This window comes from Phocoena phocoena, chromosome 3 (genome assembly GCF_963924675.1).
Source record: "Phocoena phocoena chromosome 3, mPhoPho1.1, whole genome shotgun sequence".
NCBI classification, from domain to species: domain Eukaryota; kingdom Metazoa; phylum Chordata; class Mammalia; order Artiodactyla; family Phocoenidae; genus Phocoena; species Phocoena phocoena.
Window position 1 is genome coordinate 168,975,125 of NC_089221.1, and position 121,896 is coordinate 169,097,020.

The 121,896-nt window shown below is 55.4% G+C and overlaps 8 protein-coding genes and 1 pseudogene across 11 annotated transcripts; 5 read left to right on the top strand and 4 right to left on the bottom strand.

Moving 5' to 3' along the window:
- Window positions 1-10,518: 10,518 nt before the first annotated feature.
- Window positions 10,519-11,604, top strand: LOC136120717 (3-galactosyl-N-acetylglucosaminide 4-alpha-L-fucosyltransferase FUT3-like; annotated as a pseudogene).
- A 2,843-nt stretch (window positions 11,605-14,447) lies between these two features.
- Window positions 14,448-17,610, bottom strand: NRTN (neurturin). Its single transcript, XM_065875351.1, has 2 exons — window positions 17,442-17,610; window positions 14,448-14,872 (listed from the first exon to the last, which is right to left on the bottom strand). The coding sequence occupies exons 1-2, from the start codon at window positions 17,608-17,610 to the stop codon at window positions 14,448-14,450; spliced, it is 594 nt and encodes a 197-aa protein (XP_065731423.1).
- A 19,206-nt stretch (window positions 17,611-36,816) lies between these two features.
- On the top strand, window positions 36,817-42,195 carry DUS3L (dihydrouridine synthase 3 like). Of its 2 annotated transcripts, XM_065874115.1 has the most exons (13): window positions 36,817-36,998; window positions 38,038-38,341; window positions 38,600-39,112; window positions 39,488-39,529; window positions 39,685-39,837; window positions 40,063-40,179; window positions 40,359-40,424; window positions 40,505-40,615; window positions 40,850-40,946; window positions 41,106-41,181; window positions 41,525-41,713; window positions 41,801-41,929; window positions 42,049-42,195. In XM_065874115.1, the coding sequence occupies exons 1-13, from the start codon at window positions 36,901-36,903 to the stop codon at window positions 42,119-42,121; spliced, it is 1,968 nt and encodes a 655-aa protein (XP_065730187.1). In that variant the 5' UTR covers window positions 36,817-36,900; the 3' UTR covers window positions 42,122-42,195. The 2 variants fall into 2 exon arrangements, with proteins under 2 accessions (XP_065730187.1, XP_065730188.1); XM_065874116.1 differs by lacking the exon at window positions 38,600-39,112 and having other exon boundaries at window positions 36,901-36,998; window positions 38,038-38,113.
- A 552-nt stretch (window positions 42,196-42,747) lies between these two features.
- PRR22 (proline rich 22) lies at window positions 42,748-44,465 on the top strand. Its single transcript, XM_065875476.1, has 3 exons — window positions 42,748-42,877; window positions 42,969-43,031; window positions 43,456-44,465. The coding sequence occupies exons 1-3, from the start codon at window positions 42,748-42,750 to the stop codon at window positions 44,463-44,465; spliced, it is 1,203 nt and encodes a 400-aa protein (XP_065731548.1).
- Window positions 44,466-44,778: 313 nt separating this feature from the next.
- On the bottom strand, window positions 44,779-88,666 carry CATSPERD (cation channel sperm associated auxiliary subunit delta). The gene is made up of 23 exons (XM_065873847.1): window positions 88,593-88,666; window positions 86,733-86,787; window positions 85,128-85,204; window positions 83,696-83,768; window positions 82,661-82,775; window positions 78,504-78,571; window positions 76,931-77,044; window positions 75,644-75,727; window positions 71,361-71,511; window positions 70,513-70,608; window positions 65,478-65,560; window positions 64,921-65,097; window positions 62,461-62,574; window positions 61,544-61,633; window positions 60,748-60,806; window positions 59,021-59,099; window positions 58,298-58,350; window positions 55,542-55,616; window positions 54,072-54,200; window positions 52,657-52,840; window positions 49,066-49,223; window positions 47,556-47,767; window positions 44,779-44,810 (listed from the first exon to the last, which is right to left on the bottom strand). The coding sequence occupies exons 1-23, from the start codon at window positions 88,664-88,666 to the stop codon at window positions 44,779-44,781; spliced, it is 2,352 nt and encodes a 783-aa protein (XP_065729919.1).
- A 609-nt stretch (window positions 88,667-89,275) lies between these two features.
- LONP1 (lon peptidase 1, mitochondrial) lies at window positions 89,276-111,005 on the top strand. The gene is given in 20 exon segments (XM_065875339.1): window positions 89,276-89,362; window positions 89,364-89,450; window positions 89,452-89,718; window positions 92,541-92,629; window positions 93,189-93,308; window positions 95,179-95,410; window positions 96,844-96,905; window positions 97,252-97,381; window positions 97,766-97,849; window positions 99,319-99,539; window positions 101,163-101,301; window positions 102,028-102,206; window positions 104,748-104,835; window positions 105,223-105,345; window positions 105,428-105,544; window positions 107,666-107,806; window positions 108,166-108,331; window positions 109,180-109,391; window positions 109,465-109,629; window positions 110,658-111,005. Coding segments are annotated over 20 exon segments (2,886 nt in total). The 3' UTR covers window positions 110,835-111,005.
- Window positions 111,006-111,134: 129 nt separating this feature from the next.
- Window positions 111,135-112,545, bottom strand: RPL36 (ribosomal protein L36). Its single transcript, XM_065874475.1, has 4 exons — window positions 112,512-112,545; window positions 112,237-112,331; window positions 111,326-111,460; window positions 111,135-111,255 (listed from the first exon to the last, which is right to left on the bottom strand). The coding sequence occupies exons 2-4, from the start codon at window positions 112,327-112,329 to the stop codon at window positions 111,166-111,168; spliced, it is 318 nt and encodes a 105-aa protein (XP_065730547.1). The 5' UTR covers window positions 112,330-112,331; window positions 112,512-112,545; the 3' UTR covers window positions 111,135-111,165.
- A 1,375-nt stretch (window positions 112,546-113,920) lies between these two features.
- On the bottom strand, window positions 113,921-116,985 carry HSD11B1L (hydroxysteroid 11-beta dehydrogenase 1 like). Of its 2 annotated transcripts, XM_065874442.1 has the most exons (7): window positions 116,872-116,985; window positions 116,658-116,788; window positions 115,935-116,046; window positions 115,462-115,553; window positions 115,086-115,179; window positions 114,788-114,953; window positions 113,921-114,686 (listed from the first exon to the last, which is right to left on the bottom strand). In XM_065874442.1, exons 1-7 carry the CDS (start codon window positions 116,942-116,944, stop codon window positions 114,491-114,493), a joined length of 864 nt encoding a protein of 287 aa, XP_065730514.1. In that variant the 5' UTR covers window positions 116,945-116,985; the 3' UTR covers window positions 113,921-114,490. The 2 variants fall into 2 exon arrangements, with proteins under 2 accessions (XP_065730514.1, XP_065730515.1); XM_065874443.1 differs by lacking the exons at window positions 115,935-116,046; window positions 116,658-116,788 and having other exon boundaries at window positions 114,491-114,686; window positions 116,872-116,944.
- A 1,876-nt stretch (window positions 116,986-118,861) lies between these two features.
- On the top strand, window positions 118,862-121,380 carry MICOS13 (mitochondrial contact site and cristae organizing system subunit 13). 2 transcript variants are annotated; one of them, XR_010655733.1, is made up of 5 exons: window positions 118,862-119,262; window positions 119,951-120,128; window positions 120,327-120,378; window positions 120,676-120,894; window positions 121,371-121,380. XR_010655733.1 is itself a non-coding variant. In XM_065875117.1 (4 exons), the coding sequence occupies exons 1-4, from the start codon at window positions 119,234-119,236 to the stop codon at window positions 120,771-120,773; spliced, it is 357 nt and encodes a 118-aa protein (XP_065731189.1). In that variant the 5' UTR covers window positions 119,194-119,233; the 3' UTR covers window positions 120,774-120,899. The 2 variants fall into 2 exon arrangements, 1 of the variants encoding a protein (XP_065731189.1); XM_065875117.1 differs by lacking the exon at window positions 121,371-121,380 and having other exon boundaries at window positions 119,194-119,262; window positions 120,676-120,899.
- The last annotated feature ends 516 nt before the right edge of the window (window positions 121,381-121,896 follow it).

Consider the following 121,896-nt stretch of genomic DNA (forward strand, 5'->3'; position numbering starts at 1 on the left):
AGTGTGTTACCCACCCAATGTAAGTCCACGTGCCCAACGCACAGTGAGGTCAAACAGTACCGAAACATCATTGGAGTTTGGAGCAGAGAAATGTCTATCGCAGGGCCATGCAAGGAGATGGGTGGCTCGCGCCTTAAAAGTCCAAACTCCTCGAAGGGTTTCAGCAAAGCACTTCTAAAGGCCAGGTGAGGGAGGGGCGTGGTGTCAGATCCTTTGTTCTTGCATCTGGCCATGTAGGTCAGGTCAAGGTCGGGTCACGGTGTTCCTGGAAAGCTCCAAGAAAACAAATGTTATTCTCTGTCAGGTCAGGTCGTGGTCAGGCTATTCTGTATATTTCAAGCTATAGGCAACATGCTTTTACAAAAGGTGCAGTCAGCATGTCTAAGCACAGACAACAGGAGCACAGAGTTAAAGTAAAAGGTCAGAACCAAAGGGCTTCCCTGGTGGCGCAGTGGTTGAGAGTCTGCCTGACGACAGAGGGGACACGGGTTCGTGCCCTGGTCCGGGAAGATCCCACATGCCGTGGAGTGGCTGGGCCCATGAGCTGTGGCCGCTGAGCCTGCACGTCCGGAACCTGTGCTCCGGAACGGGAGAGGCCACAACAGTGAGAGGCCCGCGTACCGGAAAAAAAAAAAGGTCAGAACTAAAATGGAGTCAGATTTTTCTTTTTAATGCTTTATTGCTATAACTTAGATATTATAAAAGACACATATCTTATTGTACAAATCAAAGGTGGTTGTTGTTGTTTTTTTGGCTGTGCCCTATGGCATGTGGGATCTTAGTTCCCCAACCAGGGATTGAACCCGCACCCCCTGCGTTGGAAGTGCAGAGTCTTAACCACTGGACCTCCAGGGAAATCCCGAGTCAGATTTTTTTTAATCAATACTTTTTTTAATTGAAGTATAGTTGATTTACAGAGTTGTGTTAATTTCTGCTGTACAGCAAAGTGAATCAATGATACAAATATATATGTACATTCTTTTTTTTAATATTCTTTTCCATTATGGCTTATCATAGGGTATTGAATATAGTTCCCTGTGCTAGACGGTAGGACTTTGTTGTTTACCCAGTCTATATATAAAAGCTTACATCTGCTAACCCTAGCCCCCCAGTCCATCCCTCTCCCAACCCACTCCCCTTGGCAACCACAGATTTGTTCTCTATGCCCATGAGCCTGTTTCTGTTTCATAGATAGGTTCATTTGTGTCATATTTTAGACTCCACATGCAAATGAAATCATATGGTATTTGTATTTCTCTTTCTGACTTACTTCACTTAGTATGATAATCTTTAGTTGCATCCATGTTGCTGCAAATGGCTCTGTTTCATTCTTTTTTATGGCTGAGTAGTATTCCATTGTATATAGGTACCACCTTTTTTTTTTTTTTTTTTTTTTTCGGTACGCGGGCCTCTCACTGTTGTGGCCTCTCCCGTTGCGGAGCACAGGCTCCGGACGCGCAGGCTCAGCGGCCATGGCTCACGGGCCCAGCCGCTCCGCGGCATGTAGGATCTTCCCGGACCGGGGCACGAACCCGGTCCCCTGCATCGGCAGGTGGACTCTCAACCACTGCGCCACCAGGGAAGCCCAAGTACCACCTTTTTTAATTAATTAATTTATTTTTTTAACATCTTTATGGGAGTATAATTGCTTTACAATGTTGTGTTAGTTTCTGCTGTACAACAAAGTGAATCAGCTATATGTATACATATATCCCCATATCCCCTCCCTCTTGCGTCTCCCTTCCACCCTCCCTATCCCACACCTCTAAGCGGTCACAAAGCACGGAGCTGATCTCCCTGTGCTATGTAGCTACCACTTCTTCTTTATCCATTCATCTGCCGATGGACATTTAGGTGGTTTCCATGTCTTGGCTATTGTGAATAGTGCTGCTATGAACATAGAGGTGCATGTATCTTTTCAAAATGCAGTTGTCAAGATATATGCCCAGGAGTGGGATTGCTGGATCATATGGTAATTCTATTTTTAGTTTTTTGAGGAACCTCCGCACTGTTTTTCCACAGTGGCTGCACCAACTTACATTCCCACGAACAGTGTAGGAGGGTTCCCTTTTCTCCACACCCTCTCCAGGATTTGTTATTTGTAGACACTTTTTTTTTTTTCTGAGGTACGTGGGCCTCTCACTGTTGTGGCCTCTCCCGTTGCGGAGCACAGGCTCCGGACACGCAGGCTCAGTGGCCATGGCTCACAGGCCCAGCCGCTCCGCGGCATGTGGGATCCTCCCGGACTGGGGCACGAACCCGTGTCCCCTGCATAGGCAGGCAGACTCTCAACCACTGCGCCACTTGGGAAGCCCCATTTGTAGACATTTTAATGGTGGCCATTCTGACCGGTGCGAGGTGGTACCTCATTGTAGTTTTGATTTGCATTTCTCTAGTAATTAGTGATGTTGAGCATCTTTTCATGTGCCTATTGGCCATCTGTATTTCTTCTTTGGAGTAATGTTTATTTAGGTCTTCTGCCCATTTTCTGATTCGGTTATTTTGTTGTTGTTGAGTTGTATGAGCTGTTTGTGTATTTTGGAGATTAAGCCCTTGTTGGTCGCATCATTTGCAGATATTTTCTCCCAGTCTGTAGGTTGTCTTTTCTTTTTGTTTATGGTTTCCTTTGCTGTGCAAAAGCTTGTAAGTGTGATTAGGTCCCATTTGTTTATTTTTATTTCTTTTGCCTTGGTAGACTGACCTAAGGAAACAGTGGAACAATTTGTCAGGGAATGTTTTGCCTATGCTCTCTTCTAGGAATTTTATGGTGTCATGTCTTATGTTTAAGTCTTTAAGCCATTTTGAGTTTATTTTTGTGTATGGTATAAGGGTGTGTTCCAACTTCATTAATTTACATGTGGCTGTCCAGCTTTCCCAACACCGCTTGCTGAAGAGAATTTTCCCCATTGTATATTCTTGCCTCCTTTGTCAAAGATTAATTGACTGTAGGTGTGTGGTTTTATTTCTGGGCTCTCTATTCTGTTCCATTGATCCATATGTCTGTTTGTGTGCCAGTACCACACTGTTCTGATTACTGTAGCTTTGTAGTATTGTCTGAAGTCTGGGAGGGTTATGCCTTAATATAGAGTCAGATTTGTTCTTCCTGGGACTTCCTGGTGGTCCAGTGGTTAGGACTAGGTGCTTCCATTGCAGGGGCATGGGTTTGATCCCTGGTCAGGGAACCAAGATCCCACATGCTGGTGGTGTGGCCAAAAAAAAAAAGACTTGTTCTTCCCTATTACAAATGGCCTGGGCTTCCCTGGTGGCACAGTGGTTGGGAATCCTCCTGCCAATGCAGGGGACATGGGTTCGAGCCCTGGTCCGGGAAGATCCTACATGACGCAGAGTAACTAAGCCCGCGTGCCACAACTACTGAGCCTGCGCTCTAGAGCCCGTGAGCCACAACTACTGAGCCCGCGTGCCACAACTGCTGAAGCCCACTGCCTAGAGCCTGTGCTCCACAACAAGAGAAGCCACTTCAATGAGAAGCCCATGCACTGCAATGAAGAGTAGCCCCTGCTCGCCGCAACTAGAGAAAACCCATGTGCAGCAATGAAGACCCAACGCAGCCAAAAATAAATAAATAAATTTATGTTTAAAAAAGAATCAGTGCATTTAAAAACAAACAAACAGGGCTTCCCTGGTGGCACAGTGGTTGAGAGTCCGCCTGCCGATGCAGGGGACACAGGTTCGTGCCCTGGTCCGGGAAGATCCCACATGCCGCAGAGCGGCTGGGCCCGTGAGCCATGGCCGCTGAGCCTGCGCGTCCGGAGCCTGTGCTCCGCAACGGGAGAGGCCACAACGGTGAGAGGCCCGCGTACCGCAAAACAAACAAACAAACAAACAAATGCCCTGCCCTGGGGGACCCCAGCCTCCTGGAACCTCTGCCAGCCTGGAACTAACTGGACATTCAGATGGTAGATGTCCAGGCAGCGTGAAGCAGCCTCACAGAAGTGATTTCTCATCTGGGAACAGGGGAATCATGGTACCTGGGAGCTGGAGCTCGGGCTTTGGCCTGCCCGAAACAGCCTCCTCCTCCCCAGCCTCCCTGCCTCTGCCCTACTGTCTTCCCTGTCCCCCCGTGGCAGGCTGAAAGAGCATCTCAAAACAGGAGTCTATGTGGTGGTGACTGCTCTGCTGGAAGCTTCCCATGGCTCCCTGTCGCCTTTGTGTTAAATATCCATCATTGACCACAGCCGGACGCAGCTCAACGTGGCGTGGTGACCTCATCTCCTGCTCCTGAATACTCAGCCTTCCTGGATTTCCTCCAATGCTGCCATTCCTTGCTGCCTCAGGGCCTTTGCACAGGCTGTCCCTTCTGCCTGGAAAGCTTTTTTTTTTAAAAAAAAAAAAAAAAAGCAGACATCTTCGTCTTTTTTGTTTTTTCATTTATTTATTTTATTTTTGGCTGCATTGGGTCTCCATTGCTGCACGCGGGGTTTCTCTAGTTGCGGCGAGAGGGGGCCACTCCTCGTCGCGGTGTGGTGCTTGTCATAGCGGTGGCTTCTCCCGTTGCGGAGCTCTGGCTCTAGGCATGCAGGCTTCCGTAGTTGTGGCTCGCGGGCTCTAGAGCGCAGGCTCAGCAGTTGTGGCGCACGGGCTTAGTTGCTCTGTGGCATGTGGGATCTTCCCGGACCAGGGCTTGAACCCGTGTCCCCTGTGTTGGCAGGCAGACTCTCAACCACTGCGCCACCAGGGAAGCCCCTGCCTGGAAAGCTCTTGCATCCTCCTTTTTACTTAGAGAATTCTTACGGGGCTTTAGCTCTCAGCTCACACATCCGGGAAGTCCAGTCCAGGCCACAGCCTCCTTTTTTGCAATTTATAATTTATGTTTGTTTACAAGTTTCCTTATGGGTTATCTGTCTCACCCACTTGCTTCGTGCAATATCCCTGGGGCCCAACATGTAGCAGGTGCACAAGAAATGTTTGCTGACTGAGACGGAAGAGGGGGTGGTATCTGCTGGAAGGGAAAGTGAGAAGCTTGAAATTCTGCTCACTTGCCCCTCCCCATCCTCCATGGAACCCCTGGTGCCCCCACGGAAACCACTTTGAGAACCAGTGGTTTGGGTCAGCCCTTTTCCCTTTATGGATGGGTCAACTTTACGCCCAAAGCCATGCGTGCTTTGAGGCCACAGGGGAGGCCAGGGCGGTGACTCTAGTCCCCAACTTCCTCCACCCCCTCCCTCATCAGGTCTTATGGTGGAGATTAGCAGAGTCCCACCTTTGCTTTTATATGATGACCCGGCTCATGGGACAGGACACCCTGTGTCATCTGATGGCAGTTGTGGTGGTGTTGGGCTGTGCTGTGCTGCATCTATAAATAAGTCCATTTCCTTCTCCTCCCTGCTGTTGCCTCATCCACACCCTAGGTGACAAGCTGTGACTCGGCCCTAAACTTCCTAGTCAGCTGCTTGCCATCCTGCACAGTGTCCATCCAGGTAAGGCCTCCTGGGGAAAATGTCCCCTCTCCCAGGAGGCATCGTTGCCCCCTGGGAAGGGCCTGCAGCCTGCTCTCCCCGGGGTCTTTCTGGGTACCAGGTGCACCAGAGGTCTAGCAGGTGTGGGAAGTTCTGATTGATTTGCCAAACCAGGAGGAGCAGCATTTCTCTCCCAGTCTGTCTCTGTCTGTCTCTCTCTCCCTGGCAAAGCTCTGGATTAGAACCCCCACTGCTTCCTGGCCCCCATCAGCAACACAGAGCCCTTCCTCCTTCCCACCCTGTCCCATGGGAGGAGGACCTGAGATGCAGGGGAACAGGGGGGATTTTGTTTTGTTTTGTTTTTCTGATCTTTGCGGTGTCGCAGCATCATGGCATTTTTCAGTTCCTTTCTAGGAAAAAAATATCTCCGGTTCCACTTGGGTGGGATCTCAGACCCCGGCCTCCCACAGCCCCGTTCCTGGATCCTCGCTTCTCAAGGTCCCTGCCAAGGGCCTCCATGCCTCCTAGGAGGAGCCACCATAAACCCAGGACAAACAAACTATATCCATCTTAAGTACATTTCCGCATATTAACCTTCTGTGCACGGCCAAAATCCCTGGCGGCGCAAAGTAGCTTGTGGTCAGAGTTCAGCCTCCATCCCACTCCTGCTTGGCGCTGTCTCCCCAAAGGCCTGTCTTTTGGGTCTCTTTCCAGAAACTTTGGCATGAACGTGTAATTCCAAATCGTGCTCCCTTTTCATCACACAAGGCCACCTGCCAGCTTCTCCCTTCTGCATTCGGACGGTTACGCCAGCTCTGCCCAGTAGAAGGAGCCCGCCAGCCATCAGGGTCTTTTTATTTTTATTTCTTTATTTAAAAAATTATTTATTTTATTTATTTATTTTTGGGTCTGTTGGGTCTTCGTTGCTGCACACAGGCTTTCTCTAGTTGGGGCGAGCGGGGGCTACTCCTCGTTGAGGTTCGCGGGCTTCTTGTTGCGGTGGCTTCTTTTGTTTCGGAGCATGGGCTCTAGGCGCGGGGGCTTCAGTAGTTGTGGCGCACGGGTTCAGTAGTTGTGGCTTGCGGGCTCTAGAGCGCAGGCTCAGTAGTTGTGGTGCACAACTACGTAGTTGCTCTGCGGCATGTGGGATCTTCCCAGACCAGGGCTCGAACCCATGTCCGCTGCATTGGCAGGTGGATGCTTAACCACTGCGCCACCAGGGAAGCCCTATTTTTTAATTTTATTTTTTGGCCACGCCGTGCAGCATGCAGGAGCTTAGTTCCCCAACCAGGGATTGAACCTGTGCCGAGGGCGCGGAGTCTTAACCACTGGACTGCCAGGGAAGTCCCACATTATTTTTTTAAACTGTGGCAGAATATATGAGACACAAAATTTGACATTTTAACCATTTTTAAGGATGCAGTTCAGGAGCATTAAGTATATTCCCAATGGTGTGCAACCACTGCCAATATTTCCAAAAATTTTTCATCACCCCAAATAGAAACTTTATACCCCAGTAAGCAAAAACTCATTCTCCTTCCAACCCTCCCAGCCCCTGGTAACCTCTAATCTACTGTCTGTCTCTATGAATTTACCTATTCTAGATATTTCATAGAAGCAAGATCATATAATATGTGTCCTTTTGCATCTGGCTTATTTCACTGAGCCTCATGTCCTCAAGGTTCATCCATGGTATAGCGTGTGTCAGAATCTCTTTCCTTATTAAGGCCGAATAATGTTCCATTGTATGGGTGGACCACATTTGTTTATACGCTCATCCTTTGATGGACATCTGGGTTGTTTCCAACTTTTGGCTATTGTGAATCACGTTTCTATGAGCATGGATATACAAATATCTCTTAGAGTTCCTGCTTTTCAGTTCCTTTGGGTAGATATCTAGGAGTGGAATTGCTGGGTGATATGGAATTATGTGTTCAGCCTTCTGATGAACCGCCAAACTGATTTCTGCCACATATGTAATTTTCAACTTTTTACCAGACACATTAAAAAGAATAGAAAGGCACCAGTAAAATTAATTTTAATGCTATATCTTATTTCACCCCATACATCCAAAGCATTATCTCAATATGTAATCGACATAGAAAATTACTAATGAGACACTTTACATGGGATATTTTACATTCTTTCTTTCATATGAAATCTTGGCAATCTGGCGTGTATTTTACTCTTTACGGCCGTTTCTATTTGGATGCTAAATTTTCAATGGCTGGAGTGAAAGGGTAGTGTTTAATTAAAAAAAAAACTTGTTTTACGTTGTTCAGTTTTTAAATTTACATTTGAAATTTACTGACATTCACAATTTCTGTTCCTCTGTTGCATTAGCCACATGGGGCTAGTGGCCCCCATATTGGATGGTGCAGATTTAGACCCAGCTACTTAATTCTGGAACCTGTTTTTTTTATCAGGCAGACATGGATTTACCATGAAGTGGATGAAGCTTAAGCTTCAGGCACCCCTAAATAAAGATTACTTTCTGTATCTAAGTCTGGACTCAATTTTCTTTGCCGTTTCTTAGAGAGGCTCCCAAAATATGGAAGTTCAGCTTCCAGAAAACCTGGATCCACTCTGCAGAACTGTGCCAATACAGTGGCTTTATTCATTTTTTAAAAATTTTTGTTAATTTCATTGGCGTATAGTTGATTTGCAAAGTTCTGTTAGTTTCAGGTGTACAGCAAAGTGATTCCGTTATACATATACATATATTCATTCTTTTTCAGATTCTTCTCTCATATAGGTTATCACAGAATATTGAGTAGAGTTCCCGGTGCTATACAGTAGGTCCTTGTTGGTTATCCATCTCATATATAGTAGTGTGTGTGTTCATCCCAAGCTCCTGATGTATCCCTCCCCACCACGTTTCCCCTTTGGTAACCACAAGTTTGTTTACAGTATCTGTAAGTCTATTTCTAGTTTGCAAATATGTTCATCTGTATCATTTTTAATTAGATTCCACATATGAGTGATATCACACGATATTTGTCTTTCTCTTTCTGACTTCACTTAGTATGATAATCTCTAGGTCCATCCATGTTGCTGCAAATGGCATCATTTCATTCTTTTTCGTGGCTGAGTAATATTCCATTGTATATATGTACCACATCTTCTTCATCCATTCCTCTGTGAATGGATATTTAGGTTGCTTCCATGTCTTGGCTATTGTAAATAGTACTGCAAGAACACTGGGGTGCATGTATCTTTTCAGATTATGGTTTTCTCCTGATATATACCCAGGAGTGGGATTGCTGGATCATATGGTAGTTCTATTTTAAGTTTTTTCAGACAAAGATACCCTAATACCAAAACCAGGCTTTTATTCATTTTTCACAACTGCATAGTATTCCATTGTCAGAAGGGACCGTAATTTGACCAGTCCCACATCAATGGACAGGTAGCTTATCCAAAACACCCTTGTTTTGTTGGCATGTCTGTGGGCATTTGCACCAATCCCTCTGGCCAGAGGGTGAGTGCATTTCAAATAATGAGTCATTATCCCTCATTTCCCTTTCTTAGAAATTCTAGAGCAGCACATGCTGTCCAGTAGAAACAGAACACAAGCCACGCGTGTAATTAATATTTTTCTAGTAGCCACGACTTTAAAAATGTAAAAGACACAGGTGAAATTAATTTTAATAATATGCTTTCTTTAACCCAACAGATCCAAAGTAGTATTATTTAAATGTGTAGTGAACAGAGGAAGTATTGAGATAATTTTACTGTCTGGTTCTCGTCCTAAGTCTTAGAAACCAGGGTGTATTTTACACCCCCAGCACACCTAATTCGGACACTCAGTTTTCGTCGTAGATCCTTGATCTGTAATTAGACTCCATAAAAATGTCTCGTTGGAGCATATTTGCCCTTCCAGGAGGTCCCAAGTGTACTGTCAAGTTTTTCCAATCATTGAATTGGCTATCAGAGGCTGTTTTTGGCTTTGCCTTTACTTTTTATCTTGAAGTTGTCTTCGATTTACAGAAGAGAGAACCTTTTTAAAATTTAATTTAGCATTAAAAACTCTGTCCAACACAACAGCTGCATTTCAAGGACTCAAGAGCCATAGGGGTGCACGCGATGGTGCAGACATAGAACATTTCCACGATAGCAGAAAGTTCTAGTGGACAGTGCCAGGCTGTAGATCAGAGCTCCACCTGCAAAGAGGGAGAGGAGTTTGGAATTACATTAAGAGGAGAGAGTTTGGATTCTGGATCGTAAGGGCTGTAGCTGTGTGTATTTGGGCACGAGACATATCTATTGCTCAGAACCTCCGTTTTCTTATCTGTAAACTGGGTGTCTCCAGGGCCGCAGGAAGTGGAGAGGGGCAGGGCCGAAGTCCTAGATTCCGCTCTGGTGGTTGGGGTTTGGAGTCTGGGAGGACTTTGTGACCGCCGGCAGGGACGGAAAGGACCGGGGAGTGGAAAGACATCGGCCAGGCCAAGAGGCCGCCCAGGATCCCCCAGTGCGGGACCAGGGGGGCCATCTTTGGACGCTTATTCCCTGAGCACTTCCTGTGCTCTCCCCATAAACTTGTCAGGCTCTCCGTCACCTCCGGACCTTTGCGTTGGCTGTTTCGTCCACCAGGAATGCCCTTTCCCCCAACTCCTACACTACCTGGTGAGCCCTCAGATAACCTTCCAACGTAATCACATTGTACCCCTCCCAGGCAGAGCCCTGGCTCCAAGCCTCAGCTCCAGGGCACTGGGGAGCATCTTGTAACCAGCTCTGTCTTCTCCCTAGGCCGGGAGAGACTCTGGGAAAGCTGGGAAAGGGCAGGGTCAAGGTCAAGGTGGGACCTGAGAGCATCGGAACCTGTCCCAGGTCCGGAGGTCATGTGGCCTAGTGGGTAGGAATAAGTGGGCCCTGGAGCTAGATGCGTTTTGTTGGAATTACAGTTCCGCCGTTTTCTTGCGTTGAGTCCTTGGCCTCAGTTTTCTCGTCTGTAAAATAGGGATGAGAACAGTGCCCCCTACCTCAGGACTCGTAGAGATGAACTTGGGTAACCTGCGTCTGCCCGCTAGGCATGTGTTATTATTTTGGTTAGCAGTGATGCTGTGTTCACTGTCCCGTCCTCCCAGCTCCTCTCTGACCCATGGATCCACCTGGCTGGGCCAAGATAAAATGTTCCTGGCACCACTGTCTCCCCGGGCTGTTGCTGCAGCTGCTTCTGGCTCCGTGCTTCTCCTCCTACCTGCGTGTGTCCCGAGACAAGCCCACATGGGTCCCCGAATTGGGGGCCCCCTCCCAGGCCGCTGCGGGGCCCTCCACCCGCCCACCTCTGCGTCTCCTGCTGTGGACGTGGCTATTCAACACCCCAGTAGCTCTGTCCCACTGCTCGGAGATGTGGCCCGGCACAGCCGACTGCCACCTGTCAACCACAGCGAGTACCCTCGGGCGGATGCGGTCCTTGTGCGTCACCGAAAGGTCAGCTCCGGGCCTAAGGCACAGCTCACGCCTTCCCTGCGGCCCCCCCCCAAGCTAGCGCTGGGTCTGGTTCATCATGGAATCGCCCAGCAACTGCCCCAAACCGAAGGCCCTGGACGGATACTTCATCCTCACTGTGTCCTACCGCCAGGACTCAGATATCTTCACGCCATACAGCTAGCTTGAGCCATGGCCTGGCCAGCCTGTGGACACACTGGTGAACGTCTCGGCCAAGACCAAGCTGGTGGCCTGGGTGGTGGCCAACTGGAGGGCGGACTCGGTCAGGGTACAGTACTAGCAGAAGCTGCAGCCTCACCTCCAAATGGATGTGTATGGACGCTCCCACATGCCACTGCCCCAGGAGGTCATGACCAACAGGCTGTCCCAGTACAAGTTTTACCTGGCTTTCAAGAACTCCTTGCACCCTGACTATATCCCAGAGAAGCTGTGGAGGAACGCCCTGCAGGCCTGGGCAGTGCCAGTGGTGCTGGGCCCCAGCAGGAGGAACTGTGAACAGTTCCTGCCACCCGAAGCCTTTATCCACGTCGAAGACTTTCAGAGCCCCAAGGACTTGACCCATTATCTGCTGGTGCTGGTCAAGGACCACACCCTCTACCCGAGCTGCTTCTGCTGGCGGGAGACGCTGCGGCCCAGATCCTTCAGCTGGGGCTTGATGTTCTGTAAGGCCTGCTAGCGGCTGCAACAGAATCCCAACTACCAGACGGTGCCCAGTATCACGTCTTGGTTCACGTGAGCCAGCCAACCTGGGGCCTGGGCTGCTGGGCATCTGGGGACCTTGGTGGGTGGAGCGCTCCCTTACCTGGGGCTTCCCCTACTGGGCACCGCTGCTGCCAGGAATGTTGCTTCCGTGGGACCTCGCTTGCTAGGAGCTTCACCTGCTGGGGGCGGGGGTGTCATCTACCAGGGGCTGTGGCTGCTGGGCACCCACCAAGACCCCCCCCTGGGGAACTAGCCTTGGTGCCCCACCCACTGGTGATGGCCCTGGTGGATTGGCTTGTGGGTACTGCTGCTTGGTGCCCCGCCCACTGGTGATGGCCCTGGTGGATTGGCTTGTGGGTACTGCTGCTTTGTCAATGAACCGCCTCGGGGGTATGCAGGTTGGCAATACTGACACCATTTTCGAGATGGGAACGCTCTGAGGACACTGGTGTGTCCTCCCTTACTCCAGATCAGTGGTTCTCACTCCAGGACGATTCTGCTCCCAGGGGACAATTGGAGTGTCTGGGGACATCTGTGGTTGTCACAACCTGGGGGTGGGCTGATAGCATCGAGTGGGAGGGGGCCAGAAATGCTGCTCAATAGCCTACAGTGCCCGGGAGACTGGGGCGCAGAGGGGGTGGGACTGGGGGTCCATGTGGGGCAGGGCTGGGACAAGGGGACGTTCTACACCTAGCGCAAGGATAGAGGAGGGGCAGGAACTGTCCCCGAAGGAGGGCAAGGGGAGAGGGTGTGACGCGGTGCATGTGACTGTGAGAGCGGGGACGACCACGTGGGGCTTGGAGTGTGGGTGGGCGTGGCCGTGTGTGACTGAACAGGCGGCCCCTGTGTTCTTGCAGGTGACCTTGAGGACGCCCCTCTCTGAGTGTGCCTGACCACTGAGCATGTAAGCATGTGGACCGTGGGTCTGCGTGTGATCCTAAGCCCTGTGTGGGTGGCAGTCTCTGTGCCCTGTGTGTGTGTGTGTGTGTGTGTGTGTGTGTGGCGCACACTGCTGAGAACCCCAGCCTTGGGGTCTGCGGGGGCAGCTCTGTTTACGTTCCAATTCTCTGGTGGGCTGGGCCAGTGCCCTGTGGTTGGATCTGGGTGGGAGATGGGAAGGCTGAAGTCCCAGGAGGCTGCGCACGCGCACGCACACACACACACTCACACTCACACCAAGGCAGCCAAGCTTCAGGGACCACAGACCCGGGCTCCAAGGCCAATTTTCCTGCTGTGTGTCCTGGGCTGAGCAACTTCCCTCTCTGAGGCTCAGGGCCTTCTAGGATGAGGAAACTGAGGCTCAGCTTCCCCAGCGTCTGGGAACTCTGGCTTCTCGGCATGGCTGGGCTGAGTCAGCCCAAACAGTGTAGGAATCCGCCACCCCAAACCTCAGAGTCAGAAGATTGCGGGGATGGGTGGGGGCCCCAGCCAGTCAGCCTGTTCTGAAATTGCCTTCCAAGCAGGCCACCCACGGTTTGGGACCTGGCCTCCAAGCCCTGCTCTCGGAGCTCCCTGGAAGTCCTGCCTGTTAGCTGACTCCAGTGTCTCCAACTGCAGCCTGGGGCCGTGGCGGGTGCTGGGGAGCAGGGAGCTGGGGGTGTTCCTGCCTGGCTGGGTGAGACTCCCTGGGGGCAGCTTCTGATTTGAGTCCTCCATTTTCAGGATGGGGGTTGGGTCTGGGAAGGCCAGAGCGCAGATGTGTGGGAAAAGGGGGCAGAGGGCCAGTGTAGGAGACACAGCAGTAAAGGAGGGAAGGGTCTGTTCTCTGAGAGCCCCGGTCTGGGGTGGAGGCAGGGAAGAGGAGAGACGACTGTGCCCTAGGGAAAGCTGTATGGGAAGGGGGAGTTGCGCCTTCGAGACCCCCCCCTCCCAGTCTGAGGGGAAGAAGGGGAGGGGTCCACGTCATCTGGTCTCCCGGGTGCCAGCTCCGTGCTGGGAGCACCCACTCTCTTCCCCGCCCCTCCTCAGCCCGTGCAACCTGCCGACCCCTCCCCGCCAGCTGGGAACCCAATTCCCCGGTGCAGCCCTGGGCTTGCCAAGCATCAAGGTGACACCACGGGCAAATCTAAGCACCGCACCGTACTTTTTCCATCCTCCACAGGGGCTTGTCGTAAATTCTCCCTCGGGCTCCGGCCAGAGCTTTTATGGCCCCAGGACCTAGGTCCCTGAGGACCCGGCTCTGCCGCAGCAGGCGCCGGTTTCGGGCTGGATGGGGTTGGCGCCCGCCCCAGACCTATCCCCTCAGGGAGATGGGCAGCGAGCTATATTTTTAGCTAGTGAAAGGAGATAGTGGCTCCGAGTTCACCCTGGTGAGAGCTGCCCAGGCCCGAGGAGACCTGTTGGGTGAGGGAGACCTGGTTCACGGGGACCTCAGTCTTCTCATCTACACTGTATTTACACCTTCCCTCCCCAGAAGGACACCTTGCAGGGAGGCGGGGAGGGAAGGGGCACGGGGACCTGCAGAGAAGTGGGAGAGAAGGTCCCTGCCGACATCCCCCCATTCACCCCACTTTCCTTTTTGTACCCCGGAAACAAGACCCTCTTTGCATCTACTTTCCTCTTACCCCTAAGCAAATGGAATCCTTCCACCATCCTGCAGGTGGTACCCGCACCAGTCCCCCTCTTCCCAATGGAGATGGCGCCTCCTCCCCGTACGCCCTCATGCCCCTCCGAGCTGTGGGCACCCCCCGAGCGCGTAATCACAACCGGGGCTCGATTTTCCACACTTTATCTTTGTACAGTTATCGCGAGAGTCCTGAGCTCTCGACGGCATTTTCTGTGCATGGGCAGTCTGTCGCGGGGCTTGCCAGGCGGGACGGTGGGTGCCGTAGGGGCGGGGGGCGTGGCCGCCGTCTCGCCAGGCTCGGTGAGGTAGGGTCACACGCAGGCGCACTCGCGCGCCGACAGCTCGTGGACCGTGTGGTAGCGACTGTGCGTGTCCAGGAAGGACACCTCGTCCTCGTAGGCCGTCGGGCGGCAGCAGGGCTGCGCTCGCACCCGCTCTCGCCGCACTCGCCGCCGCTGGCGCAGGCGCCGCAGTCCCAGGTCGTAGACGCGCGCGGCCGCCTCGCACGCGCCTGCGCAGTAGCGGAACAGCACCGTCTCGTCCGACGCGTAGCCCAGGCCCAGCTCGCTCACGCGCACCTCGAGCTCGCGCAGCCCGCACGGCCGGGTCCCCGACCGCGCACGCGCGCGCCGCCGCCGGGGCCCTGCCCGACGGCGCGGACCCGGGGACCTCCCGGCCCAGGGCGTCAGTTCGCGAAGCTCCACCGCGTCCGGGGCGCCCTGCAGCAGTGCACGGTCTGCGAGGGGATGGAGAGAATGGGGTGAGGGTCAGTGGGTGGGTGGGTGGCAAGGAGCCCCCTACCCTCGCTGTTCCCTGAGAAAAAGGACCCTTGTGGAGACTCAGAGGTGCTAGAGCACCCTCTCCCGACCACTTATCTTGCTCCAGGATTCCCGCTTATGCACCCTCTCTGGGCGGTGTCGGGGGGTGCACATCCACACCCGCACGCTGGGTCCCCAGGGCTACTGACACCCTTCTCTGGACCCTGCACCTACGATGGACTGCTCAGAACCTGGCACATACTGTACCACATTCCAGCCTGCCCCACCTTGAGCTGAGCAGACTCGAGTGTCTGTCTTCCTCTGGACACCCCCTGCCCCCAGCACTCTCTGTGGACCCCACCCCTATGCAGAGCAGCATGGGATTTTGCCCCTTTTCACTGAGCTGCTCTCACCTCATTGAAGAAAAGGGAGGGCTCAGCAGGGGGTGTGGTGATCCAAATCCCTGTTTCTACTCAGCCCCAGCTACCCCCACCCCTATGCTGGGCCACCCCCATGTTACAGGTGAGGAAACTGGGCATCCAAAGGGGAAAAGATGTGCCTGAGGCAGGTGCAAGTGGCAGAGAGAGAGAAGCCCAAACAGCAGTTTTGCTTCCATCGTGTGCCCAGGTTTGGCCCAAGTCCAGCCCTCTTCTCCCACAGCTGCTCGTGGCTGGAGCCATAGATCCCCAGGACCCCACAGTCTACATTTATTTCCCAAGTGGCTGCCCCTGCCGCAGTACTCCTCAGCCCCAGGAGATAAGTGCAGACGTTGCAGTGGCAGGCAGTGTTGACGGTGGGTCTGCAGGCAGGGGGCTGCCAGCCCCTGAGCAGGTGGCAGTCACACTTGCAGTTGGGAGAGGAAATCCTGAGTTCAGCCCGCACCTGCCCCCAAGGCTGGCGCACCTGGCTGTCAAGAGAAATAGCTTCCTGGGAGGTCCGAGGGGGAAGGGCTGTCTGTCACCCTGGGCGTGTGTCTGTTCCCACAGGGGGTCTCAGAAAGCTGACAAGCCCAGGTTCGGAGCCTTGCTCTGCCACTGTCAGCCTTGTAGTTTCAGGCAAGTGATGGCCCTGTTCTGTGCCCCAGTTTCCTTATTTGCTCGGTGAGACTTGCAGAGTCCCCACTTTGACTGGGACTGGGAGGGTGGAAAGGGGTGGGGGTGGGGGGGCACCGAGCAGCATCTTTTGAGTCCTTGATGCCCAGGGACAGGAGCAGGGTGGCTGGCACTGCCTGCTCTGGGGTTAGGTTGAACCTGGCTCACTTCTGATGCCTAAAATTCCACCATTTAGTGTGCCCACCCCAAAGGTGTGTATCTAGAGAGTTAATTCAAGGGATTGCTGGTTAAGATCCAGATGCCAGATGCCCAGCTAAATGTGAATTTCAAGTAAACAATGTATAATCTTCTAGTATATTATCTGTCCCTGCCTTCCTCCAGCAGGCCTGGCCACGTGCACAGGGTCTGGAACACAAAGAGATGAGGTCCACACCCCCCTGGCCCAAGCCTGAAATTCCACCATCAGCGCATTAGTCCCAGGGCCTAGAACATTGGGACTTCAGGGGATCGGGAGCCACTCCCTTCCCCCAGTAGGGCTGGTTCCCGGGACAGGATGCCAGGCAGGCAGGACCCAACCATGGGCTGAGATCCTCCCCGGTGCCTGAAATTCCACCACGGGTGTTTTGCCCCCCGGGCCTGGGGCACTAGCTTTGGGGGGCACCCCCCGGGTCTCTGGGACTCAGTGTCCTGGGAAGGACTTTGCCGCCTGTAGGGGGGAGCGGCAGGGGCGGAAGTGGAGCCTGCGCCTGAGGCCACCCTTGTCCATTGTGAGGACAAGAAAGAAGGATTGTGTAGGCCGGCAGGGCGGGTGCGGACGTGCACGCAACCCCTACCCACTGGGGGCCACGCCCGCGCCCCGCCCGCGCGGGTGCACATGTGGATGAGCGCGCAAGAAGTCGAGGCCCACGCACCGCCATGGCCCCACAGAATCTGCAGAGCGCAGGCGCCAGGGGCGAGTGGGTAGCTGGGCCGTGGCAGCCACGCCCGCCGGGGTGGGCGTTTCCATTTTTATACCTCCCAGCTTCTTCCCACGTCGTTCTCTCCCATCCTTCTCTCTTTCTGTGCCTCTCTGTTTCTGTGTCTCTCCCCATTTCTAGGACTCTAACTATTTCTAGGGGTCTCTCTGTCTCCCCCTCCCCTTGGTCCCTGTCCACCCTGGGAGGTCACTAGGGCCTCGGGTTCGGCCTCCCTCTCCCTCCACCCCCCGCGCTGCGCTGCAGTGGCCGCCCAGGCCGAATGCCCAGGTCTAATCTCCATCTGGTCCCCTGGCCCCTCAGGGCTAGAGCCTAATTCCTTGTGACAGCTGAGCCGAGAGACCCCAGTTCCCAGCGGCCATCCCCTCCGACGCCCCTGCCAGGCCGTTGTGGGGATTTGCGCCCTCCCTCCACTCCATCTAAAGTAAGCCTCTGTGGCCCTGCTCCACTGCGTGAAATTCCACCATTGTGGCCGCTGCGACGTTGTGGGTATCTGACCCAAGACAGGGGGGAGGGCTTACACTGGGCCAGGCGGGCGATTCGAGCGTCCAGGGTGCGAGGCGGCCGGCGCAGCGGGGCAAGCGCGGGTCCGAGGCGGTGGCTGAGGAGCAGGCCTTCCCAACACATCCAGATGGAGAGCACGGAGCTGCAGAGCACCGAGGCCAAGGCCACCGCCTTCCAGCGCTGCATCCTCAGCCTGCGTGCACGGGATGGTCAGCCACACGGCCTCCGTCTGTCTGTCAGGCAACAAATGAACGGGCACGGGGTGCTGGACCAGGCACCGGAGATACAGTGGGGCCCTGATTTTGAACCACTCCTGCTTAATGATCAATCATAACATAGAAGTGATTCATTCAAGGAACCACTGAACAAGGTTGTGAAGAACGCTGCCAAGGACGGGGTGGGCACTGTGCCAGGGGTAACCTGGGAACCACCCCCATCTGGGGGTCCCAGAGTGCTTTCCTGAGGATTGAGGGAAGTTGAGACCTGAACAAAGGCAGGAGTTGGCCAGGCAGAAGAGAACGGCACCTTAGGCTTAGGCAGGGGAAACAGCCAGTGCAAAGGTCCTGGGCGGTGACCCCAGATGGCCAATCCAGCCGGGAGGCTGGGGTGGCTGGAGCCCAGTGAATTTGGGGACGGAGGTGAGGACATCCCCAGCAGGGGGCACTGTGGGACCATGGCGGCGAGGAGAGGTGGTGCTCCGAATACAGTCCGGGAGGCCGGAGCCCTGGGGTTGAGACATGTTGATGTCCTGGGAGTGACTTCCTGACCTTCTCTGAGCCTCGGTTTCCCCTCCAGACAAACTAATGCCCAGAAGCGGGCAGCAAAGGACTACAGCTGCCCTCGACCCACCTCCAGGCCTTTGCACAAGCGGGTTCTTCCATCCAGAACATTCTCTTCTCCACTGCTTCCCACTCCCATTAAATTTTCAGTCTTAGCTTGGACGGCGGCTCCCTCAGGAAGCCTTCCCTGACTGCTCCAACCCCCCAGCCCCAGGCCGGCGCAGGGGCACTCTCTGGGCCCCCACAATGCCCTAAGCGTCCCCCATTAGGGCACCGATTACTCAGTGTTGTGGCTGCCTAGTCGCGTCATTCTCGCAGTAGATGTTTAATAACCCAGGCGCACCTCTACACCTCCACCCTATCCGAGAAGCTCCCCGCCACTGAGTGGCCTCCAGCCCGCGTTTACATTTCCCCGCCCGGCTGCCTGGTGTCGGCCCTCGTGGGGCCTGGCGGCCAGCCCGGTGTAAACATTTACACGGAGAGCTGAAAGCCCGGCTGGACGGCGGTCAGCGCCTGGGCTCGGCCGCGGGATGCGGGGCGCCCCCACGCGCGTGTTTCGGGCCGCGCAGCTGGCCAGAGCTGAGCTGAGCAGTTATTTGCGTTCTATTTGCATCTCGTTTGCATGTGATTTGCATGTGGTGGCGCGCGGGGGTGGGGTGGAGCGTGGTTAAGAGCTGTAAGGCTGGAACCGTCTCTCCCCCGCCCCATGGATGCACTGGCACTGGAGCTATGGCAGACAGCAAGTAACAAAGGACACCTATTAAGCGCCTGCTGTGTACCAGACCAGCTGCTGAGACCACGAAGGAGGCATTATAACCTCCATTTTACAGCTGGGGAAACTGAGGCACAAAACAGAGGGGCTCGGCCAAGGGCACAGCTAGGAAAGGATCTGGGATTCACACCCTGGTTCTTTGACACAACACACACCACATGGGGGGGAGCAAATGCTGTGGAGTTATTCCCAGGACCTTACACTATTGGTGGTATTTGATACGCCATTATTATTACTGTTGGGGGTGGTGACGGACAGCGAGCTCCCCGACATGGGAGCATGTAAACAAACCCTGGCCCAGCCTGGAGATCTGAGGACACAGCGCAAGTGCAAAGGCCCTGGGACAGGGCCATGCCTGGCTTGTTGAAGGAACCGTCAAGGCAGCCCCGTGTGGCTGGAGCAGAGTGAGCACGCGAGGAGGTGAGGGCAGGGAGGGGATGGGGACAGGTCATGCGCGGCCTGTGGGCTGCGGGGAGGAGATTTCATTCGCAAGGTTGTGCGGCAAGCTGAGGTCAGCCCTTGCATTTGTCAGGTGCCCAAACCCACTGCCTTTACTCTTAACGAGCCCCTACGTTATCCCAGATCCCAATCTACAAACTTAATGCGTATTATTAAGTCATTTCAACCTCACGAGTCCTTGTCCCCATTTTACAGATGGGGAAACCGAGACCCGGAGAGGTGAAGTGACTTGCCCAGGGTCACAGAGCTGAGATTAGAACTCTAGTGGCCTCACCCAACCTGGGAAGGGGAGACAGGCAGGGAAACCCACCCAGGCTCAAGACCTCAGGTGGGCAAAGCCCTCTCTGGACTCTGCACCCTGCTTGTCCTCACACCCAAGTCTTGGAGTGGCGTGCCTCGGTTTCCCTGTTAGACTGGAACAAGACCCCTGCACAGCGCCGGCCTAAAACAGGGGGCTGAGAGGGTAGATGGGTCTCCAGCCCTGAGATGGCCCGGCCACGGGAGCCCTTGGAGCCGCAGACCCCCCAGAGCTTTGATGGGGGGCAGGAAAGCAGGGGGCCGCTGTTGGAGGGGGCCCGGCAGGCATAGCTGATAAGCGTCTGTTAACAATGGGCCTTTCTGTATGGGGGTCACCCAACTGGTTTGTCTCTGGCACAGACCTGACAGGGAGCAGGTGTGGTGGAGGGCACAGGAAGGGGACCAGGTGTGCACGATGTGTGTGCTTGTGTCAAGGGGAGGCGGGCACTCACACGGCACACTTGGGGGCTCACCCTCACACCCAGCGTTCCCATGCTCACATATGCTCTGACCCACTCACACACACACCCTCTCACATGTGCCCAAACACTGTTGCACACACACCCTCAGACACCACCCCGCTCACATATTCCGACAGGCTCTTGCACACTCAGATGCCATCCCGCTTACACACTCAGTGTTCTCACACACCCTCACTCACACACCTGAACACCACCACACTCACATGCTAGTGTGTTTCACTCACACGTGGGCATTTTATGCACAAACATGATCACCCTCGATCAAGTGCTACCACTCACACACTAGCGTTTGCACACGTGCACACACGCCCTCTGACTTGCACTCAGGAGCTCCCCCAATCACACGTGCCCGTGGAAGCTCCTGCACACCCTCGATACTCACACTCACTCAAGCACCTTCACACAGAGATACATTGTCTCTTGCACACTGACACAGAGAATGGGCACACCACACACATGCCTCCTCCAAGCCCTCCTGTGAGCACTTGAACTTGTACGTGCACGGGCGTGCCCATCATCACCTGCATCCCGCATTCCAGCCACGTGCATACACACGAACACACTGCCAGTACTGGCGGGCCCTCGGCTGCAAAGATTCCGGGGGGAGAGTGAGACGCACAGACACAGGCTGCAAGTGTGAAGAAGGGAAGTAGGGGAGGGGGCAGAGTGACCCAGGGGAAAGGGCCACTGGTACCCGGCCCAGCCCCACACCTGCTGGCATTTCAGGTGCCACCCATCTGCCCAGGCAGGGCCTGGCCCAGGGTCCCCTCCCTGGGTAGGAGACCCTGGAGGGGTCCTCACTGCCCAGGGAAGGGGGCACCTCCCTTTCTGGGGGCCAGGCCCGTCTGAAGTGCAGCAAGAGGGATCTGGGATAGACTTCCACTTCTAGCTGGAGGCCACAGAGTGCCCAGGGCTGGGGCAGGGAAGGAGGAGAAACTGAGGCTCAGAGAGGGGAGATGAGTAGCCCACAGACACAGCCAGGTGGAAACCTCCAGTTATTCAGAGAGCAGAGAAGTAGGGTGAGGGTATGTGGGTGTTTCTGGCAGCTTCCTTGATGGTACCAGGAAACACTGCTTATTATCTTGATGTCCCGGCTAAGTTCCAGGGCTCCACCTTTCCATCGAGCTTCCCAGGGAACACCTGCCAGGCATACCTGTCCATGGGGTCAACAGCCTTTGTCCTGCAGAGCTCCTGACCTCAGGAAGGAAACTACTTCATGCTTGTTCCCAGGAAGAGGAAGGAGGGGAGGGGAACCCTCCCTCCATCCACTCTTCTCTCTAGTCTGGGGAGGCCTGGAATTGGGGCCTGGCTCCATCAGGCAAACTCCTATTCATCCTTCAAAGCCCCAGCTCTTAGAGCCCCTCCTCCAGGGAGCCATTCCTGCTCCCCATCTTGCCCCCTCCCACCCTCAGTTCCCTCCCTCTTGCCCATTTCTGCCAAAATAGTGTCTGGGTCCACGTCTGTCTTTGCTGGACGGTGGAGGTGCTTCTGGAGGGGCACCCTGGGCTGGGTCCTCTGAAGGCAAGGGCAGGCTTTGGTAATTCCATCCACCGTTGCCAGGTGGAGCTGTGGTGCCTCCCTCCACGAGCACCATTCTTCCTCTGCACTTCACTCCCAGACATGTCTCTGGTCCTCCTATACCTCTGTTTCCCCAACTTCAGAAAGGGCCTGAGGTGGGCTGCCCAGAACTGTGGGAATGACCGGGTGGCTTGTGGGGCTGTCATCACTGCCCACAGGCAGAGCGAGCCAGGCTGGGAAGACACATGGGCAGCTGTGGGGGTGGCCTGCACATGTGGGCCAGCCCTGAGGAAGGATACTTCTGAATGCTGTGGCACCTGGGGTGCAGACAGCTGAATTCGCACCCCCATCTGCCTCTTCCTGGCTGGATAACGTGGGAGCAAGCTCCTCCCCCTCCTGGAGCCTCAGTTCCCCATCTGTACAAGCGGCTGCACAGGACACCTTGCTCATCTGGAGGGCCGTTTCATTCAGTGAAGTCCTGCAGGCCTGGCCGATGTCCTGCAGCAGCTAGGCCCCGAGCATCAGACACGTGCTTGCACGCCCTTAATTCCGTTTCCTCCATCAGTGTTACAGGTCTGGGGCTGGCAGCTGGGCCCATTCCCAGGGCAGCCCTGTTCATCTCCTTTCCCCCAGGTGGCCCCAGGGGGTTCCCTAGGGTTCCATTGATGGGGAAACTGAGGCCCCATGAGGGGCGGGACTTGCGCCTCTCTCTAGACAAGATTCAATGGTTCTGCAAAACAAGAAACAAATTCCACAGCCCACAGAAATGTGCCCCCTCCCTTGGAGGGCCCAGGGCCCAGCCCCACCCCATGGTGGGAACTGGGAGGCCGGGGCAGGCGCAAGCCGGCGACGCACATCTGGGGGTAAACTAGGAACATCTGGCTAGCACAGCTGGTTCTGATGTCTCATCTGTGGGGGCCAGGGGCCAGCCTGTGGGGCGGCCTCATGGGAGGGTGCAGGCACAGACACCCCCAGCAGAACCTTCCAGGCCTGCCCAGAGGTGGGAGCCCAGCATCTCCTTTTTTCCCCCCAGTCCAGGAGCTGCCTGCTGCCCAATCGCTAGAACCATTGCTGGCTCCCTGCTACTCTGAGAATCAAGTCGTGGGTTCTGAGCTTGTCTTAAGGGGATCTGGGTCTATCTTTGCCAAAGTGAGGCTGAGGGGTGGACATACAGAGAGGGTGATTTCTGGGGAAGACTGTGTTGGCTGCTTTGTGTTAATAATAGTAGTAAAAAAAATTAGCTAATACTAACACTAGCAAACAACACCATTGGTCCTGTTCTGAGCACTTTACATGTAGTGCCTCATAGAAAGCTGTGGACCATTTTATCACCATTTTGTAGACAGAAAAACTGAGGTCCAAAAGACTGAAGTGACTTCCTCAGGGTCCAACAGAGCGTAAATGGCCAAGCTGGGTTTTGAACTCAGGTGGTTGGGCAAACTCCTACTCACCCCTCAAAGCCCCAGCCTCAATGCCCCCTCTTCCACATTCTTGACCACTGTACCATATGGCCTCCCTAATAACAACAACAAGACCAAGAATAATAACACTAACACCTGGCAGTGTTGGCTATTCCATTTATTTAGTGCCAAGCACTCTGCTAAGTGCTTTCCACATGTTTGATTATCCCCGCAGTCCCTGGAAAAGATGTTATTATTATTATTATTAGCCCCATTTACCACACAGGGAAACTGAGGCTTGGAGAGGTAGAGTGACTCACTCAAGGTCACACAGAAATTAAGTGGCTGAGCTTCGGTTGAACCTGGGTCTGACTCTAAACTTGTTCTCTCAGTGTCTCCACAACCCCAGTAACGAGGGTGATGCTGGGGGGAAAGGGAGAAGCAGGGTCTTGCTGCTTGGGAGGCCAGTGGGGCTGAGATCCAGGGAAGTAAAAGGTTTTCTCAAAGACACACAGCAGAGCAGAACTAGCAAGTAAACAGATGGCCCACATGGCAGAAAGCCCAGTGTGCCAGGCTGGGTTCTGCTCCCAACACATTCACCCAACACTTATTGAGTGCCTACTGTGTGCTGCACCAGTCAGGGAACTCAGGATGACCAAGGCCAACCTGGGCCCCCATCTTCGCCAAGCTCACCATCCAATCAGGGAGATGGATAATAAAAAAAAAGAAAGAAAGAAGGTAATTTAGGGAATTCCCTGGTGGTCCACTGGTTAGGACTCAGCGCTTCCACTGCTGGGGCCCCAGGTTCGATCCCTGGTTGGGGAACCTAAGATCCCGCAAGCCACGCAGCCAAAGAAAGAAAGAAAGAAAAGAAACAAGGTAATTTAGAGGTTGACAGTGCAACAACAGCCCCCAAATAAAACAAGGTGAAGCGATAGTGACTGGTGCTGCTTTTAAGCTGAGTGGTCAAGGAGGGCTTCCCAGAGGAGCCCACTAGAAGATCTAGGAAGAGTGTTCTAGGTGGAGGGAACCACACGAGCAAAGGCTCAGAGGCAGGATGATGGCTTTTCAAGGGGACCAGTGTGACCAGAGCAAATGGCCAGGGGACAGCACAGGGAGATGAGGAAAGATAAGGGGGTGTCCTGTGCCCCGCAGGGTCAGCCCTCCATTCCCCACCAGTGCCTGGAGCCCTCTTCCTGTACCGGCCGCTACTCGGGCGTGTTCTTGGGAAGGCTGGGCCGGGGAGCGTGCGCGCGCGTGCGTGCATGTGTGTGTGTGTGTGTGTGTGTGTGTGTCGGGGCCACCAGCTTTTCAGACCCGCCGTTTCTGGCCCGGCCCTCTGCAGCTGGCCCATAAAATTCCCACCTCAACCATACCAGGCGGGTCTGGCTTAGCCAGGCTGGTCTGGGACCAGCCTCGCAGGCATCGGGAGGGCAGGGGGCCCTCCCTGGGGGTCAATAACAGGATCAGCCTAATGAGGCCTGGCACGGCTAAGCAGCTGGCATGGGGCCCGGTGGGTGGTGCGAGGGACGTGGGTCCTCCGGGAGTGGCCAGGAGGACACCACACAAAGCTGACCATCTGACAGAAAGGGAAACCAAGGCACAGACCCCAGTGCAACTCAAACCCTCACACTGGTTTCCTGGGAACCAGGGGACCTAAGTCACCTCTTCCATGTCCCCAAGTTCAAATTCTGCCTTGGGTCCCTGACACACTGAGCTCTTTCAGCACGGCCCCTCTCTGGGCCTCGGTTTCCTCAACTGGGACGTGAGATCCACCTGCTGGATTTCTTCCAGGACCAACCAAAGCCTGAGTTCACTTGGATTTGAAGGGAAGATCCTTCCGCTCCTGAACACCCACGCCAGAGTGTCCCAGGCCCCATTCAGGCTTACTTTGCGGCTGTTACCTCTCCTGAAAGTCCAGGAGGCTGGCTGGCTGGTTTGAAAGCCTCCTGTCCACCCCCTAACCTGCACCCCTGCCCTGCCAAGTGCAGCAGGCACCGGGCCTGTCTTGTTCTCTGCTTCATCCTACTACACAGCTTGGCACACAGTAGCTTAGGGCTTGGGAATTAATTACATTGAGCATAAGGAAAGATCCCTCCAGCTCGCTCAGCCTCAGTTTTCTCAGCTGCGAAATAGAACCAGCCTCCCATGGCGCCTGCTCAGTTGATGCTCACAGGGCAGAGGGAAGACCCTATCTCCCCTCGAGGGCCCCAGACCCCTCTGCCCCACCTTGGGGGACCAGGAAAATTGCATCTGCAGAGGAATCCCACAGCCTCTCAGCAAAGACAGCTGGGCCCAGGGATGCAGATGCATTAAAGACCCGTTCCTCTCTCTGTGTTTCCAGCCCCCATCTCTAGGAATCCGTCCTTGAAGGCCCCAGTACAGTTCTCCCTCTGTCAACCTTTCAGAAAAGTCTCTCCCTCCCATGGTCACCCCAGGCACCCTGGATTTTCCAAAATCACCCATGCTATTTCCTGCCTCCAGATCTTTGCATATGCAGTTCCCACCACCTGGAATGCCCTTGCCTTTCCCATTTAGAGAACTCTTACTCATCCTTCATAGCCCCAGCTGCAATGCCCCTCCTCCAGGAAGTCTCCCCTGACCCTCCTACCCTGAGGTAGTGCCTTTGCTCCCCACTCTGGGCTCCACCCTGGATTCAAGTCTGGAAGGACAAGGCCCAGGAGTCTGACACCAAACAGAGTCACGCACATCATTGCTGTCCAACAAACATTGGTGGAAACAATGTCTTGATTGTGTCCTTGTGCCTGGCTGCAGACTGTTTGGTTCCCTCTCCTGTTCCAGGCTCTTGAAAGCTATATCCTCTTCTCACCCCCCTGAAAACTAAGGCCTATAACCTGAGGGACAAGCAGTGATGGTGGAATTTCAGACACTGTGCCCAGCTGCAGGGGGGCATGTTTTGTTTTCTTCCCTGCACCCCTGGAACTAGCTCTTTGCAGGTCGCTGGGAGTGGGCTGTAAGGCCTGGGAGTGGCTGCAGAACCCGGAACCTCAGCAGTCCTAGAATGAAGGGTGTGGGGAGGGGTGTCCAAAGGGCCCAAGGCAAGGGGCTGGGGGGTGGGGAGAAGCTGGCAAAGCTGGGAGTCTCCCCCCACTGACATCCGCCTAGACCAGTCACGCCCCATTGGGGCTTCCTCAGCCCGGGGCTCTTAAAGACAAAGAGTGTCATGGAACAGACAGAAAAGGATGCAGGGGGTGGGGCGGGGCATAAAGGAGTGAGGAAAGTCAGGGGTCTGGCCTTCCATGCCCCCCACCTAGGCCCCTGGTCCTGCTCCCCAAATCTGGGCTGGTGGCCCAGCCTTGCAGGTAACCACAGGCCCGCTGAGCCAGGCCAGTGGCCCCATGCTATATGGATGCTAGTACTTCTTGGGGAGGGGACCATGGTGACATCCACCCCTGGGAGAGGCCACTTCTCTCTCCAGTCCCAGCCCACATCTGCCCACTGTCTGCAGCCCCCTCGGCCTAAAGACTGCGAACTGACAAACCGCACCTTCTGGGAGAATTCTGAGACCATCCTGAGCAAGATGCCTTTTGTAAAAAGCTAGGAAGGAAGACAGCCTCCGCTCCTTCAAATCCGGTCTTTGCCGTTAAGCACCCCCCCCCCCCGCCCCCCGCAAAGGGTTTCGCGCCCTCTTGTGGCTAAACAGCGGCTTCAGGAGCTGAGAGAGCTAGGCCCTTACCGGAGGACACCGTGTCCCCGGCGGCAGCGGCGGCGGCGCGCAGAGAACGCGGCTGGAACGCGCCGCTGACAGATGTTTACTTCTGCGTGCAGCTGGGCCGCGACGGCAGCCCTCCGCCCAGGGTCTGCGGGATCCGGATGCCCCCCGCGGCCCCTTGTAGACCACAAGGCATAAGGGGTGTCTGGGTCTCGCCCTCCTAGAGGCTGGGGAGGGGATTCCGGCTGCCCCCGCTTCCACCCCTCTCCAGACGCTCCCAAGGGCTTTCGAGAAGGCAGAAGCGCTCCCGCCTCGTCGGACAGGGAACCCCCCCTCTCCTGGCCAGACCCTGGCTTGGAGAGAAGCTTAAGATCGCCCTCCCGCTCCCCGCGCCCCTGCCACGCGCGGACCTGTCGCCCCTTGACCATACCCTCATACACACGCTGGTTCTTGGCTAGAGGCGGGAAACTACCGATCTACCCGGAGTCCCTGGAAGCCCTCCCAATCTCTGTCCCTGGGGCCGGTCCTCCCCCCGCGCCGGTACCGCGCGGGCCCGCCGTCTGCCCTTGCTTACCTGCTCCGGGCGCCCGATTAGCCGTCAGTGGCAGCCGCGCCTGCCGCCCGCGTCGGCCCCAGCCCCTGCCCCTGCCGCCGCGACCGCCATCCGGGCCGCCTGGGCCCGCGGCGCCCGGGGGGCCCCGGGCCGGAGGGGGCGGCCGCGGGGCGGCCGCGGCGCGAGCCGGCCCATGGGGTTCCCCCGGGCTCGCTCAGCCGCGGGCTGCGGCCATCCCCGCCCGGCGGAGGCTGGGGCTGAGGGGGTGCCCTGGACGGCCGGCGGCTCGGAGGGCGCGGGGTGCAGGGGCGCACGGACGGCGCGGGCGGCTTCGGCGCGCGGCGCGGGGCTCCGGGGCGGCGGCGCGAGGGGCCCGGGCGCTCGGAGCGGCTCCACGGCGCACTGTCCCGCCGCCTCCGCCGCTCCCGCCGCGGACAGCTCGGCCGGCGCGGGGCCGGGGGCGGGGCCGGGGGCGGGGCCAGGGGCGGTGGCTCGGATTTCCCGGGACAGGGACCCGCCCCCGCCCCGTCCCCCCCGACCGAGGGTGCCTGAAGAGCGCAGGTGGCAAGGGTGCGGGGCCACAGCACACCCCTAGACAGCGTTGTCCCCCGGCCCCAGAGACCCCGGCGGCGATCCTTTAGAAAAGCCAGGGCCCCAGAATGCCCCCCTCCGAGGGCCCCTTCCCAGAGGTAAGAGCCACAGCGTCCCTGACACCAGTCTCTCGACCTTCAGCGTCCCCCCACTCCATTGAGAACCAGTTCTTACTTCCAGACCCCTCCCCCACGTCCTGCCCGGTCCCCTTCCGGAAACAAGTGCCAAAGAAGTCCCCTCACCAAGGAATCCCCTCGGGGGAATCCCTAGGACAGAGTCCCTCCAGATTAAAAGTTTCCCATCCCCGCTCCAAGAACCCCGACGGCGCATCTTCCGTAAATCCGGGACCTCTCAAGACCCCTCCTCAGATCCCCCTTCGCGGAATTAAGAGCCACAACACTCCCCTGGCCGGCGGTAATCATGGCCCACAATTTCCCCGCACCCCACTGAGTACTCTGGGGCCCCTAGTCCCTCCCCAGGTCCTCTTTCAAGAAAGCAAAAGAAGGCCCCTTCCTAAGAAAGTCATTCCAGAGAACTGAGACCCAAAGTTTTCCCCTAAAACAGCAAGTGATACCCTAAGACTGACGACGACGCCCGCTGTCCACAGCGCCCCTCATCAAGTGGCACTTCTCCCTAGTCTGGCGTCCGAGCCAGATCCTGCGGGGGGATACCTTTCCCACCCCCGGCACCCGACGGCGCTCTCCCGAGCACCAAGGCCCAGGGCTGCCCCCGACCCGTCAGCGAGCCCAAACCCACCCCGCCCCCTCCCCGACGGCTCCGCGTTCCCAATGCGCCCCCTAGCGGCCCCCCAAGCTGACTCAGGGGCGGGACTGTGGCGGGGTGGGCGGGGCTGGACCCTCCATGGCCCCGCCCCGCCCCGGCCTAGTTACTGAGAAACACCCGCCGCGCAGCCCGGGCCTCGGCTCGCAGCACTTAGGCTCCTGCCCGCAGTGTCCCCGCCGCCGCCCGCGTTCCTGGGGCCGGGAGCTCTGGCTCTCACCCCCGCCGCCTGATTTCTTGGGGCCTCCTCACTCTGACTCAGGCCGTCTGCATTCCTCTGATCCCAGCAGCCTGGGGGTTTGTAAGGGCATTAGGTCTTCCTAAGACCCCCACCCCCACCCCAAAACACACACACACCCGCCAGCGGCCTGTGCAACTTGCACTACTACGCAGTGTACGTGGTGACAGGGGACACTCAGGCAGCATCACGCGCTGTGAGCCGGCTCGTGCGGGTGTGGGTTGCGCTGGATGCGTGAGCAGGTTGTAGCCCGATTGTGAGTTTGTGGGTGGGTGAGTGGGGGCATGAGGGTGAGCGTGTGTCAAAGAGGCGGCGCGCCCGTCACGGTCCAGGATGGAAAGAACAGGGGTCTGTGCTTGCCTCTCCGTGCCTCGTTTTCCCCATCTGTAACAGGGGGTATTAGCAGTAGATCCTACTAGGGCTGCAGTAAGGATCAGATGAGTTTAGTACGAGTAACCATGCCCGCTGGAGGTGAGCAATGCCCAAGCGTCTGTCACTATTGGTGCCGCTAAGGACTCACTGTCAGTGACACGTACACCCTGGCCTGAAGGGAAGGCTGAGGCACTGGTGGCCGTTCACGCACAGACCCCCAAACCTTGTTCTAGGCAGGGTCACACCCAGCACCATCCTCGTTCTCACGCATACCCGGACACCTTTCTGAGAACAGCGCCATCCCTACACACACACACACACACACACACACACACACACACACTTCCTTGTAGAGACACAGACACACGCTTAGCAGCCCACTGGCCCTCAGAGCAGCTCCAGGGGCGACTCCAGGGGACAGGGTAGGATTGCTCCGGCACACGTGTACACTCGGCGGATCGTTACACACACACGCTTTTCACACAAAACCCTCTGACACACTCAACCCCGAGCGCCGGGTGCCCACCCCACAGCCATGCACGCACAGGAATCAAGGAGACCCTGCTGCTGTGCACCCTTGGGCGCACATGCACATGCTGGGCTGGTCCGGGAAGCACAGCCCCCCTGTATACACGTAGCCAGACCAGGAGCCCACCCCCACCCCGGCCAGCCACCATTAAGCTGTCACCAGCTGCCCCTTGGCCGCCTCTGCTTGCTCACCCTTCCCCGGCTGGGCTGGGGGCCACGGGAGAGGGGGCGTGCAGACACCCCTTCCCCGGCTGGGCTGGGGGCCACGGGAGAGGGGGCGTGCAGACACATGGGGTGCAGGACACACACATGTGCCCACCATGTGGATGCTCGTAAAACGGTTGCCCTGGTAACAGCGACTTGAAAGACTCGGTCTTCCTCGGGGTGGGCAGGGGCAGGGGCGTAGGGGCAGGGCCCCGGGGGGTAGAGTAGGACCCATGCCCGCCTTCCACCATGGGGAGACCCGGTCATACTCCGGCCTGGGAGGAGACCCCTCCACACTCAGGGACACACACATTGACCCAGTCACACACGGAGAAGGCTCCCCATCACACTCAGGCCCCCAGAGACCCTGCCTGGCTCGGGGCTGGCCCCACGTGATCACACCAGACACAGGTGTGACGCCCTCGCACACCAGTGTGTCACCTCATACAACCGAGCACCCCGGCTACTCTCTGTCGCCAACCACAGGCTTTGTCACCCCCTGGACAGGTGGTGACAGACGGACACCCTGTCACACTGGCTGACTCACATGGTAGCGGGAACTGGGGCACACACGGGCATGCCCACCTTTGGCCCCCACTCCCGTCAAGGAGCCGTCTGGGCCCAGCTGCCTGGGAGGCGAAGGGGATTCAGGGGCTGGTTCCATTTGCAGGAAACACGGGTATTTACAATGCTTTATTTTTAAACTTTCCTTGTTCCAGACTGGGGCTGCTGTGGGGCAGGGTGGGTGGAACTCAGCCTTGAACCTCCCACGCTGAAAGTGCAGCCCGTGGCCAGGGACTGTGGTCTCCCCAGTGCACGGATGGTGGGGAAGAAGCTCAGCAAAGAGCAGGGGGCACCCAAGGGCCTGTGGCCCCTGGGGCTGATTTGAGCCTGCTGGCCCCAAGGTCAAGGCTGAGGCAGGGGTGGGACAATGCAGGGGCAGCCAGAACCCAGGCCCCGCCACTTGCCCGCCCCCACCCTGGTGTTTGCCGGGAAATTAGTTCCACTCCTTCACTGCCTCCTCACCCGCCCCCCCAGGTAGCTCCAGGCAACGCCTCCCCTTCCCCAGCGTGCTTGGAGCCCACGTGGCATGAAAACCGAGGATCAGAGAGGTCAAGACACTGGCCCAAGGTCGCACGGTAAGGCAGAGGTTCAAATCTGGGGCTGGATGACTCCAGAACGTTCAGCCATGGCCCCCAGCTGCTCCTCCACCCCTGTCCCCTGGGGGCTGACTCCCTGCCCTCCCCTGATGGTCACTGCTCCCCAGGGGGAGTGGGGAGTGTTCTGTTCATGTGTGGAGGCCTAGGTGGAGGTTTTGGGAGGCCAGCATGCGCTGGCCAAGACGCAGACTTGGCTGGTGGAGAAGTTTCCATCTTAGCGCCAGGAGCTGGTCCAGGCCCTGCAGGCCCAGGGCTGCACCTCGGGGACCCCTCCAGGGAGCAGCCCCTTAGGGGTGCAAGTGGCCCGGCACCCTCTGTGTCCTCTGTCCCTTCAGCTGCCCCCCAACCAGAGCATCACCCCACAATAAGCGTTACTCCATCCCCCAGCGCTGGTGGCTGAGCTTTTGCTGATCCTCAGTTTCCCCATCTGTGAAATGGTTCCTATGTTTGTTCTGTGCCCAGTGCAGACCCGCGGCTGTGGGAAGTGAGTGTTGTCTTCCCATGGAGACATGAGGGGATCGCCCAGGGTCACTGGGCCAGCTCCGCACAGGGCTGCTGATTATCAGCCAAGAGGCTCCCTGAAACCAGGTTTCGGGGCTCTTGACTTGACAAAGTTATCCTCACCAAGAGCTGGATGATGCTGAGGGCCCAGAGAGGCCTCAGCCCCTACAGGGAGCACAGCTGGACCCCCACACCTAGCTGGGGGTCAGAGCAAGGGCCGTGGGGACCAGGGAAGGAGCCAGCCCGACTGGCTGGAATGGGGCCCACGAGGCCTTGTGGGTGGTAGGAAGGAGCTGGCTGGTTCCAGAAGAGGATGGGAAAAGCAAGGTTGGCAGCCATCCCCACAGGGCCATTTGCAGCCGCAGGTCACAGATCGAGGGCCCTGTCCCTGGGGGGGCCCACGTCGGCAAGGCGGGAAAGCCATCAGGCCTGGGGGCAGAGGGGTGGGGAGGTGGGTGGGGTAGGCCTTGGGGTTGGGGGACACCTGAGAGGTGCGGCCCGGGCTGAAGACCTTATGGGAGCTTACAGACCGCCCTCCCCCGCCCCCGAGAAGCCACAAATGCGTGGACGCTATGTGTGTATCCACACACGCACATACAGTAGACACACAGACACACGCTCACAGACTTAAATACGCACATCGACACGCTGACACACAATTACACACGCAGATGTCCCCCAAAGTCAGTCATACTCTGCAAATGCGTATACGCCATCACACACACTCACACGGACACACGTAGTACACACGCACACACTCAGATGCGCACGGCAGCCCCAGCCCCCGAGGCTCACAGGTGCCACATACATCCCAGCACCCCGGCTCTTGTCACCCGCCAGCCTGGCCCTGCCTTCTCTCGTCCTTGGCCCAGGCTGCCCTAATCCTGGTCTCGTGTCCTGAAGCCAGAAGATAAGGGGCAGCTGCAGCCCCAGATAAAGGAGGCGCAGCCACAAATCCGGGGCAGCCCCGGCGGCAACGGGCAAAGAGCCCAGGCCACACCTGCCCTGTGCTTTTCCCCCTATCTGGCCTGGTTGAGAGGGACAGAGAGAGGGCAGGGGAGACAGAGACGTGGAGGGAGAGAGAGACAGAGGGGGGAGATGCCTGCGGGGGGGCGGGCAGCAGAGAAATGGAGACAGATGCAGAGAGAGAGAAAGATGGAGAGAGACAATACACGGGGAAAAGAGTAATACAGAGAAAGATACGAGATAGACACGCAGAGAGAAGGAAATACAGAAAGAGACCCCCAAAAAACTGAGACAGAAACAGGAAGAATAAAAGAAAGGGACAGAGGCAGGGGGAGCCCCAGTGACTGGGCTGAGTGCCAGTGGCACCTTCCCAAGGCTCTGCCCACCCCCTCCTGGGTGCCTCAGTCTCTCCACCTGCTCGGGGCCCCAGCGCGACCTGCCTCCCTCCTGCTTCCTCAGATCAGCCAAGGTCACGCATTGGTACGACTCACGCCTGGTTCAGGGTTGGCGGGGGACATCTTTCTCAATGTCCCCACGCTCTCCAGACTGACACCCGGGAAGTCCTCAGCTTCTTGCCAAATCCTCAGTGAAGGTGGGACCCCCCACCCAGCAGGTCCTGCCCCCTGTGCCTCAGTTTCCCTAGCTATGACAAGATGCATTCACTCAGCAAATGTTCACTGAGCATCTACTGTGTGCCAGGCCCGGTGCTGCATGGTGGCAACACAGAGTGACCGGAGCAGACCTGACTCCCACCAGCCCTGGGCTCATAGTTTAATGGGGAAGATCCTCAACGCATCCCTTTTCCAGAGAAGGAGAAGTTGAGAACAGAAGGGTGAGTGGAATGAGCAAGGTGACTGGGTGCAGGGAATAGTGTTCCTGGGAGAGGGAACAGCATGTGCAAAGGCTGGGAGGTAAGACCGGCTCATGGGAGGTCTGGAATGAACTTGGTGCTTGAGTTTAGGGAGTGAGGAGGTGAAGAGGGATGAAGCTGGGGAAGGCAGCAGGGACTGGATTATGCAGGAAACTTGGGGCTGTGGTACAGGGCTGGGGCACTAGGGAGCCATGGAAGGATTGGGAGCAGGGGAGGGCCATGGTCAGATCTGTGTTTTAGAAAGAGCTTTGGGAGGCTGGGCTGTTGGGGGCAGGATGGGACATTGAGGCCTTGGAAGGGGTGTTGGTGGGAGAGGGGATAGACTATAGAGAGACCCTGGAGAGAAAGCCGGGAGGACATGGGGACTGACAGGCTGTTGGGAGAGAGACAGGCAGGGAGGCTGATGCCCAGGTCTCTGGCTAGGCGATGGGGCAGCCCCTGGGCCAGGGACCTCTGCAGCCCGTGGATTCAGGTAGCGTTGGGATGAATACCTGTTCCCTCCACATAAGATCAGAGAGAAGAGTAACGGAGTTAATACATGAAAAGACCTTAGGGCGGAGCCTAGCATACAGTAAGTGCTCAAAACTTGCCTAGCTACTGGTAAATGATTAATATTACACCATTATAATAACATAATAAATAATAACAATTAACAGGAATTCCCTGGCGGTCCAGTGGTTAGGACTTGCGCTTTCACTGCTAGGGCCTCAGGTTCAATCCCTGGTTGGGAAACTAAGATTCCGCAAGCCGCGCAGTGCGGCCAAAAAAAAAAAAAAAAAGCAAGCAATGAATAGTGTGTCATTTATATTAATACCATAGTTGTTAATGGCCAGTCCACAGTCTCCCTTTCTCCCCCTCCCCACAGGAAGCGTTCCAGGATTGCCTTACACAGAGGAGACAGGTCATCTCAGGGCACAGCCAGGGAGCCCTAGGAGGGTTCTCCTTGGAGGCTGTGGCTCAGAGAGGGGAGGCTCATTCCTGAGGTTGCCCTCTGTGGGCCTCGGTTTCCCCACCTGAACAACTGTCTCCCCAGAGTGGTCTGGGTGCCCCTGGGATGATGTCAGGGAGATGATGGTAGAACCTCAGGAGGCAATGGGACGGGCACCTCAGGAAGTAGCGAGCTCTCGTCCCTGGAGGTGGGTCAGGGGGGCTGAGTCTCCCAAGGACCGCTGTGGTTGCTTCCAGAGTCCCCGACTCCACTGTTTTATTCCCAGATTGTCCTATAGAGGGCGGCAGAGGCCAGAGATGTAAGACAAGCTGCTCCCTGCCCCCATTCCATTCTCTCCCAGGTCTTGGAAAAGCTGGTGCTGAGCCTGTTGTGGGCTCAGGCAAATCCTTTCCCTCCTCAGGCCTCAGTTTCTCCATCTGTCACTCAAGGAACACAGTCCCTGCCTCACTTCCTGCTCAGGGAAAGCTTTGTCAAGTTTAGCAGTGAAATGCAGGGGGGAGCTAAGGGATTGGTTATTCCCTTTCTGCACTGTGTTCATGTAATTCAAGGCAAATTATAGTAATAAAGTAACAGTAACAACAGTAGTCATTAATATTTGTTGATTGTTATTTATTGAATCCTTACTTTCTAAAAGAGATATTTCTATCAGCCCCATTTTTCTGATGAGGAGACTGAGGCACAGAGCAGTTAAAGGACAAGGTTCTAGACTTCCCTGGTGGAGCAGTGGTTAGGAATCTGCCTGCCAATGCAGGGGACATGGGTTTGAAGCCTGGTCCAGGAAGATCCCACATTGCCGCGGAGCAACTAAGCCCGTGTGCCACAACTACTGAGCCTGTGCTCTAGCGCCCTCGAGCCACAACTACTGAGCCCACGTGCCACAACTACTGAAGCCCATGCGCCTAGAGCCCGTGCTCCGCAACAAGAGAAGCCACCGCAATGAGAAGCCTGTGCACCGCAATGAAGGGTAGCTCCCGCTCGCCGCAACTAGAGAAAGCCCGCGTGCAGCAACGAAGACCCAACGCAGCCAAAAATAAATAAATTTTATAAATAAATAAATAAAGTTTTAAAAAGGACAATGTTCCGGGACTTCCCTGGTGGTCCAGACTCCGAGCTCCCAATGCAGGGGGCCCAGGTTCGATCCCTGGTCGGGGAACTAGATCCCTCATACATGCTGCAACTAAGAAGTCTGCATGCTGCAACTAAGAAGCCCATGCCACAACTAAAAGATCCGGCATGCTGCAACTAAAAGATCCTGCATGCCACAACGAAGATACCTCATGCTGCAACTAAGACCCGGCGCGGCCAAAAATAAATATTTTAGGGACAAAAAAAAAAAAGGACAATGTTCCCAGATGGTAAGTGGAAGTTCTGGGATTCGAAACTGGCAGGCTGGGTCCAGAGCCCTGAGATCCCTGTACTACATCAAGGCTCTTTCAGCAACAGGGAGCTTTAGGAGGGTGCAACAGGGCATGGTGGGGACTGTGGAAAATGACTAGATTCCGCCGTCCTTGGCTGTTTGCCCTCCCACTTCCCTCGGGGTAAAATCCCAAGTTCTCCCAAAGGCCCACAAGGCCCGGCAAGACCTACCCCCTTCACCTCCCTGCCCTCACCTCCTCCGTCTTTCCCCCTCCCTCACTCAGCAGCAATCACACAGGGCTCACTGTTTCTGCAACACACCAGGCACGGTCCTGCCTCAGGGCCTTTGCATTGGCTGTTCCCTCAACGTGGAACACTTTTTCCTCTGATATCCCTATTTCTCTCCTTCACTTCTTTCGAAAATACTCAAATGTTACCTTCTCAGTGAAGCTTTCCCTGACCATTCTATTAAGAACTGCAACCACCAAAAATGGCTTTCCCACTTCCCCTTCCCTGCTTCATTACTGTCCGACATACAGTATACCTTACTTATGTATTATGTTCATTGTCTTCACCACTCCTATCTCAGCTTTTAAAGGCAAGGAGTTTTTGGTCTGTTTTATTCACTACTGTATCCTTAGCATCTAGGACAACATCTAGCACACAGGCACTCGATGAGTTATTTGTTGAATGAACGCCCTAAATAAAAGTAGCAGTATTTAAACAATTAAAAACCCCATCAGGAAATCAAAACACTTCTGTGGGCCGATTGTGGCCGGCGGGAAGCCAGTTTCAGAGCCCCAAGCGGATTACTGAACGTCCCGGTTCCCGCAAAGGGCTCAGAGGTATAAACGGGACCCGAGGCCCCACCCACTGTTAGGCTCCGCCCAACTGCGTCGACGCGCATACAATGGCGTCACTTGGAGCAACCCAGGCATGCGCATTTCACCAGTACGACCGGGGAAGACGCACGCGCGACCCGGAAAGCCTCGCCGCAACACTCCAAAGCGGGTGTGAGGGGGGGCCGATGGCGGAGGGAGCGGTGGAAGCCCCAGCAGAGAGTGGTGGCGGTGGCGACCCAGGAGCCATCGAGCCGGAACGAGGAGTAGCGTCCATTAAACTTCAGTGAGTCGCTGGGTCGGGGGAGCAGTTCACGGAGCCTTCCCGGCACCCGTAGCGCGGCCCGAGCGGCGCATGCCGGGAGCTGGGGCAGCGGCCCAGCGCGGGAAGCTCGCAGGCTCTTCTTCTGTTTGGGCCCTTCCTTCGCTCGCAGGGTCAGCGAGCTCCCGTGGTCGCGCACGTTGGGGACTGTCAGACGTGCGAAAGACACCGCGGTCCATGCTGGGGTGGGCGGGGTTTGAGGCGGAGGCCGCAGTGCATGCTGGGGAGTGTAGTCCCAGCATATGGCGTGAACAGCGCAAGTGCACCTCAAGCCAGCCAAAGTTACAGGCAGGGAATTGTGTCTGAAGTGAGTGCCCGGGGGCATGCTGGGGCTTGTAGGGCTGAAGGGCATGCTAGGAAATGTGGCGGTTCCGGACCCGTTGCAAGGCACGCGGGAACATGTAGTTTCTTTTAGCCTAACGTAGCTGGGGGCATTCACACCTCACACCTGTACTTCGTCAGGCTGAGCACTGGGGAACCAGGAACAAAATACGTCCTCCCTGGGATTTCCCTGGTGGTCCAGTGGTAAAGAATACGCCTTCCGATGTAGGGGACGTGGGCTCCATCCCTGGTGGAGGAACTAAGATCCCACTTGCTGGGGGGCAACAAAGCCCGCGTGCCACAACCACTGAGCTTGTGTGCTGCAAACTGCAGAGCCCATGCGCCCTGGAGTCCGCGCGACACAACTAGAGAGAGAGAAAACCCGCACGCCACAACTAGAGAGAAGCCTGCGCGCCACAATGAAGACCATGCGTGCAGCAACTAAGACCCGACGCAGCCAAAAAATAATAATAAAGAAAATAAACAAAATAGGTCCTCCCTGTGGCCTTGAGGTGCTCCTAGGCTGGCGGCTGGCTAGTTGTAAGTAGTGAGCACCCCATCAGTAGAAGCATGTAATCAGGGACAAGTGTTCTCAGTCCCTTTCCCCAGCGTTCATTGAATCTGAGCTCAGGGGAGGGACTTCTTCCACAAGCCCTCCTTTCCCCTGCCCCTCTGCTGGCAGATACCTAACCACCAAGGAGCACTTCCATGAATTCCTGGAAGCCAAAGGGCAGGAGAAGCCCAGCCAGGAAACCGAGGCTGGAGACCCTGCTGGCAATGACCTGGATGAGCCTGAGGCCAAGCGGATCCGGCTGGAGGATGGGCAGACAGAGGACAGGCAGACAGAGGACAGGCAGACAGAGGAGGCTGTTGAGCCTGGGGAGCAGCCACAGGCCCAGAAGAGGGCCCGGGGTCAGAACAAATGCCGGCCCCATGTGAAGCCCACCCACTACGACAAGAACAGGCTCTGCCCCTCCCTGGTCCAGGTGAGTGTCATTGTCTCCAGAAAGTCCCAGAGGCCTTGAGTGTGAGCCTCTCTGCCCCCCATTCAACCTTCATGACGTTATGATGTAAGTATCGTTATTGTTTCCGTTTTCCAGGTGAAGAAACTAAGGTTTGGTGAGGTTACTGACTTGTCTGAGGACACACAGTCAGGAGGGGAGAGAGCTGAGGTTCAAACCCAGGCTGCCTGGATGCCTCAGCATCTCCCTGTTCTCCCTCATTGCCTCCCTGTTTCCCTGCAGGAATCCGCCGCTAAGTGTTTCTATGGCGACCGCTGCCGCTTCCTGCACGACGTGGGCCGCTACCTGGAGACCAAGCCAGCTGACCTGGGCCCCCACTGTGTGCTCTTTGAGACCTTCGGCAGGTGCCCCTATGGTGTGACCTGCCGCTTTGCCGGGGCCCATCTGGGGCCCGAGGGCCAGAATCTGGTGAAGGAGGGGTTGGTCCAGGCCCCGCCCATCCGCAATGGCCTGGACAAGGTCCTGCAGCAGCAACTGCGAAAGCGCAAGATCCACTTCAAGCGTGCAGAGCAGGCCCTGCGCCAGCTGAGCAAGGGCCAGCTGCCAGGCCCCACCCCCAAAGCCACTGTCCCCGAGGTCCTGGAGGCTGAGGGTGCCCCAGGGCAGGACAGCTGTGACGCCCAGCAGGCCCCCCAGGGGCCGGGCACCGTTCCCCCTCCCAGGGGCCCTTTAAGGACCTGCGGGCCCCTGACAGATGAGGATGTAGTCAGGTTGCAGCCCTGTGAGAAGAAGCGGGTACGTGTCATGGGGTTCCTGCAGAGGACACTAGCGATGTTGGGGGCAGATAGAGATGGACACTCACTCCCAGCTCTGGAGGGTCCGGGCTGTGGCAGAGTGGGGCAGTGGGAAAGGCTTCCTGGAAGAGAGGGCATTGGGACTGGGGTTTTGACAGTTGAGTAGAAGTCTCTAGTGGAGGAGAACGTGGAGAAAAGAACATTCCTGGTGGAGGGATTGGTTGGCCTGTGCAGAGGCACGGCGGTGAAAGGGATCCAGGCTGATTGGGGCAGGACAAAGCGTGTGGGGCAAAGACCTGGGGAGGCTTGAGGCTTGAGAGGCCTTGAAAGCCACGTTGGAGGATGGAGGTTCATTGTGCATTTTCTTTCCCACCAGCTGGACATCAGTGGCAAACTGTACCTTGCCCCCCTTACCACGGTAGGACCCACAGTGAGGTGGGCCGGGAGCTGGCAGCGTGGTCTTCCCAGCAGTACCCACTGCCTCCCCACCCTGGGGGCTTGGGGCCTGGGCGGGTGTCTGGGGTCCCTGCCTGCCGTGCCCTCACATGTGACTCTGTCCCCTGCTGTCGTCAGTGCGGGAACCTGCCCTTCCGGCGGGTCTGTAAGCGCTTCGGGGCAGATGTGACGTGCGGGGAGATGGCCGTGTGCATCAACCTGCTGCAGGGCCAGACGTCTGAGTGGGCCCTGCTCAAACGCCACCCCTGCGAGGATGTCTTCGGTGTCCAGGTCGGTGCAGCCCCGAGCGAGGGAGGGAGGGAGGGAGGGAGGAGGGGCTCTCAGCTGCCATGTGTCAGAGCCACGTTCCGGTCCGGGCTCTCCCGGCTCACCTCCCAGACCCCCTGCCTCAGCCACAGGCCAGGTGCCGGCCCGATGCGCCTCCAGTAGCTGCTGGCCTTGGCACAGGGCCAGGCAGGGCGGGCCCCTCACCCACTGCCCGGCCGCCCGCCACAGCTTGAGGGCGCCTTTCCCGACACCATGACCAAGTGTGCCGAGCTACTGAACCGCACCGTCGAGGCGGACTTCGTGGACATCAACGTCGGCTGCCCCGTCGACCTCGTGTACAAGAAGGTACCAGCCGCTCAAGCCTGGCGCCCCACGGAGGGCAGAATGTGGGTGGGCGGAGTCCCTGGGGAACCTGTGGGGGCCTGTGGGCCTCGCTTTCCCCATCTGTACAGAGAGGACAGCAGGGGGTGTCGGGCCCAGCCAGAGTCACGCGTTCCTAAGCCCGAACCGCCCGTCTCTCCCAGGGCGGGGGCTGCGCCCTCATGAACCGCTCAGCCAAGTTCCAGCAGATCGTCCGTGGCATGAACCAGGTACAGCCCGAGACACCCTCCACCGCCACCATTCCCCGCGGCCTGACCCCGGGCCCCACCAACCACACCCGTCCCCACAGGTGCTGGACGTGCCACTGACCGTGAAGCTCCGCACGGGTATCCACGAGCGCATGAATCTGGCCCACCGGCTGCTGCCCGAGCTGCGGGACTGGGGGGCCGCGCTGGTCACGGTGGGTCTCGGGGCACAGCGGGTGTTGGGACTCCCGAGGCGCATCCCTTTCTAACCATTGCCTCCCTTCCTGCTCCTTCCTCCTGGTCTTTGGCTCTCCCTCCATCTCTGTCTCTGTCTGTCTGTCTCTCTCAGTCTGTCTCTCCGGGGCTCTCTGGGTCTTCTTCTCTCTCTCTGTCTCTGTCTGATTCTCTGCCCTCTGCCCCTCCCCCCCACCTGGCTGCCTCTCCTCCAGCTCCACGGCCGCTCGCGGGAGCAGCGCTACACCAAGCTGGCCGACTGGCGGTACATCGAGCAGTGCGTGACAGCAGCCAGCCCCATGCCCCTTTTCGGTGGGTCCCCTGCCACCGGAGGCCACGCACCGGGGCCCACCCCTTACCTGGGCCCCCTCCTGCCCCGATGGGGAATGCCGCTGGGCTGAAGAGAACTCCCGAAGCCCCGGCATCCCCGCCTGCACGCAGCTCCCTGAGGCCCCAGTCTCTGTCCCTCAGGAAACGGGGACATCTTGTCGTACGAGGACGCCAACCGCGCCATGCAGACTGGCGTCGCTGGGATCATGATCGCCCGGTAAGTGTGCCCGGGGTGGGATACAAAGAACCAGCCGGGGCTGCCCGAGCACCCAGCCTTCAGCTCGGGGAAGGTGAGGGCGCGTCTGAGTTTGTCCCCAACGCCGGTGCCCCAGGCTGCCTGCCCACCCCCTGCTCTGTTATTCCCCGGGCAGGGAGATGTCAGAGGTGGCTGCTTATGGCGCTGAGGCGGGGGACTGGAAATTTCTGTAGCTGTGGGCTCAGGGCTGTGGCTTGGAACTCTTGGGCTTTGAAGGTTGTGTGAGCATGGCCGGGAGGTTGGGGACCATGGGTTTGGGGTCTGGGGTTCCGCCACCGGCCTGCTGACCACCGCCCGCCCGCAGCGGCGCCCTGCTCAAGCCATGGCTGTTCACGGAGATCAAGGAGCAGCGGCATTGGGACATCTCGTCGTCTGAGCGCCTGGACATCCTGCGGGACTTCGCACACTATGGCCTGGAGCACTGGGGCTCGGACACGCAGGGCGTGGAGAAGACACGCCGCTTCCTCCTTGAGTGGCTCTCCTTCCTATGCAGGTGGGATCGGGGGGGGGGGGGGCGGGGCGGGGTGTCGTGTCTTGGGGAGGCCCGGCCCAACCCCGTCCCCGGCGCCCCCGTCTGCAGGTACGTGCCCGTGGGCCTGCTGGAGCGGCTCCCGCAGAGGATCAACGAGCGGCCACCCTACTACCTGGGCCGCGACTACCTGGAGACGCTCATGGCCAGCCAGAAGGCGGCCGACTGGATCCGCATCAGGTGCCCGGGAACCGCCGAGGCCCTGGGAGATAGTGCACCAGGGAGCCAGCGGGTGTGGGGCCAGCTGGGCTGGGGGCCGCCCCGCCCCACGCCTGACCCTGCTCCCGCCCTCCTCACAGTGAGATGCTGCTGGGACCCGTGCCACCCAATTTCGTCTTCCTGCCCAAGCACAAGGCCAACGCCTACAAGTAGCTGCAGGGGCGGGCGGGGGTGTCTGAGCACCCAGCGGGCTCCCTAAGGAATGAGAAGGCAATAAATTTTATTCTTTTAAAACTTAGCCCCTTTTGTGACCCTGAGGCTGTCTCATGCCGCCCCCCCCCACCCCCCACCCCCAGCTTTCCCCCACCATCCCCATCCCTGCAGCTCCCTCCTTCCTCACTCATTCACCAGCCCCATGCTGGCCACTGCTGGTACCCAAAGGCCTTGACCACAAACAAACCACCATAGCTTATGAGATGGGGCCTTGGCCTGTGTGGGTGTGGATCAGGGCGGGCTGCCTGGAGGAAGGGGCCTCGGAGCTGTCAGGCAGGCATTGCTGGCAGAGGCGGGAGGCGGAAGGCGGCAGACCAGGCCCAGTGTCCACCATGCTCTCTGTGACGCCCATCTCTGGCTGCCTTGGTTTCCCCATCTGCCCCTGCCCACCCGCCCCCCCACTTACCCGGAACCCTGACCAGTGGGTGGGCCACAGCCTGGAATCCGCTGCCTGGAGTAACCGGAGAAACAGAACTCCGCAGGACTCTGAGCCTCCGCTCTGGGTGGGCTGCCTGTGCTCCCACTTGCTGCCCTCCTGGCCTGTGTGGCCAGGCCCCCGCCTCCCCATGCAGCACCCCAAACACTTCTATGCACCCGCCGCTCCCCAAGAAGGCTTCAGTCCCCAGAGCCTGGACGCCACCGAAGGGCCCGGCAGCCAGCCTGCTTCTGCCTGCACAGAGCCTCTTCCTGTTGTGGGTACGAGGGTGGGGAACACCCATCGGGGCAGGGACCAGGGCTCTGCCCGCCGGCCTCAGGACCCCACCCAGCTGCCTGTTTTTGTCCACAGGTTCCTCCAATGTCTGTCACCCCCCAAACCTGGAGAAAGAGGTGTTTCCAGCTCCTCCAGCAGGTACTGGCCTCCCACCAACCCTTGATGACCGGGGAGTGGGCAGGGGCACCTTGCTCCCACCCCTGACCCTAGATGGCTCCCTCCTCCGAAGGCAAGGCCCGAATCCCTGTCCTCCAGAGAGACCCCTGGACCACGGTCTGTGTCCCTCCTCCCCTAGCTGGGGCCCTGAAGCCAAAGCCTGTCTCTTGTTCCCCAAACAGGTCTCCCAAAGCCAGGTCAGTGTCCCCGCCCCCCAGATGGGCCCCCAAAGCAAGGCCTGGGGCCCCTGACCTTTAGAGAGGGCCCCAAAGGCAAAGCCTACGTCCATGGACCCCAAAGTTGGTCCATGTTCTCCATGCCCCAGACGTGCCCCATGTTTTGGACCCCCTCCACCCCAGGCAGGTCCCAGAACTGCCCCTCTCAGGGCCACCCTCCCTGGCCACAGGTTTCCAGATGGCGCCCTGCGGCTGCTTCTTTGACCCCCACGTCTACCGAATCGAGTGGACCACCACCGACTTCGGCCAGTCGTCCCTGTACAAGCTGGCGGCCAGGGGCCCCGCCTCGCCAGGCACCTACTTCCTGGAGGCACAGCACTGCCTCAGGGCCCCGGTGCCGCCCCCACTGTTACCCCACTACCAGCCGCCCCCCACGGGGCCCCGGTACGGCATGCCCTGCTTCCCACCTGAGGGGCCCGGGGCTGAGGCCTTGGGCTTCGTAGGGGACGGAGTGCCCCCTGCCTTGGTCAAGCAAGGCCTGGCGCCCCTGCTGCCCCCCAAGGAGAGCAAGCTGCCCCCACTGCTCATCACGCTGCCCGCCGAGGCCACGCTGCCCTCTGACGCCTATGGCCTTCTCAAGGGCCGTTTGACCCAGCTGGATGGGCCCGGCGAGCCCCTGACCTTCACCTTCAAGGAGCCGCCCCCTGGCGCCGGGCCCAGCCTGCTGTACCCGCCGAGCCCCACCGAGCCCAAGGTGGCCCCGCTGGGGGCAGGCGAGGCCAGGACCCCTGAGGTGCCCAGGGCCTTCACGCCGCCCAAGAAGGTGATGCTCGAGGACGCGATGAAGCTCTTTGACTGCTTGCCGGGCGGCCCCGAGCCCGCCGGGGCCCCATGCAAGCCCCCTGGGCCTGCCCTGCCCAACAGCGGGGGCAGTGGGAACGACTCGTTCAGCGACATCAGCTCATTGCACCTGTCCGACGAGCTGCTGTCCTCGGACTACAGCGTGCCCGAGGTCCTGGATATCGTGTCCGACATGGACTTCTTTTACAACTTAAAGGCGCTGGACGAGGAGCCGCCGCCCTGCCCGGGGGTGCCCCCCACCGCCAAGCCCGGCAAGAGGAAGGCCGGCAAGCCGACTGCCAGGAAGGGGAGGCAGGGCAGCAAGGGCAAGCAGGCTGTGGTCCCCACCAGCGCCACCCCCTTGGGGCCCAGGCAGGACCTGGGAGCCGCTCCCCATTAAAGCGGATTTGAGCTGTTTGCACAGCGTCCGGTTGATGGCATTCAGGGGCCGTGGGCTGTCCCATCACCCACCCTGTCGTTCAGCGGGCCCCAGGCCACGTGGTGAGGCCCCTCAGTACCCTGGCGCCTTCTGGGTGCCGGGCTTCCAGAGTAGAGTCAGGGAGCCCTAGACTTGGGGTTCGGGACAATCCCTCGTCTCCTAGCACCAGAAAATCCAAGTCGGCCGGCAGGGATGGGGGGCTGCTAGGAGGTGGGGAGACACTGCCCGGACTCCTGCACTGCAAGGATTTCACCTCCATGTTTGATGGGGAAAGTCAGGTCTGCCCAGAGATGGGCAGGAACTTGCCTGGAGACACAGCAGCAAGCGGGGTGAGGCCTGGGGAGAGGCCTGCGGGCTGAGCTCGGCCTCAGCCCAGGTGGAGGGGCGGGTGTCGCCAATGGTGAATGGGAAGGCGTCCGCTCGTGTTCACGCGGAGAGCTGGGGGGCCTGGGGTGCAGAGGCAAGTGCTGGGTGGAGGTCTGAGAGTGGGGGCAGGGCAGGCATGTGGGAGACGGTGTCCACCTGGCACACGGGTGACCCAAACGGGCATGCACGTAATGGGGCGTGCGGAGTGCAGAGCGCACCTGCAGCAGCGGCATTGGGACATCTCGTCGTTGATGGTCCCCCAGGTGCCTGGAGCCCTGCAGTCCCCCACGGAGCCCCTGCCTCTTCATGTCCCCCCAGCTGGGGGCCAGAGGCCCTGGGTGCTGAGTCTCCGCCTCGGGCCCAGCCACACCTGGGTTTTGCTTCCCGGAGTGGGGGTGGGGGGGCGGGCACAGGGCGGGCTTGAGGTAGTTTGGGAGCTTCAGTGCTCACACCTGTTCCCTCCTGCCCCAGCTCCTTCCCTCTCCAGTCCACGGAGCTCTCTCCCCCCTGTACCCTGGGCCAGGCTCTAGTCTGCCTTTCGCTTCTGGAGAGCCCAGGCAGCTGCCAGCCGCACCCTCCCCTGAAATACTCCAGGCGACTGAAGGGGGTGAGTCGGTTTCCCAGTGACACCTAAGGAGGTAAGGAGAGATGGACCTCCCCTTGCCTGCCAGAGGAAGGGCCCTCCTGCCCCAGGCCCTGGGCTGGGTCTCGGGGACCTTCCCTGCTGGGGAACCCCGGGCGCTTGACTAGGATCCAGGAGGTGGCTGCGTGTGGGCAGGGGGTCTGAGCTGCTGGCACCACGCCTTGAGCCTGCGGGTTCCAGGGCTCAGAGACCGAGGTGGCCAGCCAGTCTGGGCTGTACCGGGATCATCGCCTGTCTGTGTTGTGAACAGGATGCGGGCCTGGAGGCGCTAGGAGCTCCCTTCCCTCGCTTCCCTCTGAGCCTGCTGTGCCTGCAGCCGTGTTAGGGGTATTTTCGAGACAAATATGAAGTGCCCCCAAGAAGGGAAGGCCCTGGCAAACGAGGTGGATGCGACAGGATGGGCTTGGTTTTCCTTAAGATTAATGGCGGGCCGAGGGTCGTGAAACGAGTATCACCTGACAGCCTAACCCGTCCCCTCCAGAGAGGCGTGGAAGGTGGACCAGGCAGCCCCTGGAGGTGCGGGTGAGGTGACTGCCCACTGCAATGGGTGTGGGAGTGGAGGTGTTTCTGTTTCTGTTTTTTTTTTTTTTTTCGCAGTACGCGGGCCTCTCACTGTTGTGGCCTCTCCCGTTGCGGAGCACAGGCTCCGGACGCGCAGGCTCAGCGGCCATGGCTCACGGGCCCAGCCGCTCCGCGGCATGTGGGATCTTCCCGGACCGGGGCACGAACCCGTGTCCCCTGCATCGGCAGGTGGACTCTCAACCACTGCGCCACCAGGGAAGCCCGGGAGTGGAGGTTTTTAATGACTGGGTGGAGACCGTATTGGGCAATTTTTTTTTTTTTTTTTGGCCGAGCCACTTGCAGGATCGTAGTTCCCGACCAGGGATTGAACCCAGGCCCCAGGAGTGAAAGCACAGAGTCCTACCACGGGACCGCCAGGGAATTCCCAGTATTGGGCAGTTTAAATGACCGTCAGATGTGTTCTTTTAACCTAAGAGTGATCAGAAAAGTTATTGAGAAAGTTTTCACTAGAGCGAGACAGCTGTCCCGTGCCACCTGAGGTTTGAACGAAGCGTGGGAGAGGGAAGTTCCGAACAGATGGATAGACGATCAAACGTACATATACACGTATGTGTACATTGTATGCACACCTATATGCGCATCCACATGTGCATATACGTATCTGTACATGTGCATACACGCGTGGGCATGCATGTTATCTACACGTATGTGCGCGTTATGCAGTGCTCGCATGTGACGTATACACGTTGCCACACATGCACGCACATGTGTATGTGAGCGTGTATTATAGACATGCATACACGTAATTGCAGACATGCATGCGCATGTATGCACACGTCTGCACATAGGCAATGTGCATGTACATGTATACACACAGGCACACAGATACAGACACACACACACACGTGTATGTGCATGACTTATGTGCCCACATGTTATATACATACCTCTGCACATACATGTACACACACGTGTGTGCATCGTATGTGTGCATAACACAGGTACGTGTAAAATATGTGCTATGCTTCCAAATTTTATTCGTGGACATCACAAAACACACGTAAACGTGTCGGTCTGTGTATATGTCGGGGCTTATCAACAGAGGTGGACCCACCCCCCGTCCCCGTCTTCTGCAGCCCCCGCCCTTTTCCTTGGGTCTCATGTTTCTCTAAGAGAACACGTCAAGTGTCCGATGCATCTCTGGGGCTTGCCGATTAATGCTCCCACCACATGCCGGTGCGGGCTCGTTTCACCGAAAGCTCGTGTTCGCTAGGACTTGGGCTGCCCACCTTCTCACCGTTAACAACCCACGTAGGTGCCGTAGTTCAAAGGGACTCTGGCGCCAGAATGTTGAGGGAGGCAGGTGGGTGTAGAAAAACCACGAAACATGAGTGATACCCACTGCTACCGGCTCTCTTACCAAACGCTTTATTTCAAGACAACTCTGCCCCCTCCCTGCCACCCTGCCACCCCACCTCCGCCCCCCGGGCGTGCTCAGCACCTGGCCCAGACACACGCACAAGACTTCCTGCATCTCCTGCGCAGCCTGGCCCAGACGCCCTTGACTCTGAGGCCCTGCTCAGTGTGCAGCAGCTTGGGGATCATGTAGGCCAGCCATACGGACAGCAGGGTGGCCCCCGTGAGCAGGACGATGGTGATCTCAGGCGGGAAGATGGGCAGTGGGAAGGCCCCGTAGACGTAGACGCTGAATGTGGTCTCCAGGTGACAGTAGCTGCGAGGGGCGGGCAGGGAGAGGCCGTGGGGCACCGCCTTTGGGGGCCTCACCCTTCACCCAAGCAAACTGGTTTTTTGTTTTTTGTTTTTTTCGGCCACGCTGCTCAGCTTGCGGGGTCTTAGTTCCCCGATCGAGGATCGAACCCAGGTCCTCAGCAGTGAAAGCACAGAGCCTAACCACTGGACCGCCAGGGAATTCCCCCAGCAAACGTTTTAAAACTCACGGGGACAAGAGCTGGGCCTGGAGCATTGACTCTGGGCACTGAGTTCCATTTATATCCACTTAACTTCTATCCTCTATAACTCTGCAGTCGTCTCTGTATTGTGTTGGCCAAAAAGTTCATTTGGGTTTTTCCGTAACATCTTACATATTTTAGCAGAGGTCGTATTTTTCCCCAGGACCCCTGTGGTCCCCTGCTCTGGAGACAGGGGATTCCCACCCCCTCCATGCCCAGGCTCAGTCTGGGGGGCGGGCAGCAGAGACCAACAAAGCACTCACCACAGTGGACACGGAGTGGGGGGCGTGAGGGGGGCCACAAGCGTCCCTCAGGTGGCTGCGAGCAGGTGGGAATGGCAGGATGGAGGGAAGGACACCCAGGTAAGGGGGGAAAGTCGCTGGGGGCTCTGCTGGAGGCAAGGTGCAGGCAGGGCAGGGGATGAGCCTTGCAGGCAGACCCCTCTCTCCCCTGGGCATCCCCACCCCGGTGCCTTCCGCCTGTGGCGTCCCAGAGCTGGTCCAGGGTCTGGGACCTTTAGGGAAGGCAGGGTCTCCCCGCGCTTTTGGAGGTGGATTTTGTGTCCGTCTGGAAGGGATAGGTGATGGGGGAGCGGGGAAGAATGCCGCCCATATTCCCCCTCCCAGTGGGAGACGTTAATGATCTGAACAGCACAGTGGGTGGCGAGTACTGACAGCCAGCTCCTGGGGCAGGGTCGGGCCGGCCTGTAATGAGTGTCAGTTTCCGTGGTGTCAGTACTCCAGCTGCCAGCGGGAAGCCAACCGGCTTGCAAAATCCCTGAATATCTAAGGATCGGTGTTTGGGAGCCGGTCTACACCGGCCCCTGCACCCCACCTGTTAGACATGACATGAGTGTGACTCTGGTCCCTGAGGGCAGGGACAGGGCTGCTGGTCATTGCTGTTCCCCCGGCACCCAGCCTGGCCTCTGAATGAGGATTTATTTAGCAAGTGAACAAATGTCATCCTAGGGGAGGGAGAAAAGTGGGTCCCCCTCATGTGTACAACCTGCCCCCAGAGAGCCAGCTGTTCCCCCAGAGGCCCCTGGCACAGGGCGACTCACCTGTAGTATGGATCCACGATGGAAATGAAGAAGATGTAGATGCCGTTTCTTTGGTCGAAAACGACCTTGTTCTCTGTCGGGCCTCCCAAGATCTGGTACGGGACTTTGGGCCATCTCAAGGGTGCGTTGTTGTTAGGGTCGTGGCAGCTCACATAATTCTGGGGAGGAGGACAGAGACATGCCTGCTGGCCCTGGGGGCCGGGGAACACCGTGCCAGCCCACAGGTGCTACCGCCGCACACACGGCCCCACCGGTGCCACCACCCACCAGCACCCATGGGTGTGAGTCCAGGACCAAGTGCCCGCTGGGCAGGCCAGCCGATTTGTGACTGTGGAGCCCGTGCCCCCTGCAGTGGAATCGCGGGGTCCTAACCACTGGACCGCCAGGGGATTCCGCCCCCCTCCCACAAGCGACTTTAAAATGAGGAAGCTCTTCATTTCCCCTACTTGTGTGGACACAGCTCTCCATCAAGAGATGGCATCTGGGCAGAACCCCAAACCTGCTTTCAACAATATTCTGGGCCCAGAAGCCCGGCGGCCACATGGAGAACCATGCTCCTAACAGAAGCCTGGTACACGGGTGAGAAGACCTTAATGCCCCTGCGGGGGTGGCCTCAGCCAATGCCAAGTGGGGCACAGGAACTGCCCACGTGAGCCACGGATTTGTGAGAAACAGTAAATCCCACTGGCTTTGGGGATGATTTGCTTTGTAGTGCTGGGTAATGGGAAGAGCTGTCCTGTGTACTACTATTGAGAAAGTTCAAACGTCAGAATCAAAAAGCAAATGTGTCCATGGTGTGGATGGGCGTCGTTTGTCCCCAGGCCCTGCTGCCGGGGCCATGGGAATGGATGGAGGGCAAACACCTGACTTCAGCTGTGCCAGGCCACCTCGGATGCACCCTCCTCGGATGCAACAACAGCAACAATACTTCCTCTCGGTTGTTGATGGTTCCCCAGGTGCCTGGAGCCCTGCAGTCCCCCACGGAGCCCCTGCCTCTTCACGTCCCCCCAGCGCAGTCGTCCCGCCACCCTGGCCCCTCCTCTTGGCCTCTTTGGCAGACACATCCTTAAGTTACCACGCAACACACAGAAGACTTCCAAACCAGCGCCAGCCCTGACTTGTCTCCCTATGTTTTACTGGCCACTGGGCTCCCTCCTCCTCGGTGGCACCTTGAATTCAGCAGGTGCAGAAGGAAGCCGTGTGTGTTTCCCTCCACCGCTAGCTTCACCCCTGAGCCAGTATCTATCTGCCCAGGTGCTCAGGCTGGAAACTGGTGGGCCGTGCTTGACGCTTGCCTCCTCTTCCTCCGACATCCAGTCCGTCACCAGGTCCTGCTTTTCGCGCCCCTGCCTCACACTGAATGTTCGAGTCCCCAACCCCCATTCGTATGTTGAAGCCCCATCCCCCAGTGGGATGGGATTTGGAGGTGGGGCATTGGGAAGTGATAAGGTTTTGATGAGGTCCTGAGGGTTGGGCCCCTATAATGGGATTAATTCCCTTATAAGAAGAGACACCAGAAAACTAAAGCAGGGTCTCGAAGAGATATTTGCACACCCGCGTTCGTAGCAGCACCATTCATAACAGCCAAAAGGTGGAAGCAAGCCAGGTGTCCACTGACAGATCATGGATAAAAAGTGTGGTCCGTACCCACTAATGGAATGTTACCCAGCCTTAAAAAGGAAGGATATCCTGACACCTGCTACAATGTGGATGAACCTTGAGGACAGGATGCTCAGTGAGAGAAGCCAGATGCAGGACAAATACTGTGTGATCCCACTCACAGGAGGTCCCTAGAGAGATCCACAGAGACAGGAAGTAGATGGTGGGGGCCAGGGGCTGGGGGAGGGGATGGGGAGTGAGTGTTTCATGGGGACAGAGTTTCAGTTTGGGAAGATGAGAAAGTGCTGGAGATGATGGTGGGGATGGTTGCCCAACAGTGTGAATGTACTTAATACCACTGAGATGTGTGCTTAAAAATGGTTAAGATGGTCAATTTTATGTTATGCATATTTGACCACAATTAAAAAATTTTTAAAAAATCCTTTGGGAGTAAAAGAAAAAAATCTGGGCTGCATAAAAACTATGTGAAATAAAAAAGGAGACAGCTGCTTTGCCTAACGACCATTTATTTGCCACAGCTAGCTCCACCTCATGGTTTTTAGTGGTTCAGTGGTTCAGTTTTAGCGGTTCAGGGGCTTTTTAACAGCCCATCCAATGACTGTGCTGGACATGCAGGCATTGTGGCTCTGTCTTGATAGAAAAACCCTCAGGGTTCTACAAAATCGGCCACCAGGGCTGATGGGAAAAAAAAAAGTAATGGGACAATCTCTTCAATTTATGCATGCCACTTTGAACGAGAGGGCTAATAAAAAGAATGCAAATACAAACACCGGCACAGTCAGAAAATAATAAATAAGCAAAGCTCCGTGTGTGGCTTGTTCTTTTTTCTTTTTCTTTTTTTTTTTTTTTTTTTTTTTGACTTGTTCTTTTTAAAGAAACGGTCAGGGAGGTGGTGTTTGGGTAACCTTGCGAATGCACAAAACGCATACCCGAGTTGTAGGAGCTACATGCTTTAAAATCGTTCATTATCGGTTATGTGAATTTCACCTCGGTTAAAAAATAAATAAAACGAACGTCACCAACCAAAATACATGACCAAACTCACTCTATGGAATGGGGTGTAAGGAACGGGTGAGGCTGCGGGCTTTTAAGAAAGCAAACACAAAATTAAGGAGCCAGGAGTTCTCGCTGGAACCGGCTTCGGGCGCGAAGAGCGCGCGCGCCCCTGCTGGTGACGTGGCCGCATTGCGCCGTGTTCTTGCCCTTGGCGTTGAGAGGCCGAGGGTGGATGGAAACTAATTAATATGCGCCAGAAGCCCCCCCACCCCCAGAGGAACAATGCGATGTCTTCCTTTCACTGACACCATAACCTTATTTGTCAGTCGTGTACCAACCAACGTTCGTGATAGAAACGCTCGTTGAGCAGAACGGACCGTAAGTGTAATCAGCCCCTTAAATAATGGGCATTTGGATGGTTCCAGAATTTTGCCCATCATCAGCAGTGTGCTCCAAGAGCACCTTCGTCCCTACACCTCCGATCGTCTCCGATTCCCTTGGGAGAGATTCCTAAAGAGTTTGTGCGTCTTACATTTCCATCCCCTGACGCCCCATCCAGGGACTGAATGTCTGCCCTGCACCGCCCCCCCCCCCCCATTCATATGCCGAAACCTACCCCAGAAGGTGATGTATTAGGAGGCGGGGCCTTTGGGAGGTGATTAGGTCCTGGGGGTGGAGCCCTCCTGAAGGAGATTGGCGCCCTTATAAAGGGACCCAGGAGCGCTCCCTCGCCCCTTCTGCCGTGTGAGGACACAGAAGGCACCACCCGGGAACCAGGCACCAAATCTGCTGGCGCCTTGACTGGACTCAGCCTCCAGAACCGTGAGAAACCAATGCTGCTGTTACAAGCCGCAGGCTCTATGGTGATCTTTACAGCAGCCCGAACAGACCGAGTCGGCCCCCAACACACAGTGGGCCTGACCAGTCGTCGCCTTCTGCGACCTGTTTTGGGAATAATCAGAACGCAGGCCCTACCTCTCGGTCCCAGGCGAAGGGCCCTTTGTCGCCGGCCGTCTTGGCGATGGTGGTCCAGTTCTGCGGCTGGGAACCGCAGAGGGCCATGTCGGCCGTCAGGGAGTACGTGTACGTGAACAGCCCGTTCACCTCCAGCAGGACGTACTCGGCCTCGACCACCTCCTGGAACTTTCCTGCCCTCCACCTGGGACACACTATGCACAGGTGAGGCTGCTGGGGGGCCGTCAGGGGTGGGGGAGGCTGGGGGCCCTGATGTGTTTGTTGTGAGACCATCTGGGGGTGGTGGGAGGTGGCAGAGCAGGTCAGAGCCACCCCCACCCCCCACCAGGCTGACACTTCTGGGACAGTCAACGCGGATATGCAGTGGCAGGTGGTGACAGGACGCTGACGGGGTCGGGGTCGGGGACTGGGGGTTGCTTATTTTTTGACACCTGTAAACATTCCAGAGGTATACATTTAGGGCGGTGAATTAAGCTTTTTCTAAATCCTTATTTGGGGGGAAATTCCCTGGTGGTCCAGTGGTTAGGGGTCCGGGATTCCACTGCCGCGTACCCGGCTTCCATCCCTGGACGGGGAACTAAGGTACCCGCAAGACGCGGGGGCCAAAAAAAAGAAAAACAAAACTTATTTTTGGATGCATGTTTCTTTCCTGCCAGGTTGGGGCTTACACCCCTCCTCTGATGGGACCCTTCCCTTCTTCCTCACCCCAGGCTGGCAGGCACCCCACCACGTGGCAGCTCTGAGTTAGGGGCGTGCCCGGCCCACAGTCTCACCTGGGTGTGAGACTGAGGCCACGAGGAGCTAACACGTGACGTTCTAATGAACCTAAGTGTTGCCACGTGTGAGTGGTTTCGACCACCGTTCAGTCCGTCAACAACTATTTAGTGCAGTGGTCCGTGGGGGGTGGGGTGGGGGTGGGGACGGAATGAAGGAAGACAGAATCCATGGAAGGGGGCAGAGCGAGTGGCATGGCCTGAAATGTGTCCCCCAAATTCCTATGTGAAGCCCTAACCCCCCATGCGACTGGATTTGGTGGTGGGGCCTTTAACGAGGCAATCGAAGTTGAGTGAGGTCATAAGGGTGGGCCCTGATGCCATGGGAAGTGGCAGCCTCTGCGGCCAAGGAGAGAGGCCTGGGGGAAGAGCCTGCCCACACCTTGAACTTGGACTTCCGGCCTCTAGGACTGTGAGAAAGTCAGTGTCTGCTGTTTAAGGCCCCCAGTCTGTGGTGTTTTGTTAAGGCCGCCGAGCTAAGACGGGGAAGGGGAGGGGATGTGTGAGCTGAGAGCTACGGAGGGAAAAGGCAGGGAGAGGATGCGGCCAGAGCAAAGGGGTGGAGGGGGCTCTGGGGGCCTGTGATGATGGTGAGGGCGGCGGGGGGCTGGCGGGGTGGGGGACTGGGGGGTGGGTCCTCACAGTTCCACCACCGGCTTCCATGGGGTGTCGTAGTAGACGAGGATGGGGCAGCCCAGCTTCTCGTAGTGGTAAGGCACCTCCAGGTCCTCCGTGGCCTTCTGACCCCGGAAGCTGGGGTCGTAGGCTTCCCTGTGGGAGAGCAGGACGTAGACACGGGCGAGCTCCCGCCTGGCGCCCTAATGTCCACCCGCCCACAGCCCCGCTTCTTCCCTGCACATGGGGTCACGGTCATGGAGGCGTGTCTGAGCGGGGGCTTCAGAGTCCTGGTCGAAATGACCTTGGGACGCCTGCGGTGGTTGACATTCTGGGTCCACTTAGCTGGGCCACAGCACCTCGACTGTGGTCAGATGTGATTCTGGGTGTTTCTGTGAGGCTCTTCTTTGGGGCAGAGGTCAATATTGAAATCAGTAAAGCCGTGCTCTCCCTAATGTGGTTGCAGCTGGAGGCCCGAGTGGAACAAACATGGGCCTCCCCCAGCAAGAAAGAAGCCGGCCTGCAGATGGCCTTAAACTAGAACTGCAACTCTTCCCTGGGCTGCCAGCCCCTAGCCTCCCCTGTCAGACTGTGGACTCACCAGACCTCTACAGTCCGGGAACCAAGTCCTTAAAATAAATCTCTGTCTCTGTCACTCTGTCTCTGTGCCTCTGTGTCTCTCTGTCTCACACATACATCCTGTAGCTTCTCCCTCTCTGGAGACCCTGACTCACACACTCTCATGCCCCCAGGCTCTCTGGCTGCAGCCTCACTGGTTGGCAAGTCCAGCAGGGCCAGTTTCCGTCTCGGCCGTGGGTCTGGATGGGGGACGGACTCTTGGCTTGTGTTGGACGGGGGAGGGTCACGTCGTATAAGACCCACGAGTGTCTTCCCATGCCAGGGGGCTGGTGGTGTGCACCAGTGTGGGAGGGGCTCTCTGTGCCGCCCTGCAGAGGGGGTCACTTTGGCCGGCCACCCCCTCCTGCCTTGGCTGGACAGTGTCTGGCCAACTCCACTAGCTGGGATGAACAGGGCACCGGGCTCCAGGAGCTGGTGGCAGGCTGGGGAGGGGTCTGAAAGCTGGCCCAGCAGGTGGCAGAGCCTGTGCAGACCTGGGCCAGGGGCCCTGCCACATCACACTGATTCCCCGAAGGCCCAGCCACCTTCCCCACCTGTCTGCTTGCTCCCTCGGATTCCCTGTGGGCTGGATATCAATTGGCAGGGTATCCATTTTAAAACGATTTTTTTTTTCCTTTCTTCAAAAAAAATTTGTTTTCTTTTCCATTACGGTTTAAAAATGATTCTTGGGACTTCCCTGGAGGTCCAGTGGTTAAGACTCTGAGCTTCCACTGCAGGGGGTTTCAATCCGTGGTGGGGGAACTAAGATTCCGCACGCTGGCGCGGTGCGGCCAAATACATAAATAAAACTTTAAATAATGATTCTTGATTCGCCTTTGGCTCATGTGTGTGTGTTGGCGGTCAGTGGGGGGGGCTTACCTCTCAATGACGTAGCTATAGTTGTCCTGAAGGGCCACGGGGTCGAGGATGCCATTGTAACAGGCTGAGATTTCACTGCGAGCGACAAAAGATGGTGAGAAGCTGCCTGAACCCATGCGGGACCAAAGAATTGTGAATTGTTCCCTTTGACATATGTTATCTCCCCATTGGTTGGATTTTGAGCCCTTTCTTACCTTCTGGTTCTCCAAGATGCTCCAGGCTCATCTTTTTTTTTTTTTTCGGTACGCGGGCCCTCACTGCTGTGGCCTCTCCCGTCGCGGAGCACAGGCTCCGAACGCGCAGGCTCAGCGGCCATGGCTCACGGGCCCAGCTGCTCCGCGGCATGTGGGATCCTCCCGGACCGGGGCACGAACCCGTGTCCCCTGCATCGGCAGGCGGACTCTCAACCACTGCACCACCAGGGAAGCCCCTCCAGGCTCATCTTGAATCTTCCCTGCCTGGCCTAGAATCAGCCATTTCGCCAAGGAGCCCTAGTTCCTTTTATTGGAGAATGATGTTACACATGGAGATGTGGGAGCTGGGTGTCCTGACTTTTGAGACAATCCTTTCCCTGTTTTCCTTTGTACTGTTACCATCTGTGCATGTATCCTTAAGCAACATGCAGTCCTGCCTTGGTATCTGCAGGGGGTTGGCCAGGATCTGCTGTAGCTAACACAATCCGAGGATGCTCAGGTCCCATAGTGGGGGCCTCTGTATCCTCGGGTTCCACGGCCATAGATTCAACCGACCATGAACTTAAACACCATCCACCCTTGGCTGGTTGAATCCGCGGATGCGGAACCTGCAGATACAAGGGCTGACTGTAGTTTATTTTTGCCTGATTTTGGATTTTTTTTTTTTTCTGTGCCACCCAGCCTGTGGGATCTTAGTTCCCCAACCAGGGATGGAACCTGTGCCCCTTGCAGTGGAAGTGCAGAGTCCTAACCGCTGGACTGCCAGGGAATTCCCCTGATTTTGCTGTGTATCCTTTTGATTCCACGCCCACGTTTGTACGATCCATCCAGACAATTCTGCCCCGTTCGTTTTCACTGCTGTGACATTCTGTTGTATCAAAACCCTGCACTTGGTTTACCCATCCTTCTGTCGATGGACATTTCAGTTGGCCTGCTTCCAGCTTGGAGCTGTTCAGAATAAGGCTGCTGAGAACATTCTGGAACCTAGATCAGTGCAGACGTGCACGAGTGGAATTGCTGGTGGAAAGAAGTGCTTTCCAAAGCAGCCGAAAAATGTACACGCCCACCAGCAATGTCTGGGGGTTCCTGAGGCTGCCAGGGGCTTCCCATCCTTATAGTACTACTTTCCAGGCTTTGTCAATTCTGCCACGCTTGTGCTGAATATCGGTCTCTAACGTAGCTTTCATTTTCATTTTCCTATGAAATTGACTACTTTTTCAACAACTTTTTGTGTTTATCAGCCTTTTTCCCTCCTTTTTTGGGAGTGCCTGCTCAAGCCTTTTGCCCATTTTTTTCTATACGTTTGTCTTTTTTTTTTTTTCTGATTCGTAGGAATTCTTTATAAATTCTGGATACAAGTCCTTTTTTAGTTACATGGATGGCAAATACCTTTCCCACTCTCTTTATGGCAGCAGCTTTGAAAATATTGTTTTAAAGACTTTCCTGCACATATGTTCTAAATACTGATAACATCATTTATTGACTCAATAAAGCGTTTCCCTTTTGGGGGGAAAATCTGGTAAAACCATCACTTGACTTTATTATTGCCCCATGCAGTGGAGCGCTGAGGCTGGCTCTTACTAGCTCCGAGAGCCGGCTGTTATATCCTCAGGAGTTTCATGAGCCAGTAGAGACTCACTTTGGTAGTGATCTATAGGCTCCATGGGAGCATTTACACCACGGGAATTGGCAAATGCTACAAATCCGGGCTCCCCCAGAACTGGCTGTCGCCCATTTGCTGGCACACCACCGCCCGAAGGGGAGAACGTGTGGTGGTTTGGCCAGTCTTCAGGGGTTCTTCCTTTCTTTTTCTTCGTTTCTCATGGCTGCGTTTTCTGCAGTAACTGTGGATCCTGGAAGCAAAGTTCCTCAAATTTTCAGCAGGCGATTAAACCCCAAATCTCTGAGCAGTTTTATAAATTTATTTATTTCATTTATTTATTTTTGGCTGCATTGGGTCTTCGTTGCTGTGCATGGGCTTTCTCTAGTTGCGGCGAGCAGGGGCTGCTCTTCGTTGCGGTGCGCGGGCTTCTCATTGTGGTGGCTTCTCGTTGTGGAGCATGGGCTCTAGGCGCGCGGGCTTCAGTAGCTGTGACACACGAGCTCTAGAGCTCAGGCTCAGTAGTTGTGGCGCACGGGCTTAGCTGCTCCGCAGCATGTGGGATCTTCCCGCTCGAACCCGTGTCCCCTGCATTGGCAGGCGGATTCCTAACCACTGCACCACCAGGGAAGCCCTCTCTGAGCAATTTTAATCAAAATGAGGAACTCAGGGACTAAAAGGGAGAAAGGGAATTAGCAAAGGATGAGGGAGCAGGGAGAACATGTAAATTTCACCAAGTGGGTGTGGAGGAGGCAGCCACCCACTGTAGACTCTAACTTAATCTGTTAGGATTAATTATTGAGCTGTTCGTTATGGAAATGTTAAACATATGTAAAAGCAGACAGAGTAGTGTCACCCGACGTTAGCAGTTGTGAAGCGATGGTGACCATCTCATCCAGTCCCCACTCCCCACCTCGCCACCCCCCACTTCTCCCCTCCCCACCCCATATCGACATACTCACTTCTGAATGACGATCTTCTTCTCCAGGTCACAACCGACTGAAATGAGGGCTGTCTGCAGCGGCGGGGGGATGTGGGGTGGAGAGACAAGGAGGGGATGAGGATGCTGACCCCGGTCAGCGAGGGCACCATGAAAGCCCACGAGGGGGCGCACTTGACGCAGCCGGGACCATAAACCCTGCGCCTGGGTCGCAATGCGGTGTCCAGGTGCCTGGGACTCACAGAGTCAAACCCTAAGAGCCTGCCTGATCTATGGGGCACCACTAAGGTCCCGCCATCTGATAACCCCCAGCTAGTACACCTGCTCCGAAGTTGGTGAGTCCTGAGGCACAGCCCTGGGGGAAGACGATGGGGAAGGGGCAGTGACCTTGGCAACCAGGGCAGAATCACCTCCATTTCCAGATCCTGAGTGTGAGCTTAGCCAGCCCCTAGGGGACAAGCCAGCCAAGGCCTGCTGTCATCAGTCTTAACACTAAGGACAGAGAGTATGGGACAGGGGCTTCCCTGGTGGCGCAGTGGTTGAGAGTCCACCTGCCGATGCAGGGGACACGGGTTCATGCCCCGGTCCAGGAAGATCCCACATGCCGCAGAGCGGCTGGGCCCGTGAGCCATGGCCGCTGAGCCTGCGCGTCTGGAGCCTGTGCTCCGCAACGGGAGAGGCCGCAGCAGTGAGAGGCCCGCGTACCGCAAAAAAGAGTATGGGACAGCAAAAGTTTTGGTCATACCAGTGGCTTAAGGTCCAAGCATGAAATTTCTTTGTTGGCTATGTCCAGAGTGATGGTTGATATTGTGGGTCTCTTTATGCTGCAAGGCAATGGGAGTGTGTGTTATTGCAGTAAAAAGCATCGACAACCCACCCATTCATTTATCTATCCATCCACCCATCCACCCATCCACCCATCCACCCATCCATCCATCCATCCATCCATCCATCCACCCATCCACACATCCATCCACCCATCCACCCATCCACCCATCCATCCATCCATCCATCCATCCATCCATCCATCCATCCATCCGTTCATCCATTCATCTGTTCATCCAGTCAGTCCAGAATATTGACCAAGAACATCTGCTCACACATGGTGGCACCACCCTCCCTCTAGTTTCTACCTCTTCTTGAGTCAGTTTTGTTAATCTATATATAATTACTTACTGAAAAGAGCATCTGAGCCCCAGTTTTATTATCACCTAGCTGCATATAATGTTTTCTCATTGTTCTTTGAACAGGTTCAGTATCCATACTTTTATTTTCATTTTTCATTCCTATTGTTCATTTTAATTCTGTCTTTCCTCCATCAGGATTGTGGTGTCTTCTGGAGAACCAGCTTTATCTTACGTCTTGACTCTATGCTGTCTTTTTGTTCTCTATTTAATACATTCCATATTGTATCATGTTTCATTCCCTTCCCATAATTTCTTTTTGTTGTCCCCCTAGGTCCTTATGTTAAATATTTAGTTTATTTATCACTGGGTCCACTTTTTTTCCTCATAATAAAAGTGCTTGAGCTATACATTTTTTCTCTGAATATATTGGAGCTGAATTCTTTGATTCAGAGGTTGTTTACACGGTGTTTCTTTTACATATATATATAGTTTTTTGAGAAACTACCATTTGTAAAGAGTTTTTAAAAACATTTATTTTATTGAAGTATAGTTAATTTACAAAGTTGTGTTAATTTCTGCTGTACAGCAAAGTGATTCAGTTATACATTTATATATATATTGTTTTTTAAAAATTTATTTTATTGATTTATCTTTGGCTGTGTTGGGTCTTCGTTGCCGCACGCGGGCTTCCTCTAGTTGCCGCGAGCCGGCTTCTCACTACGGTGGCTTCTCGTGTTGCGGAGCACAGGCTCTAGGTGCGCGGACTTCAGTAGTTGTGGCTCGCAGGCTCTAGAGCGAGGGCTCAGTAGTTGTGGCGCACGGGCTTAGCTGCTCCGAGGCATGTGGGATCTTCCCAGACCAGGGCTTGAACCCGTGTGCCCTGCATTGGCAGGCAGATTCTTAACCACTGCGCCACCAGGGAAGCCCTGTATATATATTCTTTTTCAGATCCTTTTCCATTATGGTTTGTCACAGGATATTGAATATAGTTCCCTGTGCTATACAGTAGGGCCTTGTTGTTTACCCATCCTATATATAATAGTTTGCATCTGCTAACCCCAAACTCCCAGCACATCCCTCCCCCACCTCCCCCTTCCCCTTTGCAACCACAAGTCTGTTCTCCATATCTGAGTCTGTTTCTATTTCGTAAATAAGTCCATTTGTGTCACAGTTTAGATTCCACTAATAAGTGATATCATATGGTATTTGTCTCCCTGTAAGAGTTTAATCGTTCTTGCCTTACTGTCCTTGGAGTGGGGGAGTCTGGGTCTCGGCCCTGATTCCTTGGCTCCTGCTAAGGGGCCACCCTGGGGCCACCCACCGCTACCATCCGGTGATGACGTACCTGGAGGTGAAGTTGGGGTCAGCCCTGCCCCAGTGTTGCTGCTGCCTCAGTGAAATGTTCTGCGGAAGCAAGAGAGAATATGCAACTGCAGCAGTGGGGCAGCCCCGGGTGGTCCCGCAATCAGGGCTCAGCAGAGACGGAGGGCAGGATGGGGGTGTTGGGAGGAGGAACCCGGGAGCCACCCAGCCTGCCTCTGGGTCTAAGCCCGTGAAAGGCTTCTGGAAGCTCATGGGAATGACCCACCTGCTCCAAGCTGCCTGCCTTTGTCCCGGGGACCCACAGTGGGGCGTGACTTAGTTTCCCCTCCTACTTAGCTGTGATGTGACATGGTCTGATCCAAAGAGTTTGTTGTGGTCTGGGGTCAAGTCCCAACTCCCTGCTGTGACTGCGAGGCCTGGCTCTGCCCTATGGATCCCCCAGACCCATATTTGGCCAAGACCCTCCCGGTGGCCCTGGCTTGCCTCCTGATTCCAGGGTTTACCCAGCTAACTCAGGTCTCACGCCCTCCCCGGGTGGGTCAGGCTCCCCGCCCCATCCTCCTTGCCCCTTCTGTGTGACACCTGATGCCCTCACTCTCTGGGGGACTGCGGCCTGCCTGGGGTGGGGGAGGGGCAGGGGCTGTGTCCCCTCAAAATTCCGCAGCACCTTATCTGCGTGCGTGTAAGGAAGGGAAGCAGGAAGGAGGTCCGGCGAGGGACACCCTGAGGCGGCTGGACCTGGCTGGCCCAGTGGGTCAAGGCCGAGCCCCTCTCCTGTTGATCCGGGTTTGGGGGGGGAGGGGGAGGGGCGACCTCACCAGTCTGTGTTTGGTGTTCCCATCGTAGGTGTAGCCGTCCTCGTAGATGACAGCCTGCAGCCCCAGGGAATGGGGGTTGCTCACCATTACCTGGGGGCGGGATGGGAGACGCACGCTCCGTACGGCGCCAGCAGGCGCGTCGGGGAGCAGCTGGGGGCGCACCCACAGGTGACCCCGGTCCCCCTTCAAACTGAAGACTCAGCTTGCTCTGCAAACACAGCTGCCGGCTCCATCCCCAAATGCGCCCCCACCACCACCCCGTGTCATCCACACGCCCTAACTGTGGCTCTGAGTCCCGTTGTGCAGACAGCCTGGGGTTGCAGCCCTGCAAGACCCAGAACTGTCCCTGGTGCGCGGAGGGGCCCGTCCTGCGGGGGGGGGGGCGGGAAGGGGGGGTGATGAGAGAGCACAAGGCAAGAGCCAGCCTGGCGCCCCCTCGCGGGCCCTGGTCCCAGCTGGCTAGACATCCCCTTGAATCCTTACACTGGTCCACCCCTCTGTTTTCAGCTTGATTGTTTGCACCCAAGAGTCCAGGCTTGGACACGTGGGTTTCAGGGCCAGGAACGCCCACTGTTTTTCAGGCATCCCCTCCAGGAGGGAAGCCGGCGCTGGCTGAGCTGAGAGGGAGGAAAGGGCATTTTTGGAAAGGTTCTGGGGCAGCTCCGAAGAAGGGTGGAGAGCCGGCACAGAGGTAGTGGGAGAGGAGGCTGGGCCGGCAGGTGCACAGCCACGGCCAGGCATGTGGACCCTGGTGAGGAAGAAGGGGAGTTTCTAGGAGCTTCCTGGGTGAGCGTGTCTTCCAGGAGGGTGCCAGCGAATTTCCAGAGCCTGGGAATTGTGGGCACAGGACGTGAGGCCAAGGCTGCTAGGGATGCCAGGTGTCAGAAACACTTGTCAGACAGATAAAGCATGCTTACTAGTGGGACTGGTGATGTGCTGGGCCGGGGTATCATGAGGGCCGTCAACTCCAACTCACTGTTCATATCAATGGTATACATTTTATTTTCAAATTCTCCCTGCAGAAGTTCCACCTAGTTAGAAATGCAAAAAAAAAAAAAAATATCCATCAGTCAGTCATTCAATCCAACAAATCAAGCCTCTGTTCCCCAAAGTACAGGGCAAGTGGTCAGTGGCAGGAGGGGGCTCCCCAGGGATGGAACCTTCCAGTCTCTCAGGTGCAGCAGCCTGGGCTGTCACTCAAGCCACTGTCTTCGCCGCTAGACCCTGCACCCGCAGAAGACCCTCAAGGTTCCCCCCACCCCCGGACACAGCCCCTCTTCTCTCCCGAAGTACCCTGGCCCCTCCACTCCCCGCCTGACTTCTTGCAGTAATTACCTGCTTGCGTTTCTTCCTAAAATTATTGCCAAGCGTGCATCCCTAGATGATATAATTTTTCTGTTTGCGAACATTTTGTCTTTTAAGTCTCTTTCAATCCACAGCTTCCCCTCCCTCCCTTATCATTTTCATTTCTAGGCATCTTTGAAGAACCCAGACCGTGAGACCTGTAGATTTCCCACTGTCTGGATTTCCCTGGGGCAGATGGACACATGTTCCTATGTGCTCTGCCTTTTTGGCAGATTGGTGGCTGGATCCATCACATTACGGTGGGATCGAGTTGGGAAGACCCAGCAGGTGAATGATATTCTGTAGGTGGCACGTAATGGCCCGCTGTCTCTCTTTTCTGACGCTGGGGTTGCCACAGGGTGATACCTTATCATTTTGTTTTCATATATTCACCAGAATAATTTTATAAAGAGACCCTTTCCCTGTGCTGACCCAGCAGAAGGGTGTGAAGGAGAGGAGGAGAAATGCTTGCATCTTGCCTTTTATTTATCCCTTTTTTGTTGTTGTTTGCTGTGTGCGGGCTTTCTCTAGTTGCGGTGAGCGGGGGCTACTCTTCGTTGCGGTGCGTGGGCTTCTCATTGCGGTGGCTTCTCTTGTTGCAGAGCACGGGCTCTAGGCGTGTGGGCTTCAGTAGTTGTGGCTCGCGGGCCCTAGAGCGCAGGCTCAGTAGTTGCAGCGCATGGGCTTAGTTGCTCCACGGCATGTGGGATCTTCCCAGACCAGGGCTCAAACCTTTGTCCCCTGCACTGGCAGGCGGATTCTTAACCACTGCGCCACCACGTAAGCCCTATTTATCCCATTTTTAAGACAGTGGGTTGGTTGCCTGCCGTGCTAGGAGGGGAACCAATAAGTTCCTTCTGATTCCAGGTCTGGGGTTGGCAAGGAATGACAAGGTTAACTGAAATGTCCTGTCCTGGCAACAGGACTCATGATTGCCCGTGTGCATCCTGGTCTCCCGGTGAAGGTGGTGTCTGCCAGGCTATTTACCCCGTACAGACTCTATTCTTTTCTTTTTTTTTTTTTTTTAAATTTATTTATTTTTGGCTGTGTTGGGTCTTCGTTTCTGTGCGAGGGCTTTCTCTAGTTGTGGCAAGCGGGGTCCACTCTTCATCGCGGTGCACGGGCCTCTCACTATCGCGGCCTCTCTTGTTGCGGAGCACAAGCTCCAGACGCGCAGGCTCAGTAGTTGTGGCTCACGGGCCCAGTTGCTCCGCGGCATGTGGGATCCTCCCAGACCAGGGCTCAAACCCATGTTCCCTGCATTGGGAGGCGGATTCTCAACCACTGTGCCACCAGGGAAGCCCCAGACTTTATTCTTTAAAAGCAAATCGCTAAGGCCAGTCCACACTCAGGCAGGGGGCATTCAACACCACCTCCTGGAGGGGAGAGTATGTACTTATGTTATTTGGAACTCTTCTGTGATGGAGAGGTGTCTCCCATCCGTTTATTGATTCAGTCATTTATTTACATCGGTATGGACTCGTGTATATTTATTTTCTACTTTAGCTTATCATCCAATACTGACAACGATTTCAGCTTTCATCCATAGGATCTTGATAGGCTACATCGTCGCTTTGTCTTTTTTGGTGGGGAAACACTTCTTGCTAACGCCATCTTTCTCAGAACAGTTTCAGTGGCCAAATATTTGCATAAAAGCCTTGCTGTGGCTTCCTCTCCCTCTCTCTCTCATTCTCTCTTTCTTTCATTTTCCTGCACTTTGCATAAAACCAGCAATTCCCAGACATGCCAGACATGTGATTTCAAAGACCCACAGGAAAATGCTCAGGGCTGAGGATTGACTTGTTACTGTGGCAAGAAAAGGAAATAAGAAAAAACCCTGTTCCCATCTATTAGCACCATCATCTCATAAAAGGAGGTTTTAGACAGAGTGTGTTTTATCGATAAACTGTACATGGCACAGTTGCCTTTCTTTTAGTTTTCATTTCACTGATCACCATGGACTCAAAGGCCCTTTGGAAATGGACACTCTGACATCTTTCTGGAAATTAATCCATAGAGTCACGACCACATACTTTGCAGACGTCAACTTGGAGTTGGGGATCCATGAGAATCGCCTGGATGTTCACGGGGCACTTCTGGAAATCAAAAGCTGGTGAGGTTGGGTCAGGGAGCGGGGTCAGTATCTCAAGCATGCCCACGTCAGTGAACATCAGGACCGCCTCTTCGGACCAGATGTTTTGGTCTGCAAACTAAGAGAAAAATGACTTCTGAGATCAGCTCATTCTCATTCTTTTTTGAGGATTTAAGCTTTTTCTTATGATTCATATTTAAAGAAGAAGACCCCCCCCCAAAAAAAACCCCCAAACCCTAAGAAACCAAAAAACTGAGCAAAGTCATAAGTACACTTTGTTGAAGCACCGACTCTTCAGGTGTAAAACTAATTGAAATTACTGTTATATTATCACTATTGCTATTAAAAGTACTATTACTATTTTAATAACTAGAGCAATTTCTTCAGAAAAAGGATCAGACAAAAGAAAAAAAAGAAAAAGAAGAAGAAAAAGGATCAGACATTTGCGAGGAAGACCGTTATTCCTTACCAACCAGGTAGCGCCGGGATTTTACCTACTTTGATAAGAGAACTTGACAGGATTCCCAGGCTTCCATAGTATAAATTATTCTCCTGAGTTAAAACGGCCAGTTCATTTTCATCTAGGGAAAACCAAAGAAGACAGAACAAAAATTGAAACAGGGGTTGTTTCCATGGACAAAAATATATTAAATATTAAAATTAGAAAATTACCCCAAATTCCATCATACAGACCAGGGGTCAGCAAATTTCTTCTTTAAAGGACGAGATGGGGACTTCCCTGGTGGCACAGTGGTTAAGAATCTGCCTGCCAATGCAGGGGACGTGGGATCGAGCCCTGGTCCGGGAGAATCCCACATGCCATGGAGCAACTAACCCCGTGTGCCACAACTGCTGAGTCCGTGTGCCACAACTACTGAAGCCCGTGCGCCTAGAGCCCATGCTCTGCAACAAGAGAAGCCACCGCAATGAGAAGCCTGCACACCGCAACAAAGAGTAGCCCTCGCTACAACTAGACAAAGCCCACGTGTAGCAACAAAGACCCAACACAGCCAAAATAAATAAATAAAAAACAAACAAACAAATAAATAAATAAAAGGAGAAAAAGGACTAGATGATAAGGATTTTCTGCTTTGCTGGTCATGTGATGTCTGTTACAAGTATCGGACCCTGCAAAAGCAGCTTATGGATAACTTGTAAATGAATAGCAGAACTATGTGCCAATAAAACTTTATTTTAAAAAAACAAGTGGTGGGCTGGAACTGGCCCACGGGCCATGGTTTGCTGACCCCGTTGTAGGTAACGACTGTTAGTATTTTAGTAAACATCCTTTCCAGTAGTTTTATATATGTGGGGATTATATTCTGGGACCCTTCAAGCTGCTTTATATTTTTTTCTCTCTTTTTTTTTTTTTGATAGTACAAGTTCAGTTTATTTATTTGTTTATTTTTAAATTCAAGTACAGTTGAAATATATTTTTCTTTCCTTCCATGTACATGAGTATACTTGGCCCATCGGCATTCTGTTGCCTGGATGAACCACAACTTATTTAACCAATGCTCCACTGATGGTCACTGAGATTGTTTCCAGTCTTTGGCAGATACAGAGTTCCAAGGAATGCAAGACATCATTAAAAGGTTTTATAAGAGGGGATGGCAAGATCCAATGTACATTTTTATTCTGTTTAAAAAAGACAGGGACTTCCCTGGTGGTCCAGTGGTAAAGAATCTGCCTTCCAACGCATGGGATGTGGGTTTGATCCCTGGTCAGGGAACTAAGATCCCACAGGCCGCGGGGCAACTAAGCCTGCGTGCCACAACTACAGAGCTCATGCGCCTCAACTAGAGAGTCTGAGTGCCACAAACCACAGAGCCCATGCGCTCTGGAGCCTGTGCGTCACAACGCAACATCCCGCGTGCCGCAACAAGGAGCCGACACAGCCAAAACGGTCAATCATTCAATCAATCAATCAAAAATAAATAAAATTAAAAAGACAAGGAAGTTTTCAGAAGAAGCAAGGTTTGGGGCTCTGTTGACACCTGGGGCAGGGTGGTTCTTCGTGGTGGGGCCGTCGTGGCCACAGTGGGGTGTGGAGCAGCATCCCCAGCCTCCACCCAGAAGATACCAGGAGCCCCCTGAGTCGTGATGACTACATGTGCCTCCAGACACTGCCCAGTGTCCCCAGGCTGAGAGCCAGTGGTCAGATGGAGAAAAGGGATCCCTCAGGGCAGCGGTAAGCTATGGGATGAGATTCCAGATATACAAACCTGAATGCAATCCTTGCAAGTCTGGACTCTATTTCTCTATTTAGAAAATAAGGAACCAATCCAGCAATCCCACTCCTGGGCATATATCCAGAAAAGGTGAAAACGCTAATTCAAAAAGATACATGCACCCCAATGTTCACTATTTACAGCAGTCAAGACATGGAAGCAACCTAAACATCCATCAACAGATGAATGAACAAAGAAGATGTCGTATATGTATATACAATGGAATATTACTCAGCCATGAAAAAAGAATGAAATAATGCCATTCGCAGCAACATGGATGGACCTAGAGATTATCATATTAAGTGAAGTAAGTCAGAGAAAGACAAATATCATATGATACCATTTACATGTGGAATCTAAAAAAGTGATACTGATGAACTTATTTACAAAGTAAGAATAGACTCACAGACATAGAGAACAAACTTATGGTTACCAAAGGGGAAAAGGGGGAGGGATAAATTAGGAATTTGGGATTAACAGATACACACTACTATATATAAAATAGATAATCAACAAGGACCTATTGTATAGTACAGGGAACTCAATATATTATAATAACCTGTAATGGAAAAGAATCTGAAAAAGAATATGTATATTCAGTTATATATATAGATATGAAACTGAATCCCTTTGCTGTACACCTGAAACATTGTAAATCAACTATACTTCAATAAAAAAATAAAAATTTAAAAAAAGAAAATAAGGAACCATTAAAGATTCTAGACATGGGAAGTGATGTGTACTCATGGTTTAAAAAAAAAAAAGGAGGGGCTTCCCTGGTGGCGCAGTGGTTGAGAGTCCGCCCGATGCAGGGGACGCGGGTTCGTGCCCCGGTCCGGGAAGATCCCACATGCCGCGGAGCAGCTGGGCCCGTGAGCCATGGCCGCTGAGCCTGCGTGCCCGGAGCCTGTGCTCCGCAACGGGAGAGGCCACAACAGTGAGAGGCCCGCGTACCGCAAAAAAAAAGAGGAGGGAGAAGACAACCCATAGAATGGGAGAGAATATATCTCTGATATATATTCTCATCCCATCTCTGATAAGGGACTTGTATCCAGAATATATAATAATTCAGTAATAAAGAGACCAACAGCCCAATTAAAAAATAAGCAAAAAATAAGCAAAAGATCTAAATGGACATTTCTCCAGAAGAGATATACAAATGGCCAATAAGCATGTGAAGAGACCCTCAACGTCATTAGTCAGTAGGGAAATGCAACTCGAGCCCACAATGAGATACCACTTCACAGCCACCAGGACGGCTCTAGTGAAAAAGACAGAAAGCCAAGTATGGGTGAGGATGTGTGGAAATTGGAAAGGACTAATACTGTGTGGTCCCACTCACAGGAGGTCCCTAGAGGAGTCACATCCATAGAGACAGGAAGTAGGATGGTGGGGGCTGGGGGAGGGGGATGGTGAGTTCGTGTTTAATGGGGCAGTTTTAGTTACACACGATGAATACATTCTAGAGATTGGCTGGACAACATTGTGCGTATACTTAAAACCGTACTGTGCACTTAAAAATGTGTTCAGAGGGTAGATCTCATGTTAAGTGTTGGTACCACAATAAAAAAGAAGATGATGGGTAATGGAAAAGGCAAACAGTAGAATGACTCACACAATAATACGATACCATTTACATAAAAAGCAACCACAACATCTATCCTCCTACCAAGTTATTACAATAATATTAACCATATTCCTTATGCTGTATATCACATCCTTGCGACTCATCACTTCATAACATAGGCAAATGTCAAATCACTATGTAGTACACCTGAAACCAATATAATAGTGTCTATCAACTCTATTTCAATAAATGAAAAGAAAAAATGGGGGAAAAAGGGAAAAAAAAAAGCAACCACAACAAGCTACACAGATGGCGCTGTACATTTTCTGCAGGTCCATATTTAATATAGGTTGTGAGGCTTTCAACTGGCTAAAAAGATACTTTCTAGATTCCTAACAGTGATGACCTTTAGGAAGCCAAAGAGGGGCCTGGATTCAAAAGGCTGGTCAAAAGGACTTTAATTATAGTTGTAATGTTTAAAAAAAAGCAAACTTTTAAAGGACCGTGCTTCACTGGCATATTTATAAATTACTTTTATATCATTACTTTCTATCGTGATAAATTAACGTTTAACAGATAAACGGACATAGACAGTAGGAGGTAACTCAGTGATGGGCAAACAGGGAAATATGGGATCTTCAAAGTTACACGGGTGGGACTTCCCTGGTGTCACAGTGGATAAGACCCTGTGCTTCCAATGCAGGGGGCCCGGGTTCGATCCCTGGTCAGGGAACTAGATCCCACATGCATGCTGCAACTGACAGTTCGCATGCCACAACTAAGGAGCCTGCCTGCCACAACTAAGGAGCCTGCCTGCCACAACTAAGACCTGGTGCAACCAAATAAAAAAATAAATATTTTTTAAAAATTACACGGGGACTTCGCTGGTGGTCCAGTGGTTAAGACTCCGTGCTTCCACTGCAGGGGGTACGGGTTCGATCCCTGGACAGGGAAGATTCCACATGCCATGCTGCGTGGCCAAAAAAAAAAAAAAAAAGAAAGGTCACATGACTCCACAGTTTGTTGCACTATTTGCCTCAAATAGTGAGGAGCATGTGAGGAGAAAAGTTACACTGGTGGGTTTCATTTTACCTGACTGAACCAGCGGCAGGACAGCAGCAGGATGACAATTCACTGGCAAAGAACTCCTGGGGGTGCCATCTGTCATGGGCTGAATTGTGTCCCCTCCAAACAAGATATGTTGAAGCCCTAACCCCCAGGACCTCCCCAGGATGTGGCCTGATTTGGAGCCAGGGTCTTTACACAGGTGATACGGTTAAGGTGAGGTCATTCGGGTCGGCCCTAATCCAATAGGACTGGCGTCCTTGTAAAAGGGGGAAATTTGGACACAGGCATACACAGAGGGAAGATGATGGGAGGGCACAAGGGGAAGACGGCCATCTGCAAGCCGACGGGAGAGGCCTCCGAGGGAACTGGCCCTGCCAACACCTTGACCTCAGACTCCTGGCCTCCAGAACTGGGAGAAAATAAATGTCTGTTGTTCTAATTCACCCAGTTTGGGGTTGGGGTGCTTTGTTAGAGCAGCCCCAGCAAACGACATCCAACTGACATTCCATTTCACTGTGAAAGGACACAAAAGTTTCTGCTCTGAGTTCCAGAATGTGTAATAACCGTATTTTGTTTCTGTTTTGGCCAGGCTGGATCTAGGGGGACAGAGGTGAATAAGTCAGGTCTAAAGCAGTTCTAGAAAGCTACCCTCAGGTCGGGCACGCACTGGCAGCAACGCTGTGGATGGTGATGTTGGCTTCAGAGATGGAAGAATACAAGATGTGTTGTCCTTCTCGCACCTGGACAGCGTTGACCAGCTGGCCTAGGAGATGACAGAGAAAATCGCGAGACATGAGCACATATTAGGCACGGGATCCCCCGCTGCCCACCTGGCCCCTCGGTTTACGACTCAGATGATAAAGAATCAAGGAAAATGCAGCCGTGAGATGCAATGCTGTAAAACATCACATAGAATACATTAGGTTTAAGAAAATGCAACCCCCCCCCCCCCAATCTTCTTGATGTGAGAGCTCTGAGGAATGGACTGGATACCAGGTGAACTGCAGGATGCCTTTTATTATACAGGTAACATGTAATCAGAACTTTCTTCCTGAAATGCCCCCCACCCACCCCCCATGGCCAGGCCAGCCCTAAGCCCTTTTCTTGCATTGGAAGGAAACAGCTGTGTTCAGGTGGCTGACTGGTACTAGGGGGCGTGCTGCAATTGTGGGTGCTCTGGCAGCCACTGTTGTGCCCAGAGGTCCCTGACAGCACCTCCTCCTGGGGGGGCTGCCTTTTGCGCTTCTCCTTACTTGGGCTGGTAGGCTGGAGCTCATGTGTCTAGGCCTCAAAACAAGATCTGCAGTTCCTGGACTTGGCCCCTCTGCCCTAGGTGTCCAGTGACTTTCAGAACCTGCCTACAGGGTCTAAATATCCCAGGAGGAGGGAAATGGGGGTTGGGGGGGTCGAAGTGAGAATGGCAAAGTGACAATGGTCTTGTCGTCATCCACTCAGGTCAGGGAGAGAAAAAATGACCACTTGTGCTTGCCCACCCTGAGCCTGGGCCTCGCTCACCTGCATTTCGGGAAACCAGCAGGCTCTTCTCAAACCAGAAGATCAGGATGCCTTTCTGGCCCGGGGCAATAAGGATGTCAAGGGTCCCGTTGTAGTCAAAGGGCAGCCCAAAACTGCGGTTCAGAGGGTGGTCTGAGTAGCTGAACATGGCCTGAGAGAAGAATATTGAACCTTGAGCAAGAAAAGAAATGACCGCAATAGATGGACTGTGGACTCACATGTGTGAGTCCATGTGCTTTGTCACTGGAACTTTCTTCAGACCTTATTACCTAGTCCAGTGCTTCTCAGCTTGGGGTGATTCTGCCCCCAGGGGACACTGGACAGAGTCTGGGCTCATCTGTGGATGTCATGACTTGCGGGGCTCCTGGTATCGAATAAGTGGGGGCAGGGTGGCTGCTCTACACCCCACAGCACCCGGGATGGGCCCTCATGACAGAGGACACCCCCGCGGTGCTGAGAGCCCTCTCTCTCCAGCTCTGCCACGCCCACGTTGGTGCCCTTGTACCTGGATTATTATTCAAGCTGATTTCCCAGGGCTGGTCCCCAGATTCTTTTCTGTTTTTTTTTTTTTTTTTTTTAGCCATGCCCTGTGGCTTACGGGATCTTAATTCCACGATCAGGGATCACACCCGGCCCTGGCAGTGAAAGCGCAGAGTCCTAACCACTGGACCGCCAGGGAATTCTGCACCCGACCCCCCACCCCCACCCCCACCCCCACCGATTCTTTTCCTAACAGCCTTTTGTGTCTTGTGACCCTCTAAGAGCTGGCTCTTAAGTAAAGTCTAAATTACTCTCCGTGGTTCTCAAAGTTCTCATCTGCTCTTTTTTTTTTTTTTAAATTAAAGTATAGTTGATTTACAATGTTGCAATAGTTTCTGGTGTATAGCAAAGTGATTCAGTTATATATAAATTCCTTATCAGATTCTTTTCTATCATCTGTTCTTTACGGAAGACTTCTGACAGCACTACACAAGGATGGAATTAAAAGACCCAACACTGGGGCCTCCCTGGTGGTGCAGTGGTTAGGAACCCGCCTGCCAATGCAGGGGACGCGGGTTCAAGCCCTGGTCCAGGAAGATCCCACATGCTGCGGAGCAACTAAGCCCGTGTACCACAACTACTGAGCCCCCATGCCACAACTACTGAAGCCCATGTGCCTAGAGCCTGTGCTCTGCAACAAGAGAAGCCACTGCAATGAGAAGCCTGCGCACCTCAACGAAGAGTAGCCCCCGCTCGCTGCTACTAGAGAAAGCCCACCTGAAGCAACGAAGACCCAATGCAGCCAAAAATAAGTAAATAAAATTAGAAAAAACAAAACAAAAGAACACCAACACTGGGGCTTCCCTGGTGGCTCAGCGGTTAAGAATCCGCCTGCCACTGCAGGGGACACGGGTTCGAGCCCTGGTCCGGGAAGGATCCCACATGCTGCGGAGCAACTAAGCCCATGCACCACAACTACTGAGCCTGCGCTCTAGAGCCCGCGAGCCACAACTACTGAAGCCTGCGCGCCTAGAGCCCGTGCTCTGCAACAAGAGAAGCCACTGCAATGAGAAGCCCGCACACCACAACGAAGAGTAGCTCCGCTCTCCTCAGCTAGAGAAAACCTGCGTGCAGCAACGAAGACCCAACGTAGCCAAAAATAAATAAATAAAATAAATTTATATATTAAAAAAACCCAACACTGACATTGGTTCATAAGTGAGTACCACCAAGATACCGGCATCCGTTTTCCAAAAGATGCACCGTGGCGGAGGGAGAGATTTTCCGCAGGATGGCTTGCCGAGTGCCTCCGCGTTCGCAGCAGGTGTACTTGGTTTGCAGGATCCTAGTTCCCCGACCACGGATCGAACATGTGGCCCCTGCAGTGAAAGTGCCGAGTCCTAACCACTGGACCACCAGGGAGTTCCCTGGGTGGCTTTCTATGTGCCTCCTGGGGCGAGCAGAGAAGCTGAGCGGTCAGGGCGAGGGTGAACTGTGCACGGGCTGCTGACCTTGACTCGCCCCGCCCCCACTGCGGCCGCAGGGGCCAGACCCACCCATCCTCACTATGCGCTAAGGGACCGTGAATGTGAGTCCGCAGCCCCCAGCCCACGCCTGCTCAGCGATGGATTGGCGGCCTGCGGGTCCCTGGAGCCTGAGAGGCATCTCAGCTGAGCTGCCAGGGGTCAGAGTAGCCAATTAAGACAACGAGCCAAACACTAGACTGCATTCCGCTTTTAACTGCGCACTGCGGTGGCGTAAGAGCCCAGGCCAGAGAAAACGCCAAGGGCCCCTGTCCGTCCCTCCGCAACGGAACCGCGGAGGGTCTCCTGGCTCAGCGCAGGGGTGGGATTCATTTCCCTGTGTGGGGAGCCCCAATCAAAAGGCGCCTGCAGGGACTTCCCTGACGGTCCAGTGGTTAGGAATCCCTGCTTCTACAGCAGGGTGCACGGTTCGATCCCTGATCTGGTTGGGGAACTAAGATCTCGAATGCCGCATGGTGTGGCCAAAAAACGAAAACAAACAAACAAGCAAGCAAAACAAAAAACAAAAAACCACCCAGGGCCTCGGCCTCGGGAGGTGGAAGAACCAGGAACGGAAAAATACTGAGTCAGAGAGCCGGGAAGTGGCTCCAGGCTTCCCCCTCCTCCCTCCCTCAGGAGCCAGAGGTCTGAAGACCAAGCCTGGGCTGGGAATGCAGAGATGCACAGAGCTTGCCTGACCAGAGGCAGGAGTCCTTGACCGCAACGCCTTCAGAGCCTGCCCGTGCATCGTGCCCCAGGTGTGGAGTGCGGAGGGCAGCTCCCCCAACCTCCGCCCCCATGCCCTCCAGGTAAAGCCCTGTGACTGCCTGTGGTCAGATCTGGGAAACCATGCACAGGTTGTAACCAGAGCTGGACTCCTCAGCCACCTCTACATTCTTGGGATTTCCAGAGTCTGGGAGTGTCTCATTCAACAGGCGCCCTGGCAGTGCGTGCTCATGAGGGGACTCTGGATGGGGGTCTGGGCCCACCGTGTGATTAGAGGGTGGGGCTTTCAGCCACCAGGTAGCAGCCCAGCCTCTGGGAGCTTCCTGATTGTGGGTCTCCCCCAAACTTCAGAGTGGCACACCTTGCTTACAAATTTTGCAACACGGGGGTACTGACTGTACTTTAATCTTTGCCTGACTTAATATTTTTTCTTCAGGTGCACTTTGCATGGACTGATTCCTCTTCTTAACTTAGTCTTATCCTAAGTGATACCTGTGAAGTCACAGTTTTCATGTCCCGATTTTCTGAATCCACGTGAAAATAATTGTTAACAAAAGGGTTGACATGAGGCATTTAAAATGGTCTTGGGGGCTTCCCTGGTGGCACAGTGGTTGAGAGTCTGCCTGCCGATGCAGGGGACACAAGTTCGTGCCCCAGTCCAGGAAGATCCCACATGCCACGGAGCGGCTGGGCCCGTGAGCCATGGCCGCTTAGCCTGCGCATCTGGAGCCTGTGCTCCGCAACAGGAGAGGCCACAACAGTGAGCGGCCTGTGTACCGCAAAAAAAAAAAAAAAAAACAAAAATAAAATGGTCTTGGGTGCCACCAGTGACACATGCACCACACCTTGTATTTTATCCCTTAGTGCCCAGCACCTCCTAGACCCTACTTAAATACTGTTGAGTGCATGCCTGAATGAGCTAATGAATGGGGGGAGAGAGAGATGGTGGGTGTGCGGGTGGGTGGAAGGGTATATGGATGAATAGGTAGCTGGGTGGATGGATGGTTGAGTAGATGGATGAATGGATGGATGTGTGGATGAGTGGGTGGATGGATGTGTGGATGGATGGATGGATGGAGGGATGAGCAGGTTAATGGATGGGTGGATGGATGGATAAGTAGGTTGATGGACGGATGAGTAGATGGGTAGATAGGTGGATGGATAAATAGATAAATGGAAGGATGAATAGATGGATGGATGGGTGGATGGATGAGTAGATGGGTGGGTAGGTGGGTTGGTGGATGGATGGATGGATGGATTAATGAATAAGTAGGTTGATGGATGGATGGATGATGGATGAGTAGGTAGGTAGATGGAAGGATGGGTGGGTGGTTGGATAAATAGATAAATGGAAGAATTGATAGATTGATGGATGGATATGTGGATGGATGAGTAGGTGGGTCAATGAGTGGGTGGATGGATACATGGATGGACAGGTGAATGAAAAGCTAGATGGATTTCAGATATGAAAATCTAAGTGTGTGAGTTTTGACAAAAACCTGGCTTGGGGTAAGGGTCACTGAAGTGGTTCTTCCCAGTCCAAAAGGTACTTACCTTCCGTTGGTCAACGAGAAGCAGCCCAACCTGTGAGAGGGAGTAGAAGTAGAAGATCCCGCCCAAGGAACCGACTAGTTCTGCCTATGAAACAAACAAAATATAAGTAAGTTATAAACATGTGCTTAATTCTAAATTTAGATTATCCAGTAAGCTAAAAGGAAGGAAAGTCTTTTTCTTTTTAACAGTATTGTGATCTGTTTTCCCTCTGTAAAAATGTAGCATGTAGGGCAGAACTTTGAATGAAGTCGGCTTTGCCTGGGCTGATAGGGGAAGTGGTGTGACCCACACTGTGAGGTGCCTGCCTAGGTCCCTCACTCCTGCCTAAGTTCCTCATTCCTGATCTTTGGCTGGTCAGCAAAGTGCCCACGAGCAGGCAAGTTGGAGCATGAGGCCAAGGACCCCAACCTAGGGACAGTGGGACAGATTGCCATGGCAACCCAGCTGGCTCCCTCCAGACACCTTTCAGGTAAGAGAGAAAGACCACCATCTTATTTAAGCCTCTGTTATTTGGTTGTGTGTGTGTGTGTGTGTCGGGGTGGGGAGTATTTCTATTATATACAGTGTCCTCCCCCAATTCATAGGTTGAAACCCTAACCCCATGTCTTCGTCTGTTAGGGCTGCTATAACAAAATACCATAGACTGGGAGGCTTATAACAACAGTGCCCTCCTTTATAAGGGCACTAATCTCATTCATAAGGGCTCCACCCTCATGACCTAAGCACCTCCCAAAGGCCCCCATCTCCTAATACATCACATCAGGCATTAGGATTTCAACATGAATTTCGGGGGGGGACACAAACATTCAGACCATAGCACCCCCAAAATGATGGTATTTGGAGGTATGGTCTTTTGGTAGCAATTAAGTTTACTAAGCCCTAATCCAGGAAAACCTCATCTTAACTAATTACATCTACAAAAATCTTATTTCCAAGGAAGGTGACATTCTGAGGTTTCAGGGTGGACATGAATTTTAGGGGGACACATGTTCAACCCAGTCCAGTTCTCTCATCTGTAAAATGGGGATGCTGGTGGTACCTGATGTTGTAATCCATGTGCAGCCTTTACTATGGCACCAGCTTTTTCCATGAACCATGCTGTCTCCTTTCCTAACTTCCTAATCTCCCTAGCCAGCTGCTCTGACCTGAAATTCTTCCCTACCCTCCCATCCGGCTGGACTCTTCGAGAGAGAAAAGTCCTTGCTCGCCACGGACAGCTAATTACTCCTATCCCACAGGACACATTTTTCTGTTTGTTTGTTCATTTTCTTACCAAACTGAACATACCTGTCTCTCCTGGGAATATTTCTGAAATCTGTATCCCCGGGTATTTGAGAAATAGATATTGGCCTGAGATATCTGATCTCCATGCAAATAAGCAAAAACTGAGTTACTTATATCCTGGAAGAACACACAAATAAAACAGTCTCTTTAAAAGGAGATAGAAGGTGCGGGGGCGGCAGCTGGGGAGATGTTCTTTAAACAGATAAATCAGTTCTGGAGGTCTAATGCACAGACAACAATACCGTATTAGAAACTTCAAAGTTCCTAAGAAACTAGATCTTGTTTCCACAACAGAAAAGCAATGATAATTTTGTGACATGACAGGATGGTAATCATACCGCAACATGTAAATGTAGCAAATCAACACATTGTATACCTTACCTTTACACAGTGTGGTATAACAGTTACGTCTCAATTTAAAAAGCAGGGAGGACAGATGCCAGTGATAACATGCCTGGGCATTTATCCCAGAGAAATGAAAACTTATGTCCACACAAACACCTGTACGTGAACATTTATAGTGGCTTTATTTGCACCAGCCAGAAAGTGGAAACAACCCAATTCTGGTACACCCACCACTGTGGAAAAGAACAGACTAGACATATACGTGACAAATCAGATGAGTCTCCTGAGAATTTTGCTGAGAAAAGCTAGTCCCCAAAGGTTTCATATTGAATGATCCCATTTATACAACATTCTTGAGATGATAAAATTAGAGAGATGGAGAACACGTTAGTAGTTCCCAGGGGTTAGGGCAGGGCACAGAGGTATGGAGAGTTTTGGGGCCACGAAACAGTTCAGTGTTTTCTTTCTTTTTTTTTTTTTTTTTTTTTTTTGCGGTACGCGGGCCTCTCACTGTTGTGGCCTCTCCCGTTGCGGAGCATAGGCTCCGGATGCGCAGGCTCAGCGGCCATGGCTCACGGGCCCAGCCGCTCCGCGGCATGTGGGATCCTCCTGGACCAGGGCAAGAACCCGTGTGCCCTGCATCTGCAGGCAGACTCTCAACCACTGCGCCACCAGGGAAGCCCCAGTTCAGTGTTTTGATGGCAAGAGCGGTTCTCTTGACTTTAGGCAGTTGTATCCATGTCAATTTCCTGTTTGTATCACTATAGTTATGTAAGATGTAACCACTGGGGGAAACTGGGTGAGGGATACATGGGACTCTGTATTATTTTTTCAACTTCCTGTACATCTATAATGATTTCAAAATAACAGGTTTTAAAAAAAGAAGATAGATGGATATATTCACAGTGTGTCAGCCAGATGATCCGGGGAGCTCCAGAGCCCTCCCACTGGCTCTCAGTCCTCTTCTGAACCCTGGGAGATAACATGGCCTGAGTCCTGAGTCCATCACTGTCCCAGCCCTCAAGGCTTACACTTCTTTTTTTTTTTTCTGCTTCGCTGCATGGCATGCGGTATCTTAGTTCCCTGACCAGGGATCAAACCCGTGACCCCTGCAGTGGAAGCATGGAGTCCTAACCGCTGGACCGCCAGGGAAGTCCCTACACTGTCTTTATTTCCATTCATAATTAGCTCACAGCAGAGTAAAAAATGAGATACAACACATGGTACTCACCATGCAAAAGGAATTTCCACTGTAACAACAGTTGTCACCAGAAATATGTGAAACAGGGTGTTCTACACCTGAAAGGAAAAGGGAATTGAAATGCTTTCTGAGTTCCCTGAATGTTCAGAGAGAAGGTTAGAGCAGGGTTTCTCATCCTCCACACTGACATCTGGGGCCAGATTGTTCTCAGTTGAAGGGTCTCCTGGGCACTGTAGGATGTTTTGCAGTATCCCTGCTTCTACTGACTTATTTAACTTATTAAATTAGTTATATAATGATTTATTTAACCAGTGGAACTCTACTCCAGTCTTTTTTTTTTAAGGTTTTCTTAAGCTTTAGATCACAAAGCATCCTTTTTTTTTTAATTAAAAAACTTTTTTTAAATTTATGGCATGTAGGATCTTAGTTCCTGACCAGGGATGGAACATGTGGCCCCTGCAGTGAATGCACGGAGTCTTTTTTTTTCCCAAATAGAATTTATTTATTTAGGCTGTGCCAGATCTTAGTTGCGGCATGAGGGATCTTAGCTGTGGCATGCAAACTCTTAGTTGCAGCATTTGAACTCTTTTAGTTGTGGCATGCATGTGGGCTCTAGTTCCCCGACCAGGGATTGAACCTGGGCCCCCTGCATTGGGAGCTTGGAGTCTTACCCACTGGACCTCCAGGGAAGTACCTCTCCTCTAGTCTTAACAACCAAAAATGTCTTCAGACATTGCCAAGTGCCATCTGGCAGGTGAGGGGCAGAATTGTCCCTTGTTAAGAACCACTGGTTTGGGGTCTTCCTTGGTGGTGCAGTGGTTAGGAATCTGCCTGACAATGCAGGGGACACGGGTTCAATCCCTGGTCCAGGAAGATCCCACCTGCCGCAGAGCAACTAAGCCTGTGCACCACAACTACTGAACCTGCGCTCTAGAGCCCGTGCTCCGCAACAGGAGAAGCCACCGCAATGAGAAGCCCACGCAGCGCAACGAAGAGTAGCCCCCACTCGCCGTGACTAGAGAGAGCCTGTGCGCAGCAACGAAGACCCAATGCAGCCCAAAATAATAAATAAATAAATAAAATTTTTAAAGAAAGAGAGAGAGAAAAGATAAAACTTAAAAAAAGAAAGAGCTCACAAACCATGCAGGGCGGGGGGGAAATATATTTTTAAAAAAACCCCACTGGTTTGGCAGAAACTCTTTTAGGACTCTGCCAAAATTGCAGGAAGGGCGCCCTTCTCTTAGCAAGGCATTCTCTGATTCTGTTTTAAAAGGAGAAGCTTCAGCTCCAAAGAAAATACACACGTGGCCAACAAGCACATGAAAAGATGCTCAACATCACTAATCATTAGGGAAATGCAAAGCAAAACCACAGTGAGATACTGTCCCACACCCATTAGGATGGCTACTATGACAGAAACAGAAAACAAGCTTCAGTGACGATGTAAAAAAATTGGAACCCTTGTGCACTGGTGGTGGGAATGTAAAATGGTTCAGGCAGTGTGGAAAACAGCATGGAGATTCCTCACAAAATGGAAAATATGATCCAGCCAATTCCACTTCTGGGTACACACCCACCAAAAACTACAGCAGGGACTCAAGGAGACATCTGTATACACATGTTCAAACTGGCATTATTCACAATAGCTAAAACATGGAAGCAGCCAAGTGTCCATTGACAGATAAATGGATAAGAAAATGTGGTCCATTCATACAATAGAATACTATTCAGCATTAAAAAGGAAGGAAATTCTTTTTTATATGTAAATTTATTTATTTTTGGCTGCATTGGTTACTGTGCGCGGGCTTTCTTTAGTTGTGGCGAGCAGGGGCTACTCTTCGTTGCGGTGCGTGGGCTTCTCATTGCAGTGGTTTCTCTTGTTGCAGAGCATGGGCTCTAGAGCGCAGGCTCAGTAGTTGTGGCACATGGGCTTCAGTAGTTGTGGTGCACGGGCTTCAGTAGTTGTGGCTCGTGGGCTTCAGTAGTTGTGGTGTGTGGGCTTCAGTAGTTGTGGCGCGCGGGCTTCAGTAGTTGTGGCTGGTGGGCTCTAGAGCGCAGGCTCAGTAGTTGTGGCACATGGGCTTAGTTGCTCCACGGCATGTGGGATCTTCCCGGACCAGGGATCGAACCCGTGTCCCCTGCATTGGCAGGCAGATTCTTAACCACTGCGTCATCAGGGAAGTCCCAAAAAGGAAGGAAATTCTGACACATGTTACAACATGGATGAACCTTGAGGACATTATGCTCAGTGAAGTATGATCCCAATACTGTATGATCCCACTCATTTGAGGTCCCTAGAGGAGACACATTCATAGAGACAAAGTAGAATTGTGGGTGCAGGGCTGGGGAGGAGGATGGGGAGTTAGCTGTTGGGATGCTAGTAAACAAATTGATGGAGAGAAGAGGAAGGACAGAGAGTAGACTGACTTACGTTACAAGGAGCCCTGATGGTTCCTTCGTAAGTTAAATATAGAGTTTCCATCTGACCCAGCAATTCCACTCCTAGGTATCTACCCAAGAGAATTGAAAACATGTATCCACACAAAAACTTGTACACAGATGTTCACAGTGGCACTGTTCACCATGGCCCAAAGGGGCAAACGACCTCAATGTCCACCAGATGATGAATGGGTACACAGAAGTGGTCAATCCGTACAATGGAGTGTTACTCAGCCATAAGAAGGAATGACCTCCTAATACACGCTACGACATGGATGAACCTCAGAAACGTGATGTTCAGTGAGAGAACCCAGAGGAAAAAGGCCACATGTTGTGTGATTCCATTTATATGAAACATCCAGAACAGGCAAATCCACACAAATGGAGAGTGGGTGAGTGGTTGCCAGGGGCTGGGGGAGGGGGAGGGGGAGTGACTGTGAATGAGGACGGGGTTTCTTTTCGGGGGGATGAAAATGTTCTGGTACTCAACAGTGGTGGCTTTTGCACAACATTGCGAATGTACTAAATGCCATTGAACTGTACACTTTAAAATGGTTAAAATGGTGAATTGTATGTGAACTGTATGCCCCTCCCCCCCAGAAAGGGAAAAGAGCCTTGAATTGTGAGAGAGAAAAGAATTGGACTGGAAGATTAGGAGGGGCACTGGGAGAGGATTGGGGCGTGAAGGAAAAGCCCACCAACATGGTTGAAGTTTGGAGGAAGAGAGAGGAAGGTGGCGAGGAGGGAGGGATTTTAGGCAGTGTAGCTATGGGTGGGAAGATCTGTAAAGAGTAGGTCAACTGATGTCTTGGAGGCAGATACATGTTTGGGTTGGATATGACCAACTGATGAGATGGTTATAAGACTGGCCCCCAGGGACTTCCTTGGTGGTCCAGCAGTTAAGACTCTGTGCTCCCAATGCAGGGGGCCAGGGTTTGATCCCTGGTCAGAGAACTAGATCCCGCATTGCAACTAAGAGTCCATGTGCCGCAACTAAAAGATCCCGAATGTCAAACTAAAACCTGGCTCAGCCAAATAAATAGATGAATATTAACAGCGACAACAAAAAGACTGGCCCCCAGGCAGCCCAGCTTTACTTGGGTTATCCATTCTCTGTGGCCCATTCATGCTGTGTTTACCACAATCCTCGATGGAAACACTCAGGCCCCACCCTGTGGGATGGGGGTTCAGCCCAATTTTTATTGAATTTTAAAGGACAACGTAGGGAATTCCCTGGTGGTCCAGTGGTTAGGACTCAACGCTCTCACTGCCCAGGTTCAATCCCTGCTTGGGGAATTACGATCCTGCAAGCCACTTGGTGCAGCAGGAAAAAAAAAAAACAACCAGACAATGTAATGTCCAGGGGCTGGGACTTCCCTGGTGGTCCAGTGGCTAAGACTTCACGCTCCCAATGCAGGGGGCTCAGGTTCGATCCCTGGTCAGGGAACTAGAGCTCACATGCCACAACTAAGAGCCCACATGCTGCAACTAAGAGTTCGCATGCCGCAACTAAAAGATCCTGCATGCCAGCAACTAAAGATCCCACCCGCCTCAGTGAAGATCCCACACACGTCAACAAAGATCCCGCGTGCTGCAACTAAGACTTGACGCAGCCAAATAAATAAATAAATAGTTTTAAAAAATGTCCAGGGGCTGACATCCAAGTAGCTGCATCGTCTGTTCTTCTGAGCCTTTTCTCTGATGTTGGTCAAATGCAAACAAGAGTAAAAAATACAGAATACGCATACCTGTAGATGCATTCCAGGAATTGGCTTCATAATCATAAACATAGACTTTTCGATTCACTACTAACAGCAATACTGAACCAGCAAAATGTGCTGATGTTACTTCTGGTATGCCAACCTAAGAGTAATGACATATACGATATCAGTATGTACATCTCTTTGGACATCGATTCAGAAAGCAGTACTTCTAGACACGCATCCATGGAACATTCATTCCAGCAAGAGTTCTTTGGGTCCTAGATATTGGGAACTATGTATCTTGGGGATTAGCTGAAAGCAAAACGGGGAGGTCGAAATTGGTGTTTGGTGCCCTTGGATAGCTAAATTTGCTCCAACTCCTTCTCCTGTGTCAGAACCTTCTCTGAGGATAGGCACTTCCCTGGTGGTCCACTGACGAAGACTCCATGCTCCCAATCCAGGGGGCCCGGGTTCGATCCCTGATCGGGGAACTAGATCCTGCATGCCACAACTAAGAAATCTGCATGCCGCAATGAAGATCCCAAGGGCTGCAACTAAGACCCAGCACAGCCTACATAAATAACTATTAAAAAAAAATCTTCTCTGAGGATAAAGGCTACAGCATAGATGACGAATCATAAGCATAACTGATAAATGTCTCACTTATGAGAGAAACTGGTATTTTAGCAGATGGCGGAAGCTTCTGGAGCATAGGTGCTGTCAAATTTCTCAAGATAGTTCCTGAGAGGGTACAGGTTTTTCTGTTTTGGTTGAGGGCAATTTGGGGAGGCCCTGAAATCAGTGTATGTAATCTATCACACAACCAATTATAAGGAGCTCTTGCAAGAATTCTGGTTCTTTTTTCAGGGGAAAAAAAAAGCACCTGTTTTGGTAGTAAGGGCAGAATAGAATCAAGCCTTCTTTTGGCTTGGAAATTGCTCTCAATGTCTTTAAGAGGTACATCGTAAAATAAGCCCCCAAACTAACAAAAACAGACTAGCATGGTGTTTTCTGAACTATATCTAACCCTGAGTATTACTTATTTCAAGCATCCCTCGGATCGTTCAGCAAAATAACTACCTGCATTGACGTAGGGATGGAAAATGGAAGGACACTACTCTCAAAGCTATTCTTCGTGAGAAAAACTTGTCTTCTGAAATAAACAATAAAAGGGTTCAATTAGGACAATCTCACACAAGAAAAGAAAAAAGAGAACGGCAGACATTCTAAAAATGTTCTATTCAAATGAAATTCTTTTCTTAACAAGGAACCATTTTGCCTCTATCTATCTATCATCTATTTATTTTATTATTATTTTTGATGTTGGGGGTAGGAGTTTATTAATTAATTAATTTATTTTTGGCTGTGTTGGGTCTTCGTTTCTGTATGAGGGCTTTCTCCAGTTGTGGCAAGCGGGGGCCACTCTTCATCGTGGTGCACGGGCCTCTCACTGTCGTGGCCTCTCTTGTTGCGGAGCACAGACTCCAGACGCGCAGGCTCAGTAGTTGTGGCGCACGGGCCCAGTTGCTCTGTGGCATGTGGGATCCTCCCAGACCAGGGCTCGAACCCGTGTCCCCTGCATTAGCAGGCAGATTCTCAACCACTGCGCAATCAGGGAAGCCCCGATCATCTATTTATTTTTGTGTGAGTAATCCTCTATAGCCTGGATATTTGACTTCTTGAAATAACATTATTTGAAAAGTGTGACCATGTCAAAAATAAAATTATATAAAATGTACATTAAGTGACAGCTTGTTTTGCTCAGGGCGAACTTCAGTTTTGTCCTTTATTTTACTCTGATCCCACTAAAGTAAAGGCTTTCAGACCAGGAATGTGTATGTATAAAAGAAACAGTATGCTCCCTTATGCAGGGAACTTTTAAGAAGCAAAAGGCCATCCATGAACATGGTATATCGCTTCCTTATCCAGATCTCCTTCTCTTGCCCCCTCCAGAAGAATTTTATGGTTTGAGGCAGACAGGAGTTACTGAGTTAATTCCTATGTATTTTTAAGTTTTTGGGACTTCCTTGGTGGTCCAGTGGTTAAGAATCCGTCTTGCAGCGCAGGGGACACTGATTCGATCCCTGGTCGGGGAACTAAGATCCCACCTGCTGTGGGGAAACGAAGCCCACGTGCCACAACTAGAGAGCCCATGTGCCACAACTAGAGAGAAGCCTGCACACCACTACGAAGAGCCCGTGTGCCACAACTAAGACCTGACACAGCCAAAAAATAAATAGATATTTAAAAATAAAGCTTTTTTTGCTACTGTGAATGGCACCATTCATAACTGCCTTATGTCAAGCATCTGTGACAAGCTACACGTAATTATTTTAGCTACTTGTGTGTCTCTTCACCTGTCATTCCTTAACTCTACCCCAACTGTGGACTCCCTGTAGGCCAGCATCTAGCAACACAGGACAGAGCCGTCTCTTTTAATGTTTGTGGAATTGAAGAATGAGGGCAAACGTAATGTTTTAATAATAATAATAAAAAAGTAGCAATATCTTACCCTAGATACAGGGCTATGTTTTTCTTACAAGGATGCTTCATCAAGCGCGTTGTCCCAGATGAAAAATACAGGTGGTCCTAGAGAGAGAGTCACAAAATCTTAATCCTATCAATGCTCATAAATGCCTGATGAAAAGTTTCCTAACGTGTAACACTGAAAATGTAAAGGTGAAATCTGAATTAGGCAGGTGGACGGCATCTAAGTCATTTTCCTCTTTTTTAAAAATAATTAATTTTATTTTTGGCTGCCTTGGGTCTTTGTTCCTGTGTGCAGGCTTTCTCTAGTTGTGGTGAGTGGGGGCTACTATTCATTGCAGTGAACGAGCTTCTCATTGCCGTGGCTTTTCTTGTGGTGGAGCACCGGCTCCAGGTGCACCGGCTTCAGTAGTTGTGGCACGCAGGCTCAGTAGCTGTGGATCGTGGGCACTACTCTTCATTGCATTGAACGAAATTCTCATTGCCGTGGCTTTTCTTGTTGTGGAGCACCGGCTCCAGGTGCACCGGCTTCAGTAGTTGTGGCACGCAGGCTCAGTAGCTGTGGCTCGTGGGCTCTAGAGCGCAGGCTCAGTAGTTGTGGCGCATGGGCTTGTTGCTCCACAGCATGGGGGAATCTTCCTGGACCAGACTGCCTTGGCAGGCAGATTCTTAACCACTGTACCACCAGGGAAGCCCATTTTCCTCTTTTGATATTATCCTCTGGTTCTGTCAGAGGTCACCAATGGGGAAAGTTGGGTGAGAGGGACCTGGGACATCTCGGCACTGTTTTGCAGTGTGCTGTGAATCTATAATTATGTCAAAATAAAAAGTCTAAAAAGACTCACAGGATAATGATTCATATCACATCCCCTCTGTGTATATGTTACTTATTTACAGATTACTTATTGAGAGGCCAGAGGCCCCCCAAACAAGTTAGAAACCAGTCACTTGATTATTTAGCAATGCTGACACCACTTCTGAAATAACACAATGTCAATAGGAAAAACATTTGAGCTGAGAAAATATTTTTTTCTTCATGCCTTTTAGGCACATGCAGGTGAAAGGAAGTTTCCTGCTGCACTGTGTCATGTAACCAGAGTAAGTTTGCTTCCTATGTCACTCTGCATTTAAAAAGTCCTATCGGATAGAACGCTGGATAAAAACTCAGGTGATCTGAGTTCTAAACCCAGCTGCAGCTCTTGTCTTTGTTCAGGCTACTTGACTTCTCTCAATTAGCTTTTTTTTTTTTTTCCCCAGTACGTGGGCCTCTCACTGTTGTGGCCTCTCCCGTTGCGGAGCACAGGCTCCGGACGCGCAGGCTCAGCGGCCATGGCTCACGGGCCCAGCCGCTCCGCGGCACATGGGATCCTCCCGGACCGGGGCACAAACCCGTGTTCCCTGCATCGGCAGGCAGACTCTCAACCACTGCGCCACCAGGGAAGCCCTCAATTAGCTTTTTAGTGACATGCGAAAGGTTAATGCCTATTTCAAAAGGCAATGGTAAGGATTAGATGAAGTAATGTTCTATGCCGGACACAACCCTGGCACCCAAGAAATACTAGGAAGTATTAGTTCGGATCCAGCGATTAGATAAAAGTGAAGAATGAATGTTAACTGTGGAGCCACATACCCCTTGAATCTGCTCTCTGACGTGAAACACCTTTCCTGTCCTCACCGTACGAATACTAGAGGTAAGAGATAAGAAAACATGTCAATGTTTATGAAACAGTCGGCATGACTCCTACCAGGTTGCTTCTGGGTTAACGGTGCAGTAGCTGTTCTTGAAGCTTTTAGGGTTATGGGAGCCCCTGGAAAATCTGATGAAACAGTGGACCCTCCTCTCCTAGAAACAGACATATGTATATGCAAAAATGGAGATGTGGTTCCTGAGAGCTCGTTAAGGCTCATTTGCAGACACCAGATTAGGCAAATGAGGAGTGCCTACTGCCAGATTTTGTTTTTTGTCTGCGGGGTGGGGAGGTGTTGGTGGCTGGGAGAATGTTGCTCCAGTTTACAGCAGGTTCTCAATCTTGGATGTGAGTCAGAAGCACCTGGTCGGGGGGGGGGGTGCCTGATAGACTGTAGATTGCTGGGCCACACTGCTGAGTCTTTGGTTCCCCACATCCAGGGAACTGCAGTTCTAACCAATTCCCGGGTAATGCTGCTGCTGTTGGCCCAGGACCACTCTCTGAGAACCAGTGTGGGAAACGGGAGAATTGGATGTGAACAATCTTTGCAGACTTTGAGACACATCCTGCTAGTAAATCTTGGTGGAAAGTCCTACTCCCCACTCCCTTATTAAGGGCAAGTGTATCGTTAATTTCGCTGGGTCTGTTTTCATGTCTATAAAATAAGGTTAAGGAATCACTTCGCCATGAAACTCGTTGTAAAGATCAAATGAGGCCATGCAACAGAAATGCGTTCTCTATTTCTTCAGCAAACAGGGCCCTGCTGAATGTGACAGCTCATTCCAGGCAGGAGTTCCCTGAGGGTGGGAACTGGGCTTTAGCATCTGTCCCGTGCCCACGGCACCACGTGTACAGTATTTACTAATCTAACATTTACTGAAATCCAAAAATGTTCTGGGCAAGCAGTGAATAACAGAAAACACTCTATACCTTCATGGAGCTAAGAGCCTAGTGACAGCAACAGACAAGAAAAAATTTGCGACGAGTAACAGAATTTAGTGATTGATAGGAAAAAGCAGCTATAGGGAGGAGAGGGTCTTTAGATGAGGAAGTGTACTGTTTGTCAGCATCTGAATAATCAGGAAGAAGTCATGGAGAAAATCTGGAAGCAAAGCGTTCCAGGCAGCGGGAGAAGAAGGCACCAAGTCTCCCCCGTTCGCGAGTTTGGCAAGTTCAAAGGACCGGTGGCTGGGAGCAGTGATTCAGGGGCGGGCAGGGGCCACATCAGTGATTGTCACATCCCTAGGGCACCCTTGGTAATGTCTAGAGACATTTGATTGATGGTCAAGCCTGGAGAAGGAGGTACTACTGGCATCGAGTGGGTGGAGGCCAAGGATGCTGCTCAGTAACCTACAATGTACAGGACGGTCCCACCCCAGATAATGATCAGGCCCTAAATGTCAGCAGCGCCGCTGAGGAACCCTGCGCCAGATACGGCGCGAGGAAATTGGGTTTTATTCCGGGTGCCACAGGGAGGGGGAATGATGAGATCAGATTCGTTTATAAACAACTCCTCTGGCTGCCAGGATGGACGGGAGGGCACAGCCTAGGGTGATGGCGGTGAAGGTCGCTTGAAGGCAACGGAATTGGGCCAAAGTCTTGAAGTGGCAATGGGAGGACTTGGTGATGAGCTGGAGGCGGTGGTGTGAGAGAAAGGGTGGGTATCAAGTTCGCTTCCTAGAGTAAACTGGGAAGCCTCAATAAGGTTGGGGAGCGGAGCATCTTTCCTGGATTCCGCGCAAGGATGAGCCTGCCCCCTCCCGACCCCTGGCAGCACCCCAGGCCCGGGAGGGCGGCCCCACCGGCACAGCGGCTGAGCTCCGGCCAGCGGGCAGAGCCGCAAGGTAGTCGCCGCCACCAGCATTAACAGCAGCATCTCATACTACCCGCCGCCGCTAACACACAGTTCCTCAACTGCCGCGGGAACTCGCTTCGCAGCCTGGGCATGCGCAGTCTGCCGCGGAGCCTGGGCAAGCGCACCTTGTTCTCCAAGAAGCCTGAATCCGCCCACCTCAACAAGCCCCCAGCGCCTGGGCATGCGCACACTGCCGCCCTTGGGCTGTCTACAGTTTGAGTAAGGGCTTAGCGTCTCTCGGGAAGGCCGAACCCACCAACCGTGGCGCGCGCCAGAGCTTGAGCTTGGGCGTGTCACACACATTCCTAAGCCCAAGTGTTTGGACCGGGCTGCCCACACGTTCCCAAAGCTGCGCTTGCAGGCATAGTTGCTCTCTTTCTAGGGGCCATCACGCGTGCCCACAGCCCTCCCCGCGATCCGAAGGGGCCTATCAGAAAAGGTGAACGCAACCAGGGAGCTGGAACGCTTCCGGCTCTACTTCGCGTAGGCCCCGCCTCCACTCTTCCAAGTCCCGCCTCTGCAGCCGTCCGTTTCCGGCCACCCCTCCCTCGGGCACGCAGGCACGCGCCGGCCGTCACGTACGCCCCAGCCCAGCCCGCGGAAATGACGCAAGTCCCGCGCGCCGCCAGGATGGCCGGGCTATGGCGGCGGGTGCAGGCTACGTGCGGCTGTGGGGAGCTGCGAGGTGTTGGGCGCTTCGGCGGCCGTTGCTGGCCGCCGCCGGGGGGCGGGTCCCGACTGCGGCCAGAGCTTGGTTGCCCAGAGGCCGGCGGGTCTGCGACGCCTCTCCTCCCTGGGCGCTGCGGGGCCAAGGCCCCGCTGCCGCGGGCCACTGGCGGGGACTTCGGGATGCTAACAACCGCAGCGGCGGCGGCGCATTCTCGGGCGGCGAGGATGCCTCCGAGGGCGGCGCGGGGGACGGGGCCTCGGGCGTGGGGGGCAGCGCGGGCGGCGGGGAAGGCCCTGTCATAACGGCGCTGACGCCCATGATGATACCGGACGTATTCCCGCACCTGCCGCTCATCGCCGTTACGCGCAACCCAGTGTTCCCGCGCTTTATCAAGATTGTCGAGGTAATGAGAGCCCCGGCCTTGGCCTCCGTTTCCCCCATGTCTGCAAGCTGCGGGTTGGACCGAGGGATCGCTCAGCACCCTCATGCCTCACAACTTGAAAACGTTCGAGTGTTAGTTTCCTCACTCCTAGTGAACTCGAGCCAGTTTCCGCCCCCTTTCAGATCCCTTCAGGAGAGTTGAATCCAACGAGCTTAGGATTGTCCACTTAACTAGTCCTAGTCATAGAAATTCGGTGCCGGGAAAGATCAGGACAGCCTTGCCACTCGGTTACTTTTCTGCTGGTCTTGGTAAATGTTTTGTAACAGTCTCCCCCAGGGCGGTCTGCCTTCTGGTTAAGAGACCCTTTGGGATCCGGATTCATTCCTTCCTTAAATGTTTCTTGAGGTCATGTGCTAGGTACGGTTCCAAGTGTTAGGGATACAGCCCTGAACAAAACGGACACACTTTCCTGCCTTTGGAGCTTAGGTTCCAGCGGGATTCGAGAGGTAATAAACAAGGCTAGTAAGTAAATTATGGACTGGAAGGTTGTAAGTACTGCAGGGGATGATAGAGCGAGGGATTGTCCAGGAGTCTTAGGAGGAACATGGCATAAGGATGTTCCCAGGGGTTTATTCATTCATTTATTCAGTAGGGTGTTCTTGTTCCCGTGTAGCCGGCTGAGGATTCAGCAGAACAAGTCAGACACAACCCCTCTGCCTAAAGAACTTATGTTCTGGTGCAAGAGACAGTACAGATCTTTTCAGACTAAGAGCCACGGGGTGTCGGGTGGTGCAAATGGACCAGGGTGATGTAATAGAGAGAAAGCAGCAGGAGTGCAAGGAACTTGAGTTTTTTAATGATGTGGAAATGAGTCCGTGGGGGAGAAGCGTTATCTCTTAACTGTCTAAGCAAGGTCATACAATGAGTCAGCTCTGCATTCACCCTCCAGCCTCTACCCTCACTCTCTAGTCTCTGCTGAATAAATCTCAGCGATCCCCTGGAAAGGGAAAGGACGGTACAGAGGGACAGCATTCAGCCAGTGTGGGGGGCAGAAGGAGCCCCCTCCACCTCGTCTCCAGCTCTGTGACTGTGTGCGTCCGAGCTGCCCTTCCAAGGGCCTTCCCTGATGTTCTGTAGTGGTTACTGGCAGGCCCCAGGGCCGGACCCTGTGGGATCATATCCTGGCCCCTCCACCCCTAGCTCCATAACCCTGGGCAAGCTGTTCCTCTGGGCCTCCATTGTCTCATCTGTGAAATGGGCGTAGTAATAGTACCTCATTTCTTAGAGCTGTGATGGGAGGTAAATGAGGTCATGTCTAAAGGCCTCAGAACCGTGCCTGGTGCTTGATACGCCTTCATAAGAAGCGGCTGCTGTTACCCATGTGGTGTGCTTTTGACACCTCAGAAACAAGCCCTGGGGGTCTTTTCTCCATACTTGAGGCCCCCAACCCCAGCTGTCCTCTCTACCCTCCCCTCCCAGGCCCCTAGGGCCAGGATGTTCAGCAGGTACGGCCCCCTCAGCCCCTCAAAGTGGAAGATGCCCCCTGTCCCCAGTGCCCAAGTAGAGACAGGATTCTTCCAAGAGATTCTGTGTGCCAATCTAGGGCTAGCCAGGAGGGTTACATGAGATGCTGCGGGTAGTGTGAGACTGGCATGTGGAACTCTCATGTGGTATTCCTGTTGCTGTTACTTTATAAATAACGAAAAAGGGGTCCCACCAGAGGGAAGGACAGGTGCTAAGATGCAATGGTCAGCTGTTAGTCAAGGAGAAAGTTGGAGCTCCCAGGGGACCCAATAAGTGTTTCTGAACCTGTTAGCCAAGCTCTGATTACTCTTGATTTAGTAGTTGACACTGCATGTGGCTAACTTGCCCCAGTGGCGTCTCTCCTTATTAGTGGCCTCTGAGTATAGACCAGTGGCTCTTAATTTTGGGTGGGTCATGTGACCCTCCTGATGGATGTCACGGACCTTTGTTCTGGGGAGAATGCATTTACAGTGTCAGGAATTCCCATACCGTGTGGTCATGGAGTTAAAACGCTGCTTCTCAAAGCCGGGTTCCTGGACCAGCAGCCATCACCTGGGAGTCTGCTTGAAGTGCAGACTCTCAGGCCTGCTTCAGCCCTCCCAAATCAGAAACTCCAGGGGTGGGGCCCAGCCATCTGTTTTAAGAAGCCCTCCAGGGAATTCTGACTTGTGCCAAAGTTTGAGGGCCATTACGTTTTTAGTTAGAGTCTGGTCTAGGAATATAACAGAGGCTTGAAGGAAACCATTTGGGCCCTAAGGACACCTGTGCTCCTCCCTATCAGCTGTTTCCTACGAAACATTAGTCCTCTACCTGCCAATGGAATGACAGGAGAATGTGCTGTGATGGGCGGTGGGTCTCGATGATCAGTGAATAGGATATAGATGTGATTGGGATATACTTTCCATGAAAATTGGAGGAAATTACCAGCCTGTGGGGTGTGTCACATTTGGATTACGCACATCTACTTTTGTCCTCCCAAAAAGAAAAGCAGAGAGTTGAGATTTTCAAGCCAAGGCATTTCGCCACAGAAACAGCTCTTGAAATTGGATGTGAAATCAATTTCTTGGTACTGGCCGTTTGTCTCCTTTTAGTTTTTTTTTTAGGAAGAGGGAAAAACTAAGGAATGCAGCTCTTCAATACTGCCCGTCCTTTTTTTTTTTTTTTTTTCTTTTGGTTCAGAGGTTCCTGGACCGTGTTGGTTAGTCCTGGATCAGATTAGCACGCCCCTAGAGAGTATTACAGAAAATGCTAGAGCTGCTGTCAAAGCGTCATCTAGAAAGCCTACCCTGCGTTTCACCTTGGGGTCATTGTCATGCTAGGTTAAAAATAAGAAGTTGGTTGAGCTGCTGAGAAGGAAAGTCCGCCTTGCCCAGCCGTATGCCGGCGTCTTTCTAAAGAAAGATGACAAGTAAGTGTAATTTTTCCTTCACTCCTTTGTTGAAGCTGCCCTGGATTGTAGCTCACCACAGAGCCTGCTCCGTAGAGTAGCCTGGACCTCTGGCTCCTGACCTGAAAGAAACCAAGTCAGACCTCCGGGGGATGAGGCCGAGAGCTGAGCATCCCTTTTCAGTCTGGGCTGAAGACTCTGCCCCAGGCCGTGGGCTTCATGCGTGGTCCAGGTGCGGGGAAGCTAACCTTGGGGACCCCTGGTGTTAGGCCAGGGTGAGGCTGCTTCAGAGCAGCCTTAGATGCGGGGGCTCTGGGCACATCTACCTGGACTGCAGGTAGGAATGAGTTCCACTTCCAAGTCGGAAGGTGTGTTCTACGCAGGCTCCATAAGAAGAGGTGTGGAGTGGAATCCAGATTCCATCTGGCCCCGCCTGCCTGTATGCGGTGACCCTCAGGGGTGGCCCAGAGCACCTGTAGGAGCAAGGAGGTCAAGGCCAGGAGGGGTGTTTCTCTTCTCTCTCTTTTCAAGAGAGCCAGAGCACCTGTGCCCATGTTCCTTTGTGTCCCTTCTCCCTCAGCAACGAGTCTGACGTGGTCGAGAGCCTGGACGAGATCTACCACACGGGGACGTTTGTCCAGATCCACGAGATGCAGGACCTTGGGGACAAGCTGCGCATGATCGTCATGGGACACAGAAGGTGCGGGAGCCCAAGTGCACGGGGTGGGGCGGGAAGAGTGGCCTGGGGCGCCCCAGGTTCCAGCACCGACCTGCCCTTCTCGGTCACCGCAGTGACCAGGCCAAAACTGGAGGTGGAAACCACCCCCCCCCCACAGCTTCTCAGAGCCGCTCTGCTTAAGTGGCAGTCTGGGTGGTCAGTGAGAAGCCATTTCTCAGGCCCGTTAGTCCAAAAAGCACCACGAGACAGGAGATAGCACGTTGCCTCACGGTTCACGTCTGGGTGTCAGCACGCCTTCCCCCTGGTGCCTGCATCTGCGTCTCCATTCACCTTGGCATGTTGGGCTTTTTGTTTTTTGTTTTTCCTGGCTGCACCGTGCAGCTTGCGGGATCTTAGTTCCTGGACCAGGGATTGAACCCGTGCCCCCTGCAGTGGAAGCATGGAGTCTTAACCACTGGACCCCCATAGAAGTCCAGGTTGCGGTTTTTTACTCAGCCAGTCTACCTCTACCTCCTCTGCCGAAGGGCTTCATATGGCATTTGCAAGCCCAGTCTAACCCGCTGTATTGTTACAGCTAATTAAGAAAAACCTACATGATCAGCTGGGTTGAAGCTGGAAGAAATGAACGTGTTCATTTCTTTTCACGTGTTCCAAGGAACATTGGCCTCCCAAGATGAGATGCTTGTCAAAGGTGTCCTGTGATCACAGACATGTGGGAGACATTTCAGACTCACCAACCGTTAAGGTCGTAGTGTTTGGAAAAGCTTCTTACTGCAGATGCCCGTTGGTGTTTGTTGACTCGAGAGCCCTTCATCCTTTCCTCTCACGGAGGCTTTTTCTGCGTCAGCCGGCAGCTCCCCCAGAGCACACCGGGGAAACGGTCCCGGCCGGCAGCGCTTCCGTGGACAGTCCTGGTGGCGTCCCCGCTGCGCCGAGCCCCCATGCCTGTGTTCAACTGCTCGTGTTAGAGTCTGTTTTAGGGAAGAGGCTGTTCCTTTGTCTCCTGGGAGGATCCGTGGCTCAGAAAGAACAGAATAAGATACAACCAAAATTAATAAAGACGGTGCGGCTACTCACTGCTCCGCTAACCTGCAGGGTGCCTTGGAGAACGAGTCCTGCTGAGTCCTGAGGCCAGGCCACCTCGGTGTTCACCAAGTCCCGACCTCCTTTTCTCTGTGCATCTTGCTGGTGTCCGCCGCCACTGAGTCCGCGTCCCCGGTAGCGCTCAGGCCTGCTCTCTAAGGGTGGTACTGTTGTTAGTTACCCCGTGTGGCAGAAAAGAGCCAACACGTCACTGAACACTGGGCGCCTGGTGTCTGCCAGGCCCTCGGGTGTGAGTGGAGTAGCCAGCGAGGGGCCCAACTTGGGGAGCCCGCCCCCTGCACGGGAAAAAAGGTCACCAGCTAAATTCTGACAGTGGCAGGTGCTTTGGGGTGAAAATGACGATGGATGGGGGGGTGGGGCGGGTGTGTGCGCAGGTGGGGCTGGATTTCATGTGGAGTGGTTGGGGAGGACCTCAGTGGAGGCGCCCTTGAACCTGGAGCTGAATCTTGTGCAGGAGCCGCTGTGTGGTGAGCTGGAGGCCGGGGGAAGGGCAGGCGGAGTCCCTGATGGGCCCCAGAGCGCGGGCTGCCACTGGCGTCCTCGTTCCTGGAGGACAGCGGATGTTGGTGTGGGAAACAAAGGATGGGTTGGCTGGAGTCCAGGGGCAGAGGGCCTGCTGGTCTTGGGTTCTGAGACAGCAGCTCCCCTCTTCTCACCAGCCCTGGTGGCTGCAGGGGCCTGGGCCCAGCGAGCCCTTGTGTCATCAGCACCGCAGAGCGTTGTGGCCGGCAGGACGCCCCCCTTCCCCCCAGCCTCGGTGACTTCACCTCCTCTTCCCCGTCTTCAGGGTTCACATCAACAGGCAGCTGGAGGTGGAGCCGGAGGAGCCCGAGGGCGAGAACAGGCAGAAGCTACGCAGGAAGCCGAAGCGGGGCAAGAAGGACGCGGAGGAGGACGGCGGCGCCAAGCGGCAGCTGCAGGTGGTGATGGAGCCGGAGCCCAGCCCCGCTGGTGAGGTGCTCATGGTGGAGGTGGAGAACGTCGCCCACGAAGACTTCCAGGTCACGGAGGAGGTGAAGGTGAGTGCGCGTGGGGGGCAGAGCGCCCTCTTCCTCCAGGAGGTCTGGGAGGAGCTGGCGCTGGCGCTGGCGTCGGGAAAGTCGGAAGTGCGCTGGAGCCTTGGCTGCTGTGAAGGAACCGGGTCCTGGCTCCTCCTCCCAGGCCCCGGGCTGGGGGAGTGGGCAGGGCACATGTAGCTGGTTCTGTGACCCGTGCTTCCAAGACTGGAAAGAGCCTCTGGCCACCTTGACCCCAAGCCTAGGCTGGCCTGCCTTCTTCTCCATAGCATGGAGAGCCAGCTCTCGAGAGGGTGTCGGGAAATGTCCTTCCACCGTCCTTCTCATGTAGGTTATGGGCAGGGTGACCTGCCTCCAACGGGGAGAGGTGAAGAAGAAAGGCAAGGCAGGTGGAAGGCTCCTCGGGTGCGACTGCACCGGGTTTCCTTGGCCTCCCCAAGGGGAACACCACCTTGGCATAGCGGACAGCTTTGGTCTGAGCCTGGGGTGGGTTCTGACCTCGGTGGGAAGGAGTGCCACAATCCATTGGTGATGTCTGCTGCGGGCGCTGGAAGGGGCCCGGGGCCGGCAGTTACCTCCATGGGGCCCTCCAGAGCAGCTCTGCCGGGGAGAACTTTCCACGTGCTGGATGCATTCTGTGACTGCACCATTCGGCCCCTGTCACCGTTGAGCACTTGACCTGTGGCTGCTGCGACTGAGGAACAGGACGTCTAATTGTTTCTCATTTCAACTCACTGAAACGTGAGCAGCGCCTGGTGGCTGCTGTCCTGGGCAGCCCAGCCTTAGCATTTCCTTGAAGGCTCTCGTCTGGCGGGAGGGGAGTGGGGAGCTCGGAGCGTGCCCGTCCCTCTTGGCGCACATGCCACGCAGGCCCACCAGCTGGCCTGTTCTGGTTCCTTCTACAAAGGTCATCCCAGGCAGATCAGGGACAAACCCATTAACCAGAGACCGGTGGATCACACTGAAAAAGCCCAGCAGTGGTGGCTGCTTGCTTCGTGCCGGCAGTGCCCTGAGCAGAGTGCCAAGTGCTGGGACCTGTGGCCTCTGGAAATGAGGTGCAGGATTTATGCCATAAACTGTGTCCAGTGATCCTGCCGGGAGTGTCACTGGCCTCACTGTGGCGGCAGCGAAGGCAAAAAGGACAGCAATACCTGTGGCATCCATAGTGGAGCCGGCTGGGGCAAGGTTCTGGGGGGGACAGACCTCGAGCCCCTTCTCCCCACCCAAGATGGTTCGTACTAAGGTCGAGGTTCAGAGCGGTCCACGGAGACAGGGTTGGTTTAGTTATTGCTCTTGGGTCCTGAGTCCCTGTGACTTGTGAACTGGGGCTCCGCTCCTGGGCCTCTGGGGCCGTCCTTGGCTGGGCCGGGTGGGAGGGGCTCCAGGGCCACAGCCCGCTCTGGTCCCAGTGCCCACGTGGCCTCCCTGCTTGCCAGGCCCTGACGGCGGAGATTGTGAAGACCATCCGGGACATCATTGCCTTGAACCCGCTCTACAGGTTGGTCTCCTGTCTCCTGACGAGGCCAGGCTGGGCCTGTCTGGCTGCTTGTCCTCATTGAGATCCCGGCTGGGCTTGGGGACTGCCTAGCCTCTGAGAGGGGAGCTGCTTCCGTCCCAGCAGGGAGGCCCCGGGGCGGGCGGGAGGTCGGAGGGGCACAGCCTACCTGGCCCCGGCTCTCTCGTCATCAGCCAGGTGGGGGGAAGGCATCTCAGGAGGGCTGCCGGATGGCTGCCAGGGTGACTTGCGTCTGGGCGTGGGGCGTTAGTCCCGCTCCAGGACGGGCCGCAGCCCAGGAGGACCGCGCGGCCCCGGCGCCCCGTGGCAGCATCTCCGTCCCTTGCAGGGAGTCTGTGCTGCAGATGATGCAGGCCGGCCACAGGGTGGTGGACAACCCCATCTACCTGAGCGACATGGGCGCCGCGCTGACTGGGGCCGAGTCCCACGAGCTGCAGGACGTCCTGGAGGAGACCAACGTGAGTGCGGCCTCCCCGCCTGGCCGCTGTCCTGGGCTCCGGCCTTGGGGTGGGTTCACGTTAGCCCGCGTCCTTCTGACCACGTCTGGCCCCTCGTCCTTGGTAGCGGCCGCGTGGTGTCCCACTGGGCAGCACCCGTCAGTGGGTGGCGTGCTTGGGTTGTCGCCAGTCTCGTCGTTATGAACAGCACCTCTGCCAGTGTCCTGGTCCACACGGCCCGCAGACCTGTGGAGCGTGGCTGGAGCACTGGGCTTGCTGGGGCAGAGCGTGTGCCCCTCTCGGATTTGGGGAGGCGTGGCCTGTCCACCTGCCCTGGTTCGCGCTCCCTCCCCACTGCCCCTCCACACAGATGACCATCCTCTTACGTCTTCCCTTTCTTGGCAGATTCCCAAGCGGCTGTATAAGGCCCTGTCCCTCCTCAAGAAGGAGTTTGAGCTGAGCAAGCTGCAGCAGCGTCTGGGCCGGGAGGTGAGCGGCGGGGCGGGGCCCCAGTGCGCAAGAGAGTCTCTGCTGTGAGGCTCCACTCCCCCTCGGGGCTGGGAACCTGTGCGAAAATGTCAGACTGGTGCCAGCAGCTGAGTGCAGAGTGAGAGGTCCTGGGACCCTCCTGACCATTGAGGGAGCCCGGGGGGAAATGCTAGAAATTGGGAGCCAGCTTGGGAGAGGTCGAAAGCTGTTTCCGCAGACTGAGCTGTTGGAGGCCCACCTTCCCAACTGGGCAAACCCATGGACTGCCTGGATTGTTGGTTACTTAACGTTTTCTAGATTTAACTCACTTTTATCACTTAGTTGTTGTTGTTTTTTTTTTTTAATTTTTATCGGAATATAGTTGATTTACAATGTTGTGTTAGTTTTTGCTGTGCATCAAAGTGAGTCAGTTATATGTATGCATATATCCACTCTTTTTTAGATTCTTTTGCCATAGAGGCTGTTATAGCACTTAGGTTTTTTTTTAAATGAATTTATTTATTTTTGGCTGCGTTGGGTCTTTGTTGCTGCACGTGGGCTTTTCTCTAGTTGCGGCGAGCAGGGGCTACTCTTCGTGGCGGTGCACGGGCTTCTCATTGTGGTGGCGGCTTTTGTTGCAGAACGCGGGCTTCAGTAATTGTGTCTCGCTCTAGAGTGCAGGCTCAGTAGTTGTGGCGCGTGGGCTTAGTTGCTCCATGGCATGTGGGATCGTCCCAGACCAGGGCTTGAACCCATGTCTCCTGCATTGGCAGGCAGATTCTTAATCACTGTGCCACCAGGGAAGCCCTCACTTAATTTTTATGTTAGGGAAAATATTCGTATCGTATTTATTTTATTTAAAATATTTATTTATTTGGTTGCTCCAGGCCTTAGTTGCAGCAGGCAGTCTCCTTAGTTGTGGCTCTTAGCCTCCTTAGTTGTGGCATGTGGGCTCCTTAGTTGTGGCATGCGAACTCTTAGTTGCGGCAGGCATGAGGGATCTAGTTCCCTGACCAGGGATCAAACCTGGGCCCTCTGCATTGGGAGCGCAGAGTTTTTAACCACTGTGCCACCAGGAAAATCTCTTGTATCATATCTTTAATTGAAAAAGCCACTAGGCAGCTCTCACATGCAAGGGCACGGGACAGCAGGTCACTGGGCGGGCGCCGATGCTGACCTAGGGCCCTCAGCCCGTGTCCTGCTGTTCCGGCTGTTAGAGGGAGCGTGGCACCCCTTTGATTAACGTGGGGGACACACTGGCATCAGGCCCAGCTTTTCCTGGTCGTAACCAGGATTGAAGGGTGGATCCCTTCCTCCCCTTGAATTTGGTGTTACTTATCGTGAGGCCCGTGACCAGGAGGACTTAGGGTGGAACGTGGGGGAAATCAGAGGCTGGGTGCTCTGGGTTTCTCTCCCATGTCCTGAGGAAGCAGCAGGCCCGCCCTGGGCTGCGTCCCCTCTGCTCTGACGGCGGCTTCTGGGCCTTGCAGGTGGAGGAGAAGATCAAGCAGACGCACCGCAAATACCTGCTGCAGGAGCAGCTGAAGATCATCAAGAAGGAGCTGGGCCTGGAGAAGGACGACAAGGACGCCATCGAGGAGAAGTTCCGCGAGCGGCTGAAGGAGCTCGTGGTCCCCAGGCATGTCATGGACGTGGTGGACGAGGAGCTGAGCAAGCTGGGCCTGCTGGACAACCACTCCTCCGAGTTCAAGTGAGCGCAGGGGGCCCGTCTTGTTCCCCGGCCTCGGGAAAGCTGGGCATCTGACTGGGGTCCCTGGAAAGCCAGGAGGGTGGGCCCCTCATGCATGTTTCGGTCATGGTGGGTGTCCATCCCCTCGTATCGCCCCTGTGCGGGCCGTGTCTCTGTCGCCCCTGTTTCACAGATGAGGGAGTCGAGGCTTGGAGAAGTTACATCAGTTCCCTTGCCTCTGGGCTGGCAGGTGGAGACAGGGATTTGAAGCCAGTGCCACCAGTCAGGACCAGGAGTCCCCAGGGCCATTGCTCCAAGGCCGCCCCCTCCCCTGGCCTCCCTCTGGCGGCTTTGAGAGTCAGCCAGGAAACAAGCGTCTTCCTGAGGCCCTGGCCTTGCCCGGCGGGTGTTGTCCTATGCACACTGGCTAGGGGTCGGGGCCCTGTGGGATGCTTCTGGCTCTGCCCGTAGCCCAGGCCTGGGCGTTGCTCCGGGGTGGCTCGTGGGACAGCTCCTCAGAGGGAGGATCTGAGCGGGCCTGCAGCACTGGACCCTCTCGGGCTGCTGGGCTGGGCCTCTCTCTGGCTCAGGGTGTCTGGGGAAGGTTGGTCTCTTTGCACGAGGACCCTGGGAGATGCTGGTTGCCCCGGACGCCGCAGGCCTCCCCACCAGAGATGCCCCCAGCTCCTCTCCTGGGGCAGTGAGTGCGCTTCCCACACTGATGTCAGGGTGACCACATGCTTAGTCCCTTAGGACGTCACAGACTCATGTAGCGGTCTGGAGGCAGAGGCCCTCACGTCTGGTGTGGTGGGCAGGACAGGCTCCTTCTGGAGGCTCTGGGGAAACTCTGTCTCCAGACTTTTCAGTTTCTCGGAAATGTTCCATGGCTCCTGGCCCTTCCTCCATCTTCTGAGCACGTCACTCCAGCCTCTGCTTCTGCCGTCTGCCTCGCCTCTTCCTCTGACCTCCCTGCCTCCTCCTTATCAGGCCCTTTGTGAGGCGCGCCTCTGTCCCTGGGTGCACAGCCCTCGGCCTGGGGTCACGCTCCAGGCCTCAGTTTCCCCACTTGCCCTCATCAGGTTGTCCCTCCCCCATCCTACCCGCTGGCCCCTCCTGTGCTGTGGGACCCTGAGCCGGCCCCATGCTCGCAGAGTCTCTGGTCTGGGAAGCAAATGTAGCCCTTGTGCCAGGAACTGCACCCATACAGGCAGACCTCAGGGACACCGCGGGTTCGGTTCATAGCAAAAAAGCGAGTCACATGAATTTTCTTGGTTTCCCTTCGTGTAAAAGTTATGTTCACGCTCTACTGTAGTCTGTTAAGTGTGCAGCTGCGTTATGTATAAAAAAAGACAACGTATATGCCTTTATTAAAAAGTACTTTATTGCTAAGATGACCATTACCTGACAAGGCACGGTTACCACAAACCCTCAAGGTGTAAAACGCGCGGTAGCCGAGGCGTGTCTGCACCGCGCCAGGAGTGGGGCAGGCCAGGCTGGGCCGGCTTCTCAGGGCAGTTCGGGCCGCAGCTGACACTTGGTGTAGTTCTCACATCGGGCACGTGGGTCCCAGCACTGTGGATGTATGGAGTGGGGTTCGGGCGGCTCACCGGGCCCGCTCACCGGCTCTTGTCTGTCCTGTGGCAGCGTCACCCGCAACTACCTGGACTGGCTGACGTCCATCCCGTGGGGCAAGTACAGCGACGAGAACCTGGACCTGTCCCGGGCCCAGGCGGTGCTGGAGGAGGACCACTATGGGATGGAGGATGTCAAGAAGCGCATCCTGGTGAGGCTCGGCCACCCGCCCTCCCCAGGGCCACGCCCACCCCCCCACTCGTGTGCGGGGCACCTGGCCGAGCTCTGAGAGGCGGTGGCCATCGTGTCTGCATCTGTGAGGGTGGCGGGGGCCTTGGGGCCCGGGAGCCAGGACTCCCCCTGTGTGGTGGGGGAAACCCAGGGGAGCTCCCTGGAGAATCTGGGGGTCTGTGGGGGCTTGGCTGGGCCAAGGCTGGTGTGGGGTCAGCAGGGGCCGAGGAGGGTGAGGGATGGAGGGGCCCAGCCGGAGGGACCGGGGTTGGAGTGGCTCGGAGGTGTTAGGGGCCGCCCAGGCCCGCCTGCCCGCTCCAGGGAGCTCACGGTTTCCCCAGGGGGATAAAAATTGTGCTCGTGGTAGGAGGACATGAGGGCCAGAGGTGTCTGGCTGAGAGCGGGTGGGCCGGCGGGGAGAGAGGACACTGTGATCCAAGTGGGGAGCTGCCGGGTGGGCCTGGCATCGGGGTCACCCAGAGCCCGTCACCCCCGTCCCCTTGCCGCCTGCTCGTCCTGTTGGTGCCATAGGCTGTCCCTCCTGTGTCAAATGACAGTCCAGTCAGCTCAGCCCCTCCGGGTCAGGCCCTGTCCCTTCTCGCAGCCCCAGACGCCTGGACGATGGGGAGGCTCAGGCCCGGCGGGGGCCCTTGCCCTGTGGAAAGGGCAGTGCTGTCTCACGGGGTCCTCCTGCCTCTGCCTGCAGGAATTCATTGCCGTCAGCCAGCTCCGGGCGTCGACCCAGGGCAAGATCCTCTGTTTCTACGGTCCCCCAGGTGTGGGCAAGACCAGCATCGCCCGCTCCATCGCCCGGGCCCTGAACCGCGAGTACTTCCGTTTCAGCGTCGGGGGCATGACGGACGTGGCCGAGATCAAGGGGCACAGGTTGGCCCGGCCCCTCCCCCTCGGGGCTCACCCCGCCTCCCATCAGCCTTCCTTCTCCTGGGTCTTTTCCTACCCTGTAGCGTGATGGTGGCAGGCAGCAAACTCCACTCACGCTGGAATAGGTAACTGAAAAGTCAGCGTGTCCAATCTGACGTCAGGCCTGGCTCAATCCAGGTGCTTAAAAACCTTGGATCAAATTGGATCAAAACCTCAGCCTCTCAACCACTGGAAAGGCCTCTTGGCCAGGCTGTCAGCAGACGGCCCCCTGGTTCCAGCTTCCATCCCACCAGCTCAGCACCCCGCACCCCGGCAACACTGGCCGCAGGCCCGGGGACTGGGGACTAGAGTGGGAGGTGAGACGGTCTCCCCAGTGAGGCCTCGGCACCTGTCTTGGTTCTTGCCTCCCTTGTCAGGCCCAGAGCGGGGCTGGCATCCCCTGTGCGCAGGCTCTGACAGCCACCTGGCCCGTGCATGGTGTCCTTCTGTGGGACATTAAGGGTGTTGTGTTCTGGGGCTTCCCGCCACGCTGGCCTCCGCAGAGGGTGGTTTTTTTTTTTTTTTTTTTTTTAGTATGTGGGCCTCTCACTGTTGTGGCCTCTCCCGCTGTGGAGCACAGGCTCCGGATGCGCAGGCTCAATGGCCATGGCTCACGGGCCCGGCCGCTCTGCGGCACGTGGGATCCTTCCAGACCGGGGCACGAACCCGCGTCCCCTGCATCGGCAGGCAGACTCCCAACCACTGCGCCACCAGGGAAGCCCCAGAGGGTGGTTTTTTGAAAAGCCTCGGTGAGACACAAGTGCAGTGGGTACACAAGTGTCTGTTCCAAGTCGGCCATGCATTTCCATCCTGTAGTGTCCAAAGAAGGTTTAAATCTGTGTTTAAAAGTTACTTTTCTGGCTTTTCTAAAAGCACGGACAGTTCTGGGCACCAGGGTTCACAGGCCCTCCTGGCAGCAATGCTCCAGAGCTGGGCTGCCCGCTGGGCAGGGTGCAAGCACCCCAGTCTGCTGCAGCCCCCCTCCACTCCTGGCTCTCTCGAGTCCCCTGGACGGTGGCCAGTCTCGAGACCTCCCCAGCCCGGAGCCCGGTGTGAGCTCCAGGGGTTTGGAGAAGGGAGCCGGAGCATGGTGGGGCCCGGGTGGGGGTCAGGAGGGGATGAGGCTGGCACAGCCTTGGGGGCGGGGTCACTGGGAGGCCTGCAGGCTGGAATGGTGCAGGTGTGCCCGGGAGCTGCGGTCTGAGCTGGGAGGTGCAGCAGGATGGAGGTAGAGGGGTTGGAGGCAGAAAGGGAGGCAGATGCAGAGCCGGGCCCTGGTTCAGGAAGGACAGGGAGCTGCAGACCAGCACCATGTGCTGGAGTTTCTAAACAAGCACAGGAGATCTGTGACGCTGGGGGTGAGTCATTGGGGAAAGGGCACCCAGCAGCGTGCGAGCAGGTGGGCGTTCTGTGCTGCTGTTGGTCTAGCGACAGGGAATTGACTGCTGTTATACTGGTGACAGCCAAACCCTCCTCTGCCCACAGCCCTCCAGGGCTCCCACCTCCCTCGGGTTAAAGCCCAAGTCCTCCCTGTGGGCCACAAGGCCCTGCATGACCTGCCCCGTCCCCTCCCTGCCCTCCTCCCTCTCTCCCCCTCGCTCACTCTGCTCCAGACACATGGGCCTCTTCACTGTTCCTCCAGCACACCAGGCACGGTGCTGCCCCAGGGCCTTTGCACGGGTTGTGCCCTCCGCCTGGAATGCCCCTCCCCCAGACATCCATGTGGCTCCCCCTCACCTCCTCTGCTTGTAGCCTTTCCTGAAGATGTTCCTTATCTCTTCCTTAAAATACTGCCTCACCCTCAAAGTGGCGTTCCAGATCCCCCATGCCTGCTTTTCTTCTTTGTCGCAGATACGAAGTCTTTTGTACCTTGTGATTTTCTCCTCTGCCTGGTTTGTGGTCTGTCTGCCCTGCTGGGCCTTAGCTCACAGCTCTGGACTCATGTCTGTTTTCCTAAGAATGCCAGGCAGGCACCTGCAGCCAAACTGGGCAGACAAGTAGGCTCTCGGGAAACACTCCTGAAAGGACGTGCCAGCTGGGGCCGGGCCCTGGGCCTGGTGACCCTGAGGCCAAAGGACCCAGGCGTGGGGGATGTTCCTGCCGCAGGCCCTGGCTGCTCCCTGCCCCTCTCCTTCTGTTGGATCGGGCAATGCCGGCTGCGTTTTGCCGTCTGGATAGGAGGTGCTGGCTAGCGGGAAGAGTCTGAGTGAGACTTGGCTGTGAATCTGTCTCCCGCCCTGAGCCTGAGCTGGGAGAGCTCGTTGACAGCCCCAGGACTTGGGACTGTTACGCCATCAGGATGAGCCAGTGCTCTGCCCACCTGCACAGTGCGGAAGCATTTATCCTCCGCTGGGGCCACGCTGTGTGCGTCTCCCTGTGTCTCCTCTGGGCGGCCTTGGAAGGCATGTGGTGATCCCGCAGCTCCAGGGGAGCTGGGCCTTGGGCGCCAGTGTGGCTACCCCAGGCGCTGGGGCACCGACCGCCCCGCTGTGCCGTCTTCCGCAGGCGGACGTATGTGGGCGCCATGCCCGGCAAGATCATCCAGTGCCTGAAGAAGACCAAGACGGAGAATCCCCTGGTTCTGATAGACGAGGTGGGTGGGGCCTGAGGGCTGGGCCCTGGCTGGGCTCATACCCTTCCCTGAGGTTGGACGTGACCCCTGGGCCTTCCTGCCACAGCTGTAGGCGGCCCTGACCAGATGGAGTCTGTGTTCAAGGTGAAACCGTGGCCCCCTGCGGTTTCCATGGTGCCTGAGTCACTGTCGGCGGCCTTGTTGCAGCCGGCTGTCTCATGACACCGGCCCCCTCCCGCCCTGGAGGACCTGTTCTCTGCCCGTGGCCACACGGTCAGCCCAGCCCTCCTGCTCTGGGCTTCCCTAGCCCCAACCCCCAGTGGTCTGGTCTCCCGCTGGGGTGTCTGGCGAGCGGGCGCTGGGGGAGGACAAGGGGCTAACACCCGCCTCCCCCTGCTGCCCCTTCAGGTGGACAAGATTGGCCGGGGCTACCAGGGGGACCCCTCGTCAGCGCTGCTCGAGCTGCTGGACCCTGAGCAGAATGCAAACTTCCTGGACCACTACCTAGACGTGCCTGTGGACTTGTCCAAGGTGTGTGTCCCACCCGGGGGCTGGGCCAGTGGGGAGAGTCCGGACGCCCCGTCCTACCGCACCTCGCTGCCGCCTCCCCCAGGTGCTATTCATCTGCACGGCCAACATCACCGAGACCATCCCAGAGCCGCTGCGGGACCGGATGGAGATGATCAACGTGTCGGGGTACGTGGCGCAGGAGAAGCTCGCCATCGCAGAGGTAAGGTGGCCCCGCTGGCCCGGCCCTGGGGAGGGGTGCCCCGCCGCCACTTGGGCTCAGGAAATATCCGAGTGCCCACTAGGTGCCAGGCCCTTAACTGGAGCTAGGGGTGCAACCCGCAGATCCTGCTCTGGGGCTCCCGAGCCCGGAGGAGACAGACGGATGTGGACAGGATCTGCCCGTGTGGTGTGATTACAAGACACGGACGACACCAAGGCGGGGGTTCGGGGGGCTCCCCACCCCAACCAGCTATCAGCCGAGGGTCTTACGATTCAGTGCAGTTCTGACACTACCCACCTGGAAACAGCATCAGACCCCAGGTTCAGCGCTCAGACCAAAGCACTGCCCCCACTTTGGATGCCAGCCCCCAAGTCCCTGGCCGCTCTTACTTTAGACTGACTGGGTATAAACCGGGGGTTCCCACAGCCCCCTCCTCGGTTTGATAATTTGCTGGAACAGCCTACAGAACTCAGGAAGACAAGAGTTTTTACTTACTGTTACCAGTTTATTATAAAGGATACAACTAGGGAACAGCCAAAACAGAGACTCCTGGGGCAAGGTGTGGGGAAGGGCCCATTACTAGGCATGGTTGACTGGATGACTGATTGCATCATTGGTCACTGGTGATTAGCTCCCCCCACTGGGGGCTGAGGGTGGGGTGAAGGTTCTATCCCTCCAGTCCCTTGGTTCCTCTGGCCACCAGCCCCCATCCAGCTATGCTAATGATCACTTCTTGTGAATAAGAAAGGACGCTCCTCTCGTGCCTGACACTCAGGAAATTCCAAGCGTCTTAGAATCGCTTGTGCAGGGAATTGGGGCCAAAGACCCAATATGTATTTCTTGTTATAATCACAGGCCGTAGAACAAGAGCAAGGAAAGACACTCCGTGAGCACAGTGCTGAAGGTAACACGACCCCACCCTGGCCTTCAGGGCCCAGCACTGTCTTGGGGTTGTGAGTTCAGCTCTGACAGTAAGTTACCCCTTGGGTTGCCCCGCTGCCTTGTGGTCACGCACCGTGGCCGGTGTCGTGCCAGGTCAGTAACGGCTGTGGGCGCGAGAGTGAGGCTGCTGTCCGTCTACCCACCAGCCGTGCTTCCCCGGGTTATGGGACTGCCTCCCTGGGCTTTCCTGGGCCCAGGGTCCCCCGGGATGCGGGCCTCTGTCTGCATCTCTATTTGTAGGAAAGCGCTTCCCGGGCTGGTGGCATCCTTCCCTTTTCCTGGCGCCCGGGTGTGTGTGGTGCTTTACTATCTTGCAGTCAGTCAGGGGAGAGCCGGATTTCCCTTCCAGAGGGCTCGAGTTCTTGATACAGTGTCTTCTTTCCAGAGAGGGCTTTAGTGCATCTTGTCCCCTTTTGCATCCCCTGGGGGGTGGGAGGCGAGGAAGAGGAGCTCTTGGCTGGGGCGGTCACAGGGGTACTGCGACTCCCCGTCACTTCCCTTGTCCCCCAGCAGCCTGGACACTCGACCAGGCAGAGGTGGGGCAGGCTTGGCGGTGTGGGTGGAGGGATTCCTTCAAACCCTTGAAGGGACAGCAGGAGGCACACGAGGGCTTTGGGACACTTCTGCCCTGCAGTCAGTGCTCAGGACTGCTCAGACTCCACCGACTGCTGTGCGGCAGGGGTGGTGCTGGGCCCCGAGTGACCCTGGAGCCTCTGACCTGCTCCCCATCCCCACCTGCTCTGTGCAGTAGTCACATAACCGGTCTCTGTATGAGGAGGAAGTCTGGGGGTTCAAGGAGGCCTTCCTGGAGGAAGAGGCAGCTAAGATGAGCCTTGGGAGCACGTGGAGGTGGCAGGCCGGGCGCCTGCAGGTCCTAGGCCCATGGTTCAGGATCCTGGCACTTGCTGGGCTCTCTCCCTGGACACTCTCCCACCCCCTCCTGGCCTTGCTGGCTCTTCTCCCTTCAGGTCTCGGCTCAGGTGTGGTCCGGGAGCAGCCTCCCCTCACACACTCTGCTGAATGGCCCCCAGCTACCCCTGGGGACAGGGGCTCCACGGGGCAGGCCCAGGGTCTACCTCAGTGACCTCATTTACCCGGCCAGGGGTCTTTGGAGGGGTGGGCAGGGGCCACGGGAGAGGCCCTTGGGGTCCTGATGGCGGCTCTCCTCCTCCCTGGCAGCAGTACCTGGTGCCTCAGGCCCGTGCCCAGTGTGGCCTGGACGAGAGCAAGGCCACACTGTCATCGGACGTGCTGACCCTCCTCATCAAGCAGTACTGCCGGGAGAGTGGCGTCCGCAACCTGCAGAAGCAGGTGGAGAAGGTGAGCCTGCCTGGCCAGCGGTGGAGGGACACATGCTGTCTGAGTGCACTCACAGCAGGTCCCTAGGGGAGTCACAGCCACAGACAGGAAGTAGGTGGAGGGGCTGGGGAGGCAGTGTTTAATCAGGACAGCGTTTCAGTTTGGGAAGGTAAGAAAGTTCTAGAGGGGATGGTTGGACACCAGTGCAAATGCACTTCCTGCCACTGAGCTGTACACTTAAAAATGGTTAAGATGGTTTTAGGTCACGTGTACTTTATCACAACTGTAAAAAATTAAAGGCAGGTGGAGGAGAGTTGGGGGCAGGGGGTGGGGGCTGCTTCTGTGGCCTGGCTGCCCCCCAGCCTGCTGCGTCCACACAGGTGTTGCGAAAGGCAGCCTACAAGATCGTCAGCGGCGAGGCTGAGTTCGTGGAGGTGACGCCGGAGAACCTGCAGGACTTCGTGGGGAAGCCGGTGTTCACAGTGGAGCGCATGTACGACATGACGCCTCCCGGTGTGGCCATGGGCCTGGCCTGGACCGCCATGGGTGAGTGGCCTGCGCTAGAGCAGGCAGCGCCGGGGGCTCTGCATGTCCCTGTGGTCGTCTGTCCCCCGGTACAGGTGGGAGCCCTCACTGCAGGCTGCTCTGAACGCCCTCTCCACTGGTGGGTGGGGTGCAGTGAGGCCAGGGGACCAGGGCTCATCAGGGACGATGGGACCGCGAGGTGGCAGCAGTGCCCCCCACCCCCCCCCGAGCTTTCTTTGGGTTTGTGGTTTTCAGGTTTACCTGAAGGACAGCCCTTCACAGCACAAGACCCTGTCGCCTGGGGGGCCACCACCCAGTGGGGGAGGAGGGCCAGGCAGGTCTGGGGAGAAGGGTCCGAGGGGCTTCCTGTCCAGGCGACGTGGCTCAGCCCACCCGCACTGGGGACGCTGGGTCTGGGAGCTACAAGGGCGGGGGGGTGGGGGGGCACGGCTAGGGGTCTGTGTAGCAGGCAGGGTTGGGTGCGGTCCTGGGGGCAGGGCACAGAGGAGGCAGGCTCTGCTGATGGATTTGGGCTGCACTGAGAGGAACTGCACGGGAGGAGGGAGCTTGGCACCAGCAGGCTCTGCGCCACGGGCAAGTAGAACGCGGAGGCCCAGCACAGAGATCGTTTCCAGGTTTTCATGTAACCTGGTCCCCGCAGATGGATCTGCTGCCCTGCCCCGAGGTGGCTGCAGGGAGAGTGCAGGCACTGAGGTGTGAGGGATGAGAAGGCTCTAGGCTGGGATGAGCCAGGGAAGGGACGGTGAGGGGCGTCCCATCACTGGGGATGAGGGTGAGGGTGCGGCAGGAGCGGCCGTCCAGGAGTCTGAGGCATCCTGGGCTCATGGGCTCTGCCCTCGGTTCCTCAGGAGGCTCCACGCTATTTGTTGAGACGTCCCTGAGGCGGCCGCGTGACAGCAAGGGGGACAAGGACGGGAGCCTGGAGGTTACAGGCCAGCTGGGGGAGGTGATGAAGGAGAGCGCCCGCATCGCCTACACCTTCGCCAGGGCCTTCCTGATGCGGTACGACCCCACCAACGAGTACCTGGTGACCTCGCACATCCACCTGCACGTGCCTGAGGTGAGGCTGGACCCGCGCCCACGCCCCACACCCCCACCTGGCAGCCGCCTGCCTACCAGTCTGTCTCCCCCAGGGCGCCACCCCTAAGGATGGCCCGAGCGCTGGCTGCACCATTGTCACGGCCCTGCTCTCCCTGGCTCTGGACCGGCCGGTACGGCAGAACCTGGCCATGACCGGTGAGGTCTCCCTCACGGGTAAGGTCCTGCCTGTGGGAGGCATCAAGGAGAAGACCATTGCGGTGAGTGTCCCGTGTGATAGCGCACAGCCCTCATTCACGTGTCAGGGCTAACACCCCCAGGTGAGAAGAGTGACAGGCCCATTTTACAGAAGAGGAAAAGTGAGGCCCAGCGGGCATGGGATCTGGATCTGCCTGGCCTGGATCCCCTGCTGAGCTGACTGCCTAGCTGCCCCTCCCTCCACAGTGGTTCTCAGCCCTCATCTCAGCTCCTCAGGGATGAGTAGGGTCTGCTTCCTCACCCCCGCCCCCCCGTGGCCTAGCACTGAGACCTGTGGGTGCAGGAGAGGCTGGAGGAGCAAGGCTTAGGCACTGCAGGTGGACAGAGGGCAGAGCCCAGCGTCTCACTGGGTGTGCTGTAGGTTTGACTGTGGTGGATGGGGGGGCGGGCTGTGCTTCTCAGTGTTGGGAGCCCCCCGAGCTCCTGGCAGCACCCCAGTCTCTCTCACCTGAGTCCCCAGGCCTCTCCCTGTCTACCTCAAACGGACCGCAGCCCCAGCTGCCCACAGGGAAGGGCTCCTGTGATAGGGACATCCAGGCAAGGTGTGTGGGAGGCTCTCTGCACCTTGCTTTCCCCTCTTGCAAAGTGAGAGGTTCAGTGAGTCACTGCATGCTATCCCTAGAGCAACACATGGTGACACATGGGGACCCTTGTCCACCAAGGGGCAGAGTCAGGCTGAAGGACAGCAGCTCAGAGGCCCCAGGTGCGACAGGGTGCGTGGCAGTCTTCAGTTCCTGTGCATTTTTAGGTGCCCGACCTCTAAATGTAAAGCAGTGGGTGCTGTGATTAATCCCAGAAACCATGGACCTCATAATTCCTGTATTTCCAGACACCTTTGGGGGTGGGGAGAGCCTCTGGGGTGACAGCACACTAGAAGAGGCCTGGGTTCCTGCTGCCAAGCTACTGAACAGAGGCTGGTGACGTTACCTTGGGCCTCAGTTTCCTCAGCAGGGTGGCCACTGGAAACCTGGCTCCATGCCCAGCCCTCTCCTACCTCCCACACTGACCTGACTGCCCCCCCCCATCCCAGGCCAAGCGTGCTGGAGTGACGTGCATCATCCTGCCAACCGAGAACAAGAAGGATTTCTACGACCTGGCAGCCTTCATCACCGAGGGCCTGGAGGTGCACTTCGTGGAGCACTACCGCGAGATCTTCAACATCGCCTTCCCCGAGGAGCAGGCCGAGGCCCTGGCTGTGGAGCGGTGACGCCGGCTCTGGGCACTGCAGGCACCGCTGGGCCCGCCGGGGCTGGAACTGCGCTCAGGGGAGAGGCTCCAGGCAGCTGAGCCACAGGAAGCTCAGGAGAGGCCTGGAGCCCAACCTCAATCATGGCTTAATCACTGACTATTTAATTATGATTAAAAGCCGTTTCCAGTACTGCTTGGTTGGCTGTGGCTTCTTTCTGTGCTCACCACCCTGCCTGTCACCAAGGTGCCCAGGTACACGTGTGCCCCAGCAGATGGCACCCCCCTTCCCACTGGCAGCAGAGAAACCCCAAGTTTCTGGAAAAGTTTTATTGTGCACAGAGGGGAGGGGCTCAGTCCTTCTTGGCTGCCGCCTTCCTCATGGCGGCCAGGACATTGCTCAGCTCCTCTCTCTTCCTCTTGGCACGGATGTGTGTCCCCACCTGCCGGGCAAGGAGGGCCATGAGCCTAAGCCCCAAGTCCCACCCCGGCCCTAACAGGAGTCCTACCTACCCTTTTCTTGATGAACTTGAGGGCCCGCTTGTCCTTGGAGACCTTGAGCAGCTCCATGGCCCGCCGCTCATAAGGGGCAAAGCCGCACACCTCCCGGATCATGTCCCGCACGAACTTGGTGTGCTTGGTGAGGCGCTGCGGGAGAAGGGAGGCGTCAGGGCGGGGCTCGGAGGGGGTCTCCGGGTGGAGCGTTGTATGTCTGCTAACAAGGGAAGCCCAAATCCTCCCCAGTCCCCAATCTTATCAACATTAAAGTGGCACGTCACACCCGGCCTTTGCACAGGGTGTTCCACAGGCCCAGAACCCTCTCGCCCTGGACACAAGCTGGGCACCGTGGAGTCGGGGCCGCTTAATGAAGAAATATATAAACCCCCATGAGCCTACGATTCCTCAACCTGACACACAAGGAATCCGCTATCCCTCCACATTCCAACCCCGATCCAGAAACCCTTCTACTCGGCAAACTCCTGCTCATGCGTCAAAATTCGCTCCCAATTAGCTCCTGCCCCAGCTTCCGAATCCACGGGCCAGGTGGGTCCCATTACTTAGCCCCGGCGGGCGTTCGCCGCGCAGGCGCGTAACCGGCATCTTCACTCTCTGCTCTGCGCAAGCCTGACACCCCCTTTCTTCCGTTTAAGACACCAGGGCTGGACTTCCCTGGTGGCGCAGTGGTTGACAGCCCGCCTGCCTATGCAGGGGACACGGGTTCGTGCCCCGGGCCGGGAAGATCTCACATGCCGCGGAGCGGCTGGGCCCGTGAGCCATGGCCGCTAAGCCTGCGCGTCCGGAGCCTGTGCTCCGCAACGGGAGAGGCCACAACAGTGAGAAGCCCGCGTACCGCAAACAAACAAGACACCAGGGCTCCCCACTGCCCTCGGGACTCGACTCCCGACTGCGCTCCCGGCACTCACCCCACGGCGGCGGCTGTGCCTCGGCTTGCTCACGTTCTTGGTCACCTTGTGGCCCTTGTTGAGGCCCACGGCCATGGGGTAGCGCAGAGCCATGGCTGCGGACAGGGGTGGGGAGAGAGGGGTGGAGGTGAGTCCCAGCTCGGTCCCCGCCGCCCGGAACCCCGCGCCTCGGCTCCCCCGGGCTTGCTCGCTGCACCCAACCAAACCCCCGAGCTTCACTGGAGCCCCAAGGGTCCGGATGGCAGCCGATGGTACTCGCGCTGGGCTTCACTAACCTGCTGCTCCTCAATGGCTGCCGCGACGGAAGGGCCTCAAACGCACCGAACTCTGGGATTTCTACCGACCCGCGGGCGGCGCGGGCCAGAGAGGCAGGAATGTCGCGGGCTCCCCCTGGCGGCTGGAGGCGTCCCGGTGGGCCCCCTGAGCATGCGCGCTTATCCTCACGGGCCCAAACCAGTAGTCGGACCGGGTGGGCGTGGCTGTTGCTGCGGTGTCTCCCTCTGCGGGTGGGTTGAGAGGTGAAATCCAACCTCTGCCGCCAGCTGGCTGTCCCAGCGCCAGAGACTTCAGCTCCCACTACTCGAATTTCTCCATTTATAGAATGATGACAACAATAGTACCTATTCCAAACTGTTTGAGCAAGATATGATAACTGGCACAAACTCAAATTTCCACAATCGGAGAAATTGGTTTTACTATATATGAAGCCAAGCTCTGGGCTAGAGCTAAGGAAAGCGTTGTGATATAGTGCCCCCTGGTGGCACTTGATATAACTCGATGTAATTTTAGGTGCAGGGATAGGAGGCGTGGTGGGAACAAAAAAATATTCTTTTTTTCTGGTTTTTATCTTTCAATCCTATTTATTTCCAAGAGACAGTATGAATTTGAGGCTGGTCTGTTTGGGGTTAGCCCTTGGATCACCTGCTAATCTTGGAGGCTTGGACAGCCAACAGGAACTAGTTTTTTTTTTTTAAAAAAACATCTTTATTGGAGTATAGTTGCTTTACATTGTTGTGTTAGTTTCTGCTGTATAACAAAGTGAATCAGCTATACTTATATCCCCATAACCCCCCCTCTTCCGTCTCCCTCCCACCCTCCCTATCCCACCCATAGCTAGCTGTTTATAACATTGTTTCATTCTTCAAAACATTGTTTTGTTTTAATAACATTGCTTTCATTTAGTTTTTATCTTTACAGTTGCTTTTTCTTTATGCGAGCACTGCTGGTTTACCATTTTAAGGAAAGTGTCAATTTTTAATTCATGAATCTAAATACCAGTGATGTGCAGGTGCAGCCCACACGTTGCCTTAAAGAGGGACAGTCAGTGTCAGAATCCCAGCTTCTGCCTCTGACTTCCCGTCTAAGTTTCCCCATCCATAAAATGGTAACAATGGTAGCACTAACCTCTGGTTGTGAAGATGTCACGAATGTCAAGTGCGTAGCGCCTGATGCAGGCTATCATTATTGGTGCACAAACCATGTTCTTCGTGCTGCAAATATAGCCTTTGGCCCACAATCGGTTACACTTCCTTCCATCCCTGACTTCCTGGATGACGTCCACCTGTCTCTCAGCCTCCGTTTCTCCACCTGTGAAATGAAGGTGAGAGTTCTGGCACCAATACACACATCCCTCTTCACCTCCTGCCACCAGCAAACTGGAAGGACCAAGGAGTCTGAACAGATGTGCAAGGAAGAAAGCTTTTTATTATCAAATGGGAGGCTGGATCCAGCCCAGAACATTCTTTTCCTCTTCCCCCTCCTCAGACCCCACCATCAACTCGACAGCTTCGAGGGCTCCCCTGCTCGGGGAAATGGTTGTGGGATGCTCCGAGGCTGAGTGAGTGGAAAGAACAAATCAGCGACGCAGTGGTTTCAGGTCGCAAATAGAGAGGGTTCCAAGGGTGGCTCAGTAGTGTTGTGACCTGTTTGACGGGGCCAGGGCCCTGAGGCAAGTCACACAGCCTCTCTGAGCCTCAGTTGGCTCATCTGCAAAATGGAAGCAGCAATCATATCATCAATGACAGCTGAGAAGACGGAGGTACTTAATTGCCTTCCAAGTCCCTGACAAGATGCCGGGCACGCCTCGAGTTCTGACTGTTTTCAGGTGCTGGTAGTTTTTCTCAGGTTTACTTTTCTGTCTTGATGACTTTCTTTTGGCCCTTGGCCACCTGCTCAGAGGTGTCTGTCCGGGCTCCAGGACGACTGGCTGGAGGGTCTTCTTCTGGGAAGACGAAGGGGCATTAAGCCCAGGGGCTCAGGCAGCAGCGGGGGTCGTGATGTTGAGCTCCTGGCGGATGAACCAGGCCCTTGGCTGTGGCATCCAGCCGCGAAGCAGGCAGAGCAGATGGAAGCGCCACGGGTAGAAGACGCCGGAGGCACGCGTGGCGCTGCCACGAATCACAGCCAGGGCTGCCTTGGGCCCTGGGGCCGCCTTGGCCCTTGTGACGCCCCTGGGGACAGGAGGGTGCGGTGGGGACTGTGGCTACGGCTGAGCGGCCCCCCACACCCCCTCCCCGCTCAGCCTGGCCCCGGCTCGCGTCCTGGGCCTCACCTGACTCCCTCGGCGGCCGAGGCGCGATCCTGGAGGCCCAGGACGCACATGGTGATGGCGACGTTCACGTCCTGCACGTCCAGCTCCCGCCGGAGAGAGCCGAAGAGGCTATCCAGCGCGAACTTGGCCGCCGAGTAGGGGCTGGAGAAGGACGTGGGCACGCGGCCTGGGGGCGCGGGAGGGCAGTGGCTGAGCGGCCACACGCCGCTGCTCCTCCTCCGGGAAGCCTTCGTGCCCACTCCAGGCTCGCCTCCATCGGCCCCATGGCTTCCCCACTCCCCGCCCCACGTACACGCACCTAGCAACGAGGACACTACCACCAGGGAGCCCTTGCTGTCAGTCAGACTCGGCAGCGCCAACGAAGTCAGTTGCACGTAACTCAGGAAATTCACCTGGAGGTGGCGACTGCGAGTCACCGGGCGGAGGAGGAACCGAAGGCCAGAAGGGGCAGGGGCGGAGCCTAGAGCCTGGGGGCGGGGCCTTGGTATGTAGGGGCGGGGTTCGAGGACTGGGGCAGAGTTCTGAATGGACGAGGGGGAACACCAGCCTGGGGCGGAGCCTAGAACCAGGAAAGTTGGGGTCTGGAGCTGGGAAGGGCAGGGCCCGAGAGAGGAATGGTGAGAGGGTGGAGTCTGGCGGGAGGGCGGAACCGGGGCCGCAGAGGGGCGGAGAACCTGCATGAGCCAGCGTGTCGCCTGGGCGCTGCGGCCCCGTGTGCCTGCTGGGGCGGTGCCGAGGTGGTTCATCACCAGGTAGTCCAGCCCTCCTGGCCCGGAGAGGCCCATCAGCCCGGAGCTGTCCTTAAGGCTCCGCCCCCCGCGCCCTATGAGACACCACCCATAGCCCTGCCCCCTGAACCAGCGATGCTCCGGCCAGAGCATTGACACAATGAGCTCTGACCCAGGTAGCGCCCCAACTAAGATCAAAGAGACCCCGCCCTACTCCCTAACCAGGCTTCATCCCTGATCTAATGAGGCCCGGTCCAGAGTTCCACCCACTGGATGCCATGAGGCGCCACCCCTAGCCTTGCCCCCGGACCCATAAATCTCCGCCCTCAGACGGCCGTTACTACCACACCCCCGCCCCAATTTGGGTCGTGCCCCTAAGGCCTAGGCCAAGGTCCCAGACTCCAGGCCCCGCCCCTCACCCAGCTTGTCCAGCGCAAACTGCACCACGCGCTCGGGCACCTCAGGGGAGGCCATGTCCGCAGCGATGTAGAAGACCTTGGGAGCGCCCAGCTTCCGGCAGTTCCCTACCACCTGGGGGGGCCAGAGCTGCCCGTGGGCCCCTCCACCCCAGCTGGCCCCCCTCCACCTGCCAGCCCTAAAGGGGCCCCAGCCTGAAGCCCCCTCCCCTACTATGAGCCTCAGGTTCCATTCAACCTCATGCCTGAAGTGTTACCACTGGGGTAGCAAACTGGCAGCCCATGGGCCAGAATAGGGGACATTTTGCTTGTTCAACCATCAACATTTAAAACGCAGATTTCAAATAAATCTTGAGATTTCTGGCCTCTTGAAATTTTGGAAGGTTCATCCCCAGGAGCTGCACATTTCCTTGAAATAACACTGGGCTGTTTTGAACTTGAGAACCCTAGCTATCCACACAGCCTTTGGTTACTATCAATACTCCTATTTAGTGAGGAACAGTCCTTGCTTTACAACTGTCTTACTGATTCAACCCCACATCACAACCCAGGAGAAGGTCCTTTTATTGTCTCTGATTTACAAATGAGGAAACTAAGCCTCAGAGAGATTAAGTGACTTACCCAAGGCCACACAGGAAGCCTGAATGTTTGCAGGGATTCAAACCCAGGCCCTGTTCCCCGCCCCCCCCCACCCCCACCAATTAAACTTGAGATGGAGTGTCTCACCTTCTGCAGGAGAGCCTCGGTGTGGGCAGTGAGCACCAGGTGGGAGCCCAGGCGTGCGTAGTGATATGCCAGCTCCTCCCCGACACCCACGCTGGCTCCAGTCAGCAGCACACGGGCTCCCTGGAGGCTGGCTGGCAGCGAGTAGGGGTGGTCAGCTTGGGGGATGGACAGGACAGCCAGAACGTTCCTCTCACCCCCACCCCCAGGCACTCACCTGGGTCAAAGTTGTCATCCCAATAATAGGCAAAGAACAGGGCTCCCAGCCCCACGAGCAGCAGCACCTTCATGGCCCTCCCTGGGCCTGCAGCAGGAGAGAGGAGGGGCCGGCACAGGCCTGGCCCACAGTCGCACCCCAGTCACACCCATTTCCCCAACGGCGTCTTTGTTCGAAGAGCCAGTGGTGATGCCCCTGGCCCTGCCCCCTCTTCTCCATCTGCAGAGCCACCACCTGGTCCAGGTCATCATCTAGCTCACCTGAACCACTGCAGCAATCTTCTTCCCCTACTGAAAACCCTGCCCGTTTCACTTAGAACAAAAGCCTTGGTGACCAAAAAGGGTCTGCTTGGACCAGCCCCTCTTGCTCACTCTGCTTTGCCACACCAGCCTCTTCACTGTTCATTGGAACCAGCCACTCACCATCCTGCCTCAGGGCCTTTGCATTGGCTGTTCCCTCTACGAGGCTGTATTTTGTATTCCCAAATACAACTCAATGGCTTGCTCTTTCAAGTCTTGGCTGGAAAAATCACCTCCTCAGAGGGCACTTCCCTGGCCTCCTTCTCTAAAGCACCTCTGTTCCTGGTCACCCCCTCTCTCTTACCTGTAGAATTTTTCTCCTTCTCAGCACTTGTCATCCCCTGAAATCATCTTGATGATTTGTTACCTGTTCAGGATCCCTCTCTCCCCTTACTCAGCTCCATGAGGGCAGAAAGGAAATGGAAACCTGCTTCTGTTTTGCTCCCTTTTGGATCTTCTGTGCCCTGAACTGCCAGACATGCAGTAGGTACTCAACAGATAGACTGACCCAGAGTGATATGAGGAAGGTGGGAGGTGAGAGGTGGGGGAGCCCAGAAAGATAACTCTGTCTGGAGACACCCAGAAGGAATCGGACACTCAGGACTGGCTTGGAGATGGAGGTGCCCATGTCATTTACTTGTTCCAGGGAGAAGGTGAAAGATATAAACAGGCCAGGTGATTAAAGTTAAGGGGGTCATGGATCTCCCCTGAAAAGGGCACAAGCCCATCACATCTTAGGGTTTCTATCCTCTGAACTGCATGGGGCAAAGAGGAAAGGCCATAGGGATCTTTGTCCAAAAACATCTGAGATGTCCCTTCCTGCTCCAAACCCTCCCAGGGCTCACCACTGCCCCAGATGGAGACCACACCCTCCTCACCTCAGCCCACGAGACCCAGCAGGTCTGGCCTCGGCTCTCTGTCCATCCTCATCTTCCCCACTTCCTATCCATGAATCTATCAGTTCTCAGAAAAGCGAACTCCTCGCCCTAACCCAGTCACGCCAGCGTCCCCTCAGCAGGGAACACTCTCCCACCTCTCCCCACTTCCAGGGAAAGCCCTGAAGCCCCACAGCTCAACACTCTCCTCAAACTGGCCCTGACCATAGTTCCCTCGCAGGGGTTGGCTGGCAAACTGGGTGGGTGAGTGGGCGGATAGATGAATGGATGGATGAAACAGCCAGGCTCTGATGGGGGAGGAAAGGAGGAAACCCGATCCTCGCAGAACCCACCGGCCCCCTGACCTCGCCGGGCCTCAGTTTCCCCTCTGGACAAAGGGGGCGTGCGACTCACTGCACTCTCCCAATCGCGAACTCACCCACTCAGGCCTCAGTTTTTCCCGCTGTCCAGCGGGGCTGGGGTCCGGGCCTAGGAGCCACGCGTGCGCCCCTCTGCCCTCACTTCACCACTGCGTCCGCCAGGCTCCGACCGCGCCCCCTCCCGTAGGGTCTGAGTCACGCGACTCCGAGCCCACCTCCTCGGGGGGAGAGGCTATACTGTGGGGACTCCGCTCCCAGGCGTTGCCGGGCAACAGCCTCCCGCCTAGCTCTCCTCTGGCCTCAACCACTGACCTGATCACGTGACTAAAGGCCCGCCTTTCTCATACAAATCAGCCCTCGTGTTGCCGTGACAACCGGCTTCCAGGCACTCTCTTCCTGTGCCTGGGCCCTTAGTCCCCCGCGCCGGCGCGGGAGACGACATCTTGCGGGTCCCCCTCAGGCCCCACTCTTGTCACCCGATTCCTCTTTCCCTCACGTCACGAGGGCCGTGCCGCCCCCGACTGCATTTCCCAGGAGGCTTGGTGGCTAAACGAGCCGTCCGGCGCCTCACGTGACTTGCCGACTACTTTTCCCAGACAGCTTTGCGGCGGCTGGGCCCTGAGGACTAAGCTTCGCGCAGTTGTTTTGCAGTGAGACCGCAACCTCTTTCTGTTGTCTAGGTGCCGAGACTCCGACTCCCGGAGGCCTTTGCGGCTGACAAGAGACTACGCCTCCCAGAGGCCTCTGCGACGGCGCAACCGGAAGTGACGGGCGAGCCAAGTGTCCTTGCGCGCGGAGCGGAGCGGTCATGGTATCCGGAGTATGGTCGCTGATGAGGTTCGTGGGGCCACCAGGAGGGCCCCAAGCCCCCGAGAATGTTCCCTTCTGCGAGCACCCTCCATCTGGTTTGCTCCCGATCGGCTTTTCGGCGCCCGTAGTGTCAGGTCTCCCGTGTCTGTCCAGACAGGGTGGAGCTTCTCGCCCCCCTCCCGCTTCCTAGCGAGTCCGTGCCTTTCCCACTCTGTACCCGAGACCCCTCCGAGCCTCAGCTGCCCGCTCTGTAATATGGGAATGCCGCACGCCTTTGTTGGGAGGTTAATGCGCACCCAGAGCTGCGTATGACAGGAAATGACCAGGGACACTTAGAAAACCCCCGCGGGTTCCTCGCGGAGCATCCCTCGGGGCTGGAAGGTAGAAGGTGGTCAGGAGTCTTAAGTCTTCACTGTTCCCTGCCCTCTGCGGGATCTTTAGTGACACTGTTTCTCTCCAGGCTTCAGTTTACCAGTTAAATGGAGCTGAGTATCCCTGCACGCCTTAAGTGCTGTGGGTCAGGCACCCCTCTGGGCTCCCAAAATGCCCTGTGCTTCCCGCATTAGCTGCCTGGCTTCAGGTGTGTCACTCTTTGGACTGTGGGCACGCCCCTTCCCCTAGGGGTCTAACCCTCACCCCCATACCTGCGGTCCTAGACCCGGGAGGTGGCCAGCAGAATCTGCTGAGCTGCTGTGATTCCTTTCTCTGCCTGCAGGTTCCTCATCAAGGGCAGTGTGGCTGGGGGCGCTGTCTACCTGGTGTACGACCAGGAGCTGCTGGGGCCCAGCGACAAGAGCCAGGCGGTCCTTCAGAAAGCTGAGGAGGTGGTCCCCACAGCCGTGTACCAGTTCAGCCAGTACGTGTGCGAGCAGACAGGCCTGAAGATACCCCAGGTACTCCAAGCTTGGATTGAGGCCACGGCTCTGCGGGAGCAGGGGCGTCAGCTCTGGGGTGGCCTTTGATCCCCGGTCCCTCCAGCCCTGCTTGGCTTTCTCCACACTGGGGCATGTGCTGCTCTCCCTGCCTGTGAGGGAGGCGCGGGCTACCAGGCCTTCCCCTTTCACCAGCCCCTTCTTCCCCTCTCTTCCCAGCTCCCAGCCCCTCCAAAGTTTAACTTTCACATCCGCGAGTCCTGGAATTCAGGTAGGCCTTGGTCCGTCTGCTTGCAGGAGAGTGGCCCCAGATACTTCCCACCTCCCACCTCCCTTCCTGGCCATGCCTTTCCATCACTCTCCTTCCTGCTCTGTGTGCACCTGCTGCTCCCGCCTCCCCCCCCCCCCCGCTGCCCCCAACAGATCTGAAAGAGAAAAGGGAGTGGAGATTCCAGGGAGGTGGGAGCAATATGTGGCCTCCACCTGTTTCCCTGCATGGAATTGACAGAGCCGGAAGTGGTGCCTCTCAAACTCTCTGCTGAAAGCGCTGGGCCCTCCTTCCCCACAGGCATCATCACGGTGATGTCCGCTCTGTCCGTGGCCCCCTCCAAGGCCTGGGAGTATTCTAAGGAGGGCTGGGAATACCTGAAGGAGCGAACCAAGTAGCCTGTCAAGAGGAAGCTGCCTGCCCCAGGCGGGAACAGGGGCTGGGGCGCCATGGACGCCAGACTGGAACCCCACTCCTAGGGCAGCTCCCGGCCTTGCCGGCCCAATAAAGGACTTGGAAGTGTTCCTCGATCTGTGTGCTGGCCCCCGGGGCGTGGGCTGCTGGCTCCTGGGGGCTCTTCAGGGCCTGACCTTGACCGAAGGCCAAGGTTCACTCCTTTGTATCTGGGCCCTGCCCACTGGTGGGCCCTCGACTTTGTATGGTGAGTGGGAGCAGACCACTGCCCTGGGGCTCAGGGCCCATCTGCGTCTGGGGTCTTCTCAGTTCTTGGAGGGCTGAGCACAGGGTGGGGCAATCTGGGGGTAAGGGCTGGTCTACACAGCTGGGAGCCCCCAGAGCCACTGATTGTCCTGCTCGGCTCACTGATCTGCCCGCCTAGTCTAGTCCCTGTCCTCCTGCCCTCACCTGCAGCCTTCACCTGGTTTCCACTCTCATTCCACCCTCTCCCCACAACCTGGGGATTCCTGGGGAGCACAGACCTGGTGGTCATGGCCATGCAGGGAGTCTCCCTGGCCCACAAGGGCCCAGTTTTCCAGATGTTCCCTGCTCCCCTGGGAAGCCTTCTCTGACACCCGCTGTGTCAGCTGCTTGGTGACCTAAATGTGTCTCTGTCCAGCTGGAGCTCTGGGGAGGGTGGGCCCTTGAGATGCTCCCTGTGAGATCCCCAGCACCCAGTCACAGAGCATCCCACCATGGTGACGGCAGGAGGAAACCTCTGCCCCAGACAGGGTAGGAGGTGGGCTTGGGTGGGAGCCAGTGACTGGCCCTGGGAACAGGGAGGAGGCCTGGGTAATGGTGCCCTGAGCTGGCACAGGATCCTCTGTTCCCAAGAGTTCCGGAGTTCATGTCAGTTGGTTTAGGGGATAGAAGTCACCCAGGGACATGACTCAGGAGGGGACAGCACTGTTACAGATGAGGGAAGCAGAGACCAGAGGCCAGGGCATTTCCCAGGCTCGCCTGGGAGCAGAAGCCAGCACGTGTCCATCCATCCATCTGGCCAGGGAGGAGTGGGGAGGGCAGGGTGCTTGGGGAGGAAGAGCCCTGAGTGACCTGTGCCACCCT

What these genes read in the sequence shown, in the direction of transcription:
- MICOS13 (XM_065875117.1), top strand. Translation starts at nt 119,234, where the DNA reads ATGGTATCCGGAGTATGGTCGCTGATGAG. An exon ending in GGAGTATGGTCGCTGATGAG is followed by an intron (nt 119,263 to 119,950) that starts GTTCGTGGGGCC and finishes CTCTGCCTGCAG; the next exon opens with GTTCCTCATCAAGGGCAGTG. An exon ending in CCGCGAGTCCTGGAATTCAG is followed by an intron (nt 120,379 to 120,675) that starts GTAGGCCTTGGT and finishes CCTTCCCCACAG; the next exon opens with GCATCATCACGGTGATGTCC.
- NRTN (XM_065875351.1), bottom strand. Translation starts at nt 17,610, where the DNA reads ATGCAGCGCTGGAAGGCGGTGGCCTTGGCCTCGGTGCTCTGCAGCTCC. An exon ending in AATCGCCCGCCTGGCCCAGT is followed by an intron (nt 14,873 to 17,441) that starts GTAAGCCCTCCC and finishes ATCCCCTCGCAG; the next exon opens with ACCGTGCACTGCTGCAGGGC.
- HSD11B1L (XM_065874442.1), bottom strand. Translation starts at nt 116,944, where the DNA reads ATGAAGGTGCTGCTGCTCGTGGGGCTGGGAGCCCTGTTCTTTGCCTAT. An exon ending in GGATGACAACTTTGACCCAG is followed by an intron (nt 116,789 to 116,871) that starts GTGAGTGCCTGG and finishes ACTCGCTGCCAG; the next exon opens with CCAGCCTCCAGGGAGCCCGT. An exon ending in CGACACGCTGGCTCATGCAG is followed by an intron (nt 115,180 to 115,461) that starts GTTCTCCGCCCC and finishes CGCCACCTCCAG; the next exon opens with GTGAATTTCCTGAGTTACGT.
- RPL36 (XM_065874475.1), bottom strand. Translation starts at nt 112,329, where the DNA reads ATGGCTCTGCGCTACCCCATGGCCGTGGGCCTCAACAAGGGCCACAAG. An exon ending in GGCACAGCCGCCGCCGTGGG is followed by an intron (nt 111,461 to 112,236) that starts GTGAGTGCCGGG and finishes CTTCTCCCGCAG; the next exon opens with CGCCTCACCAAGCACACCAA. An exon ending in TCAAGTTCATCAAGAAAAGG is followed by an intron (nt 111,256 to 111,325) that starts GTAGGTAGGACT and finishes CTTGCCCGGCAG; the next exon opens with GTGGGGACACACATCCGTGC.
- CATSPERD (XM_065873847.1), bottom strand. Translation starts at nt 88,666, where the DNA reads ATGCTGCTGTTAATGCTGGTGGCGGCGACTACCTTGCGGCTCTGCCCG. An exon ending in CATCCACAGCGTTGCTGCCA is followed by an intron (nt 65,561 to 70,512) that starts GTGCGTGCCCGA and finishes GGTTTTCCCTAG; the next exon opens with ATGAAAATGAACTGGCCGTT. An exon ending in ATCGTGGATCCATACTACAG is followed by an intron (nt 47,768 to 49,065) that starts GTGAGTCGCCCT and finishes CGCCCCTCGCAG; the next exon opens with CTACTGTCACCTGGAGACCA.
- PRR22 (XM_065875476.1), top strand. Translation starts at nt 42,748, where the DNA reads ATGCAGCACCCCAAACACTTCTATGCACCCGCCGCTCCCCAAGAAGGC. An exon ending in AGAGCCTCTTCCTGTTGTGG is followed by an intron (nt 42,878 to 42,968) that starts GTACGAGGGTGG and finishes TTTTGTCCACAG; the next exon opens with GTTCCTCCAATGTCTGTCAC. An exon ending in GTTTCCAGCTCCTCCAGCAG is followed by an intron (nt 43,032 to 43,455) that starts GTACTGGCCTCC and finishes CCCTGGCCACAG; the next exon opens with GTTTCCAGATGGCGCCCTGC.
- DUS3L (XM_065874115.1), top strand. Translation starts at nt 36,901, where the DNA reads ATGGCGGAGGGAGCGGTGGAAGCCCCAGCAGAGAGTGGTGGCGGTGGC. An exon ending in AGGATGTCTTCGGTGTCCAG is followed by an intron (nt 39,838 to 40,062) that starts GTCGGTGCAGCC and finishes CGCCCGCCACAG; the next exon opens with CTTGAGGGCGCCTTTCCCGA. An exon ending in TGGCTCTCCTTCCTATGCAG is followed by an intron (nt 41,714 to 41,800) that starts GTGGGATCGGGG and finishes CCCCGTCTGCAG; the next exon opens with GTACGTGCCCGTGGGCCTGC.